Source organism: Jatropha curcas, chromosome 5 (assembly GCF_041381405.1).
Source record: "Jatropha curcas cultivar XTBG-Jc1 chromosome 5, XTBG_Jcur_1.0, whole genome shotgun sequence".
In the NCBI taxonomy this organism is placed as follows: Eukaryota; Viridiplantae; Streptophyta; class Magnoliopsida; order Malpighiales; family Euphorbiaceae; genus Jatropha; species Jatropha curcas.
This window is the reverse complement of record NC_143155.1, coordinates 12,064,008-12,208,186: the sequence shown is the minus strand read 5'-3', so window position 1 is coordinate 12,208,186 and position 144,179 is coordinate 12,064,008. Positions and strand designations below refer to the sequence as shown.

Here is a 144,179-nt window from a genome sequence, read left to right as displayed (position 1 = left end):
CTAGAAACTACCAAACAGAAGAACAATGAACCCTTTTCCTCGTTCCTTACGAGGTGGAGGGCCAAGCCGCCCAAATGATCAATCGACCTTCAGAACAAGAACAGGTAGACATAATCCTTAAAAAATTTATTGCCTGTCTATCAACAACAGTTACAAACTCAATATCTGCCATCATTCAGTCGCTCATTGCCACTGCTACGAAGGTGGAGGATTTACTTCAAATGGGGCAACTAAAAGAAGAATCGGGGACCTCAAAATACAAAAAACCTAGTCAAGTTAGCAAAGTCCATGAAGTGGCAAGTATTACTCCCACAAATCCTCTACGTGTGGGAAATATGAGAACCGGCAGTCAGCCAAGAAGAACCTACACTGATCTCGGAATGCCAATCCTTTTAGTATTCCGAGAGGCTGTAAAGGCAAACTATATCAAACCTTTGGAAGCAAGACCACCACCCAACCCACTACCAAGGAATTACAAAACCGATGAATATTGTGAGTATCATCAGGGATATGGGCACAAGACTGAAGCATGTTGGACCCTCAAAAATCGCATTCAAGACCTAGTGGATAATGGTTCGATTATTCCACGAAGCAAACCCAACATTAGCACTAACCCTTTACCAAATCAAGGGGTAAATGCTGTTGTTTCTGACCGAGAATTGACCGATCCTTTCGAGCTATTCTTGGAAATGAATGAAATCTGTGTCCTAGACCTGAATGACCTATCTGAGGAGGTCGATGCTATAACCAGAAGCGGGAGACAGTATGAACCTCTAGTCTTGGACAAAATTTCAAATAATCCCTACCAAAGAACAGAGGAGAAGGAGGATCCGGTCCTATCACAATTAAAAAAGACACAAGCTAAGGTGTCAATCTGGGAACTTTTAGCATCATCTTTTCCTCATCGCCAAGCTCTTTGCAAGGCTTTGAGCCAACTTCAGACATCGGTAGAGGTTAGCCCTGAAGTGCTAGTGTCCACCTCTCACTCAATCATCTAAAATACAAAGCATCGGGTTCTCTGATGATGACCTACCTAAGGAGGGAAGGCAGTCACAACAACGCTCTTTATGTCACCATTCAGACTAGAGACAAAACTGTACCCATGGTTCTCATTGACAATGGGTCAGCATTGAACGTCTGCCCACTAAGGGTAGCCAGCTGTTTGGGGTTAGAAGAGACAGATTTCATTCCATCTGACCAGATAGTGAAAGCCTATGATAGTACCCGAAGGGAAGTATTGGGGGTTGCTATGCTAAAATTGACAGTCGGGCCAGCTAGTGATGGAAGTCCCATTCCAGGTAATTGATGTACCAACCAGCTTTAATCTACTTTTGGGTCGACCATGGATCCACCATGCCAAGGCAATACCCTCGTCCTTACACCAAAAAGTCAAGTTTCCTTATGAGGACAAGGTTATTACTATCCAGGGAGATGACTACAATCAGTTGAAAAAGCCGAAAGGCGAGCCTCTCTTTGAGGTCAACCCTGAGACTACCAACTTGCCCCTTTCGGGATTTCAATTTGACACTGTGCAGTTCATAGAAGGGAAGACTACAAACTCCCGAATTCTCTTTGATTTCGGGACGGTGCAGATCAATTGTATAGTTCCTTTAATGCTGAAAATGTCCTATCTGCCAGGAATGAATATGGCAAGGTCCGGAAAGACATACCCCACATTGCAAGCCTGGGAATGTCCGGTGAATGAAGGGACTTTCGGGCTAGGTTATCAGCCTACTGATGAAGACCGTGCTGAGAAGACCAGAAAAGGAAAGAAGAAAAACATACAGATGCCATCACGCTTCTTGACTTTAAATAGTCACTTCTGCAAATCGGGAGAGACGATTCCTTATCGTAACTTCCAAGAACCATTTTACTGCCCGACTGCCAAAAAGATGCTGCCTGGGTTAGAAATATTCTCTGATGTATGGGGTAACAAGCCTGAAACAAAGACCGATCCGAAAGTAGAAGACTTCATGCAGCCTAGTCTCTTTGATGAGGTTGCAGTCATTACAGGAAATGGCGAAGACCAAGATCTGCTGAGCCTAATCAAGCCGAATGAAGGGCCTCTCACCAACTGGTACACTGAGGAGGAGCGTGCTGCTTATGAACCCCCTCCCGAGTCGAACCTAGAGTCAAAAGTCGAAATCAAGTCCTGTATTGAGTTTGAGTCTGACCCCGAGTATGAAACTGAGCCGGAGTCCAGTCCCAATCCTGAGTCGTCTGTGTCGGATTTTGAAAATCCAGGTTTTAAATTTGATGTAATCTTTGAAGACGATTCCGTCATAATCAATAAAGGTTTGCAGATTCTTGATTACCCCGCGTGTCTATCTTTCCAAGCATTTCCAAGCAAAAATAAAGAAAAGAAATAAACGAAAGTAAAAAATGAAAAAGAAAAAATAATAATTGGCAAAGAAGAAAATGAACTATACATACATTGCATTTGACTGTGTGAACAGGAAACAAGTCAGTGAATGCTTGAAGAAGTTCGCCGATTGCTTCATGTGGAAGGCAAGCGACATCACGGGAATTGACCCAGCAATAGCGGTACACAAAATCCCAGTATACCCCGAGGCTAAGCCTAGTAAAACAGAAGCTAAGAAGGCTGAAGACAGAATGGTCTTTGAAGATCAAGGAAGAAGTGGCCAAGCAACTGGAAAACAAGTTCATAGAACCCATCGCCTACCCAACATGGTTAGCAAATATTGTGCCAGTGCCGAAGAAAGATGGCAAGGTCAGAATGTGTGTTGATTATAGGGATTTAAACAAGGCGTGTCCGAAGGATGACTTCCCCCTACCGCATATTGACTTGTTAGTAGACCGAATGGCGGGACACGAGATGGTCTCCTTGACCGATCTTGCTGTCGGATACAACCAAATAATGATGCATGTGCCAGACAAAGAGAAAACGGCATTCATCACGGAATGGGGAACTTATTGCTACAAAGTTATGCCTTTTGGGCTCAAAAATGCCGGGGCAACCTATCAAAGAATGGCGACAGCCATCTTCCATGACATGATTCACGAAGAAGTAGAAGTGTACGTGGACGACATGGTTGTTAAATCGAAAACAGCTGAAGAGCATACAACAGCACTCGAGAAGTTCTTCCTTAGGCTTCAAAAGTATAATCTGAAGCTCAACCCAGCAAAGTGTCTGTTCGGAGCTACATCCGGAGTATTTCTGGGGCATATGGTCAGTCGAAAAGGCATAGAGATTGACCCTTCAAAAGCCAAAGCCATCCTGGAAATGCCGGCTCCAAGAACGGAAAAAGAAGTCCGGGGTTTCCTGGGAAGACTACAGTATATCAGCCGGTTCATCAATCAACTGGCGGACACTTGTGGCCCTATGTTCAAGTTACTTAGGAAAGGAGTAGCAGTCAAGTGGAATGAGGACTGTCAGGAAGCTTTCAACCAAGTCAAACGATATTTGCTATCCCCGCCGGTTTTACAGCCACCAAGGCTAGGAAAGCCTTTGCTGTTGTACCTATCAGTGACAGAAGAAGCAATGGGTGCGATGCTAGCTCAACAAGCAGAGGATACAAGGGTAGAAAATGCCGTGTATTACCTTAGTAAGAGGATGCTAGAATATGAGCTAAAATACAATAAGATAGAGAAGTTGTGTCTGGCTCTAGTCTGGGCCTGTACCAAGCTACAGCACTACCTCTCGTCTTACACTACGTGCGTTATTTCTGAGTCGAACCCCTTGAAATTCCTTATGGAGAGGCCAGTTCTTGACTGTAAAATGGCTAAGTGGGTGTCGGTGCTCGCAGCTTATGATTTAAAATTTGTACAACGAAAGGCGGTGAAAGGCGGAGCCTTGGCTGATCAATTAGCTGAATTACCAGTCAGAGACCGAATGCTGGAAGTGGAATTTCCTGACGAAGACTTGTTAAACTTAGAAAGTGAAGTCTGGGAGATGTACTTCGATGGAGCTTCGAATTATCATGGAAATGGGGTTGGAGTTGTATTCAAAACTCCTTGTGGAGAATACATCCCAATCGCAGTCAAATTGGATTTCAACTGCACTAACAATGAAGCCGAGTATGAAGCTTGCATAAGAGGGTTAGAAGCAGCCTTGGAAAAGGAGATAAAGATCCTCAAGGTTTCCGGAGATTCCAACTTAATAGTCTCCCAGGCTTTAAGGAAATGGAAAATTAAAGAAGAGCGTTTGGTTCCTTACCTACAACGCTTGGATGAATTGGCTCAACAATTTGATTGTTTGTCCTTCCATTACTTGCCACGAGCCAAAAACCAGTTTGCAGATGCTCTAGCCACTCTAGCCTCCATGGTCAATATAGAAGAGGATCGAATCATTCGACCCTTGACAGTGCGGCTACAGAAACAGCCAGCACATATCATGAATTTGGTCGACGATAAGCCCTGGTATTGGGATATACAGAATTATCTTCAGAGTGAAGTTTACCCGGAGGGATCCACCAAAACTGATCAACGGACATTGAGACAACTAACATCCGGATATTTCCTTACTGGAGGAATTCTGTACAAAAGAAGTTGGAATGGCCTGCACCTAAGGTGCGTCGATGAGGAAGAAGCTCAAACCATCATGGATTCCTTACATAACGGGGAATCAGGCCCACACATGCACGGGATAGCCTTGGCTCGAAAAATCATGAACCTAGGTTATTACTGGTCAACCATGAAGGCAGATTGTGTGAGGCATGCACAGAAGTGCCACGAATGTCAAATTTTTGCTAAATTGCAAAAACAGCCTCCGGTCAATCTGAATCCTATCACTTCACCATGGCCTTTTGCGACCTGGGGCATAGACGTGATCGGAAAAATCCACCCGAAGGCTTCCAACGGTCACCAGTTCATTTTGGTTGCTATAGATTATTTCACTAAGTGGATCGAGGCAGCCTCTTATTCGATTCTGAATGCCAAGAAGGCAGCACAGTTCGTTCGTACCAACATCCTTTGCAGGTACGGAACACCATTCGAGATCACCACGGATAATGGAGCTCACTTCCAGGGTGAATTTGCTAATTTATTGAAAGAGACGAGAATTCAACATCATAAGTCCTCACCCTATCGTCCACAAACGAACGGGGCTGTAGAAGCTGCAAATAAGGCCATAAAAGTTATTTTGCAAAAGACAATTAAGAAGCACAAAGCTTGGCATGAACAGTTGCCGAACGCCTTATGGGGATATAGGACTTCAATTAGAACACCTACTGGGGCAACCCTGTATTCCTTAGTATATGGCATGGAAGCAGTATTGCCTATTGAGCTGGAAGTTCAGTCGGCGAGGGTTATCCGGGAAAGCCAGATCAGTGAAGCAAATTGGGCTGAGAATTATCATTTGCAGCTCTTGGCTATGGATGAAAAGCGATTGCGAGCAATCCACCAAACTCAAGTTTATCAAAGAAGAATGGCGCGACATTTTAACAAGAGGGTCAAAGACCGGAAACTGGAAGAAGGTTGTTTGGTTCTGAAGGAAATTAGACAACCGGTCATAGATCCACGGGGGAAGTTCCGTCCTCATTGGGCTGGACCGTATGTGTTGAAGAAGATCTTGTCAGGCGGAGCCGTTATTTTGACTGATTTGGATGGCTTGGAATTCACTAATCCATGTAATTTAGATCAGTTAAAAAGATATTTTGTGTAAATTGTAATCATTTGCATAATGTAAAACGAACTACATTAGACCTGATTCTCTTCGGAAAAAAAGAAATTATATATCGGAGATATGTAGGCAGCCCTCATTGGGTACGGCCTAAACATTAATAAAAATCATCATTTCATCGTTCTTTCTTCTTTGCTAATAATAAAAAAAAAAAAATAAATAAAAAATAATAAAAAAATAAAAAAAAAACCTGCTAAGTCGAAAACCCGAAAGGGCGGCTTAGGCAAAAATCGGGGCCCGCTAAGTTGAAAACCAGAAAAGGGCGGCTTAGGCAAAAGTGGGTAGCTCGCTAAGTTGAAAACCCGAAAGGGCGGCTTAGGCAAAAATCAGTGCTTGAATAAATGAAGTTGGAAAATGCTTGGAAAGCTTAATGACATGCCCAATTGAAAGCAATAAAGTCAAACAGTCCAAAGTCAAACAGAAAACCAAAGAGACCAAGAAAAATAAATAATAAAGTCCAAATCCAAAGGAACATACATCCAAAATTCCAAATAACACCCAAAATCCAAAGCCAAAGTCCCCAACAAAAAGTCAAAAGAGTTAAAACAAAGCCAAAACACCAAAAGTCCAAAAGCCTATTAGAGTCTAGGTACCCCGTCGCCTCCGTGGGGCAACGTCCTCTGAGTCATCCCCAGTTCCCGAACTCTCTCCAACATTTCCTGTCTGGGGAGCCAACAGAATCTTCTTATCAGTCCCAGCCTCATTACCAGCGTCAGCCTGAGTCCAACCTTCAAGTACACTCAGCAGTGCGTTCCTCCTCAGCTTCTCAACTGGCCAGACAATGGTCATAAACCAAGACCGGTACTCAGGGGAAGTCTGAATACCAGCAGGATTAGGTGAAGGTCTAACCATATGATGGTCCCTAACCCAGGCCCTAAGGACGGCTCGAGTAACTCCCGGAGTGATGGCTGAATCAGCTAGGGAATCATCCATGGTCGGAACAGTCTGATCTATCCCCATCTGTCTCAGAACGCGCGAAGCACAATACCAAGTACAGTGTGTAAGGCCTAAAAGGTAAACCCGAGCATGACGAGAGCTAACCTGGATAAAGCAGGTAGTGTCATACCAGGGAACAAACCACAATACCTCGTTTGGACCCAATTCAATCAGCCATGAGGTCCATGCATCAGCAGACGGGTGTGTGATCAAGATCCTCCGCATACGATACTGAGAAGGGTTGTAAGGCAAATGGGTAGGAGCAGCGACCACTTGAAGGTGATCCTTCAACCAAACCTGAGTAATGGATCCTTTCTATTACAAGGGAATGAACCAAAACAATAAGTAAGGAAGAGATGAGAAGAAAAGAAGTACCTGGAGAATAATCGGGGAAACCGTCCAGTCCTCGAAGCCTAAAGCAGCTCTGTCAAGGCTCCTGATAGTTTCTGCTAGCACAATGCCACCAATGCAACTCATGTCCTCCATCTGTCGAATCATAGGGCAAAATCGCAGATCCCCGAAGCCTGGGTCCTTATTAAACAAGAAACCAGATAATAAGCAAAATACAAAAGCCCGCATCCTAAGCCTCATCCGGTCTGGGTCATCTGAAAGAACCTCTGAAAATTCATCAATCAGGGGCAGCAGAATCGCCTTCTGATCGTCAACAATCATCGCCCTAGCTTGTGGCCGGCTGAATTGAAATAAACTTTCAAATGACCGAACATATCCAACTTTAACCTCATGCCTGACTAAAGGGGCATTAGGGTCACACCCTATGATAGCACAAAACTCCTCGAAAAGAGGACACATCTCCTCCATCATGGCCCCGAACCGAAAAACATGGGCCTCAGGGTCCCAGAATCTGATACAGGCCCATAAAAAGTTCCAGTCGATCACTACCCCCCTGAGAGTAATGATAGGAGAGAGGCCATACCTCTTCAAGTTGATCTTTTCAACTTTGGAGAGACTCCTAACCCAGCTGTGCATGCTATGATTGAAAGAAGGATTCATTCTTTGGAAAAGATAAATACAGAGAGAAAAGAAGAAGATAGAAAATGAGGAATGAGTGAAGAGCCAAGACAAAGAGCAAGCTTTTATAGGAGAAGATGCACCGAATGAAGGCGGCAGCAGCCGCCGAATGATGGCGGCAGCAGCCGCCGAATTGCCACCGAATGAGGGCGGCAGCAGCCGCCGAATGATGGCGGCAGCAGCCGCCGAATTGCCACCGAATGACGGCGGCAGCGGCCGCCAAATTGCCACTAAATGATGGCGGTAGCGACCGCCACGCAAAAAAAAAAAAAAAAAAAAAAAAAAATATATATATATATATATATATATATATAATAAAAATGAGAAAAAATAATGATCATAAAAGTAAAAAAAAAAAATAATAATAATAAAATAACCATAATAATAAACTCATTTTGTTTCATGCATACATATATTTCAATACTAACCAAGTGCAGGTACAAAACAAAACTCAACACAAAGATACAGTACAGAAGCATGGTCAAAGTTTAGTACAGTAGTCAGATAAGAAAGAAAGAAAGAGGAACAGAAAAATTCGGCAACCATGACTTCAGCGACGGGGCCTCTGCCTTCTCTGATCACTGTAAGCCTCACGAGTCCAGGACGAAGACAGTTCTTGCTGCATCCCGAGCATCAATTCCATCATTTGATTGATCAATCCGACAGGAACCTACAAAAAAAAAAAAAATGATGAATGATGAAAATGAATGCAAATCAACGTCAAATCTCTTATGAATCATTTTTGTGAGAGATTTAGCAGTTTTTACGTACCTCGGTAATGTCCTCAGAAGGCAGAGCCAAGCGATCCACATGGTTCAACGAGACTTCTCGAAAGGCTAAAGGAGCGTCAGGAGTATGGTAGGAAATGCTGTACGGAAGACGTAAATTGGCCAAGTCTGAATGAAGTGACCCGGTAGCCTCTGTCACAGCCCGGGGAGCCCTGGAATGGCCGGCCGAGTGGCTAGGGCCGGCTTGAGATGAACCTTCAGCCCGAGTAGAAGAAGACGGATCAGTCGTAGGCCTCCTCTTTGGAGTCCTACTCGAAGAACCAGCGGCCCGAGAAGAGCGGGTAGCGGGCGGATGGAAAGGAGCTGATCTCTGAAAACTATCAAGCCGCGATCCAATAGGCTGCATCAGAAAGAGTCTGCAGAACTCAGCATAATCTCCCTCCAAGATGAACTCTCCATACGGAATACCCTCAGTATGCGCATCAGTGAGAGTCATCTGCCTGCCCGTTCGCATGTCCCCGGGAGGAGGATAAGGGATGGAACGACAGCTCCTTATCTGAAAGCCTACTCTCTCGCCCAGGTAATATCGTCTCAGGACGGGATGCGACGGGATCACCCTCCATCGAGACAAGTCGTCCGACCTCTGAAAATGAGGATCAACCTGGATCCAGCTCTGTAGGCGAATGGCCATAGCCCCCACTTCAACCTATAAAAGACACCAATATGTTGATAAATCTTTTTTATTCAACGTATTCGAGAATTACTGAATACATACCTGCACCGGGCTACACGTATCAAAAAAGGTTCTCAGGTCTTTTAGCGAGTGTTTGTGCCGACTGGTATGAAGGTTAGTTCGATACCATCTCCAAGCCAAAGGTACCAGCCCTAATCCGAGATCCGCATGAATCTGCTCCGGGCGAGTGTAAGGAAAATACTCAAATGCCCAAAGCTGCAACAAAGAAGAAACAAAAGTCAAAAGAGGGCTAATAAAACAGAAAAATATACAGAATGTTCTTCGCATTACCTCCCAGAAGTAGTAGGTCCCGCTAAGTTTACAGTGGCTCCGACTCAGATCGCACATGTCATCATACATACGGCTCAGAATAGCGCCGGCCCAGTCGTACTCCGTGAGATGGGCTAGGTTTTCTAAACTCTTCAAGATAGAAGGATTAAACCTTTCCTTCCTGTTGGACCAAAAGGTCGAAGCAAACATCAGCAACAAGGTGAACCTGGCAACCTGAGTAGCAGTCAGCTTTCCCCGCCTATGTCTAGCATAAATGTCGGGGGCTTGGAGATATAGCCAGCGCCTAGAAACACTCAAAGCTGGAGTAGCGGAGCCTGGCCCGACAATCCGAGGCAGGTCTGTACCAATTAATTCCACCATCCGATCAGAGGAAACCTCTGTCCTCCAGTCATCATATAATTCGATCGCCCGAATACCGAAAGGGATTCCGGTAATCACAGAAAAATCCACCGGGGTCATTGTCATCTCGCCCCAAGAAAAATGAAAAGTGTTAGTAGTATCCCACCATCTCTCGGCCAAAGCACCCAGCAGCTCCTTGTGGCTATTTCGGCCGGCATCAAATTGCCTCAGGTAACCCAAACGGGACGGATAGATGATTGCCCCGACCGGGTGGCTCGGATCCAATATCTCGATCGGGATTTCGGACATAGAGGTCTCAGCCACATCCAATCTAATGTGAGGATCCTAAAGGTAAAGCAATATAAGAATTGTTCCTTGGTTCTTTACTAAGGATAATATCTTAGCACGCATACTAATAAGACAAACTGAAAAAAAAAAAAAAAATCACTTTCAGGCCACAGAGGCCCGAAAAATCACTTTCAGGCCACAGAGGCCCGAAAAAATCACTTTCAGGCCACAGAGGCCCGAAAAATCACTTTCAAGCCACAGAGGCCCGAAAAATCACTTTCAGGCCACAGAGGCCCGAAAAAATCACTTTCAGGCCACAGAGGCCCGAAAAAATCACTTTCAGGCCACAGAGGCCCGAAAAATCACTTTCAAGCCACAGAGGCCCGAAAAAATCACTTTCAGGCCACAGAGGCCCGAAAAATCACTTTCAAGCCACAGAGGCCCGAAAAATCACTTTCAGGCCACAGAGGCCCGAAAAATCACTTTCAGGCCACAGAGGCCCGAAAAATCACTTTCAGGCCACAGAGGCCCGAAAATCACGTTCTGGTCACAGAGGCAAATAATAATAATAATAATAATAATAATAATAAGAGGCGTACCTGAGCGAAGATGCCTGTTATAGAGGCGTGAGTGCTAGCGTCCGCCGTAAGATTGACGTCGTCTAGCGAGATCCCCAGAGACCCCAGGTATTCCTCACCGCTCAGATCAGAGGAAGCCATGAAAGAAGCCTTAAAACCTAGAAAGTTGAGAGAATTTGAGAGAGTTCCTTAACTTAGAAAGTTTAGAATGAATGAAATTGAGTTTTTCAAGCTATTTATAAGCAAATAGCCAAAAGGCGGGTCTTCCGGACGCGTCCAATTTTCGCCTACAAAATTTACGTTTCGGACAACCACCGACTCCCATAAATCATTTTTTATGGTCGACGGTGGGGGGCAACTGTGAACACCAAAATTTTGAGGCTCAGAAAGCCTGTTTTTCCGGACTGCAAACAATCCGGCCGGACCGGAGGCTATTTCGGAAGTTCACCGAAAATATGTCAATATGGTACTTAAAATGTCCGGAATGTCGCGAGGATCGCGGAACAGGTCCCGGAATATTTTTTGGAGGTCCGGAACTCCCAAAAAAAGGCTCCCGGAGCGAGGCACGGTGGCCAAACCGACCACGGCGGCGCAGGCCGCCGGGCACGGCGGGGCCGGTCGCCGGGCACGGCGGGGCCGGCCGCCGGGCCTGGCGGCAGCTGCCGCCCAAACTGGGCGGTAGCTGCCGCCCCCCCGCGCGGGCAAGGCCGCTCGCCCCGCGAGAGCGTTGCCTCTCGCCCCGCGCGGGCGAGGCCTCGGGCGAGGCCGCTCGCCCCGCGCGGGCGGGGCCTGTCGCCCCGCGCGGGCGAGGCCTACCGCCAGCACGCGCGGGGCCTGTCGCCCCGCGCGGGCAGGGCTTGGCCCCCCACCCCCTGGGCGAGCCCTGTCGCCCCACCGACAGGGCGGTAGCTACCGCCCTCCCGGGCGGTGCCTACCGCCGAGCCGGGCGACAGCTGCCGCCCAGCTCCTCCGGCGGCAGCTACCGCCGAGACAGGCGGTAGCTACCGCCGGGGATCCGAAAATGGCCTATAAATAGGCCATTTTCAGACCATTTTTGGCACGCCTTGTCTGTTTTGACGGACGAATCCTTCTCCCTCTCACGCTCCTTGCGTTTTCTTTACCGCTTTTTGCATTTTAATTTAATTTTTATTGCATTTTTATTGTGATATTTGACCACTAAAATTAAATAAAATTAAAAATTAATTAATATACCTAAACGAGGAGCTTAACCTGGAGTTAAGAAGTGGTCGACGATTGAATCAGGTACGTAAACGAAACTCTGCCTATTTAATTTTAGCACTTCATGCATGCTTCTTTTCTACTCTTAATAATTCTATAATTGCATAAACGCATTCACATCATCATTTAGACAAATAAACCGTCTTAAATTAATTTGATTAAGCTCAAATGCCCGGTTAATCAATAATCGCCGTATTAAAGTTTAAATCCGACAATATTGGCTAAAAGAGCCAAGTTAATTGATAACTACGGTTCAACTGCCTTATTTCGAACAAATCCGGCTTAAGTCCAATTAATCAATAATTGTGACTAAAAGCCTAAATCAACATTTTTTGGCAAAATGCCTACAAATCAACCTTTTCGGCTAAAAGTCGTAAAACCGAACCATTTTGGCGAAACGCCTTAAAATCAATCTTTTTCAACTAAAAGTCGTAGAATTGAACCATTTTGGTCAAAGGCCTCAAAATCAACCATTTAGGCGACAATCGCCTAAATCGCGCATTTTGGTAAACCAATTGCCTAAAACAACACCTTTTGGCCAAAGGCCTAAAATCAATCATTTTAGCGACAAATCGCTTAAAATCGACATTTTTGGCAAAATGCCTTTAAAATCAACCATTTTCGGCTCAAAGCCGTAAAATCGACATTTTTGGCAAAATGCCTTAAAATGAACCAATTTTCGGCCAAAGGCCTAAAATCAACCATTTTAGCGACAAATCGCGTAAAATCGACATTTTTGGCAAAATGCCTTTAAAATCAACCATTTTCGGCTCAAAGCCGTAAAATCGGACAATTTTGGCCAAAGGCCTAAAATCAACCATTTTAGCGACAAATCGCTTAAATCAACATTTTTGGCAAAACGCCATAAAATAAATCAATCATTTTGGCGACAATCGCCTAAAATCAATCATTTTGGCAATCTAATTGCCTAAATCAATCTTTTGGCAAAATGCCTTAAAATCAATCAAAATCAACATTTTTGGCATCAAATGCCTAAAATCAAATCAATCAACTCTTTGGCAAAATGCCTAAACAAAAATCAGGCACGAAGCATACACACAATCATGCACGAAGCATACACAAAATCATGCATAAAGCATACACACAAAATGCACAAAGCATACACAAAATCATGCACAAAGCATACACACACTCATGCATTAAGCATACACCTTCAAAGCCCTTCAAAGAAGGCCTATCGAACTACGTTGACTTTGATCTTCCATTCAAACGGAAGTACGTAGGCACGTTCGGGATTTCACCCCGGGCGGCAAGTCAAAATCACATAAACATTTCATTTGGTCCAATTACATCATTCACCTTGCAAAGCATTCATTCATCGGTTAGTTCATCAGCATGACATAGTCTCGGGATCCATCTCGGGTTCGTAGATTGTGCCTTAATCATTGGGATAATTAATCTAGCATTTAGGTTAATTAAAATTGGAGTCATTTAGGGTTTTTTCCTAGTTTACCCGAAAATAATTAAACAAGGTGGCGACTCATACATTCACGTGCATTTCTGTCCTTAGTCACATGCATTCACCATGCCTATGATATTTGGGGGAGGGGTTCACACCAACCACTCAGTTTTTCTTTTCATCCAAGAGGAGATTTTGCTGCGCAAGTCATTGCACTCTATAGTAATAATAGACTGCTTCTTTTTATTCTTCTTTCCTTTACTTGGTTTTGAAATCCCAAGTCTTTGGTGGATGGGGGTTCTGCTTTTTCTTGGTATTGCACTTTCTAGGGTTCAAATTCGATTAAAGACCGAAATGCGATTTGAAGGAGCTCCTAATCAACTGAAAACAGAAGCTCTCGAAACTTTGTGTTTTGTCTTCTTTATTTCTTCAGCAGAAATATAATTAAAGGTTTTTTTCTGATTTTCAAGCATAAAGGAGCAAATGCTTGATACCCTAGACCAACTTTAGACTTTTGATCAGCAGTATTCTTCTCCTTTCATACTTTGTGAATCCCAATTGACGACTGTTCACCATCTTCGAAGTCCTTTGTCAATTTGGCTACATCATTAGAACCATACCCAGCTTTAGCCAATAATTTGTAAGCACTGGGGTCAAAACCACTTGTTCTTGTGGCTGGCAATGCTCCAAGCTCAACTATCAAGCTCTTGGAAGGCTTTGTAAAACCTTTCAACAGTGATTTAAAAACTTTAGGGGAAACAAGACTGGTGATTGGTAGTGTCAAATCTTTCAAGCTTTGTATGATATCTTCTTGATTTGAGGAAGAAGATTGATCATCTTTGCCTTTGGAGACATGTACAAAATGAAGCTTTATTTTTTTAACAACTATTTGACTTGTCTTTGCTAAGGCATTATAGTCGCTTTCTTTTGTTGAGGAAGATTCCCCTTCTTCAATCTTCTTTGCAAGAGCCCTTACTTTAACTTCCTCAAGAGCTGGTTGAATTTCCTCAATCGAAAATTCTTCAATGTAGAACTTTGCATCGACGAAATATGATTCAACTTCAGTGGATGACTTTGAATCAGCTACGACCATTCTTACTTTTCCATCTTTTGAGTATTTGAAACATTGATGGTCAGTTAAAGGCAATACCTTATTTCCATGAATCCAAGGACGCCCTAAAAATATGTTGTAAGTTGTTCTTGCATCAATCATATGAAGAAGAACACTTGACTCCATCTCATCAGTACGCAACTGAAGTTGAATTCTACCAATAGCCATTTATCCATTCTGGTTGAAGCCATGTATGACCAATTGACTTTACTTTAGTTCATCCATAGGTATGCCAATTTCCTTGAAGGTCTTGAGAGGCATAATGTTGACGGCTGAACCTGGATCAAGCAAGATTCAATTCGCCTTCCTTTTGTAGATATAACCTGCAACAAACAAAAAGCACGCGATCTACATCAGTAAAGGTGATCTTTTCAACAGTCATATAGTAGGCCTTTGCTTCTTGAGTGTCCACATTGTTATCTTGTTTGAGCTCTCCCTCAACATGACAGCATGAAATACACAATTTAGCATCCATTAACTCCTTTGGCATGTATTCCACCAAAGTAATTGGTTGCTTAGGCTTCTGTTCTATGCAATCTTCTACCTGCGATTTGAAGATCTTTCTCGGCCCTCGAGACTTTGATTGAATCTTTGAGGAAGCAAGTTGTGTTGACTTGACAAGCTTCTTCAACACCTTATTCCTCTTTGGAGTCACCTTGGATAGAAGTGGGTCCCTCCTTTTACTTCTTTTGCGAGTAACCAAAGTCCATCCTTCATCTTCAAATTGATTCTCAGTAGGCTCATTGCCCCCATCAGTGCTCTCATCTCCTTGTAGCAAGCTGAACTCATTCAGTATAGAAGCTTTGTTTGGAATAGACACCTCAACATGAACCGAGTCCAAAGAGCCAAACCTTATTATTTCTTTTCTTGTGGATATCGGTGATTCATCAACCACTATTATTATCAAATTGGCAGTCGATTCCTCCTCATCGAAAGTGATGACACCATTCTTTTACAACTCTATGATTTTGTCTTTCAACATGAAGAACTTTCCAATTGGATGGCTAATTAGCCTATGATATTTACAATAGTTTAGATCATCCACCCGAGTTGCTTACTCCAGGCACTTCATCTCTAGCGATTGGATGAGTTTAGATTTAAGCATCCAACATACTTGAAATGTCAGAATCAGAAAAAGATAGCTCTTTTCCTGCTGCCTCTTCTTCAAAGTAGCCTTTTTTCTTTCTATTGGCTGAAAAGGAGCAGACTTTACAAGCTGCTTTTTCTCATTTCTAGGTTGTAACTTGATTGGCATTGTTGTTCCAGCCATAGACTACTTACTTTCTGACTTGACAAGTGTTTTAGCGAGTTTTCGCACTTTCGGCTTTTCTTTCCCCTTTTTTTGTTCCTGAACTGGGACATTTTGATTCCCATGATAAGAAATATTGAGCTCCATGTCATGAGCCCTAGTAGCCAACTTTTCAAAAGTATGAGGCTTGGTCACTTACAAGATATAGCACAAGCCCCAATGCATGCCCTTGATGCATATATCAATTGCTGAGGATTCTAATAGTCGATCTTTGCAATTCAAACTGAGACTTCTCCATCTTTCAATGAAGTCAATAACAGATTCTTCATTCCATTGACGAGTAGTAGTGAGCTTAATCATACTAACTACACATTTGGTGCTGTAAAAGCGATTGAGGAATTCCCGCTCGAGTTGTTTCTAGATATCAATAGAACCAGGCTTGAGATCCGTGTTCCAATCAAAGGCATTTCCTTTCAAGGTCTAAACGAATTGTTTGACGAGCAAATCGCTGTCTGTTCCAGCATTGTTACAAGTTTCCATAAAGTGGGCTACATGCTATCTTGGATTTCTCTTTCCATCAAATTGTTGAAATTTGGGAGGTTGGTAATTTGATGGCACCCTCATCATGTCGATCCTCAAAGTGTACAGCTTTGAATAAATGTAGGAAGGTTGCATCGTAGTCTCCAACTAATCTTTCAGGGCTTCTTTAATCAGCTCCTTTAGTTGAATAGTTGAGATAAAGCCATCAGTAGTAAGTTTGACACATTTTTCTGGGGTCTCCTTTGATGGCATCTCGTCGGTGGTATAAACCCTTTGAATGTAGACTCATCCTTGTCAAACATCTGACTTTTCCCTATCACGCCTTCTAACTTGTTCATGAGATATGCAATTTGGTTATCTTTCTCCTGAAGAGCATGATTGAGAGCTTCTAGTTGCAGCCTCAGAGCATCCAATTGTTCTCCTGTTGATACAGTTCCAGTCATCATAATAGACATGACATCAAAATAGTTTGTTGAAACAATTGACCGCTTTTGGAAATGCTTTTCTCAGCAGACTCCACAAGAATTGGCGAAGCAACAGCTTGTTGAGGCAATGGAGTCGTCTTTTCATAGATTTCAGCGACGGACTTTGTCTTGATAATTGCATCAGCACTCGAGTCAATAGTATATCTGACATTGAGAGAATTTGAAGCGCCAGTTTGTGCGGCCTTTGAAGTGACAGTGATCTTCTTTGGTGCCATTGAATCTTTCGGCTGATTTGCCAAAACTCCGAGATTTGCCAAGTGAAGAGATGAGAGGTAGAGATCGTCCCACTAGGAGTGCCAAAAATTTGTATACATAAAATTTGTTCTTAAAAATTAAGAAAAAGAAATACAAATTGTATTTATAAAGAAGTGAATACAATCTCTAGTGTGAAATCTCCTATTACAATGGAGATTATCCTCTGATTCTTCTCTTTATTGTCGTGGATATGATTCAGGGGTCGAAACGACTTAATTTTGAATATGATTCAACAGTCAAAAAGACTAGATATTGAATTGATATAGAACGAACTTCGCGCACAATTCAAGGGTCGAAAGGACTTGATCTTGAATTGAAGTTGAAAGAACTTTTATTCTTTGGACTTGAGAGAAAGCTTTTATAGTCTTAAGTTTGACAGAGCATTGTTTTTCTATTTTTCTCTCTATATGTTTGTGTCCCCGTATATGAAGAGAGGCCCTCTATTTATAGAGATTTGAGGAAGCCCCCTTGCCAAGTGCGTAATTTGATTGTTCTACTTGGCAAACTCTCATTGGCTGCTGCAATATCACTTATCTTATATAGACGTCTAATTTACTCACCATAATTTAATTTAATTGGTCAACTTGGTAAATTTTTATTAGACTTTACTATATTATTAATTTATGCAGTAAATAATATTTATCCAATAATTTTATTTTAATAACCATTTAAATGTTTTGATTGGTTATTAAAATGAATTATTTAATTTAACCATTCAATAATTTAATTGGCTAATTAAATAATTAAGTTAATAATTAAATTAACTTAATAAAATTTTGGAATCTACAGTCACTAATAAAAATAATTAAAAGGAATTTTATTACCATAAGAATTGGAGAAAAAAACTGGAGAGATTCACTATTTTAAATAAGAATATTTTTACTGTGACTAAGTACCGAACCGAATTAGACGATCTCTGATAATAAGGTTTGAATTTACACAAAAAAAAAGGTTCACTAATAATATTATTTATTTTAATTTAATTTTATAATTTCTAAAATAATTAATGATTAATGATTAATTCTACATTAATGATTATCTTCTTTAAAAATTAGAACATACTCCATTAATTAAGAGTATAAAAAAACTCTAATGCATAACTAAATACAAAACCGTTCTTCAACTTCTTCAAAAAAGAAAAAGGAAATACGTCTCTATAGCAGTGTTATCCAAAATATTGGTCTTTGTATGCTCTCTTAGCATGAATCTTTCTCTCGAAAACCCTAAACCTCCAAAACCCTAATCCTAAAACTCTAAACTCTACTCTAATCACTTTTTCTATCCATGGAATGTGATCTGGTAGGCCTTTCTTTGGCTGACGCTGAGGAGGATGAACTTATAGTATTCCGACGAATCATAATCTTCTTGTGACGCCGACACAGACATATGAACATTGCTTTGTTGGGATGTATCTAACCTTGAACTCCATCAACTTTAATTCCATGCAGAATGTGTTTGCAGACCTGTGGCATCCCTTGGGGGTGTGGGCATCTCAGATATAGGTGCCAAACGATACCTTTTTCGTTTTTTTAACAGTGTAGATATTGAACGGGTCTTGAACGGATCACCATGGCACTTTAATAAGCATCTCTTGCTCTGGCATAAACTTGAGGACGGAAAGATCTGTTGACGGTCCCGTTACTCTCGGCCAATTATTGGGAACAAGTTCATGATCTACCTCCAGGGTTTCTGATGGAACAGATAGCCCAGGTATTGGTAATTTTGTGGGCTCTTCCCTGGAATATGATGCGAAGTTTTTGATGGTGAATGCCCCAAAATTCATGCGAATAAAAGTAAACTAGATATAAGAAAGCCCTTGCGACGTAAGAAGAAACTCATAACCCAGAATGGTGAAGTGTTTTTCGTTCAGTTTCGTTACGATCGATTAACTACTTTTTGTGGCTTGTGTGGGAGACTGGGACATCATGATAGCTTCTGTGACTTACGTTTGAACCACAAGAAAGAAGATTTAAAGATTTGTTGGGATGACTCTATAAGGATTCCTCCAGGAAAGGCGACTGAGCGAATGAGCGGATGGCTCCGCAATGAAGTAGGCAATCCTTTTGTACAACCTATGTTGGATAATTCGATGAATGCTAGGGAGGATTTTGCTGAACCAAAGTTGCACCTGTTTCGTGAATCATATGCAGCGAGGAACCTCCACGCAATGGTGTATGGGACTGAGGCTCACAACATGGACTTGGATACGGGTTTGACACATGGCTATATAAGTCAGCTGGAAAAGGAGGAAATAGGAAAATCTGCAGAGATGAAAAAGAGGCCAAGGGGAGATGATAACACAACATTATTAGTTTCTGTGATTCCGGATTCTAATGATGTTCTTGACAGTTCTAAATCGGCTAATCCTGGGAGCCAGGATAGCCGGCAATCATGAAGTGCTTTAGTTGGAACTGCCAAGGTTTAGGCCGACCTCGGGGCGGTTCGAGCTCTGAAGGAGCTCATCTCACTTTATGGGCCTGATTTGGTTTTTCTTATTGAAATGCTGGCTCATGAGAGTAGGGTGGTGGAAGTTGCTAGACAGTGTGATTTTAACAGTTGTTTTGTGGTTGACAGACTGGGACGAAGCGGTGGCTTGGCTATGCTATGGAAAGACACTCTCAATGTACAAATGACAGGGTATTCAAATAATTTTATAGACAGCAATTTGAGTTGTGAGGGACAGTTGGTGCGAGTTACGGGTTTCTACGGCTTTCCGGAGAGAAAAAAGAGAAGAGCTTCATGGAATCTTTTGAGGGCTCTAGTGCTGCGGCATATGAAACCATGGCTTTGTTTAGGAGACTATAATGATATCTTGAGACAAGAGGAAAAAGAGGGGGTCTTCTCCAACCGAATTTTTTGCTGCAGGGGTTCCAACAAGCTATCACCGACTGGGAACTCTTCGAGGTTCCTGTATCCGGACCATCCTTTTCTTGGGAACAAAGACATGAAGGGGAGGTAAGCATAAGAGAATGATTGGATAGATGCTTAGTGAATGAACAATGGCTTAGTATCTTTGAAGTCGGCAGCTACAAGGTGCTAGTTGCGCCTGTATCGGACCATAAACCTTTATTGTTCCAGACCTTTATTGATGTTTTCACTAATCGAAGGAGCTGTTTTAAATTTGATAATCCTGGCTTTTGGAGGACGATTTAGAAGTTGTGATTGCTAATGGTTTCGGGACAATGGAGGGGGTGAAGTGATGAGCTGCAAACGGAACTGCATTGAGGAGTTAAAACGGTGGGGTCGGCTCCGAAATCAAGATGTCAGACTTAGAAGTGCGTGATCAGGGGCCTGCTGGAACAAAATCAGGACGATATGAATGATGGGGAAGTAGCGGCTTTGCAACTGGAATGGAACCAGATTTTAGAAAAGGAAGAGGTTTGAATTCGACAGCAAGGTAAAGCTTCTTGGCTCCAACATTGCGATCGCAATTCGAAATATTTTCATGCTTTTATTAAAGGTAGGAGAGCTACCAATCGAATTCACAGGATAAAAAATGAAGCAGGGGAATGGGTTGTTGAGAAAGCGAAAATGCAGGCTGTATTTCGAAATTATTTTGAGACTCTTTTTGCAAGGAGTGCAGCGGGTACCAATAGAGTCGCTGGGCTAGTAAAACGAAAGGTAACACAGGCGAATAATGCACAGATTTCTTGGCTCCTTTCAGTGATGAGGAATTTAAGAATGCTACTATGCAAATGCATCCCGATAAATCATCAGGCCCAGACGGACTAAATGCAGCCTTTTTACAAAAATTCAGGCATATTGTCGAAAAGAATGTGGCCGATGGTTGCAGAGACCGGCTCCATAGAGGTAATTTTTCTGTCTCTTTAAATGATACTTTTATTGTTCTTATTCCCAAAACTAACAATCGGGAGTCAGTTAAAGAGTTTAGACCAATAGCTCTTTGCAATGTGTTATATAAAATATTGTCTAAGGAGCTAGCTAAGTAGCTTAAGAAAATATTGGGCAAGCTTATTTCTCAAAGCCAATCAGCCTTTGTTCCGAGTAGGATTATTCAAGACAATATTTTTGTTGCTTTTCAACTTTTACATAGTATGAAGCGTGTGAACTATGGGGAGGCTGGAGTTGCAGCTTTAAAGATAGATATATCTAAAGCTTATGACCGAGTCAATTGGGATTTTCTGGAAAATATGATGCATGCTATGGGTTTTTCTAATGTCTGCATTGGGTGGGTCAGGAATTGTGTTACTTCTGTTAGTTACTCTATTTTGTTGAATGGAGAACAAATTGGACCTATGGGTTTGATAGAGATATACTATTAACCATGCATATGTAATAGTATAGCTATGAATGATTTTCTATTGACAATTATTTCTTTGTATTTAATTGGAAATTTGCATTAAATAAATGTTATTAGCATATGAACAATAATTGTGATTAGTACATTTTGTATGTATTTAATTGGACCAAGTAGAGAATGGATGTTTAGTACTGACTGTTAAACATATTCTCTAGGACATTAGAAATAATGTTTATTGTTCTTAATCTTGATTTATTTTAATATGAGCAAACATTGATTGTCTTGTGCTTTGATTCATTAAAGGGTGAGTTTCATTATTGGAATAATATTCTCGGTGAATTTGGCAAAGATATTTTGTGTTTGTGAAATATTAATTAATGATAGAATCCATGTCTCGGTTTAGAGATTGATGATGCACTTTAAGTAAGCTTATAAGGTTTCATAGTGTAAACCTTGCAGGTGGATATTGAATCCGACACATGAAATAAGTTGAGCGACAATCTTAAAGTTATATTGTGATTTAAATAAATTGTCAGTAAGTTATTTAAATGACAGCATCTGTAATCTTAACGTGGGGAATATTATTTTATTATGTTGTGGAATTGTAAAATAAATAAGGAGTTCAGTCATGAGTTTTTAGTGGAATAATTCATGATTAATTATAATAAGAATATGTTGGTCTACATAGGTTCTTATTATAATTAGTAGTCTGATTTATTTTATTCCTGCGATTCCTGTAGTGCCCTAATTATTTGGAAAGTTAAGGGTGTATTAAATAATAGATAAATTATTTAGTTTTAAAATAATTGATAATTATTTTAATTAAATAATTTTTTATTTAATTTATTTTATATTAAAAAATATCTTCCTATCGAAGAGAGTTTCTTTTTAATATAAAATTACAAAACCCTAAGAATAAAGAAATGCACGTTATTCTATTCTCTGCCACTCAGAGAGTTCCAAAAGAAAAATAGTTAGGGATTACTGCAGAAGATCATGGGTAACTCCAAGATCTCTGGAAAGAAGACCGGTGAGCGATTCTGCGCTTCAAGAGGTCAGTTTATTGATTTGTTCGATAATGTTTTTAGTTTGCCTCATATGGTTTCGATAAGGGTTGTTTCCGCTTTATACCCGCTCCCATCAATTGGTATCAGAGCCATACGAAACTGTATGATGGTGGCTATTTTGTCATGTTTCAATCATGTATCTATAATCTGTTTTGATTGTTTGATTGGTACATGGTTACAAGAGCTTCAAGAGTTTTTGAAGGACAGCAGCACAAAAGTGCAGTACCTGATACAACCTTTGTTTTTAAAACTGTGGTTTTTAATGGGCATTAATATATAAATATATATATATATATTGGGTTTTGTTTCGATGAACAGGAGAGGGGCAAGAAAAGACAAAAACAAAAAAATAATAAAAAAAAAAGATCAGTAAATGGAGGTTGAAGGGAAAAGGGGCAGCGGCGGCTAGGGCTTCTTCGTGAAGAAGAAGCTGCTGCTTGCCAAAATTCTAGTCTGGTCCCTCAATTTTTTTAAATTTTATATTTTTGACCCCTGATCTTTAAGTTTTTATTTTTTTTGACCCTGAATCTTTCTATTTATTATATTTTAACCCCTGGACTTTAATTTTTTACATTTTGACCCAGAAAGTATCAGTTATTCCGTTTTGGCCCCCTGGAGTTATTTAAATTATAAAGTGACCCTGATTGTTTCTAGTTTTATTAAAATTGCCTAGACTATTTCCGGTTTTTGCAATTTTGGCCCAATAGTTTCTGTTTTATGCAAAATAGTCCAAACAGGTTCTGAAATTTGCGAAATGGCCCAGAATTTTTCTGCTTTTGCAAGATAAACCCAGAATGTTTTAATTTTTTTGCATAAATAGACCAGAACACTAAATTTTTAACATTTTCAACCAAAAATGTTAATTTTATTTGCAAAATTGTCTTAAAAATATATTATTTTGCAATTTTGATTATAATTAATTTATTTTAATTATATGAATTAATTTGTGAGTGGTTTTTTTATTACTTTCTAGTTGTAATTATTTGCATTTCTTCCCCATCGGAAGATGTCATGTTTTAATATAATTACTAAACTAGTCTAATTTGTCTGTATTGATTTAACTCTCCATCTGAGTAAATTAATTAGTGACATGAATCAGATGTAATATTTTCTCACACATTAATGTTAATTTAAGAGGCATGTTATCTCCCATCGAGTAGTATGTGCCGGTCTTATCTAATTATAATATGCAAAACATGTGATTGGTTGAATTCTGCCATCGAGGTTGTTATTCATGAATGTTGTGAATGTGTATTTTTTTTTTGAATTGTGATATCAATGTTGTATATTTGCAATTTTGATTTATTCAATGTTTATTATTGATATGCTATTTTTGTTTAATGCATGATATAGAAATGGCATCATTCAGTCCCCTTGCAAACATCTTAACCCAAAACAAACTTAAGGGTCCAAACTATGTTGACTGGAAGAGGAATTTGGACATTTTGCTTACTGCTGAGGAGTATAAGTTTGTGCTTACTGAAGTTTGTCCTGAAAAACCCGGTGAGGGTGCCTCTGAGGAGGTCACCAGAGCTTACCAGAAATGGGTTAAAGCTGATGAGATGGCGTGATGTTACATTTTGGCTTCTGTGTCAAATGTTTTGCAACATCAGCATCAGAAGATGGACACAGCTTTTGACATGCTCGAAAATCTCAAGGAGATGTTTGGAGATCAAACTAGTGCAGCAAGGCAAAACGCACTGAGGGAGATTCTTACTTCCAAAATGGAGGAGGGAACTCCAGTTAAAACTCATGTCTTGAAGATGATGAGTCTTCTGAATGACATGGAGGTTCTTGGTGCTGAGGTTGACAATGCTACACAGATAGAAATGATCTTGAACACTTTGCCAGCCAGTTTTCAGCAGTTTCGTTTGAACTATAACATGAATAAGATGGATTTCACTCTGTCTAAGTTGCTGAATGAGCTGGTGGCTGCTAAGACTATCATTAAGCAAGGAGCTGCACCTGTTGTGCTTAATGTTGAGCGAGGTTCTTCTTCTGCCCAGAACAAGGGTAAGAAGAAGAAAAATGCTCACAAGGCTAAGCCTAAAACAAGTGCTGCATCTACTAGTGCAAGTGTTGCTGTGAAAAAGCCTAAGGGTAAGTGTTTTCACTGCAAGCAACCTGGGCACTGGAAGTCACAATGTCCAACATGGTTAGCCAAGAAGAAGCAAGGTATGTCTCTGTTTTATATGCTGATAGTTGAAACTTGTTTAGCGGTGTTGACTACACTCCAATGGTGTGTAGATTTTGGAGCCACTAATCATGTCTGCAATTCATTGTAGCAGTTTCAGGTAACTCGTCAGCTAAATAAAGGAGATGTAAGCATTTTTCTGGGAGATGGCACAGAAGTTGCAGTTCTAGCTATAGGAAATGTTTCTTTGAATTTTGAGAATAATAGAACATTGTTTTTGAAGGATGTTTTATATGTACCTTCAATTAGAAGGAATTTAATTTCAGTTTCTAGTTTGAGCAAGAATGGATATTCGGTTTGTTTTAATGAATTTTATGATGATTCTGTCGTTATTAAATTTAGAAAACAAATGATATGTTCTGGCTCAATGATTGATGATCTTTTTATTCTCAAAGTTTCACTTGAACTGCAAATTCCTAATTCTGAAGTTAATAACTTTGATGTCATTGTTCCATTGAAAAGAAAATGTCCTATTGAATTTAGTCATACCTATTTGTGGCATTTAAGGCTTGGTCATATTAATTTAGATAGGATTTCTAGGTTGGTCAAGGATGGACCATTGAGTTCATTGAAAGTGGAGGCACTACCAACCTGTGAATCTTGTTTAGAAGGTAAAATGACTAAGAGGCCTTTTCCTATAAAGGGTAATAGAACTAATGATGTACTTGAATTAATTCATTCTGATTTGTGTGGTCCAGTGAGTGTCCAAGCTAGGGGTGGTTTTGAGCATTTTGAGACTTTCACAGATGATTATTCAAGATATGGATACATTTACCTGTTGCGTCGTAAGTCTGAATGCTTTGAGAAATTCAAAGAGTTCAAGGCAGAAACGGAGAAACGACATGGAAAATATATCAAGTCGTTACGGTCTGACCATGGTGGCGAATACCTCTCTAGGGAATTCATTACTTATTTATCAGAACAAGGAATTACTTCACAGTTGTCTGCACCTGGTATGCCACAACAGAATGGTGTAGCAGAAAGAAGAAATAGGACGCTTATGGAAATGGTTCGATCAATGATGAGTTATTCAGATTTGCCCATTTCGTTTTGGGGGTATGCCATAGAAACAGCAGCATATATTCTGAATTTGGTTCCATCTAAGTCAGTACCTAAAACTCCTACAGAACTGTGGACTGGGCGAAAGCCAAGTCTGAGACATGTTCGGATGTGGGGTTGTCCAGCCCATGTGCTGAAAGGGAAAGCAGATAAGTTGGAATCAAAAACAGACTTATGCTTCTTTATTGGATATCCTAGAGGAACGAAAGGTGGTTTATTTTATAGTTCTCAAGATAAAACGGTCATTGTTAGCACCAATGCACATTATCTTGAGGAAGACTATATTAAAAACCATATTCCCAAAAGTCAATTAGCCTTGTATGAATTGAGAGGAGAAAATATACCAACTAGAACCTTTCCATTAGAACAACAACCTAAACCATCAATGGTTGGAGCTGACATTCCATTGCCTAGTCGTAGTGGAAGAAATGTTAGTCGACCAGTAAATCAAAATCAGCCTGAATATTCAGTACCTAACATTTCACTACCACCTGAAAGTAGTGAGAGTTATGTAGAAACTGAAGTGGCAGCTGTTGATCCAAATATACAGGAGCACAATGTTGGGGCTTCTAACATTTCATTGCCTCCTGGTGATGACAGACATGTTGAAGTTCCAGAACATGATCAAGATGTAGTCCCACCAATCATGGACTTGCCGGCTTTACAGCCACAGCAAGATGAAGGTGTGATTGCAGAACCTGTAGTACTTCGTCGTAGTGGGAGAATTAGACGACCACCGGTTCGATATACACTTTTGGGAGAAGCTTTTGATAGAATTCCTGAAGAAGTGAATATTGAACCTGTCTGTTACGATGAAGCACTACAAGATAAAGATGCTGATAAGTGGCTTGTAGCTATGAAATCTGAGATGGAGTCCATGTACTCTAATCAAGTCTAGGAACTTGTAGAACCACCTGAAGGGGTTAAACCCATCGGATGCAAGTGGATCTATAAGAAAAAGAGGGGTATAGACGGTAAAGTGCAAACTTATAAGGCAAGGCTTATTGCAAAAGGGTTTACTCAGAAAGAAGGGATCGATTATGAGGAAACTTTTTCGCCGGTAGCCATGCTAAAGTCTATTAGAACTCTTCTATCCATTGCAGCTCATTATGATTATAAGATTTGGCAAATGGATGTCAAGACAGCTTTCCTAAATGGAAGTCTTAATGAATGCATCTATATGAAGCAACCAGAAGGTTTCATAAACAATGGACAAGAAAATTTGCTTTGCAAATTGAATAGGTCCATTTATGGGCTTAAGCAAGCATCTAGGTCATGGAATACTTGTTTTGACCAGGCGATTAAAAGTTTTGGCTTTGATCAGTGTCATGATGAGTCTTGTGTGTATAAGAAATGGAATGGTAGTAAGGTTGTTTTTCTGGTACTATATGTGGATGATATTCTGCTTATAGGGAATTGTGTAGGTATGTTGAATTTTGTCAAAGATTGGCTATCCCAACGTTTTGATATGAAGGATTTGGGAGAGGCTGCTCATATTCTTGGGATTAAGCTTATGCGAGATCGCAAAAAAAGGATGATTGGCTTATCTCAAGCACTTTATATTGATACCATTCTTGCTCGTTTCAGCATGCAGGATTCCAAGAAGGGTTTTCTTCCCTTCAGACATGGAATCACTCTATCTAAGGACCAATGTCCTAAGACACCTGAGGAGATAGAGAACATGAAGGCAGTTCCATATGCTTCTGCAGTTGGAAGCCTTACGTATGCAATGTTGTGTACCAGACCTGATATTTGTTTTGCTGTTGGCATGGTTAGCTGATTTCAATCTAATCCTGGACGAGAACACTGGATTGCAGTCAAGCATATAATCAAGTACTTGAAAAGGACTAGGGATTATATGTTAGTTTATCAATCTGACGATCTTGTACCCATTGGGTATACAGATTCGGATTTTCAGACTGATAAGGACTCTCAAAAGTCAACCTCTGGTAATGTTTTTGTCTTGGGAGGTGGAGCCATAAGTTGGAGGAGTATTAAGCAAACTTGTGTTGCTGACTCCACCATGGAAGCTGAATATGTGGCAGCTTCTGAAGCTGCAAAGGAAGCTGTATGGCTTAGGAACTTCCTTATGGATCTAGGCATAGTTTCTTCAGTGCAATTGCCTATTACACTTTATTGTGATAATAGTGGGGCAGTTGCAAACTCGAAGGAGCCACGGAGCCATAAAAGGGCAAAACACATTGAGAGGAAGTATCATTTGATACGAGACATAGTTCAAAGGGGAGATGTGGTAGTGACAAAGATTGCATCGGAAAACAACCTGGCAGATCCTTTTACAAAAAGCTTACCAGCAAAGACTTTTGACAGTCATGTAGAAGGAATGGGAGTTAAAGTTATAGATGCATGGTTATGAGTCTAAGTGGGAGATTGATAGAGATATACTATTAACCATGCATATGTAATAGTATAGCTATGAATGATTTTCTATTGACAATTATTTCTTTGTATTTAATTGGAAATTTGCATTAAATAAATGTTATTAGCATATGAACAATAATTGTGATTAGTACATTTTGTATGTATTTAATTGGACCAAGTAGAGAATGGATGTTTAGTACTGACTGTTAAACATATTCTCTAGGACATTAGAAATAATGTTTATTGTTCTTAATCTTGATTTATTTTAATATTAGCAAACATTGATTGTCTTGTGCTTTGATTCATTAAAGGGTGAGTTTCATTATTGGAATAATATTCTCGGTGAATTGGGCAAAGATATTTTGTGTTTGTGAAATATTAATTAATGATAGAATCCATGTCTCGGTTTAGAGATTGATTATGCACTTTAAGTAAGCTTATAAGGTTTTATAGTGTAAACCCTGCAGGTGGATATTGAATCCGACACATGAAATAAGTTGAGCGACAATCTTAAAGTTATATTGTGATTTAAATAAATTGTCAGTAAGTTATTTAAATGACAGCATCTGTAATCTTAACGTGGGGAACATTATTTTATTATGTTGTGGAATTGTAAAATAAATAAGGAGTTCAGTCATGAGTTTTTAGTGGAATAATTCATGATTAATTATAATAAGAATATGTTGGTCTACATGGGTTCTTATTATAATTAGTAGCCTGATTTATTTTATTCCTGCGGTTCCTGTAGTGCCTTAATTATTTGGAAAGTTAAGGGTGTATTAAATAATAGATAAATTATTTAGTTTTAAAATAATTGATAATTATTTTAATTAAATAATTTTTTATTTAATTTATTTTATATTAAAAAATATCTTCCTATCGAAGAGAGTTTTTTTTTAATATAAAATTGCAAAACCCTAAGAATAAAGAGACGCACGTTATTCTATTCTCTGCCACTCAAAGAGTTCCAAAAGAAAAATAGTTAGGGATTACTGCAGAAGATCTTGGGTGACTCCAAGATCTCTGGAAAGAAGACCGGTGAGCGATTCTGCGCTTCAAGAGGTCAGTTTATTGATTTGTTCGATAATGTTTTTAGTTTGCCTCATATGGTTTCGATAAGGGTTGTTTCCGCTTTATACCCGCTCCCATCAGGGTTTGCGGCAGGGAGATCCTTTATCTCCATATTTATTTATTATATATGCCGAAGGCCTATCGTTGCTTTTTGAGGAAGCTGAGATGAAGGGGTGGATTCATGGCGCTAGAGCAAGGATGAAGGACCCAAGAGTTTCTCATCTTTTATTTGCGGATGACTCTCTGTTTTTCTTTAAAGCAAATTTGAGGGACGGCAAGAGAATTAAGAATACTTTGAATGAATATGAGGAAGTGTCGGGACAAGCGGTTAATTTCCAAAAGTCGGGCATTATGTTTAGTTCTAATGTGCCGTTAGATAGCAGGAAGCCCGGCCCTAGATGTCCATAGCTCGCTGGCAGGGCGAGTTATTTAGGGTTACCATCTCTTGTAGGAAGTAGCAAGAAACAAATTTTTCGATTTATTCAGCATGTCTATGGAATAGAATAGAATCAATAACTGGAATAGTAGGTTACTTTCTCGAGCAGGGAAAGAAATTCTTTTGAAGTAGTTCAAACTCTTCCATCATACTGTATGAGTGTGTTTCATTTTCCTGTAGCTAGGTGTGATGAATTGTAGAAAGTCATGAATGCTTTCTAGTGGAAATCCAAATCAGGCAGGGAAGGGAAAGGAATTCACTGGTATCTTGGGATAGGATGTGCCAAAGTAAGCGTGATGGAGCTATGGGGTTTCGGGATTTGCATTGCTTTGACATTGCTATACTAAACAAGCAGGGATGGAGATTGATATCTGCATCCAATACTCCGTCATATAAGATTTTCAAAGCCACATATTTCACTAAGGGGACTTTCTTAATGCTTCTTTAATAAGTAATGTTAGTTTTACTTGGAGGGAGTTTTGCGTGCTTGGGATATATTAAAGCAAGGGTATGGGTGGAGAGTGGGCAATGGGGAAAAGCTTTTGCTACGGTCTCATCCTTGGGTACCTGACTTGCGAGTTGTTGATCTTCTTGATGAGGGAAGAAGGTGTTGGAATGGAAATAAGGTTATTGAGCTTTTTAGTACACGAGATATTCGAGCCATATTGAATATTCCTTTGGGACTGGATCAACGGGAAGATTGTCTAATCTGGCATTTTGACAAAAAAAGGCATTTATATGGTGCGATCGAGATATTTTTTTCAGTTTGAGATGTTTAGGAAGAGGGGGCGAGCGATTTGATGGTGATATATGGAGAAGAGTTTGGCATTTGCAGGTCCCTCCCAAGATGCGGGAATTTATGCGGCGAGTTCTCGGGGGAATTCTACCTACTAAAATTAAATTGATGGAGAGGGGTATGAGAATAGCTAAACAGTGTTGTTTTTGTATGGAGGATGAGGACATCAATCATATTTTTATGAGATGTGAGAAGGTGAAGGAAGTTTGGCAACTCAGTGGACTAGCTATGGTCCCTATTCTGTTTTCGATTAACCAGTTTTTTATGCAGGTCCTGGAGGAGGTCGATGCAGTACAAGTTGCATTTGCTGTCTCAATAATTTGGAAGATATGGCAAACGCGAAATGTTCTGTGGAGACAGGAAAGCTGGAATCCACGTCAACTTCTCCGTCATGCTCGAAGTCTAGTACGTGAATGGCAGGCAAGCAACAACAGACCTCACAGACAGATCCAATCCCGAATTCATAGCGGCAATAGCAACTCTGTTCTGATGTAAGACAGAGCTGGTTTATGTATTGCGCAGAGGACCATTTCCCCGACTACTCTCCTTTAGCATGCAGAATCGCGATGGCAAGCATTTACAGATGGTGCAATTTTCCAGGAACTTCACACTGGAGGCTATGGAATTATCTCTGATGATGACGAAGGTGAATTTTTATTTTGAACAATATTTAGACCCACTTTTGTTTGAAGCTTTAGCAATGAGGAAGTGTCTTCTTTGGCTACAAAATAATTTTTTAAGTCCAGGATGTGTTTTCGTGGACTCTCAGTGTTTAATTTCGCTTCTTCAGCCTTCAGATTTACATCTTTCAGAATTAGGAATTGTTATTAGTGATTGTAAGTTGCTGTTACAGCAGCGGCCTAATGTTTCTATTAGATGAATTAGATGACAAGCAAATATAGCAGCTTACTCATTAGCTCGAGCTTCCTATAATTATACTAGGAATCATGTCTGGAATAATGGTCCTACAGGCTTGTCTTCAGTTTATTACTCTGGATAATAAAATTATGAGTTCGCCTTTCAAAAAAAAAAAAAAAAACTTCTTCAAAAAAGAAAAAAGAAAGAAAAAAAAAAGAAAGGCGATCGAAACCAAAATCAGCATTTAATTGTTGCTAGTATGGTTTATAGGAAAAGGATTGAGGTTTAGCTTTTATTTATATGTATGTACAATAGATAGATATTTCGATTCTGTCGTCTTTCATCTTCCCCATCAAGTCCATTGAACTTCCAATGGAGCAGCAACGATGAACGGCGGCGGCAGCATAGGTGCCTTTCCCCCCCCCCCTCTTTATTGTACTTTTAGAAAGCAAAAGCTGAGCAGCAGTCAGTTAAACCAAATAAAGTGGAAATAATCAGTTTGGCACGAGATCATAAGAATGTTATTTGATATAAGCCAGTTAAACAAAAGCTAGGATTTGCCTAATTTGTAAGGATTATAGCTTAATGAACAATTACCTCGTTTGGCAATTCAAATCTTGTATATTGTTTATTTTTTACATTAATTTGTTGTTATTATCTTAATTTATGTTTTACTAATTGATTTTATTATGTAACTATTAGCATATACAATTTGATCAAGTTGAAACAATTAAGGATTGCTCTACTTAATTACATTCTGCATTTGTACATTGCACCTTCAACTTTGAACAACTGGGAAACCTTCTTATAGCCCAACATCCTAAAACCACTAGACTATTATCCATAGTTTTAATGGATTTTGTGCCAATGATGTCTTCAGATATTGTGACATTGGTTTCTTTGCTGTGATTTGGAGTATATGGATGAAGAGAAATGTCAGTATCTTCAAAATTCAGAGTTTTTCTTATAATCCTCTGTTTGATGAAGTTAATTATCTTCTTTGCATTGTTTGCTTCTAGAAGAATAGGAGACTTCAAAATTGGGGTATGTGGGAAACTATTTGAAAACTGCAAATATGCACTTCACATGCAAAATGCATAGAACAAAAGTGGTTGAGCCTTCATTTCATATCAATGATAATTTATCCTCCTTGGTCATTGATAGGTGGTGTTGTCCATGAGAAGGCTCTACTACCTCAAGATTGTAAGTGGCAATATGCTTTATCTAAGTTTTAACTCTGTTGGTGATGTTTTTATTGCTTCATGAAAACTTTAGCTGTCTACTTTGCTGAGATGCGTCCATTTCTGTTTTACTGCTATCACTTTGTTCAGTTCCAATTTGATTTGCCTTTAGAGTATGATTAACTTCTGTGTTCAAACTTGCATCCTAAGTTTAGTTGCTCCATTGTATAAAGTTGAAATTCATTACAACCCTTGGCTTGTTTAGTTTGGGAATGCAGGTATATTGTTCAACTGGAAAGAGCAGTTTGACTCTTTAGCCATGTCTTGAGAAGTAACTCATAATTAGGTGATTCTGCAAGGTGTTTTATTTGAAATTTCAATTTTTGTGTTGCGATTCTATGAATAGTAATTTGCTTTGTGCCTCTGCAACTTCTAAAGTGGGTGCATGGAAGTGGGGTTGTATTTTCTACATGGTAGGAAATATTTTGGATGGAATGATTTGAAGTTAGTACTGAATTTTCGTAATGTTGGTAAAATTTTGAAATTAAATGTTTCAATTATCACTGGTGTCAAAAATATTTGAAATGATCATGTGACTATATTTTAATTAGTGTCCATTGACGAGTTTGAGATCATATATCATTCATTTCACTGATTCATTTTCAGTTATATTACACTTGTCTTAATAGCAATTAAACTCATTGTATTTCAATCCCATTAATCAATCACCGAATTATGGGCGGTTGGTAGTATTTTTCATATGTGACGTAGGATCAAAGATGTACTGTTAAAGAAGTTAGAACTTGGCATTTTCATATGCTAATAATTTAATCTCATCAAGTTCATTTAATTGAAGTTTCCTTTTACAGCCTGCCTTGCTCAAATCAAAATTCAGAGCTTTTATTGCCCAATAAGCTTTATATTCTAGTTCTAAGGGCATATGACATGCCTTACCATAAATCAAATGGTATGGGGACATCCCAATTGGTGTCTTAAATGTCATTCGATATGCCCAAAGTGTATCACTAATAAGTGACCAATCTTTATGAGATGAATTGACAGTCTTTTCCAAAGTCCACTTAAGTTCACGATTTGAAATCTCCACTTGACCACTAGTTTGTGGATGGTATGGAGTAGATACTCTATGGTGTACTCCATATCTTTTCAAAAGACTCTCAAAAGATCTATTTAAAAAGTGCATACCTTCGTCACTTATTATTGCCCTTAGAACTCCAAATCTTGTAAATAGCGCTTTTAAGAACTTTACCACCGTGTTGGCGTTGTTTGTTACACAAGCTTGTGCCTCCACCCATTTGGAAACATAATCTACAGCCAGTAAGATATAACTTTTACCTTGTGAAATAGAGAAGGATCCCATAAAGTCCATATCCCATACATCGAATATTTCTACCTCAAATATGTTGGATAAAGGCATTTCATCTTTTCGACTTATGTTGCCGACCCTTTGACACATGTCACAATGAGAGACAAATATACAGGCATCTTGAAATAATGTAGGCCAATAAAAGCCACTTTCTAAAACCTTTGAAGCAGTTCTACTTGTTCCATGGTGCCCTCCGTATGGACTTAAATGACAATGCATAAGTATATCCTGTACTTCTGTTTCCCTTACACATCTTCTAATCATACCATCCCCACATATCTTAAACAAAAAAGGTTCATCCCATAAGAAATTTTTAGCATCTGAATAAAATTTCTTCCGTTGTGCATAAGTCATATCAGGAGGTATTATCTTAGAAGCTAGAAAATTTGCAATGTCAGCATACCAAGGTGTATGAACATGTTGTACTAACATTAAATTTTCATCAGGAAAATTTTCATTAATAACTGCAGATTCTCCTATGGGACCTTCATTTTCCAGACGTGATAAATGATCAACAACTAAATTCTCAGAATCCTTTTTGTCTCTAATCTCAATGTCAAATTCTTGCGATAAAAATACCCATCTAATAAGGCGTGGTTTTGCATCTTTCTTAGCAAATAAGTATTTTAATGCAGAATGATCAGTATAGATTATGACTTTAGCTCCTAACAAATATGATCTAAATTTATCACATGTATATAATACAGCCAACATTTCTTTTTCAGTAGTTGTATAATTCATTTGAGTACTAGTTATAACATGGCTAGCATAGTATATCACATGCAATTTCTTATCTTGTCTTTGCCCTAAAACACAACCAACAGCAACATCACTAGCATCACACATTATTTCAAAGGGTAATCCCCAATCAGGTTTTGCCATAATAGGTGCAGTTACTAATGTATTTTTCAAAGTGTTAAAGGCATTTAAACAATCTTGAGAAAAATTAAAGGGTACATCTTTAACAAGCAAGTTAGTTAATGGTTTAGCAATGATACAAAAATTCTTTATAAATCTTCTATAAAATCCTGCATGGCCTAGAAAAGACCTAATTCCCTTAACTGTAGTAGGAGGTGGTAACTTTTCTATGACTTCTATCTTTGCCCTATCCGTTTGGATTCCCTCTTTACTTATTTTGTGCCTCAAAACAATGCACTCATCAACCATAAAGTGGCATTTTTCCTAATTTAAAACCAAATTAGCACTTTCACATCTTGATAACACTAGGTCCAAATTTTTCAAACAACTCTCAAACGAAGCACCATATACAGAAAATCATCCATGAATACATCCATAATTTCTTTTATGTAATCATTAAAAATTGCTATCATGCAACGTTGAAATGTTGCGAGTGCATTACATAATCCAAAAGGTATACGTCCATATGCAAATGTACCGAATGGACAAGTAAATGTAGTTTTCTCCTGGTCATTTGGGAATATATAAATCTGAAAATATCCCAAATATCCATCGAGAAAGCAATAGAAAGCATGACCAGCAATCCTTTCTAACATTTAGTCTATGAATGGCAATGGAAAATGATCTTTTCTTGTGGCTGAATTTAGTTTCCTATAGTCAATGCATACCCTCCAACCCATAGTGGTCCTAGTAGGAATTAATTCACCATTTTCATTTTTTACTACAGCCATTCCTCCCTTTTTAGGAACACATTGAATCGGACTAACCCATTGGCTATCCGAAATTGTGTATATTATTCATGCATCTAACAACTTTATAATTTCCTTCTTCACTACTTTTTTCATATTAGGATTAAGTCTCCTTTGTCTTTCTGCCCTAGGTATATGTCCATCTTCAAGATTGATGTAATGCATGACTCGATTTGCACTTATACCCTTAAGGTCAGAAATTTGCCATCCTATACTCTTAATCCTATTTCTAACAATTTTTAACAGTTCATTTTCTTGATCTATAGTTAATTTGTTAGAAATGATTATGGGAAGTGTGTGATCTTTACCTAGGAAAGCATATCGTAGATGACTAGGTAATTCTTTAAGGTCTACTATTGGTGGACTTACATTCGATGGAGGTAACACTACAAAAAAATCGCCATTTTGCAATCGATTATTGCGACCGACTCAATTCGGTCGCAAAATTGCGACCGATTTGCAACATATTGACAAACAGTCGCAAATTATAGCGCTAAAAATTCCCGCGAAATTGTTTTCCAGTTTGCGACAAGTGTACGACGGATTTGCAATTGATTTTGCAACCGATTTGCGACCATAAATTATTCTGTTGCAAAATTGCGCTCCAAATAAGGAACAAATTGTACGATCGATTTGCAATCGAACATATATGTCGCAAATCGATCGCAATTTTGGTGCCATGTAAAACGACGTCGCAGAGTTAAAAATTGCGACCGATTTTAATGAAATTTGCGACCAACCAGTCGGTTGCAAATTTTAGGGCTTTAAACGCCAGACGCCCACCTTCTGCTTTCTTCTTCTTTCTTCTTCTTTCTTTCTTCTCCCCCTCCTCTCTTCTCCTCCGTTCGCAGCGCCGTCGCAGGGTATCGCCACACCGCTCCAGGCCACCTGAAGCCGCCATCTCCGCTCCATTGCATCCCCGGTCACTTCTCATCGGCGTTCGCGCACTTTGGTCTCAGGTACGTTTTGCGTTTTTTTTTTCGTTTTATTTTTTTTTTTGCGATTTATTATTATTATTGTTATTGTTATTATTATTACTGTTATTGTTATTATTATTATATACAACAAAAAATTTAAGGAAAAATTAGGTTTATTAGGTTTACTAGGAAAAATTCCTCTTCAAAATTAAAAAGTCATATGGTTCATTAAAAAGCCATAGTTTGATAAATATAATCATAATTTTTGTTAAGGATAGTCCATTAAAAAATAAGAGTGATGAGAATAGATTTGAACCTACCTTTAAGTTTTAGGACATCCACCTTAGCCAATTATGTAATTAGTTTAAGATGCAGCTTGTAACAAAATTATTGATCTAACTATATTAATTCTCATTGCTATTACTATATTTATTTGTCGGTAAATTAATTTTATAAAATCGTCCAAAGAAGAGACTTGATTAATGTCCATTTCATTTGACTTTAAATGATATCGTTCAATTCTTGAACCGATGAAATTATAAGGTGCCAAATAAACAATAAAGGATAAGATTTATCTATTTTCAATATATAGGTCAATTCATACATTAAACCGATAACCAATTAATATTATTAGTTAATATTTTTTATGTCTTTTTCTCTGTGAAAATCAAAAATCTATATTTAGTTAGTAATATATTGATCAGCCCATAAATTTGGCCAAAAATAAAATACTATAACATTCTAACAATTTCCATACTTTCTTTAAAAAAAACAATGTTCCAACTCCTAATTTTTAATTTTAAAAACATAGCAATAAATATTTATTGAACCATATGATTTTTAGCTTTTGAAACAATTAATGATTAGGTATATGTGAAAGTCCCCCTATTTGACAAATAATACAAATAAAACAAAAACCCTGCTACTAAATCACACGTTGCCCTTTCAAAATATTTTCTTTTTCTTTGATGAAACTCCTCTCAAGTTCTTATAATGATTTTCTTTTTTCAAATTTCTTGAAACCAGTCGCATTCTAATCATCTAATTGGATAGTTAACGAAGAAAAATCATAAAATGATCTATATATGAAATGGTTTTTACTGCATCTTTATATTTTGTTTTCATGAAAATATATTTTTATCAATACAAAATTAATCCAAGGAACTCATTTGAGGGGAACTTATAATTGGCAGTAAAAACAATTTCACATCGGAAATGGCAAAAGTACTTAAAAAATTGAATAACATTGTTTCCCATATTAAATGGAAACGGAATTGATTTGTTTCGATTGATTAAGATTGATTTTAACTATTTCAAGTTTTTATTTGTTTATTTGTTTATTTTTGCTATCAAAATTAAAAGTCAAACCAAGATTTGGACTCTTTTATATATTTATTTCTTTAATGATTATTTAACATACTAATTAGGTGATTAATTTAACATACTAATTAAGTGATTTTTTTTTAAGAACTAATTAAGTGATTAAATATATAAAATTTGAACAATACGACTTTTGTGTTTAATCTAGTGATAAAAAATGAAGTTTTAGAATTTAATAATCTTTTGTCTATTTTGACTTTATTTTTTCAACAAATTTGTGTCTCGATTAACAAAAGAGATTATATCTTTAGACGAATTTTATCTATAAAGTTAGAAATTTAATATTTAATAAATATATATATATATATATATATATATATATTAAAAACAATTGAAAAAGAAGAAAAAATGACATTGTCACATGGTACATGATACAGAATAGCAATAATAGAAGACAATTGTTATGATAAATGTAACTAAAATTACTCGTTTTTTGTAATTATGAAATAATGCATTTTATTTGTTATTATTGTTGTTATTATTCTTAAATATATTTTTTTTAAATGAATGATGCATTTTGGTTGGAGGCCTAGTAGTGGCCATTTTGCCTTTGGAGAATGTTGGTATGATATAGAAGTGTTTATTGAAGTGTCTTTGTATTTGAAATTTGATTGTGTTGTACCGAAGTGCTACCGAATTTTTTTCCAAAAAAATCAATATAACCTTAGTATTGAATAAATGAACTTAGTGAGTTTACATTTTTATATAGTTACCCTTATTATAGAAATAACCTTAGTAAGTTAAAAGTGTAAATTGAACATTACAGTTGGCATGTTTTAAGGATGGTTTAGACTAATGCAATTACATATAATTTGTCCTTTATAAACACAGTGTTAATTAGGTAAAAAAAATGCCGGCTAATTGAGATTGGATGTACTGGAGGTACGAGGTCAATGGGATATTAAGACAAGAGTTCTTGCAAGGATTAGAGGCGTTTATACAGTTTGCAATTGGTAATCCCAGTTGTATGGATGGTAATAAGTTGAGGTGTCCATGTAATCACAAGAAGTGTCGAAATAGAGCCTTCTTAGACATCGATGCAGTTAAACTTCATTTATGCAAAAATGGGTTCGTGGAAAATTATTACGAATGGATATATCATGGTGAACCTCGAGTTTCCAATGGGTTAGGCCCCTCTATTCCGGTAAGTTTAGAAGGTCAGCCTCATCAATTTCAGTATGGTAATCAATGCAATGATATGGTAATCGATGCGAGTAGAGTAGAATGTCATTGGGATAATATGGAGGAATCGCCAAACGTAGCAGCACAACAATTGTTTGACATGCTAAGTGCAGCTAACAGTGAACTGTGGCCTGGATGTAAGAATCATTTAGTTCTATCTGTTATGGCACGATTACTGCACATGAAAGCAGAGCACCATTTTTCAGAAAGGTGTTACGATGATTTTGTGCAGTTAGTAAAAGAAATGTTGCCTAAAGGCCATTCAATGGTTGATAATTTTTACCGGACAAAAAAATTAGTTCGGGGATTGGGACTACCCATTGAAAAGATTGATTGTTGTCATAATAATTGTATGATATATTAGGGCCTTGACTCAGAATTCACAAACTGCAAGTTTTGTAATCTTCCAAGATATCAACGGGGGGGTCAAGGGACTGGTAGAGTACAAAGAGAGAAGGCTTTCAAGAAGATGTATTATTTCCCTCTTGTTCCTCGCCTTCAAAGGTTATATGCATCTAAGGCGACAGCTGAACAAATGACAGCTCGATTATTAATGAGTTAACTAGTCACAGTATATGAAACTGATGTTTAATGAAATGACACTATATTAATATATCATGCATAAAAATTCATTACAGGCTGGAAAATTAGGTCGTGAGCCCACATCGATTGAGGTGTTTAAATACATTCATACGAAGGACCACAATCTTAAAACGTTTATTGACAGACGTGCGGTGAGCGTCAATGTAAGTAACAATGAAGAATGTTTACATTTACCCTCTAGTCGTTGCGAAGATGTACAAAGTTCAATATAATAAAGCTTGCAACTACATTGATTAATTCATTTTTTATTTTCAGGAGAACTATACTACAGCTCGGGAGCGTCTTGTTTCTGCTCAGGCTGATGAATCTAAAGCTAAGTCAAGAATTGATGAGGTAGCACTTTATCTCGAGGCTGTAGCGGGCGAGAAGAAGAGGAAGATATATGGCATCGGGTCTCAGGCATCACAATTTTATTGCGGCTCAGCATCTCACACTTCTGGAGCCAGCGTAGGACCACAGCCCGAGCACAGTGCAGAGGAGTTCACTGCATTATGGGCTCATGTTGATGATCAGCAGAGACAGATTGCAGAACTTAGAGCGCACGTCATGCGGCTGTCCGGTCAGCCCGGTGCTGGTACTTCTTCCTCTAATCCTACGCCTGCTACAGATCGAAATATTTCGACATCTCAGTAGCAGCCACTATCGTCTCTTGATCCCGATGCTGCAGACGATACCTTGGTCACCCCTCCCGGCACTACAGCACATCCAGCAGGTACTCCTTCCGGCGATTTGACATTGGATCGTGCAGCTGACCAACCGCGTCGATTTGATTTTGGACCTTTTTAGTTTTCCAGTTGTTTTATGAAATTTTGTTCAGTACATTAACAATTACATTTTGATATTGTTTTTGAATTGCGTTTGTGATCTATATATATGTCAATTTTCACAAGTGCAAAAAAATTCTAGTTTTATAATAATATTTATTTTTTTTCTTTTTTTTTTAATTTTGCAATGGTTTGTGACTGATTTGCAACCAAAAATAAAAACTTTGAACTTAAAATTTGCGACCGAATTTTATAATTGCGATAGAATGTTTCTGCGACCAATTTGCTACAGCGTTTCGAAAGGAAAACACGACCAACTTTCGCGACCAATTTTTTAAGTTTTGCTACCGATTTATCGGTCGCTAATTTGCGACCGCTTAATAAATCGGTCGCAGATCAGTCACTAAGCAAATTTAGCAACCGATTTCTAGCCATTGGTCGCAAAATGCCGTTTTTTTTTTTTTGTAGTGTAAAGGTTCATTTTCTCTAAGTAACATCTCAGGTCTTAAACTTATAAAGTCCTCTCCTTCAATACTTGCACTATCATTTTCATATTTATCATTATTCTCCAATGCAAATATTTCATGCACACATGTATCAACTATATCAATCCTCATGCAATTACCTTCATCCATAGGATATTTCATGGTTTTATCTATATGAAATTCAATGATATCATCACATATCCTAAGGATTAATTTTCCTTTTGAAACATAAATTAATGCCCTCCCTGTGTTCATGAATGGTCTTCCTAAAATAAGAGGACAATTCTCATCATAAGCAAAATCAAGTATGACAAAATCAGTTGGAAAAATAAATTTGTCAACTTTAACAAGTACATCTTCAATAATGCTATAAGGTCTTTTAATAGATTGGTCAGCAAGTTGTAAAACCATATTAGTACGTTTTACTTCATCTTCTAAACCTAATTTCTTAAAAAGAGATAATGGCATCAAGTTAATACTTGCTTCTAAGTCACAAAGGTATCTAGGGAATTCTACTTTACCTAACTTACATGGTATGGTAAAGCTTCCTAGATCCTTAAGTTTAGTAGGTAATTTACTTGAGATTATGGAACTACAATCTTCGGTCAAGGTAACTGTTGACACATGCATCTTCCCAACTATATTTCTTTGAGATCAAATCTTTAAGAAACTTCCTGTAGTTTGGAATTTGTGTAATAGCTTCCATGAATGACATGTTAATATGCAAATGTTTCAATTTATCAATAAAGTTTAAGAATTGCTTATCTGTGTCTTGCTTCTTTATCCTTTGCGGAAAAGGTGGACTAGGTTGATAAGCTTTAACGTTATCTTTTTCCTTTTCCTTTTCTTTTGATCCTGCAACATTTACTTCATTGCTCGGTTCACAAACCAGCTCAATAGTTTCATTATTCAAGATATTAGCATCAATACCCGAGGGAACTATTTTATCAACTACCTTTCCACATCTTAGAATAATAGCACTTACATTTTCCCTAGGATTCTTTTTTGTATTACTTGGAAGGTTTCCTACTCCACGTGAGGAAATAGCATTGGCAAGCTGCCCTACTTGTACTTTCAAGTTATGTATAGATGAAGAATGGTTTTTGAATAGTTTGTCAAACTTAGACTCTAACCATTTAAAACTATCATCTTGACTGCTCATTTTCTGATTGATTCCATCTAAGAATTTATCAATTTTACTGGTCAATTGTCCTATTTTATCTTGAGATTGATTAACTTGATTTCCCCTATCTTGATTATCATGGTTTCTCCAAAAAGTATTAGGAAAATTACGATGTTCAGCATTATAATTATTCGAGTATGGTCTGCAAACTTGTCCTTGAACATAGTTCACTTGTTCCTCCATAATCGGATGATTATAATTACACTCTTTCGATATATGCCCATTTTGACCATAATTTTCACAAACAAGAGATGTTGACTTACTCACATTCAAGTTATCAATTTTATATGCTAAAGCAGAAATTTGTGCTTGCATCATAGTTAAGGGATCTAACTCATGTACTTTCTTAACTGAATCTTTTGAAGAAGAAGGAGATGAATCATGATTAACATTGGAACGACTTACCTGAGTCCTTTTGGTTGGCCATATGCTGTTGTTGTCAGCCATTTCCTCCAATAACTCAATTGCATCATCAGTAGTCTTCTTCAGTAATGATCCTCCTGCCATAGCATCTATAGTTCCTCTTGTAGAAGGAGTAACCCCATTGTAGAAGGTTTGAATCAATATATTTTGGGGAAGGCCATTTTGTGGGCAAACTCGTTGAAGTTCTTTATAGCAATCCCATGCCTCATATAGGGATTCATTTTCATGTTGGGTGAATGAGGTTATTTCTTTGATAAGCCTAGCAGCCTTTGCTAATGGGAAGTCTTTAGATAAGAAAGCTTGGGCTAGTTGTTCCCAAGTAGTGATAGAATTTGGTGGCAACAAATTCAACCAAGCCTTCGCTTTATCCTTCAAAGTAAAAGGAAAAAGGAGTAGCTTGATTGCATCTGCTGGCATTGAATTCATTTTAAATGTATCACATATCTCAAGAAAACTGGCTATGTGAGAGTTTGGATCCTCATTTGGTAATCTGTAAAATTGAACACTATTTTGGATCATTTGTAATAAAGTGGGTTTAATCTCAAATTGGTTAGCATTTACCGGTGGACGTACTACTCCTTTTTGTGAACCATTTAGGCTTGGAGTAACGTAATCCATCAACCTCTGTGGTGGATTTCCCTTAGCCATGATTCTTAAATTTCTTCTTTTCTTTTTCTTTTTCTATCTTGAAAGAAACTGTTCAATCTCAAGCTGATAATCCTCTAATTCACTGTTTGAAGATCTAGTACTTGGCATATAAGTTATTTAATTATGTGCTCCTGCAAAATTTTGAATCAGAAGTAAGTTGGTATCTAAATAAAATAAAATAAAATAAAATAAAATAGGCTGTAAATCACACATAAGAATGTTTCGTTAAATGACAAAACACCGTTCCCTGGCAACGGCGCCAAAAACTTGTTGCGTCTCTTTGATTACCCGCAAGTATATGGATCACAACGTAGTAATAAAAAGATCGATCCCACGAGGAACAGGTTATGTCCACTTTACTACTTATCCTTAACACTTATGTTTACAGCAATAGTAATTTGAAATGATTAAACTACAATCGTAGTTAATTTATAATTAAATGTTACTTAATTCTTTAGATAAATATGTAGTAGAATACTTAGAAAAATTGATTATGCACTGGATTTTCTTTTTCTATAGCAAAACATGTAACATACAATAAAGGATTCTTTAATCGCCTACGATAAGCTATAATTCAACCTCTCGGTGTAGAATTACTCTATTTATTATATGTATCTCTACTTATGATAAATATCTTACTTTGTCAAATATTAAACTTATTTCTTATTCTTTGATTATTTTAATAAGACAGATTTAACTTTGACAAAACAAGTTAAAGGTGCATATGCAAATCCAACTAAATGAACTTTATCCCTTTGATCTTTACTAAATTATTTCTTTCTGAGAATATAATTAAGTAAACTTGATTAAACAAAAATCAAAAGATAACTTAAAGAACTCTTATTGAATGAAACATATTGATATTGTTGCTTTGCATAGAAAAGTAATGAAGAAAAACATACAACAAGTCTTTAATAAAACAAGAGAAAGATAGAAGTAATCAAACTCAAGCCTCCGGAGGGCGCACACCTCGAGGAACTTCTTGATGTTCTTTGCACAAAAAATAATAAGTGACTCTCGTCAACTTATTTCTAAGTACTACTTTTCTTTTCTATTACAATCTAATACTAGTTTTTCTTCTATCTTATTTTCTCTTTTTCTGAGTTTTTCTAAATGTCTTCTTCCTTCATTTGGATTGCAATTTATAAAAGAGGAGGATGATGTTGGTTGTGATGGTGATTGGTTAGCCAAAAGGTGCTTCAGATGACTCCTCTTGGGAAAAGTCCCGACCTATGCATGGGAGGACATGATTTTCTGGTGAAAGGGTAGTAGTTGACATCTCCTAGAAACACGACTCGCGCTCGCGAGTTTAAGTGTCGCGCTCGCGATCGTTGCTTATAAAGTCTCTGCCTCTTCTGGAGTGCTTTTCGCACTCGCGCATTTGAATGTCACACTCACGAATTCTGTTTGATGCCTTCTGAGCTTTCTATTACATAGATTGCGCTCGCGCATTTCAGGTTCGCACTCACGAATTCTTCTTTCCTTCTATACAGCGCGGCTTCACTCGCGTCGCGAATTTTGCTAGGTAGGATTTCTCTTTGCCATACTTAGTCAACTTTTGTTCCTTTTTCTTTATAAAAGCTAGCCTTTGCAGTCCTTTGCTCAAATGCATTCATAAAACAACTTTAAAACAAAAACAACACAATAAAATGTAAACTGTATAAAAATAAACACGCAATCATGCAATTCATGCAATTATAACATAACAAATTTGCCCGCTTTGCGAGGCTATCACTAGTCTAGTTAGGATTTATCACTATAAATAGACAGCACTAGTAGTATTGTAAATCATCTTATTTTTTTCTCATAATTTTAATTCAAAGGTTATAAACCTAATTACTGATTACCGTTCCACCTACAATCAACCCTATTCTAGCTTACTTGTTGAAAACTGACAGCCCTACATCTTTCCCCTGCGTCAATTGTTATCAGAGCCCAAAAACAGATCCTAGGATTCTTTGTTTGTCTAAATTAAACCATGATCGGAAGAGGCAGAGGCAATCAGCCCCAACAAGAAGAAATAGCTGAGATACGGCGAATGATTGAGGATTTGACCCGCACTATACAAGCCTCGCAGCGTCCGGAACCCATGGAAGCCCGAATGGAGACTTCGGAAGGCAACCACCAAAACCTTGATTTTCAAGAAGCTTTTGAGAGTGAAGAGGAAGTCGAGGATGTAAACCCCTTTCATGAAGCTGGACCTGCAAACCCAACAGCACGAGGCAGTTTGGAAGAGCATTTACTTCATGCTATTGGTTTAAATAGTGGAGTTAAAATTGAAGTTGCTGATTTTCATGGGAAGTCGCATGCCGAAGACTATTTAGATTGGGAAACTAGTTTAGAAAATTATTTTGAATGTAAACCAATGGTTGAAACTCGAAAGTGCTTTTTGTAAAGCTTAAATTGAAGAGTACTGCACTTCAATGGTGGAAGAGAGTTGAGGAGCAGGGCGCACGAGAAGGAAAGCTTAAAAAATCAGCACTTGGGAGCACATGAAATCTAAGCTAAGGAAGTAATTTTTACCAGTTGATTACACAATGGAACTATATGAAAGGTTCCACTGCTAGAAACAAAATGGTATGTCTGTTGAAGAGTACACTACAGAATTTAATAATTTGTCCATTCGAGTTGGAATATCTGAAAGTAATGAACAAATTACCTCTTGCTACCTTACTGGTTTGAATCAGTCCCTTAGAGATGAAAAGGGCATAGTCCGATTACACAATCTTGAAGATGCTCGCCAATATGCCTTAGCAGCTGAAAAGTGAGTTTCTCGTTACGGTGCTAGAAGGCCCATAAACAGAAGCAATTGGCAAAACAATATCAGAGCTACAAGAGAGATTCGAACAACTCAACGAAGCGGAAAAGAGGCTGCCGCTACTAATAAATACAACGAAGAGACAACCCATGTTGATGGGAATGATAAAGGGAAAGCTATAGTACCTTATAGTGGACAAAACAATTCTGGTTCGTCTACAAGGAGAGGCAACAATTCTCCAGTTCATTGTTTTACTTGTGGAGAAAAGGGACATACTTCATTCATCTGTCCACAAAGGAAGGTAAATTTAGCCGAGTATGATGAAGACCAAGGCCCTATTTTTGATGAATATGATGAGGAAGTAGAAGAAATTGATGTTCACCCAGCTCAAGATGAGTCTTTAGTTGTTCGAACAATCATGACAGCCATGAACAAAGAAGGAGAAGAAGATTGGAGGAGGCGTAGCATTTTTTGTACACGTGTTATTTGTGAAGGCAAAGTGTGTAATTTAGTCATTGATGGAGGAAGTATGGAAAATATAATATCAAAGGAGGCCGTAGATAAATTAAAGCTTCCTACAACAAAACATCTTCATCCATACAAAGTAGGTTTGTTGAAGAAAGGGTATGAGATACCAGTAACATCTCAATGCTTAGTGCAATTCACAATAGAAGATGATTTGGTAGATGAAGCACTATGTGATGTAGTACCAATGGATGTTGGGCATATTCTAGAGGGACGACCTTGGTTGTATGATCATGACATGGACCATAAGACAAGGCCTGATACTTATTCATTCTACAAGGATAATAAGAAGTACACTTTGCATCCTCTCAAGGATGAAACAAGGCAAATAGCAAATAAAGGAACTGCAACTAGTACATTAAATGGGCTTGTAAGTGTTAAAGAATTTGCAGCAACGCATAGCGAGGTGGGAGTCATGTATGCCTTAGTAAGCAAACTGATAGAAGCTGACCAAGTTGAAAAATCAATTGAATATTCCTTTGAAATTCAACGATTATTGCAAGAATTCAAGGAGTTGATTAGTGAAGATGTACCGAAAAGCTTGCCACAGTTAAGAAGCATCCAACATGCTATTGATTACCAGGAGCAGCTTTACCAAATCTGCCTGCATACCAAATGCCTCCTTTACAGCGGGCTGAAATAGAAAGACATGTTAAGGAATTATTAGAAAAAGGTCTGGTGCGTGAAAGTAAAAGTCCATGTGCCTGCCCAGCCTTATTAACTCTAAAGAAAGACGGTTCTTGGAGAATGTGTGTGGATAGTCGTGCTATAAACAAAATTACAATCAAATATCGCTTCCCAATACCAAGATTGGAGGATATGCTTGATCAACTAGCGGGATCTAAAGTGTTTTCCAAAATTGACTTGAAAAGTGGATATCACCAAATTAGAATGAGACATGGTGATGAATGGAAAACAGCTTTTAAGACAATGATGGGTTATTTGAATGGTTAGTAATGCCATTTGGCATTTCTAATGCACCAAGCACATTCATGAGAGTCATGACAGATGTACTCAAACCTTTCTTGAATTCTTTCGTTGTGGTATATTTCGATGACACTTTGATTTATAGTCGCACTAGGGAAGATCATTTAAAACAGTTGCGACAAGTGATAGAAGTACTTCGTCAAGAGCAACTTCACATAAACCTGAAAAAATGCAGTTTCATGTAACCAGAAGTGGTATTCCTGGGATACATTATGTCTGTTGAAGGATTAAAACCAAATCTAGAAAAGGTTCGTGCAATTACCGAATGGCCAGCACTGCAATCCATCAAAGAAGTTAGAAGCTTTCATGGTTTGGCCTCTTTCTATAGGAAATTTATCCAAAATTTTAGTTCAATTATAAGTACTATAATTGAATCTGTGAAAGAAGAAAAGTTTGAGTGGACAAATTCTACACAAAAGGCATTTGAAAGAATCAAGTTTTTGATGACTAGAACACCTGTTCTTGCACTTTCAGATTTTGAGAATTATTTATTGTCAAATGTGATGCTTCACATGAAGGGATTGGAGCTGTTCTTAGCCAAGAGGGCAGACCTCTTGAGTTTTTTAGTGAGAAGTTGTCTGAAGCTAAGAAGTGTTACTCAACTTACGATCTAAAGTTCTATGCCTTAGTACGAGCTATTCGACATTGGCAACATTACTTAGCTTATCGTGAGTTTGTGGTTTTTTCTGATCATTAGGCCTTGAGAAGATCCCTAATTTTGTCAATTTTGAGCACTCAAATTACTGGTGAAGAACTAAAAAACCAATATGATTCAGATTCATGCTTTGGCAAGATAAAGCGTGATTCGCTGCATTCTTCAGAAGCTGAAAGTCTGCCATACCGATTGCAAGATAGTTATTATTCAAAGGGAATAAGTTATGCATTCCTGAAGGATCTTTAAGGTTTACTGGTTGGAGCCAAGTCTTTTTCAAACCCGGGGAGAATGATGCAGGAGCAATCCTAGTCCTAATTGGATTCTGACAGTGGTTTTTCGCAAGTATACAAAATCGTAGCAAGTAATATAAAGTAAGTAGAGTATCGTCTCCTCAGGAATTGTATATCAAGTACCACAATTGTGTTAACCTATTATTATTTAAACGGCAATAACAGAGATTTATTGTAAGAAAAGTAAATTCTAAAAATAAAACAGAAATAAATCAAGCAACAATATTCAGATGAAAAGAAATCAAGGATTTTGATTTCACTTAACTCTATCCAATTTATTTTATTAGTTTGTTAATCAATTTTAATTGTTAAAGTAGGGGAAACAACCCTAAAATCACTAACAAGCTCTCCCGATGTATTGTTAGCTATTCTAACCCGGTCTAATTACCTATCTTCCAATAACGCAATCAAACATGAATTAAATCAATAAGTTTTGTGGTTTGTTTTGTGAATTCATAACTTAAGGTCATTAACTTATGAAAACCCTCCATGAGTCAACCATATAGCTTCCGCATCAAGTTATTATTCTCATGTAATTTATTACCTTATTCATATCAAAAACCCTTCTCCCGATAATGATTAATAAAATAAATCAATCCAAGAGAAAAACTCTGCCTGGAAGCATTAAGTGCAATAATAAATTATACTTTGAACAAAGAAAAACAAATCTAATATTATAAATTGGAAAAGAATTTAAGCTACATCAAATCCCTAGTATGAGGATTTAGTTCGACCTAGTAATTAAATAAAACTCAATAATACTTGAATAAAATTTCATAATTAATATGAATTATGAAAAGTAAAACAAGATTAAGAGTTTAGAAATAAAAACTAGGCAGCAGATATGTGGACGGCTTCCTTGAATCTTTGCACGAATCTTGAATGCTTGAAGTCTTTGAGAGAGAGAGAGAACTATGTAGAAAATAATAGAACAAGAGATAGATCTACAATGAATGGTTCTTCTCTTTATATAGACCTCCTAGAAGAAAATCCGACTCCATTTAGGAAATAGAATCCTTATTAAGTACGAAATCTTTTTTTTGGAGATCACAAATTGTTTAGGCTTGGATTTCTTCTCAATTAGGACTCTTCCATTTTCCTAGATAGGTTTAGATCTTGATTTGCATGTCAGGAAAATATCTGAGGTGGGCCCATGTAAGTTATAGAGACTGGCTGGCATTTTTAATTCAAGACAGCATTAACTTTGTAGCACGGCGTGCTTCATAGCACAGCTTGGACGTGCTAAAGTCTGAGTTCTATGAATGATTTAGCACGAGCCATGCTTTGCAACACGTCCAGAGAAGTATTTGTGGCACGGGCGTGCTAGAGTCTAAGTCTCCACTTGATTTTCCTTAAGTTTAGCACGGGCGTGCTAATGTGCACGAGCTGGGCATGCCAGAGCCAGAGTGTTTTGCTTGATAATGCTTTTTTCTATGCCAAAACCCTGCAAATTTATTTAACATCAAGTGGATTATGATTCAAGGAAGCTTTTGAACAAAAATATAAATAAAACGAAGTAAAAATTAGTTAAAGTAATTAAAATTACTAAAATTCCAAATAAAAACTATATTAAAAATACTATAAAAATGACACCTATCAGATTCGTAGCACAACTAGGATTTTATTTAATTTACTATTTTATTTCAGATTTGCATTAGTTTTCCGTTTCCTCATTTAATTAGGATTTACTATTTTATCATTGAATAGAAAGTAGAATTTTAATTCTTTCTTTAATTAGAATTCCTAATCTAGTTACGATTTATCATTATAAATAGACAGCACTAGTAGTATTGTAAATCATCTTATTTTTTCTCATAATTTTAATTCAAAGGTTATAAACCTAATTAATGATTACTGTTCCACGATTAACTCTATTCTAGCTTACTTGTTGAAAACTGAAACCCCTGCATCTGTCCCATGCGTCACCTCTCCTTTGGATCACCTGTTGTCATGGACTTTGTTCCACATTCAAAATTAAGAACATGCACAGATACACTAAAGAATGATGTTGACAATAAAGGATCTGGTAAGGAGGCCTTAGAGATTGAGACAGATAAACGGAGGGATAATCACCATTCTTTCTATGTTCTCTTGATGCCTCACAGTCTACTGATATTCAAAGATAATGCCTATTCAGGTGGGTGCCTACCTAGGTCGCATAAAAGAAATCCCACCCAGTTGCCTTTTAGTTACGCACGCACACATATATTTAAATGCACTCGAATTGATTTTGTTACTCTGAGGTTTCTAGAATACCTGCACGGTATAAAAGATAGCGAAGTGCATTAATATGATGAGGTAATGTGATTGCATTTGACAAGATAAAGAGGCATGTTCCTGAATGGGTTCATGCAGGTTCTGTTCTCACATTTCTTTTTCCTTTTTTCCCTTTTCTCAGGCCATCAATGATGCAGACTCTTTGCTACGTAATAAATTTGTGCCAGAATCTGAGAAAGGTGATGGAGGTCCATCTAGCCTAGCCTTACAAGCTGTCCTAGACATGGGCCTTGATCTTGACTCCATTAGTGAAGTTGATGAAGACACTCCAAGTGAAGATGGGTTTAGTGAGAGTGACATGTTCAACCTGAAGCTACAGCTCCTTTTGGGGCCATTTGGGGTCCTTCAGACCATCATCTTTGAAGACAACAATCAAAGACCACTTGATTGATCATTGACTATGAATTTCAGCCCATTTGTGTCCAGCTATGCTCAAACCCCACCATTTGTGCCCATACTTAGCACAAGCTGTCTTCAACCCCACCATTTGTGCCCATAATTAGCACTAGCTGTCTTCAAACCCCACCATTTATGCCCATACTTAGCACAAACTGTCTTCAACCCCACCATTTGTGCCCATACTTAGCAAAAGCTGTCTTCAACCCCACCATTTGTGCCCATAACTAGCATTAGCTGTCTTCAACCCTACCACTTGTGCCCATAATTTGGTGCCCTTTGAAATTATGTTTCTTTAATTAGTTTATGGCTGTTGGTGTGATGGCCATTATGTTAGTTTATGGTTGTTGGTGTTATGGCCATTATTGTTTCTTTAATTAGTTTAATGGCTATTAGTGTGATGGCCATTGTGTCTCTTGTTTCCCTATTTAAAGGGGCTCTTGTGTACTTTGAAAGAACAGAATTTTTGAAGAACAAGAAGGTGTTAATCACATTTGGGTTTTATTAGTTTCCAAAAACTATTGGGTTTTGTTTGTTTCCAAAAACAATCATCTTGGGTTTTATTAGTTTCCAAAAACTATTGGGTTTTGTTGTTTCCAACAACAATCATCTATCTTTGTCATCTTAGCCTTCTCCATCAAAACCTTAACTTTTCCACCACGCCATCAGTTGGTATCAGAGCCAACAATCTTAACCTTCTTTCCATTTCATTTGTTTTCATAGTTATGCTTAATAACCAACAAGCATCTCTTAACAAAGACAAACAAGTCATGTCAGAAGATCAAGATCTTCCCTCAGCGATTGAGAAAATGAGGTTGGAAATGGAAATTCTTAAGGCCAAGAATGAAGCCTTAGAAACACTCATCCAAAATACTCCCCCAAATACTCGAAATCCTCATGAAGAGGAACTGATTAATGAAGATTTTAATGGAGAGGACCGGCACCTTGTGTTGGGACGTGGAGGTTTTAGCGAAAGAGGGAGAGGACGGTTTCATGGAGGACTTGGCCAAGGAGGTAGGCGATTGCCACCACCCATCTGTGTTGAAAGACAAGAAGAATCTTTCAACTATAAAATCAAATTACTTGAATTTCACGGTAAGATCGATGCTGATGCCTATCTTGAATGGATATACTCAATGGAGAGATCCTTTGAACTGAGGGAGGTGTCCGAAGACAAAAGAATGAAACTTGCCGCTATGAGGTTGAAGGGATATGCTGCCCTTTGGTGGGATAATTTGCAAAGGCGAAGAACGAGGGAAGGGAGGCCTCAAATTACTCAATGGGATAGGATGAAAGAAGAGATGGATGCGGTGTTCTTACCACCCCATTATAGACAAAAAATGATTGAGAAAATGTTGAGCCTCAAACAAGATACTAAAATCGTGGAACAATACACCATGGAATTTGAGGAATTCTTATTGAAGTGTGAGGTCGAGGAGACCGAGGAGCTGATCATGGGGCGTTTTCTCCAAGGCTTGCGTTTTGACATCCAAGACATGGTAAGCTTCTACCCTTATGAATCTCTTATTGAATTGAAGAGATTAGCATTGAGAAGTGAGACAAGTTTGAAGCATTCACACCAAAACAAAACCAATACCAAACCTTTTAACTACAAACCGAGCTCTAATAGCCCTCATTCTACCCCTATCAAGACCACGTACACACCCTCACCAAAATCCCCTCTTCACAACACTTCCAGCACACCAAGAAATACCCAATCTGTCCCACCGTCCAAAAGTACTCAAAGAATGCTTTGAAATGTTTCAAATGCCAAGGGTATGGACACTTCCAATCTGAATGTCCTTCAAGGAAAGTAATGACCCTTAGAGAGATAGAGGAGATTGAGGAAGAAATATGCCATGCTAATTCTCTTATGGTAAATAATGAATTGGATGTTGATGAGGGTGAAACCCTTGTTTGTGATGCAATGGAAGATGGGGAGTGTTTTAGTAATGATGCGTATTCTGAGTATTGAAAATAATGAGGATTAGAGGAGAAAATCCCTTTTTCACACTAGATGTTTAGCAAAGAACAAATTATGTGAAGTTATTATTGATAGTGGTGCATGTGAGAATGTTGTATCCAATGAGATGGTTGCAAAGTTGGGACTGAAAACCGAGCCAATCGACACTCCTTACACATTGGCATGGTTGAATTCTGAGCATGGAATTAAGGTCACTAAAAAGTGTCTAGTCCCTTTTACAATTGGGCAACACGTGGATGAAGTGAGCTGCCATGTTATCCTAATGACAACTTGTCACTTGCTTCTTGGAAGGCCTTGGTTGTATGATAAAGATGTGCAACACCAAGGAAAAGCCAATACTTATACCTTTTTCCATTAGGGTAACACCATCTTGCTCACACCGTTATTACCCAAGAAGCGAAAGAAGAAAAGAGAAGTTGGAATGGTCGGATTATTATCCAATGATGAGAAAAGTGAGATCATGGAAGGCCTGCCTAACTATGTTCCAATGGATGTGGAGGATGAGCCCAAACAGAATCATGTGATTCCGAAAGAGGTACAGTTTCTTATTAGAGAGTTTGAGAGAGTTTTCCCGAACACTTTACCTGTTAGTTTGCCCCCTCTAAGATCCATACAACATGAGATCAGTTTTGTTCCGGGAGCTCAAATTCCTCATAAACACTCCTATAGAATGAGTCCTAAAGAGAGTGATGAATTACAAAAGCAAGTTGATGAATTGTTAAAGAGAGGCTTTATAAGGGAGAGTGTTTCTCCTTGTGTTGTGCCAGCCTTTGTTATTCCTAAGAAAAATGGCAAGTGGAGAATGGTGATAGATTCAAGGGCTATTAACAAGATAACAATCAAGTATAGGTTCCCCATTCCAAGGCTTGATGACATGCTTGATCGATTGCATGGAGCTTCAGTTTTCTCAAGGATTGATCTTGCAAATGGATTCTACCAAATTCGTGTTAGAGAAGGTGATGAATGGAAGACAGCCTTCAAGACCAATGAGGGGCTGTATGAATGGTTGGTAATGCCTATGGGACTCTCCAATTCACCTTCCACCTTTATGCGACTCATGAATGAGGTACTCAAACCTTTTCTTAACAAATTTGTGGTGATATACTTTGATGATATTCTGATCTTTAGTACTAGTTTACATGAGCACTATATGCATTTGAGACTTGTTTTTTAGGTTTTGGACCGTGAATCATTGTATGCTAATATAGAGAAGTGTCATTTTTGTGATAGCACCATTAGTTTTTTAGGGTATGTTGTATCTAAAGATGGTATAAGTATGGATTCTGAAAAGGTCAAGGCTATTGTTGATTGGCCTATTCCAAACAATCTGTTTCAAGTAAGGAGTTTTCATGGGTTTTGTTCTTTTTATAGGAGATTCATTAAAGGTTTTAGTACTATAACAAGTCCTATAACAGACTGCATGAAAAGGAGGGTGTTTAAATGGACACCTCAAGCCACCCTTGCTTTTAACACTTTAAAGAATGCAATGACAAAAGCTCCTGTTTTGGCCTTGCCTAATTTCAATTTACCTTTTGAATTGGAGTGTGATGCTAATGGAGTTGGGATAGGGGCTGTTTTGAGTCAAGAAGGCAAACCTATTGCATTTTTTAGTGAAAAATTGAATGAGTGTAGGAGAAAGTATTATGCCTATGATCTTGAGTTTTATGCCTTGATTCGTGCTCTAAGACATTGGAGTGCATATTTGTTGGCTAACTCTTTCATCTTATTTACTGACCATCAAGCCCTCAAATACATACAAAGTCAAGCTAAGCTAAGTAAGAGACATGCATCTTGGGTTGAATACATGCAATCATTTGATTTTATAGTGAAGTATAAGGATAGTCCAAGCAATAGAGTGGTTGATGCATTGTCTAGGAGATATGAAGTTCTTAGTACCATGCATGCTCATGTAATAGGATTTGAGGATATCAAGACCTTGTATGAGAGTGATAGAGATTTCGGTCAAAATTGGGAGAGAGTTAGGAAAGATGGTGCATTTAGGGACTTCACTATTCATGATAGTTATCTTTTCAAGCTTGATGTTGTTTGTGTTCCTTAAAGCTCTTTAAGGGAAGCAATTCTAAAAGAAGTCCACGGTAGAGGTCTAGCCGGTCACTTTGGAAGAGACAAAACCTATGAATTGGCAAGCAGGAATTTCTATTGGCCAACGATGTGGAAAGAGGTTTCAAGACTTGTTGAGGGTTGTAATACTTGTAAGCAATCCAAGATGACCATACAAGCCAACGGACCATACATGCCTTTGCCGATTCCAAGCTCACCATGGGAAGCTGTAAGTATTGATTTCATTGTTGGCTTACCAAGAACAAGACAAAATCATGACTCCATTATGGTCGTGGTAGATAGGTTCTCAAAAATGGCTCATTTTATTGCTTGTAACAAAACTAATGATGCATCTCATATTCTGAATTTGTACTTTGAAAATGTTGTAAAACTCCATGGAATTCCTAGGAGTATAGTGAGTGATAGGGATGAAAAGTTTTTGAGTCATTTTTGGAGACATTTGTGGGCAAGGTTAGGAACTACCTTGAAGTTTAGTACGGCCTTTCATCCTCAAACAGATGGACAAATAGAAGTAGTCAATCGAAGCTTGGGCAACATTTTGAGAAGTTTGTTAAAGGGAAAAGTGAAGAATTGGGACTCTTTGTTGGCTCATGCTGAATTTGCTTACAACAGTTCGAAGAGTAAGACCACAAATTTTACTCCTTTTGAATTGGTTTATGGAGCTAATTGTAACGCCCCAAAAATTTTCGAATCTTATATGGTATTATTTTCTCGGGTCATGAATGGTGCTACAGAGAGGGGCATAATATTTTATTTAGACCCGAGGTAGATATTGAGTACAATTAACTATGAATGGATAGTGATTTATCGGTCTATGAATAGTACCACCGGTCTGTGAATAGTAATACCAGTCCGGAAATTGATATTATTTTGGTCCGGAAAAATTACTATTTATGTTTTATATTTTATTTAACATTTTTGGAGTATGTATGCATGGTTTTTATGGGTAGAAGTAAGTAAGAAATATTTTTGGAGAAGAGTAGTATCAAAGCAGAAGTAACTAATTTGGTAGTAGTAGATTGAGATTTATGTAATTAAAAATTATGGCATGTATAATTATTACATTTTCGGAGATTTTATCATTTAATTATAACTGAAGCATGTATTTATCAATTATGTTAGTGACGAACTAAAGTATTTATGGTGATTAAATGTCTAAGTAAAGGATTTATGGTATAAAGAATTAAATTATTTATGTTATTAATTAATAGTGTATTTGATATTTCTTTTGCTATAAATGGAAATGTATGTTGAAATTTAATGATTTTATGATTGGAAATGATTTTATGAAAGTTGTTTTTAAGTAAGTTGCCATCGCAACTTTGGTAAGTATGTGAATTATGAGCACCACTGAGTTTTATACTCAGCGCATTGATTTTTGTCACGCGTAGGTTGAAGATCATGGTTGCTACTTGAAGATTAGAAGAGTAGTATCAAAGCAGAAGTGACTAATTTGGTAGTAGTAGATTGAGATTTATGTAATTAAGAATTATGGCATGTATAATTATTACATTTTCAGAGATTTTGTCATTTGAATTATAACTGAAGCATGTATTTATCAATTATGTTGGTGTATATATTTGGAGATAAGCATAAGATTTATTAAATGATTAAATATAAATTATTTTAAGATAGTTGGTATGATTAGTTCATTAAGACTTGATATATATAATGAATGCATTTAATTGATAATCATTAAACTGCTATGGAGGGTTTCTATAGGTATGAAGGTATAGAAGTGTTGTTCTGTTATGATGATTATTTGGAGATGTTGGGAGAGTTTGGAGTTTAATTGGGAGTGTTTTGTATTCACATGTTTGGCGAGTTCAGTTTTTCAAGGGAAACTCTTGCAGTTTTTCTGTCGGACTCTTCCAAATCATTTGCAAAAAAAAAATTATTACTCGCTAAACTTGTGAATACTAAGTCACTTCTAATTCATAATCTGAATTTATGATTTATATGTTAAGTTTAAGACAGTGCCTCCGGCACCGAATGTGGCATCCGCTGTTGGGTCTCTCGGGACTGGGCAGCAGGTGTTACACTAATCCACTTATTCCTCTTGATTTGAACAAAGCACACTCTAGTATTCCCTCTAACCTAAAGGCCGAGGACAGAGTTACTGAAATTGTCAAACTCCATATTAAGGCAAAAGCACATATTGAGAAGAAGAACGAAGTCTACAAGATGCAAGCCAAGCTGAAACCTGTTGTAGAATTCCAAGAAGGTTACTTAGTGTGGATTCACTTGAGGAAGGAACGATTCCCTTCTAAAAGAAAGAATAAACTTATGCCCAAGGCTGAGGGTCCTTACAAAATCATAAAGAAGGTAAATCAGAATGCTTACAAAGTAGAGCTACCCCCGACTTACAAGATTTCTAACACCTTCAATGTAAGTGACTTAGCCAAATACAAGGAAGACACCATGACAACTTCTGACCAAGTTGAAACTTTTCAAGAAGGGGAGAATGATGGAGGTCCATCTAGCCTAGCCTTACAAGCTATCCTAGACATGGGCCTTGGTCTTGACTCCATTAGTGAAGTTGATGAAGACACTCCAAGTGAAGATGGGTTTAGTGAGAGTGACATGTTCAACCTGAAGCTACAGCTCCTTTTGGGGCCATTTGGGGTCCTTCAAACCATCATCTTTGAAGACAACAATCAAAAACCACTTGGTTGATCATTGACTATGAATTTCAGCCCATTTGTGTCTAGCTATGCTCAAACCCCACCATTTGTGCCCATACTTGGCACAAGCTGTCTTCAACCCCACCAGTTGTGCCCATAATTAGCACTAGCTGTCTTCAAACCCCACCATTTGTGCCCATACTTAGCACTAGCTGTCTTCAACCCCACCATTTGTGCCCATACTTAGCAAAAGCTGTCTTCAACCCCACCATTTGTGCCCATAACTAGCATTAGCTGTCTTCAACCCTACCACTTGTGCCCATAATTTGGTGCCCTTTGAAATTATGTTTCTTTAATTAGTTTATGGCTGTTGGTGTGATGGCCATTATGTTAGTTTATGGTTGTTGGTGTTATGGCCATTATTGTTTCTTTAATTAGTTTAATATCTATTAGTGTGATGGCCATTGTGTCTCTTGTTTCCTTATTTAAAGGGGCTCTTGTGTACTTTGAAAGAACAGAATTTTTGAAGAACAAGAAGGTGTTAATCACATTTTGGTTTTATTAGTTTCCAAAAACTATTGGGTTTTGTTTGTTTCCAAAAACAATCATCTTGGGTTTTATGAGTTTTCAAAAACTATTGGATTTTGTTTGTTTCCAAAAACAATCATCTATCTTTGTCATCTTAGCCTTCTCCATCAAAACCTTAGCTTTTCCGCCACGCCATCAAAAGGTGTCGAAATAGTGGGAAGCATATATCACAAGGTCATTCATCGGACAAAGAACAAAGTTTCATTGACATTTCGGCTGGTGTTAAAGGTTCACAAGAATTTATTCAAGTTTTAGCATTTATATGCTATGCGCTTAGTTCTTTTGCTTTTATATCTGGAATTCTCACTTTTCAGTTAAAAAATAGAGAGAAGAAAAAAAAAGGAAATTCCAACTCACAGAGTGTTAGAATTGTGCTTCAGGGAGATAGGGTATGACTTATACAAAGAAAATGCTTGGTAAAGTTGGTGTTTATGCCAATAATGCATAGACCAGGGAGAAATGTGTAAAAGGTGGGAAAGCATATTGAAAATTGGAAAAATGTTATATGCATGAAAGTGAAATTTTGAAAAGAGAGAACACTCGAACACTGGATTTTAGTATTGATATATTTGATTTACTTTTTATAGTAGCATATTCGAATGATATTCTGACATATATGCTAGTAAAAAATATATATAATAATTGAATAAAACATTTGATTAACATCTCAAAAAGTCAGTACTACCATCTATATGATTAGGAATGTCTTTTCACTGGAAAAAGAAAAATGATAAAAAGATCACTTTCAGTACGTGTTTTTGAACCATGATTGTGGAGCAGTTGAGCGGATAGCTAAAGTGCGGACAAAAACAAATGAAAACGATCAATTTTAATTAAGGCTCGATATTTAATTTTTCACTTTGAAAATGGATTGTATGTTTTTTATTTTCATTTTTTTTTTTGGAATAAAGAAAATATTATTGGATATTGTTGATCATTGCTAGATTCGGCTCGAGGAGTTCTCGACTAAAATTATCTTCATAAGATATCCTTGATTAAAATTTCTTTCCGAGAACAATGTTGATCACCAAGCATAGGCTAGATTCTTTCTGGGATTCCATACTTTGGAACTTTAAGTTCATAACGATGTTATGTTTGCTTTTGGTACTCTGGAGAGACAAATCTTGATCTGAGAGACATAAATCCCTTCTTACTAGGTTGTAGCGATTTTTGGTTATCCTTGGCATTTGGTTGTAATCTTAAATTGACTAGAATTCATTCATCTTTAATCATTTCACTAAAATAATATGCATTGATTCTTGACAGCAGGTGAAACGCTGATACAAAATCAAGGCACGATTAACTGACAAAAAATTGCAGATAACACAAATCTACTACCTTGTGATAGTAAAAAGTTTGGTACAACAAGAATCTCAACCAATCAGGAGCAATTCATCAATGATGCTATTAACTCATTTAACAAGGATTATGGACAAGCCAGTTTCTCCAGACAAAGTCTGAATAGCTTTGCTGATAATTTAAAATTCTACAACCAAAAGGTCAAGGATACGTGAACCTCTGAACAAACCTAAAATGGTAATAAACATGAAACAAGAAGTAGTTGTAATAAACATGAAACAAGAAATATACTACCGATTGAAGATCGTGCAAAAACTGAGCAGTGATTTGTAGAAACTAAAACTTGTTCACTAATCATCAGTCTTACCAAGTTAAATTGATAAATTCTCCTTTCAGCACTCGCAGATGTGGAAAAATGGAGTTCGTGGTCCATATTACCGTAAAAATATTGCGCGTAACCAAGTTATTGAGTCCGATGCAAAATGTTCACACAAGGTTATCTGAAAGCTTGACCAGTTTATATCCAAAGACAATGTCATCAGGGCAAATAAAGCATTTCAAGCATCTGTTGAGATTGAGACCATTTCATATCCAAAGACAATTTGTAATACCCGCCGCCCGATCCCTAAAGACCCGACGGTGGATGCCACATTCGGTGCCGGAGGCACCGTCCTAACCTACATATAAATCAAACAAGCATATTATGAATTAGAAGTGACTTAATATAACACCATAATTCACTATTCACTAAATATCTAAATTCTCCAAAAATATTTCTTACTACTTTCTACCCATAAAAATCATGTATACATGCTCCAAAAATGATAAATAAAATATAAAACATAAATAGTAATTTTTCCGGACAAAAAATAATACCGACTTCCGAACCGGTGGTACTATTCACAGAGCGGTAAACTACTATTGAAACACAAGAAAAACGAGGAGTTACACAATTACTAGGGGCCCCACAACTTTTTGAAATTGTTTTTTAAATCTTATACAATTACATCCTTTTAAGTTGAACAAAAAAAAAAAAAAAAAACAAGTGAGATGAGCCCCACTGAATAGTCCAAACTACTTTATTCAACTCTCCAGAAACAGTATTAAGAAATTTATCAGCAAGCAGCAAAACAGACATCACCAAACTAGCTCTAATTCCATTGAAATATCACATTGCTTCAAAATGGCAACGCCAGAATCGCTCAACTTCAGTTAAGAGCAACACAGCGGCAGCTCGACAATCACTCAACTTCAGTTACGAGCAACACAGCGGCAGCTCAACAATCGAGAAAGATTGAACACTTATTCTTGCTCCATTTCTTTATTTAGCAGCTTCAAAAGCTTCAGTTGTTTTAACTTCCGTTGCACACTGAGACACATAGGGCTTGAGCTGAAAGCAAAAGAAGCAAATCATAAACCAAAGAACAGGCAAACAACTTATCATAAACATTTGATACACTACTAAAATGAGAGAGATTGTTTCAAGGGGTGAAATGTGCCCATTTTAGATGTGCATAAAATCAGTGATTTGTATAATGCCCTCCGTCCAGGTGTTCTGAAGTAGGTAAGCAAATGCCAGATGCAAGTCTTCTATGTTTATTGGCACGTTAAATAAATGAATTTCATCAACACTATATTGACACCATCTAAGAAATTTCAGTTAGAACCTTATGCAAATCCTAAACATCCATCCTCTAGAAAAAAGAAAAGAGATGGGGTGGAATAAGAATACCTTGAAGTCGGTCAAATCAGGGATTACATAGTTGGGCAATTTCTCCAGAACAATAACATAACCACCTGCAACAAATAGCAATAGCATTTGAGAATGAATAACACAACAGCCAGCAAGTTATGCTTCATTTCATTTGATATGAATCCCAAGTTCTTTAAAATACCAAATAGATTCAAGTAAGGTGGGTATTTGAATTTGATTAAAATCCATTATTTGGATTGTCAAAATATTTATGGATTTGGAATTGAATGAATACCTGCCGAGTTTAAAGGCTTAAATATAATGGATTTCAAATCACTTAAAAATATGTGTCATTTATCATCTTCTCTACACTTCAAAGTCCTAGATTTCAAATCAAATACATGAATCCAAACACAACATTAGTGCTTTGTTTGGATGCAATAAGTTATGATTGATTTTGGATTTGATCCCAAACTAAATAGTTTGATTTTCATTGGGTATTCAAATTCACATTCAAATAAGGCTTTTCCACATAATTCCGACATTACGGCTTATGACTCAGCCGATTTCGATTTGGGGTGTAGAATAACTAACCTAATACTCATCTAGGATAAAGTAAATGTTGAGTTACAGAATGCTCCAAACAGGCATGTAGGTAGACACACTAGTAATGACATCTTTAAAACCAACCAAAATGACAACCACCTTTGTAATTAACAGAATTCATGATTAGATTCATCTATACTAAATTTTAATGTAATTCAAATACTTACCCAAATAGCTAATTCTAAGAAAAGTATAGAAAAGGCAAATTAAAGTAAAGACAAACTCTTTACAATCGAAAAGCGAGTATTAAAGGTATCTATCATATGGAATTAAAAAAACAAAAAATATTGAAACCTTTCCGAGTGTGAAAACCGGTGGGCTTGCAATTCTTCCCTTTGTAATAATTGCGAGGAGCACGTTTTGATGAGAGAATATCCAAAGATGAAGTTCGCTTTCTCCGCATTGCCCTGGCTAGTCCTTGTATTAGTCCCAAAGGCATTTTCAAGCAAATGAACTAATCTGTGATGTTCAAATGAATTAAGAGATCAAAATTTGCTTAGTATCAAATCATTCAAAGAGATTTAATGCAGTTTGTTATTGTTAAAAAGAGACGCTTACTGGAAATAGAGTTGACATAAGCAATAGAAAATATCAGAGAGGGTTTAGGGTTTTCCGATTTGCAAACTACGAAAGGCATACAAATTAGATTAGTTTGCTCCAAACTCAGTACTCAATAGAACTAGGGTTGGTAGTGGGTCAGGTGTCCATTAAAACTGCCTACCTTGAATCTAAACCCATTTATGAAATAAGGTACCTGAACCCATTTATAACTATATATAGTTGCTTTACCTGAACCCCTCCAGGATCAGATTACCAATACAACACCCATATACTACCAAACCCATATTACCCGTTTAACACAAAACAAACAAAATCCATACAAAACACAAAAACTGGGACCTGAACCCATATAAAAAAGTTTATATAAAATTCAAACTAAATCCATACAACATAGAAACAAACAAATATCTCAATAAAAAAAATTACAACCAAAATCCATTGAAAAAGCACAAAAATAATGATATAGAACACAAGGAATTAAGGGAGGAAAATTGATTCTTCACATAAACATAATGTTTGGAGTTTAGACTCTAATTTCCCAAGATCCAAGTTTGCAAGGCACATCAACAATCAACATCATCTTGAACTGCACACTCAAGGAATTCCTGAGTATGCATTGAAAATCTTATAAAGAAAAAAAAAACAACTGTTTTTTTATGCCCGAGTAAGACTGCAAACTGCCAACCCTTATTAGGCACGGTCCAAAAGTGACTGTTTAGAATTGTGACCCCAATAAAAAAGAACGAAATAAGTGGGTAAGCAACAAAGATATATTTTCACTTTAGGATTTAGAACCCAGAAACACAATTTAACAAATTAAATACATTTTTTTTCCCAAAAAAAAAAAAAAAAAAAGAAGGAAGCATCTCAAGAAATAGACATTACAACCAAAGTAAAGAACATAGAATAATCTGAAAACATAAAGGCTAAAGCAGTAAATAAGGAAAAAAGAAAGTGAGAAACCTCCAGTTTAGTTTAAGATGATTATTGAATCGGTCAATAAATTTCCCTTTGCACCTAATTTATCTATAATTATTACCTCTTTCAATAATAAGCCGTAATAGCAGTGTCATGCCTTATCAAGAACATTCTTTGAGTTATATCGTTTTTATATGTCTATAATTCTCTCTTCCCTTTGCTTCTAATCCTAGTATTCACTGCATCCTTGGAGAAATTTAAATATATATATGAGCTGGTAAGCACCATTAGAAATTTTCCAATGGGGGTACTAAGTCTACCAATTTAATTAATTAAGTAAACAACATATATTTCCTACTGCTAGGAAAGAAACCAAAAATAATTTTAGTTTTGATATGCACTCATTTGTCACTTACACAAAGGGAAAAACAAGGTTAACTACAATTGACAATAATGATTTCATTGTTAACTACAATTGACAATAATGATTTCATTATTTTAATCCCTAGCTTCTGGAATTCTTGCAACAATGTCAAAACAAATCTCTGTTCGAACTTGTGATTCAGTTTCAGGTTTATTATTACAAAATTAGTTAAATTCCCTAAGAAATTCTACAAATCAAACCAAACAATCATATCAAGAACTATTTACACCCACAAAATCAAACCACATATTCGTTCACAGTGAAAAGAAAAGGGGAAAAAAAAATATTCACAGAGCTTCAACAAGTAGCAAAACTACCTGCCCTTGCAACTGCCAGAAAGAGAGCTCGTCGTCTTCAACGAGCTTTTTGTGGAGATGGCTGCTTGTGGAGTTAGATTCGGTCTTTCAATACAAGGAAAGAAGAAGAAAGCGGCGAAACCGTGTGACCTCTTGGCTAGAGTTGGCAGCGGGGCGGATATCCGCAAAAAATAAACTACCCTAATCTGGATCCGTTGTTAATTTAAGTCCCCAAATCCGTAACGAATCTGTCGAGGAATAAATCAATAATACTCAAACCCGTCCAAAGTCCATTTAGAAATACCCACATATTACCCGAATCCGTTAAAATATCCGTTTAATAACAAATTTATTCGATCCATGAAACCTGAAACTGCATGAAACCCATATCCGAACCCAAAATGCAAAAAAAAATAAAATAAAATAAAACTACATTAAAATTCAACTTCAAAATAGAAAAACAACTTACTCTGTAATATTCAAAATAGTATAACAAATTAACCAGTAATATTCTCAATCAATCAACAGTACATAGCAATATTAAAATAGATCAAAAGAATTGAAATTCAAACAAATATCTCAATTCTCAATTAAACAATTTGACAATCAAACATCTATTAAAATTCAATATCCATAATATCAACCACAAACTAAAAACTAATTAAAATATAATAATACTAAACTATAACAAATTATCATAAAAGGAGAACCAAATCAATATAAAACATAATAAAAAGTATGTCAAAAAAAAAATTACTGAATTAAAAAGTACATCAAAACAAAAAAACACTACAACAAACAAATATTTGCGGAAGGCATAGACATATTTGTCTCATTTTTGCTACTATCTTCACAATCTATACTCTCAAATGTGGACATTATATCCTACAAAATAAAATCTATATTTAGATACAATATATTTAAAATATATAACATATTTAAATAGAAAAAGAAAACCAACAACAATGTAATTTAAAACTAAAAGAAAAGGCAATTTAGAATATCAAATCAACTAGTTAGTTAGGCTTAGCTAATTTAAAATTACCTACAGCAAATCTGCAATCAAGTTTAGGGATCATAAACAAGTTTGCAAATTAAGCTAGCAAATTCAAAGTCTAGCAATATGATTAAAACCCTTACATGTTTAAACTATCCAAGTCAGCCCTATATCCTTCTCAAAAAGAAAAATTCAGCCCTATATAACATCACAAAATACTAAAAAAAATCAGCCCTATACAAAATACAAAATATTAAACCTTGTGTATAATCCCCTATGTAATTTTTGTTATTGCTTTTAAAAGCTTATTTCTAGATAGATTTGTATGAATATCTCCTGGTAAAAGAAAAAAACAAGAACAAATTAAACCTGTTAACGTGTTTTGCTTTCACAGTTAGTAAAAAAAGCAGATTCCTTATAACGTGTTTTGCTTATCAAGTTTGATATTTGTAGCTAACCTCATTTACAATAACAAATTTTAAATTTGGAATTCTATTATTGAAAACCAGACTTTGAATAACTTTAGCTGGAGAAAAATTAACAAACCATTCTCAGTATATGACAATTATATGCAAATAATCTCATTATCAGTATTTCTAGACAATCTTAATCATTATTAACAAACCAAACTTTGAATTAACAAACCAAACATATCAGATTGCACTTAACAAACCATGAATTGGCTTATATTCACCATCCTTTTGCCTTTTAATATATATATTTTCAACAAATAAAGCATGCACAAAACCCATAAACGAAAAAATAAAACAATATGCAAATAATCTTGGCTGAACCCATAAATTAATTCAACAATTCCTCCTCTTTGTCTGTTTATATGTGTTTATAAAAAATAAAAAATAAAAAAGAAAGAAAAAGGAAAAGGGATGAAGCAAAACGAAAAAAAAAAAAATGAGAATGAGATAAAAAAAAAAAAAAAACCAAGAACGAACCTGGCACTTTTACGCTTGAAGAACACGACTGCTGCGGAGGCGATGGCCAAGAACGAAAGCAAAGGGAAGGTATAAACAAATACTTAGTAGGTTATAATTTCATTGGTGATATTTTATACGAGTAATTTATTAAAAGTATATCTAGATTTTACATTGCACATGAGTCATATTTTGAATTAAGATCTAATTATAATTATCATTAGAAGTTTACTAATGACGTTGATAAATAGTTTTAAAAATTTTTAATTATAACATTATTAGCATTCTATTTAATTAATAACTTTTTTATTTTTAATAAATTTCATAATTACCAAACAATAAGAAATTCAATTAAATTACTAAGACAAGACATGAATAATATTATATATAATTTTATTTAATAAATTTTATGAAAAAAAAATAAATTCAATTTATTTAGATATTATAATTTAATGTACATAATTTTATTAAAATTTACTTGTAAATAAAATATATTATCCAATAATATTGCATTCATTAATAAATGTGTAAAGTATAAATCACTATAGTTACCAATATATGTATTTTTGGTATTTTTTACATATGACTGTTAAATAGTTTGGTGGTAAGGTAACTTAATTGATATATAGAGGTCATGGGTTTGATATTGCTGATTATCATAAAAATTTTCCTTTAAATCATATGGGCAATGAGGTGAATATCAGGTAGTCGTGTCCCAAACCTGCATAAAGAATTACGTCTTATGAGCTCTTTTTTTTTTGTTTTTTTTTTTTTAACAGCATTCTAACCTACATAAAAATGACACAAGTTTAGGTATGTCAAAACTATATGAGTTTGTTTTTTTAGCTACACACAACCACACTTGATTGGTAAGATTAGCTATTTCTTAATTTTTTCTTCTTCTTCCTATTTTTATTATTTTTATACATTGGGCTGCCCTGTCCTTTGAATGATATTCACCAAATTGGTGATAACTTTTTATCATGAAGAGGACTCGAACTTGAAACTTCTCATTCCCTACATCTCCTACAAGAGGTAGGAAAACCAATCAGACCACACATGATTCACATTATTATCTTTATTTAAGAAAACATAGGCATGAGATTAATAATCAAGCTATGCTTATAATACTATAAAGATTACAATTGCATATGATTATAACATTATAAAATATTTTTATAATTTTAAAAAATATATATATATAATCCTGAAACAAAATGATATGAGTTGACATTCTATTATTTGAGTATTCTATTTTTTTTAGAAATTTTTGAATTTTTTCTTTATTTTCTATGTTTTGATTGTATGGTTATATTTTTTACTTTAAAATTAATAATATTTAGATAATAGCAATATATTTTGAAATCTAATATAATTTAACAACTATTATATTTTATTCGGTATTTGATTTTCATTTTTTTAAATCTTGAAAAATTTTAATTGCAATTTTTAGATTTTTTTCTTTATTTTTCTATATTTCGATTGGATGGTTATATATTTTTTTAATTTTAAAACTAATATTTAGATAATAGCAATATATTTTGAAATCTAATCTAATTTAACAACTATCCTATTTTATTCGATATTGATTTTCATTTTTTCAAAATTTAAAATTTTTGAAGATAATTTAGCTTTTGAAAATTTTTAATTTTATAACTATACATGTATCTATATATGATCATAGCCAGTGGCTTAAATGAACAAGATGATTCTTTTTGCATAAAATATATGGTTACTATTTTACTTTCTTTTGTTAGTTAGTTTGTCATATGTTGAATTTTTTTTTCTTTTCTTTCTTTAGTATAGCGCATCAGTTAGTATATCATAGTCCAATTATCTTCTCGCAAGTAAGCATCAATCATTACACTCCTCAGACTCGATAGCATTTCCAAGAAGAGCTTTTTGCTTCTGTCATCGATCCTACCCGCCAATAATATTTAATAAAAAATGTGCATGATTTAGATGCATATGTTTAAAATTGTTCCACTTGAATTTGAAGCTGCGATTCTTCTCTTTTTTAAATCTTGATTTGTACCATTGTTTGAGCATCAATTTGTTTAGAATCACATGCACCCATCAATTTATTTTTTTTAGTTTTCTTTGTTGCCTTTATCAATCATAATACTCAAAAATTTATGTTACTATGAACTCTTTCTATTTTTCAGTATAAGTTCAAGTAGAAAAGAAAGATTTTATATGTGCTAGATTGATACTAATATAAACTTATGCATTTACAATATTATTTCTTATGATTGTGGTGACGTTAAACGATTTAATTTTATTGATTTTATTGATGTATAAACTTAACTTTGCGGGATTGGCAGAATTTCTCAAAGTGATGAATGAAGTGATCATGAATGCAAAATATAGTGATTGTTCCATGTTATATATATTCTAGATTTTATATTTTTAGAAGAAACTATTAAACAAGACTTTTAAATTAGTTTTTCATTTTTAAAACTTTATATGGATGACTATATTTATTGGTTCACACCTATAAAGATAAATTTATTGGCACACTAATTAAGAATTTTTTTTTATTTTTGTTAACTTATTAATAAATGCAAGATATACTAATAAAATAATCCTTTAAAAAATAATAATAAAGTAACTCGCGCAATGTGCAGGCCTTCACCTAGTTATAATATAATATTCTAAATACTAGTAATAATTAGAACATTTATAATTATTAAATTAGTATAATTATGATAATATATAAATAGAAAAATCATTATAATTATAATTAATAGCTACAATACTATGTAGATAGAATTGATAACGTGGATAAAAAAAAATTTCTTGATTTAAAATGATAACTCTAAGGATCAAGATTTAAACTTTCATTTTGAAAATAGAATTAAATTTTGCTATTAAATATGTAGTTATTTAGGGCATCATTCAGTTTGACTGAATCAAATTGTTTTAAATGGCAACTGAACTCATAAACGAAAGAATGCAGAATTGAATTAGATAAAATTAGTTCAATTCAATTATTTCAAACTAATTTAACTATTTTATGCATAAAAATAATTTAGCTAGACTCATATAAAATCAAAATAAAATTGAAAACTGATTGATTGATAATACCAAACCATGAACGAATTGATTCAGTTCAATTTTATCTTGAGGTCATCGATCAGGAATTGCATACTGGACTAAAATCATCTCCATAGGGCACCGCCTAAGCACACTTACCTAAAATGATAAAAAGATTGCTTTAGCTTATCAATTAGATACTTTTTGTTATTTTTAATTGTGTGAACCCCTCCCCCAAATATCAAATGCATGCGAATGCATGTGACTAAGGAAGAAATGCACGTGATGTGTGAGTCGCCACCTTGTTTAATTATTTTCGGGTAAACTAGGAAAAAACCCTAAGTGACTCCAATTTTAATTAACCTAAGTGCTAGATTAATTAACCCAATGTTAAGGCATGGTCTACGAACCCGAGGTGGATCCCGAGACTATGACATGCTGATGAACTAACCAAAACAATGAATGCTTTGCAGGGTGTAGGATGATGTGATTTTGACCAATGAAAGTGTTTATGTGATTTTGACTTGCCGCTCGGGGTTAAATCCCAAACGTGCCTACGTACTTCCGTTTGAATGGAAGATCAAAGTTGACGTAGTTCGATAGGCCTCTTTTAGAGGGCATTGAATGGGGATGCTTTATGCATGAGTGTGTGTATGCTTTGTGCATTTTGTTTAGGCATTTTGCCAAAGAATTGATTGATTTTTAGGCATTTGATGCCAAAAATGTTGATTTTAATGGCTTTTAGCCAAAAAGATTGTTTTAGGCAATCGTTGCCAAAAATGATTAATTTTAGGCGATTGTCGTCAAAATGATTGATTTTAAGGCTTTTAGCCAAAAAGAGTGATTTAGGCAATTTGATTGCCAAAATGATGTTGATTGGGCGATTGTCGCCAAAATGATTGATTTAAGGCTTTTAGCCAAAATAAGTTGATTAATTTTAAGGCATTTTGCCAAAAGATTGATTTAATTGTAGGCAATTTGTTGCCAAAACGTGATCGATTAAGGCTTTTAGCCAAAATTATTAATAAATTGGATTTAAGCCAGATTTGTTTGAAATAAAGGCGATTACACCATAGCTATTAATTAACTAGGTATTTTAAGCCAATATTGTCGGATTTAGGCTTTAATACCACGATTATTAATTAACCGGGCATTTAGCCTAAATTTATTTAATTGAGGCAATTTGTTTGCCTAATGATGACATGGATGCATTTATGCAGTTGTAGAATTATTAGGAGTAGAAAAGAAGCATGCATGAAGTGCTAAAATTAAATAGGCAGAGTTCAGTTCATGTACCTGATTTAATCGTCGACCGCTTCTTAACTCCAGGTTAAGCTCCTCGTTAAGGGAATTAATTTTAATTTAATTTTAAGTGACCAAGTATTACAACAATAAAATAAAACTAAAATTAAAAAATGCAAGAAAGCAGTAAAGAATCGCAAAGAGCGTAGGGAGAAGGAGCGTCCGTCAACACAGACTGAGTGCCAAAAACGGAGTGCCGAGGCCACTATTTATAGGCAAAATCGGACTGTTTCGGCAGCTGGGCCGCCGGCTCTCGGCGGCCGAGCCGCCGGACTCAACGGCCGGGCCGCTGGAAACGGCGGCCGGGCAGGCGGCTGTGCCGCCGGTGCTCGGCGGTCGAGCCGGCGGCTGGGCCGCCGGTGCTCGGGCGGCCGGGCTGCCGAGCTGAGCCGCGCGGCTCCAACGGCTGGGCCGCCGGGCCGGGCCGCCGGTGGTCGGTGGTCTTGCTATCTTTTCGCTCTGGAGGCCTTTCTGGGCGCTCCGGACCTCCAAAAAAAAATTTTGGGCCCAGATCCGCGATCCTCGCGACGTCCCGGACGTTTCAAGTACCATATTGGCATACTTTCGGTGAACTTCCAAAATGGCCTTTGGTCCGATCGGACTGTTTGCAGTTCGGGAAAATTGGCTCTTTGAGCCTCAAAATTTGGGTGTTCACAAATTGTATTATTAATTATTATTTGTTAAAATTTTAGTCACTGTCCATCTAAAAAAAAAAAAAAGTTATGGCTTTTTGTTTAATAATGGTGTTCAGCATTAAAAATAAACAATAACAGCAGATGAAGCACCATATGCAAAATCAAGGCATGATTGACTGATAAAAAATTACAGATAACACAAATCTACTTTGGTACAATAGGAATCTCAATTGCTGATGCTATTAATTTTACAAGGAGTCAGCAAAGTAAAGGATACAACAAATCTCCTAAGAAGTTTCCTAAAATGGTGAATAAACATGAAAGAACAAAAATATAATATCGATTGAAGAGTGTGAAGAGACCAAGCTTCGAATTGTAATAGCCAAAGCTTGTTTGGCTAATCATTGACGAGGAGAACAACAGGAATAAGCAAATCTTATTTTGTCAAATTGCAAGATTCTCTTTTCAGCATTTGCAGATACAGGAAAATGGAGTATGCATGAGATCCATACTATCGTAAAAATATTGCACCCAACCGATTTATGGTGTCCGATGCAGAAGGTTCACCCAAGGATATCTGAATAGTTGAAAGCTTGACCAGCTCATATCCAATGACAATGCCATCAAGGCCATAAAGCATTTCAAGTATCTGTAGCCATATATAAAACCATGACTTAATCAAATAGTCTCAGTTTGATTAGCTGAATATAGTATAAAAGACGGTGACTGATAACAACAAAATATGCATGTGTTTCATCATTTGTTTTAATTAAACTTAACTTCATTTGAATATTAAAATAAGAATAAAACTCCATTTTACATAGTTTTCTCTCTTTTATATGGATGACACATGAGCAACATCAACAATTGCTATTTTAAACAAAAATGGACCAATTATGACCCAATTGGCGCCTGTGAATACTCAAATTTTGAGGCTCAAAAAGCCAGTTTTCCCGAACTGTGAATAATAAAATTTTCTACAGTGAATTTGAATTTGCTACAGTAAATTTGACTTTACTACAGTGTCCATGCCAATTGTTTTGAATTTGCTACAGTAAATTTGACTTTACTACAGTGTCCATGAATTCTGCAAAAACGTCCAGCCGGGAAGGAATCCCGCAAAGACATCAAGCCGGGAAGGAATCCCGCAAGCCGGGAAGGAATCCTGCGAAGAAATCAAAATAGAAATGAATTCTGCAAAAAAAAAAAAAAATCCAGCCGGGAAGGAATCCCGCAAAGACATCCAGCCGGGAAGGAATCCCGCAAATACATCAAGCCGGGAGGGAATCCCGCGAAGAAATCAAGACAGAAATGAATTCTGCATCAACATCAAGTCGGGAAGGAATCCTGCAAAAAAAAAACGTCCAGCCGGGAAGGAATCCCGTAAAGACATCAAGCCGGGAAGAAATCCCGCGAAGAAATCAAGCCGGAGATGAATTCCGCACCAGCCAAGCACGAAGTTCGCATCCCGGAAGGAACTACGAAAGACCTGATTCTCCCCATCCCCCGAAGAGTTCTTGGAGATACGTAGGCAGCCACAAAGGCACGGTCACAAACATAAGTTTGCATCATAAAAAGCATTTTCTCTTTGCCAACATAATAAAATAAAAAATAAAAAAGAGAAGAAAAGAAAAATAAAAGCTGGAGTTGAAAACCCGAAAGGGCGGCTTCAGGCAAGAATTGAGCCCGCTAGACTGAAAACCCGAAAGGGCGGTCTAGGCAAAAGTTAGGGCAAAGAGCCTGCTAGAGTCGAAAACCCAAAAGGGCGGCTACTAGGCAAAAGTTAAGGCGAAAAGAAAAACAAAAAGTGCTTTCAAAGGTCTCCTTGGGAGTATATAAATCATTTTTTCCAAGAATCACTGAGTTCCTTCGAGTCAAAATTCATTACAAGAAAAATTTGAGTCTCTAAATCGAGTCTCCAATAAGTCTCTAAAATCATGTCTCCATCACCAGTGGTCATTCCACAACGAGTCACAAAAATCAAGTCATTCTCAAAAGTTCGTTTTGAAAACGTTTGTAATGTCCCATTTTTCTATTGAATCGAGTCGTTGCTTAGAGTCAAGTCGGGCTGATCCAAAACCCGGTTCGATCCATTAGATTCTAGAGTGGGCTAGAATGGGATGAAATTGAAATAAGAAAAAGAAGTGGACTTACTTGAAGGAAACAAAAAGATCAAAGTATAAGGATTAGGACTTGATTTCACTAAAGTATAAAGTTGAGGTATTGAGTTGTATCATTTTGACACTTGAGGTACCATTTGGTAATTTTCACAAAAATCAATGACATTCTAGAGACTACCCGTGGATTCCATTTCATTTTCATTTCTTCATCCTTATCTTCATCTTCTTCCTCTACTTTCCTCTTACACTTTCTTTTCTCCATCACGTTTAATGGTGGGGAAGATTTTAATGGGAGCTAAGCATTAATTCAACTTCTATTCTATCCAAGTAAGTAAACCTTCTTGAATTTCATACTTGACTCATTTGGTGATCCTGTTAGATAATTTATAAGAACTTTATTGTATAGGAGAGGTGAGCCAAAGGTAGAAGGAAGCTAATAGAAGAGCTTAAGCTTATTGGTGTAAAGGTGTGCTATCTCTTTTAGTTTAATCAATATCTTTGCATGAGAAATTGTGTGGTGTGTTGTTAATGAGATAATATTGCTTCATGTTGAGTGGGAGGACTGGTAATGGTGAGAAAACAGGGGAGGAAGTGAATAAATGAAGTAAATATTGAGTTTATGTTGAAACAGGGCTTGCTGGAAATTTGACCAGTAACTTCATCTTGATTTTGACCCCATTTAATGATGGAATTAGGAAGTGTCATAGAAGAGTTATTTGTTCCTCTATGTGTTAGCTTTACAGGGGTTTTTGAATCATCCAAATCGGAGTTGTATATTGAGAGATATGACCAAAAGAGTGAAGACTGCGCAGGCTGGAAACATGTCGCGCGATCGCGACTTGCATTGCGCAGGCTGGAAGCACGTCGCGCGCTCGCGACTTTGCACTGCGTGCTCGCGACTTGTGCTTGAAACTCTCTGCCTCTCATTTTGCTCTTCTCGCGCTCGCGACTTTGCAAGATGCGCTCGCGACTTGGCCCTTGGCCTGGAAGCGCTCGCGACTTGCACTGCGCGCTCGCGCAGTTGGCCTGATAACTCACTGTCTCTCTTTTGGCAATCTACGCGCTCGCGACTTGCATTTACGCGCTCGCGACTTGTGCCGACAACACATACGCGCTCGCGACTTGCATTTACGCGCTCGCGACTTTCACCTGGAAACTCACTGACCTTCAGATGTGCATTACGCGCTCGCGACCTTGCAAGGCGCGCTCGCGACTTGTGTTTTCATGCACTTTTGGACTTCTTTTTCTATGCAATTGGATTCCTTTGCTCACTTTGTATGCCTCCAATCATTTTACAACAAAAATACAACATTAAATCATGTATCAAAGCAACATGCAAGCATGTAAATGATGTGAAATGAGGTAAACACAATTTGTAATTATATTCTATGCAATTGTGAAATGATGTGAAATGGTGTATGAAGTTATGAATTCTATATAATTGTATTCCTTTCTCAACTTGTATGTCTTCAACCATTTTAAAACAAAAAGACAACATGTATACATGTATAAACACAAAATGCAAGCATGCAAATGGTGTGAAAATAACATGACACAAGCATACAAGTTAGGACACAGTTACTTTGCTTTTGTTTTATCTATTGTCATTCCATTAATATGCTCCATTGAGGTTAGGTAGAAACCATGTGGATAAGGCTATGTCGCGACATAGAATAGCAGATTTGCGCCCCATACAGTTTGGTACTCCGGCTACAGGCCGTTGAGTGGATATGATTATACAGGCCATAGCAGCCAAGCATACAGTTTCATACAGTTTTTCTTATCACTTCAGTTTCACTATAACCTTATGGAGCTATACAGTTATATCGACTACAAATTGCATAATCATACAGTATACTAAACAGCAAGAAAGATCATTAAGGGAAAATGAAAGTATCATGATATGTGTGCTTACATTCCATATGTGAGTAAATGTTTAGTTCTACATATGTATGTGCTTATATGTTTCTTCATTCATTATGATATTCACTGAGTTTAATCAAAGTTGCAGAGTTCATACAACATAAAGAACATCAGGTAAGATTATGAAAGTATCATGTTATATATGCTTATAAGTTTATTTATTTAATTCTTAAGGAGCCATACAGTTATGAAATGTTGTTAATCATACCTTATATGCTGTGACTAAAGTGCATCAGTCATACAACAGAATGAACAGCAAGTAAGACAATGGAAATATAATGTTATGTATTCATACGTGTTTATTGATTTCATTCACACAGCATAATGAATAGCAGGTAATAGCAGGTAAGATCATGATAGTATCATAAGGTGTGAGTTAAGGTTCATGTAAAGGAGTTATGAGATAATTATAACTAAATTATTGATGTTTATGAATTAGAAGTTTATTCGTTGCTATAAAGAGACATTTACGTTGAAATTTACTGATTCTATGATGATCAATGTTTTATGAAATTTGTATCTTAAGTTAGTTGCCACCACACTTTGTTAAGTATGTGAGTTATGAGCACCATTGAGTTTTATACTCAGCGCGTCGATTTTTATCACGCGCAGGTTGAAGATCGTGATTGCTACTAGAAGACTTGAAGAGTACTATCAAAGCAGAAGTGATTAATTTGGGAGTAGTAGATTGAGAGTTATATAAGTAAGAATTATGGCATGTATTAAGATTTATGGCATGTATAATTATTATGTTTGTTAGAGCTTATGTGATTGTAAATATAATTGAAACATGTAATTATTTTGGTGTAAGTAGTTGGAGATAAGAATAATACTTATGAAATGATTGAAGATGAAATAGTTTACTAATTGGTATGATTAGGTCATGAAAAACTTGATATAGATTCTGAAGGAAATTAATTGCTAGATATTAAATGCTATTGAGGATTTATACAATTATGAAAAGATATATAAAGTGTTATTGTGTTATAATGATTATTTGGAGATGTTGGAAGTCTGAAGTTTAATTGGGAGTGTTTTGTAATCATATTTAGCATACAGGATGATATCAGCATGATAAGACAAAAGTTCAACCAGATTGTAGCGTCTAGGCTCGGTTCATTCGGGTTAACGGGTGGACCGGGAAGGGATGCTACAACGTCACTCTTTGAGTCATTCCTCGAAAAAAAAAAAAAAATTGTCAAACGTAATCGTTGAGAGGTAATTCTTTAATACCTCGTCTCCACTCGGACCATCGTTTCTTCGATCCTTTCAGACGAGCGATGTCATCCACATTGTCCGTTTCCTCGAGTCATATAAGTGGCCTTGTTCTCTTTAATTCCTGAATCGATTGGACAAAATGTCTTGAAGTATTCCATGGTCAGCACCATTATAGGGGCAAGAAGTGATAAGAACCTTCACCATTCTCCCATCACAGAAGTAATCACGGAATTTTTAGTCTTTCATTAAGAAGAAATTCTATTTCAGCTAATAAGGGCATCAATTCTCTCAAGCAGGGGGCAAAATCCTCCAAGTCGAATTCAGGGGCAAGTGTTAACATACACAACCCAGGGTGGAACCCAACTATCGTCAACCTCTTTTTACATAAAACCTAGGGTGAAACCCTAACCAATGGCCAACCATTTTTCATCCAAAACCAAGCCATTTGATCATTTCGACTTTAGGTGGACCCTTGGTCCTCAAAGAAAAAACAAAAATAAAACAAATCTCTTTTCGAGCCCTCTAAGAGGCAAAACATCTTTTCAAGCCCTCTAAGAGGCAAAATCTCTTTTCAAGCCCTCATTAAGAGGCAAAACATCATCTCAAGTCCTCTAAGAGGCAACATCTCTTTTCAAGCCCTCATTAAGAGGCAAAACATCAAAATCTCTTTTCAAGCCCTCATTAAGAGGCAAAACATCTTTTCAAGTCCTCTAAGAGGCAAAATCTCTTTTCAAGCCCTCATTAAGAGGCAAAATCTCTTTTCAAGCCCTCATTAAGAGGCAAAACATTTTTTCAAGTCCTCTAAGAGGCAACATACTCAAAATTTGCGTTTCAGACAACCACCGACTCCCATAAATCATTTTTATGGTCGGCGGTGGGGGGCAACTGTGAATACTCAAATTTTGAGGCTCAAAAAGCCAGTTTTCCCGAACTGTGAATAATAAAATTTTCTATAGTGAATTTGAATTTGCTACAGTAAATTTGACTTTACTACAGTGTCCATGCCAATTGTTTTGACTTTGCTACAGTAAATTTGACTTTACTACAGTGTCCATGAATTCTGCAAAAACGTCCAGCCGGGAAGGAATCCCGCAAAGACATCAAGCCGGGAAGGAATCCCGCAAACCGGGAAGGAATCCTGCGAAGAAATCAAAACAGCAACTGTGCAAACAGTCTGGCCGGACCGAATGCCATTTCGGAAAGTTCACCGAAAGTATGCCAATATGGTACTTAAAACGTCCGGAATGTCGCGAGGATCGCAAAACTGGTCCCGGAATAATTTTTGGAGGTCTGGAACTCCCGGAAAAGCCCCCGGAGCGAGATAGGGGGGGCAGCCGCCCTAGGCAGCCGCCGAGCCTCCTGGGCGGCAGCTACCGCCCAGCCCGGCGGCACCTGCCGCCCTGGGTCCGATTTTGGCCTATAAATAGGCCATTTTTAGCCTAATTTTGAGACCCTGTCTGTGTTGACGGACTATCTTTCTCCCCCCACGCTCTTTGCGATTCTTTTACCGTTTTTTGCATTTTAATTTAATTTTTATTATATTTTGTTGTGATATTTGGACACTAAATCAAATAAATTAAAATTAATATTCCCCAAGCGAGGAGCTTAAATCTGGAATTAAGAAGTGGCCGCCGATTAAATCAGGTACGTAAACAAAACTCTGCCTATTTAATTTCAGCACTTCATGCATGTTTCTCTTCTACTCCTAACAATTCTATAATTGCATAAATGCATTCATGTTATTATTTTAGCAAATAAACTGCTTTGATAAAAAAAAAAAAAACATGATTAAGCTTAACGCCCGATTAATTAATAATCCGACATTATTGGCCAAAGAGCCTAGCTAATTAATAACTACGGTTCAATTGCCTTATTTCGAATAAATATGGTTTAAAGTCCAATTGATCAATAATTGTGGCTAAAAGCCTAAATCAACACTTTTCGGCCAAAGGCCTTAAAATCAACCATTTTGGCGATAATCACCTAAATCTCACTTTTTGGCAAACAAATTGCCTAAATCGATATATTTTGGCCAAAGGCCTTAAAATCAATCTTTTAAGCGACAAATCGCTTAAATCACACATTTTAGCAAACAAATTGCTTAAATCAACTAGTTTTGGCCAAAGGCCTTAAAATCAGTCATTTTGGCGACAATCGTCCAAAACAAACCTTTCGGCGAACTAATTGCCTAAATCAATCAATTTTGGCATAAATGCCTCAAAATCAACAATTTTGGCGACAAATCGCTTAAATGAACCATTTTGGCACAAATGCCTCAAAATCAACAATTTTGGCGACAAATCGCTTAAAAGAACCATTTTGGCACAAATGCCTTAAAATCAACAATTTTGAGCGACAAATCGCCTAAAAGAACCATTTTGGCACAAATGCCTTAAAATCAACCATTTTTGCGACAAATCGCTTAAATCACATCATTTTGGCAAACTAATTGCCTAAATCAATACATTTTGGCGAAAAGCCTTAAAACCATTCGTTTTGGCGACAAATCGCCCGACAACCGTTTTTGGCACAAATGCCTTAAAACCAACACATTTGGCGACGAACGCCTAATCAAATCAATCAATCTTTTTGGCAAAATGCCTAAACAAACATGCACAAAGCATACACACACATGCACAAAGCATACACACACATGCACAAAGCATACACACACTCATGCATTAAGCATACACCTTCAAAGCCCTTCAAAGAAGGCCTATCGAACTACGTTGACTTTGATCTTCCATTCAAACGGAAGTACGTAGGCACGTTCGGGATTTCACCCCGGGCGGCAAGTCGAAATTACTTAAAACATTTCATTTGGTCAAATTACATCATTCACCCTGCAAAACATTCATTCATCGGTTAGTTCATCAGCATGACATAGTCTCGGGATTCATCTCGGGTTCGCAGACCATGCCTTAAACATTGGGATAATTAATCTAGCAACTAGGTTAATTAAAATTGGAGTCACATAGGGTTTTTTTCCTAGTTTACCCTTAAATAATTAAACAAGGTGGCGACTCACACACTCACGTGCATTTCTGTCCTTAATCATATGCATTCATATGCCTATGACATTTGGGGGAGGGGTTCACAGCGCCTCATCAATGCAAAAGAGCCCTTGAAGACTTATTGCTTATGAATCCAAATGATGCTCTTAAAAGCCAAACAAATCCAAGGTCCAACGCACATTCAGCCCAAGAAGAAAGAAAGAAGGAGAGTTAATCAACATGGAAGAATATGGACCAAGTGCAAAGCGAGCTGTGAGATGATCTTCTGATAGATTGTTTGGAACAAAAAAGCTGCAGTTAAGAAACATTGTGTTAGTTATATAACCTATAGCCAATTTGATTGGTTATATTTTAGATATAATATTTCATGTAATAAATATTTTATTATTAATAAGAGGCATTTATTTATCTTTTATGTTCTATTTTTTGAATCTTGGTAAAAGAGAAAGTCCATGAGACAATATTGCTTTGCAAAATAAATTATATTATGGTTATAATTATGAGTTTTATGTTTGCATTAGAACAATGTCTCTAAATATTCCTGGTTAATGTTCTCCTTATTATTGGATAATAATTAGAGTTGTTAAAACTGGTACATATTATGCTCTTTTCTTAAGGAAGCAATTGTTCTCATAGGCTGAGACATATGTGATATCTAGAACTAATATGTAGGTGTTTGTTATTTAAACAAGTCCATTCGACATGCATGAGAATTTCATATGGAGAGTTACCTGTGTCTACGGAATACTCAAGTGATGGTTGTGTAAGTGATCCTTTGACTTGAAATTACTAAGCTATCTTATATGGGATGATTATAATTTGATTGTTCGTACACATTATTCATTACATGAATAATAAGCAATGATTAATTGGATATAGTAGAAACTTTATGGAGATACTTGTGTAATTAAAAGAGGATTTACCACCCTAGGCGATTTTTTATAGTATTTTTAATATAGTTCATATTAGGATTTTTATTACGTATTTAGTTTTTATTTCTAGTTGTATTTATGCTTTTGGGTAAAGCTTCTTTGAACCATAATCCACTTGATCTAAAGGAAATTTGTAGGGTTTTGGCATAGAAAAGAGCAAAATAAAGCAAAACACTCAGGCTCTAGCATGCCTTGCCCGTGCACATCAGCACGCCCGTGCTGGACTCAAGGAAAATCAAGTGGAGACTCAGACTCTAGAATGCCCTGACCATGCTATCTGGCACGCCCGTGCCTAAAGAGGACATCAACACAAAGGTGTGCTTAGGCGATGCATTTCATCCTGGAGACTCAGAGCCTAGCACGCCCTAGCCGTGCTATTGGGCACGCCCGTGCCACAGATTCTTCTCTAGATGTGCTGTTGAGCACTGTTGCGTCTCTTTTGAGTTCCCGCAAGTATACGGATCGCAACGTAGTAATAAAAAGATCGATCCCACGAGGAACGGGTTATGTCCACTTTACTACTTATCCTTAACACTTATGTTTACAGCAATAAAGCATGAAATGATTAAACTATAATCTTATTTAAACTATAACTAAATATACTACTTAATTTTATAGATAAAGATATAGTAGAATACTTAGAAGAATTGATCATGCATTTGATTTTCTTTTTCTATAGCAAAACGTGTAACATGCAATAAATGATTCTTTAATCACATATGGCAAAGTATAATTCAACCTCTCGGTACAGAATTACTCTATTTATTATATGCATCTCCACATACAACAAATGCCTTACTTTGTCAATTATTAAACCTAGATCTTATTCTTTGATTATTTCAATAAGTTAGACTTAACTTTGACAAACTAAGTTAAAGATTCACATGCAAACCCAACTAAATGAATTCTATCTCTTTGATCCTTACTGAATTATTTCTTTCTGAGAATATAATTAAGTAAGCTTGATTAAACAAAGACCAAAAGATAACTTAAAGAAACTTTTATTGAATAAAACCAAATAATATTGTTGCTTTGCATAGAAAATTATGAAGCACAACATGCAAAAAGTCTTTAATAAAACAAGAGAAAGATAGAAGTAATCAAACTCAAGCCTCCGGAGGGCGTCACACCTCGAGGAACTCCTGGATGTTCTTTGCACGAACAATAATAAGCGACTCTCGTCATCTTATTTCTAAGTACTACTTTATTATTTTCTAATGTATTATAATACTACATTTTTCCTATTACATGATGCATATTGCATAATGCATATTGCATTACACATATTACATTTTTTTTGCATCTTTTCCTCTTGATTTGGACTTCAATTTATAGAAGAGGAAGATGATGGCAGTTATGAAGGTGGTTGGCTGGCCAAAAGGTGCTTTAGATGACTCCTCTTGGGAAAAGTCCCGACCCATGCATGGAAAGACATGATTTTCTGGTGAAAGGTGGCAGTTATGTCTCCTAGAAACACGATTCGCGCTCGCGAGGTTCAAGGTCGCGCTCGCGACTTATGCTTTAAAAGTCTCTGTCTCTCAGGAGCGCTTCTCGCGCTCGCGTAGATGAATGTCGCGCTCGCGACTTTGCTTGTGAACTTTCTGACTCTCTGGAGTGCTTCTCGCGCTCGCGCAGATTACTGTCACGCTCGCGACTGGTGTTTTGAAGCCTTCTGAATCTTCTGGTTCATAGGCTACGCTCGCGATTTCCAGGTAGCGCTCGCGACTTAGGCATTTCCTTTGGTGCGACGTGCTTCGCGGCGCAAGGGTTGGATCAAGGATTTCTTCCATTTTTTTTTTCAACTTGCTTTGGTCTTCTTTTGTATAAAACAAATCTTTACTCCAACTGTGTTCCTGAAAATTACTTTGAAACAAAAACAACACCAACAAACATAAAATATATAAAAACATCATGCATTCATGCAATTTATATGAAAATAACATAACAAGATTTGCCTGCTTTGAGAGGCTATCAAGCACGACCCGTGCTGAACCATCCTTAGAACTCAGGCTCTGGCATGCCCCGACCGTGCCGTACAGTACGCCCGTGCTGCGAATTAAGTGTTGTCTTAAGTTGAGAACCCCAGCCAGTCTTTATCACTTGCATGGGCTCAGTTCAGATACTTTCCTGACGTACAAATCAAAATCTAATCCTATTTAGGCAGATGGAAGAGTCCTAATTGAGAAGAAATCCAAAGCCTAAACAATTTCCTATCTCCAAAAAGATTTCTTACTTAATGAGGATTCTATTTCCTAAACGAAGTCGGATTTTCTCCCCGGAAGCCTATACAAAGAGAGGAGCCATTCATTGTATAATCCATCTTTTATTCTATTGTTTTCTCTCTCTTTCCAAGACTTCAAGTATTCAAGATTGTGTCAAGATTCAAGGAAGCCGCCCAAGCCAATGATTAACTATTTTTTATTTCTAAACTCTTTTCTTATTTTATTTTCAATATTCATGTTGATTATGAGAATATTTACAAGTTTAATTGAGTTTTATTTAATTACTATGTTGAACTAAAACTCTCATACTAGGGATTTGATATCGCTTAATTTTGATTCCAATTTATAACATTCGATTTGCTTTTCCTTGTTCATGATATAATTTATTATTGAACTTAATGCTTCCAGGCAGAGTTTCTCCCTTGGATTGATTTATTTCATTAATCACTATCGGGACAAGGGTTTTTTATATGAATAGGGTAATAAATTACATGAGAATAATAACTTGATGCGGAAGCCATATGGTTTAACTCATGGGAGGTTTTCATAAGTTAATGACCTTAGATTATGAATTCATAAACAAACCATAAAACTTAATGATTTGATTCATGTTTGATTGCGCTATTGGAAGATAGGTAATTAGACCGGGTTAAAATAGCTAACAATACATCAGGAGAGCTTGTTAGTGAATTTAGGGTTGTTTCCCCTACTTGAACAATTAAAATTGATTAACAAACTAATAAAATAAATTGGATAGAATTAAATGAAGTCAAAATTCCTAATAACTTTTAATCCTTGATTCTTTTAATCAAAAAATTGCATTGCTTGATTTCTTCTTATCCTCTTTCATTTCCTGAAGTTAGTTCTTAAATATAATTCCCCTTATTGCCGTTTAAATAATAATAGGTTAATATAATTTTGGTACTTGGTATACAATCCCTGTGGAAACGATACTCTACTCATTCTATATAACTTGTTGCGATTTCGTACACTTGCGAAAATCACTGTCAAGCTATCAATATCAATACTAATTACCCTATTATTAATTTAGACTTTTATTTTTATTTTATTTTCTAGAAGATTATTTCAGGTGTTTATGCAAAGAAGATCAGGTAGGATTGAACCCTTGATCTTTGATCTAGAAATAAAAAAAACTTGTCGTAGGAACAACGTTGCTAGAAGAGCACGTGAGAACAAACAAGAACAGCGAGCAACCATGGACGATGAAGTTAACCCTCAGGATGGACCTCAACCTCATGTCCACTCCTTGCGGGATTACACAACACCTTCTCTCACAGGAACAACCTCGAGTGTCACTAGACCTAGGGTGGAAGCTAACAATTTTTAAATTAAACCTACGGTTATCCAAATGCTTTCCACCTCAATTTAATATGGAGGTTTACCTAGTGAAGATCCTAATGCCCATATCACAAATTTCTTAGAGATTTGCGATATTTTCAAACAAAATGGAGTTTCTGAGGATGCCATAAAATTAAGACTCTTTCCTTTCACTCTTAGGGACAAAGCACGATCATGGTTACAATCATGCCCTGTTGGAAGTTTTACAACATAGGAGGAATTAGCTCAGAAATTTTTGGCGAAATTCTTTCCATCTTCAAAAACCACAAAACTGCGCAATGAGATAATGACCTTTGTCCATCATGATCAAGAAAGTTTATATGAAGCTTGGGAGAGATTTAAGGACTTATTGAGAAAGTGCCCACATTACAGCTTGCATAAGTGGTTACAGGTGCAAACTTTTTATAATGCATTATCTCCTAACATTAAGATTACCCTAGATGCAGCTGCAGGTGGATCTTTTGAAAGAAAAGAAATTGATGAGGCATATGACTTGATAGAAGAGATGGCAAGCAATAGCCATTATTAAAGTAACTCCGAAAGGAAGAAGATTATAGGAGTTTATGAGATTGATGCCATTACAACACTCAATGCCAAAGTGGACAATATGTTAAGGAAGTTGGACTTATTGACTACTAACTCAGTAAATTCTATTATGCAAGCTTGTGAAAGGTGTAATGGATAGCATGGGATTGGAGAATGCATGTTATATTCTTTAAATCCATAAAATTTGGAACAGGTCAATTATGTGATGAACCAAGGAAGGAAGAATTACCTGTACTCTAACTCTTATGATAACAGGGTGAGGAATCACCCTAATCTTTCTTATGGGAATCCAAACAATGCCTTGAACGCACCACCGGGTTTTTTACCTCAAGAGAATAAGTCTCATGATGATCTCCTCACTGCCCTCTTTAATTCGCAAATGGACTTCATGAACGAAACGCGAGAAAAAACAACATAATCCAACAAGCTGCGATAAAGAACTTGGAGATTCAACTAGGATAGTTTGCAAACATGATGGCCTCCCGACACCAAGGTACGTTACTTAGTAATACTGAAAAAAATCCTAAAGAACAGATACAAGCCATCACCTTGAGGAGTGGCATAGTTGGAGGAACCAACTAGGGCAGAGAAGGAGAAGGAAGAGCAGAAAAAGATACATATCATTGACCTAGAAGAGAAAGAGAAAGTAAAACCTCATGTTCAACCTGTCCCTTTCCCACAAAGGTTAAAGAAAACACAAGATGACAAGAGTTTCCTCAAGTTTCTTGATGTCTTTAAAAAGCTTCAAATCAACATACCTTTTGCTAAAGCCCTTGCTCAAATGCCCAGCTATGCAAAATTCTTAAAAGAGATCCTGTGCAAGAAAAGGAAGATTGATGGTCAAGGAATGGTAATGTTGACATAGGAGTGTAGTGCAATTATTCAAAATAAATTACCTCCAAAATTAAAAGATCCACGACGTTTTTCTATCCTTTGTAATATTGGAAATCTTGATTTTGAAAAAGCATTAGCAGATTTAGGTGCTAGCATTAATCTAATATCTTATGAAGTTTTTAAGATGCTAGGGATGGGAGAGCTAAAACCAAAAAGGATTTCTCTACAGTTGGCAGATCGATCAATCAAATATCCAAGAAGAATTGTAGAAGATGTGCTCGTCAAGGTAAGTAAATTCATCTTTCCTGTTGATTTTGCTATTCTTGACTTTGATGAAGATAGAGAAGGATCCTTAATCCGTGGAAGGCCCTTTCTTGCAACTGCAAGAGCATTGATTGATGTGTATGAAGGTAAATTAACCTTGAGGGTAGGTCAAGAAGAGGTAGTTTTTTATGTTCTTAAATCTTGTAAACTTCCCATGGATTATAATGATTGTTTTAGGATTGATGTTGTTAATAAATGTGTTGAGAACACTTCGCATATTAAAGCTAAAAATGACATTAATAATCCAAGCATCATTGATGAAAAAGAAAGTGAATCACCAAAGCAAGAACTGAAACAACTTACCATCTCATTTAAAACATGCATTCTTAGGTGAGAATAATTCTTTTCCTGTTGTTATTTCTTCTCACTTAACACTTGATCTAGAGGAAAGGTTGTTGCAGGTTCTTTGAAAACATAAGAAAGCCCTAGGTTGGTCAATTTCGGATTTGCAGGGAATAAGTCCAAGTGTATGCATGCACAAGATCTTAATAGAAGAAGACTACAAACCTTCAATTGAACATCAAAGAAGATTAAACCCGAATATGAAAGAGGTAGTCAAAGTAGAGATCATAAAACTTTTGGATGCTGGCATTATCTATCCAATTTTCGATAGCAGTTGGGTATGTCCTGTTCAAGTTATCCCAAAGAAAGGAGGTATGACAGTTATCTCTAACAAGAATAATGAATTAATTCCTACTAGAACTGTCACAGGTTGGCGTATGTGTATTGATTATAGGAAATTGAACAAGGCAACACGCAAAGATCTGTTTCCTCTACCTTTTATTGATCAAATGCTTGAAAGACTTGCAGGCTATCCCTATTATTGCTTTTTAGATGGTTATTTAGGGTATTTACAAATACCCATTACTCCCGAGGATCAAGAGAAAACCACTTTCACTTGCCCTTATGGTACTTTCGCTTATAGGAGAATGCCTTTTGGGTTGTGCAATGCTCCTACAACTTTTCAAAGATGCATGATGTCTGTATTTACTAACATGGTTAAGAAGTTCATTGAAATATTTATGGATGACTTTTCTGTGTTTGGTTCTTCTTTTGATTCTTGTCTTTATAACATTTCTTTAGTAATGCAGCGATGTGAGGACACTAACCTTATTTTGAATTGGGAAAAATGTCATTTTATGGTTAGTGAAGGTATCGTTTTAGGGCATAAAATCGCACAAAAAGGGATTGAAGTAGATAAAGCGAAGATAGAGGTAATTGAAAAACTACCTCCTCCAACTTCAGTAAAAGGAATAAGAAGCTTTCTTGGCCATGCAGGATTTTATAAGAGATTTATCAAGGATTTCTCCAAAATCACAAAACCTCTTTGTAATTTATTGGTTAAAGATTTTCCTTTTGATTTTGACAAACAGTGTTTGAATGCTTTTAACAGGTTGAAGAAAGAGTTGACTTCAGCACCTATCATTGCTACACTAGATTGGAGTCTTCCATTCGAACTTATGTGTGATGCTAGTGATTATGCTATTGAAGCTGTCCTTGGGCAAAGGAAGGAAAAGAAATTGAACGTCATTTATTATGCTAGTCGCACATTGAATGATGCACAATTGAATTATGCCACCACCGAAAAAGAACTTCTAGCTATTGTTTTTACTTTTGATAAATTTAGGGCTTATTTGATTGGAGCTAAAACAATAGTGCACACTGATCACTCTGCTATTAAGTATTTATTGGAAAAGAAAGATGCAAAACCTAGATTAATTCGTTGGGTTCTTCTCTTACAGGAATTCAATTTAAAGATTTGTGATAAAAAAGGAACTGAAAACCTTGTAGCAGATCATTTATCCAGGCTTGAGTTGCGGGAAGAAGAGCAAGCAGAATTGCAAATCAATGAAGAATTTCCCTATGAACATCTTCTTCTTCTAGCTAAAGCACAACCTCCATGGTATGCTGATATAGTTAATTACCTTGCTTGCAAGATTACTCCTCCCAATCTTTCTTATCAACAAAAGAAAAAAAATTTTCATGATCTTAAATATTACTATTGGGAGGAGCCATTTTTGTTCAAGTATTGTAATGACCAGCTTTTTCGACGATGTATACCGAAAGAGGAAATGGAAAGTGTCCTTCGATTCTATCATTCAGTGGAATGCAGAGGACACTTTGGAGCAAGAAAGACGGCAGCATAAATCCTAGAAAGCGGTTTGTATTGGCCTAACTTATTTAAGGATGCTTTTAACTTCATACGTCTTTGTGATCATTGTCAAAGGTTAGGTAATATCTCTAAGCGCCATGAGATGCCATTAAACAATATCCTTCAAGTGGAGATCTTTGATGTTTGGGGCTTAGATTTCATGGGGCCTGTGAATACTCAAATTTTGAGGCTTCTCATGTTGTTGGTGGCATGTGAAACTCTTTAAATGGAGGAAAACACGCTGCTACAGTGCCATGCCAATTAGTTTGACTTTGACTTTGCTGCAGCAACTGTGCAAACTGTTCGGCCGGACCGAAGGCCATTTTGGACATTTACTAGAAATATGTCAATATGGTACTTGAAACGTCCGGAATTTCACGAGGATCGTAGAACCGATCCCGAAATATTTTTTGGAGGTCCGAAACTCCCAAAAAAGCTCCCGAAGCGAGACAAGGTGGCCACCACCGGACACGACGGCGCCGGCCGCCGGTCACGGCGGCAGCAGCCGCCCAGCCTCGGCGGCACCTGCCGCCCCACCGCCTGGGCGGCAGCAGCTCGGCGGCACCTGCCGCCCCACCGCCTGGGCGGCAGCAGCCGCCCTGTCAGGCGGCACCTGCCGCCCAGCCTGGGCGGCACCTGCCGCCCCACCGCCTGGGCGGCAGCTGCCGCCCTGTCAGGCGGCACCTGCCGCCAGCCACCTGCCGCCCGCCGCGGCGGCACCTGCCGCCCTAGGCCCGTTTTTGGCCTATAAATAGCCACTTACCTCTTCATTTTTGGCCACCTCTGTCTGTGTTGACGGACGAATCCTTCTCCCTCTCACGCTCCTTGCGTTTTCTTTACCGCTTTTTGCATTTAATTTAATTTTTATTGTGATATTTGGACATTAAAATTAAACAAATTAAAATTAATTAATATTTCCTAAGCGAGGAGCTTAATCTGGAATTAAGAAGCGGTCGTCGATTAAATCAGGTATGTAAACAAAACTCTGCCTATTTAATTTTAGCATTTCATGCATATTTCTCTTCTACTCTTAATAATTCTACAATTGCATAAATGCATCCACGTCATTTTTTTGGTAAATAAACTGCTTTAATAAAAACAAACCTGATTAAGCTTAACGCCCGATTAATTAATAATCGTGGTAGTTAAGCTTAAATCCGACAATATTGGCTAAAGAGCCTAGTTAATTAATAACTACGGTTCAATCGCTTTATTTCGAACAAATCTGGCTAAAAGTCCAATTAATTAATAATTGCGGCTAAAAGCCTTAATCAATCGCGTTTTGGCAACAAATTGCCTACAGTTTAATCAATCACCATTTTGGCGACAATCGCCTAAATCGACATATTTTGGCCAATGCCTTAAAATCAACACTTTCGAGCCACAAATCGCTTAATTGAACCATTTTGACAAAACGCCTTAAAATCAATCTTTTTCGGCTAAATGCCTTAAAATCGAACAATTTCGGCGAAACGCCTCAAAATCAACCATTTTCGGCTCAAAGCCGTAAAACCGGACAATTTTGGCCAAAGGCCTCAAAATCAGCCATTTTGGCGACAATCGCCTAAATCACACATTTTGGCAAACTAATTGCTTAAACCACATCAACACATTTTTGGCAAACTAATTGCCTAAAACAACACATTTCGGCTAAAAGCCTTAAAATCAATCATTTTGGCGACAATCGCCCAATCACATCATTTTAGCAAACGAATCGCTTAAATTAATCAATCTTTTGGCCAAAGGCCTTAAAATCAACCATTTTGGCGAAAATCGCCTAAAATCAACATTTTTGGCAACAATTGCCTAAATCAAATCATTTTGGCTAAAAGCCATTAAAATCAACATTTTTGCCAACATGCCTAAAAATCAATCAATCTTTGGCAAAATGCCTAAACAAAATGCACGAAGCATACACACTCATGCACAAAGCATACACAAAACCATGCACGAAGCATACATACAATCATGCACGAAGCATACAAACAATCATGCATTAAGCATACCCATTCAAAGCCCTTCAAAGAAGGCCTATCGAACTACGTTGACTTTGATCTTCCATTCAAACGGAAGTACGTAGGCACGTTCGGGATTTCACCCCGGGCGGCAAGTCGAAATCACTTAAAACATTTCATTTTGTCGAATTACATCATTCACCCTGGCAAAACACTCATTCATCGGTTAGTTTATCAGCATGACATAGTCTCGGGATCCACCTCGGTTTCGTAGACTGTGCCTTAATCATTGGGATAATTAATCTAGTAACAAGGTTAATTAAAAATGGAGTCACTTAGGGTTTTTTCCTAGTTTACCCTAAAATAATTAAACAAGGTGGCGACTCACACACATCACGTGTATTTCTTCTCATTCATCATATGCATCACATGCCTATGATGATATTCGGGGAAGGGGTTCACAGTTTGGCGACTTCACTGGGAATTATTGTAATCATTTTGCATAAAAGTGGACTACAATTGTTGTGAAAACTAACCGGCCTTTCTTTAAGGCATCATTTTATTATGCTTTGTTTTGCAGGGTACCCTAATACGAATCAAGTGTTCTTTCCTTAAGAATACTTGATAAATCCAGACTTAATGGAAAAATGTGATTAAGACATTAAAACTTGTTGATTTATTTGCACGATCGAGAATCCTTTTCTCCATTGCATAAAAAAATGAACTTCAAATGAATTTCTTCTCTTTCTGTTCAAACTTCTGAGTCTGGATAGCAAGTAGCGCTGATCGGCAGGTCTCTTTGATTATGTCGACGGACAGCCAAAGCGTCCTCCCTGTTACCGCAAACCATCCCTAATCCTTTTGGGGGTGGCACATGAGTATGCGTACCGTTGGACCCACGCGAAACTCTTTGTTTCACATGTGGTTAGGTATATCCATGCTCAAGGTTCAAGGGTCCCTTAATAAGCCGATTCTCTATTTGTGTCATAGCCTATAGAACCTATCCTTTAGGACTGTATGCACCCGATGATGCTGAATCATTCCATTAAAAATGAATTATGTTGTGATGCTGTGCGCATTCACGCATTCATCCCATACTTCACGCAAAAAAAAAAATTTTTTTTCATTTCAAAGTTGGAAAATTACATTTTGGTCCTTGAGACCTGAAAATTCACATTTTTGGTCCCTAAGACCTGAAAACTTACATTTTGGTCCCTAAGACCTGGAAAATCACATTTTGGTCCTAAAATTTCCGATTTGGTCACAAAGGCCCAAAAATTCCCAATTTGGCCCATAAGGCCCAAAAATTCACAATTTGGCCACTAAGGCCCAAAAACTCACATGTTGGCCCATAAGGCCCAAAAATTCACAATTTGGCCACTAAGGCCCAAAAAACTCACATGTTGGCCTCTAAGGCCCAAAAATTCACATTTTGGCCCCTAAGGCCCAAAAAAAAAAAAATTCTTTGAGAACCTGGGGGCCTTTCGAAAAGTCGAGGTGTCCAACCCTAAGCACTCTACCTTACATATCACACCCCATTGGGTCCTATCCTAGGTGTCCTAGCCTACCAACACTACCCTACCTTGTTTGGTCATACCAACCCACATCACAAGGGTCAAGCCCAAATACCTTACCCTTACACTACCCTATCTTGCATCCCCTATGAAAACACCTTATATAGGATAGTCTAATCATTTTGACTATGTCCTTTCACAGGTACCCCTCCAAAGACCACCTGCACCCGAAACGCCAACTGAGCTCTCACCCACAAGACCAATTTCACCAACTGCACCAATGGCATCACTCACCGACATCCAAAACCTCATTGAACAACTGGAAGCCAGAATGGAGGCTAGAATGAATGAGGCATTGGCTGCCCAAAGAATTGCCCTATTAGCTGAACTAGGCGGTAGTAATGGAAATGGGGCTCCAGTTGGGGGAAATGGTAATGCTGCCTCCAATCAAGGACCTGGTGCTACATCTGCATCCTCAAACCCTATCCCTAACTTGGAAGACATGCCCTCCAAAACTGCTTCTGAGTTGGAAGCTCAGAAAATGAGAGAAAAACTGGAATTGTTAGAAAGATCTGTTACTGCCCTTAAAACACACAAAGAAGTGGTGGACATGGACTCCTTGTCCTTGTTCCCCAAAGCAAGATTACCTACAAAATTCAAGATGCCCAACATGGATAAGTTTGACGCAACCACTTGTCCCAAAACGCACCTGAAAATGTATGTGGGTGCCCTCAACCCGTTTGGCCTGAACAGCGAGCTCCTTGCTCAATTGTTTCAGCAATCTTTGACTGGTGCTGCATTAAGATGGTTTGTAAGCTTGGATCATTCCAAAATGAAGAATTGGGAGGACATATGCAATGCTTTCAACATGCAGTACCATTATAATATCGAAGTGGATGTTACCCGGAGGGAGCTGGAAACCACTAAACAAAAGAACAATGAGCCCTTCTCCTCGTTCCTTTCGAGATGGAGAGCCAAAGCTGCTCAAATGATCAACCGACCCTCTGAACAGGAACAAGTTGACATAATAATCAAGAATTTACTGCCTGTCTACCAGTCACAGCTTCAAACACGGTACTTGCCTACGTTCCAATCGCTCATTGCGACTGCAACTAAGTTGGAAGACTTAATCCAGTTGGGTCGGCTCAAAGAAGACTCATGCAAGAAGCAGAATCATGCTGGGTCTAGTGAGACAAATGAAATAGCCAGTATAATCCCCACGAATCCTTTACGTGTTGGGAATTTGGGAAACAATCAGCCAAGGAGGCAATATACTGATCTCGGCATGCCAATCCTTTTAGTATTCCAAGAAGCAATGAAAGCAAATTTACTGAAGCCCTTAGAAGCAAGGCCATTACCAAACCCCCTGCCCCGGAATTTCAAAGCCAATGAATACTGTGAGTACCATCAAGGACATGGGCATAAGACCGAATCATGCTGGACTTTGAAAAACCGCCTACAAGACCTGGTTGACAATGGGTCTATCATCCCCAAGAGCAAGCTGAATAACAACCAATCCCTTGCCTAACCATGGGATTAATGCAAAAAAAAAATTGCTGAACAAGAATCGTTCGATCCTTTCGAACTTTTCTTAGAAATGAATGAAGTTTGTGTCTAAGAAGGTTGAGATCAAACCTCCAAAAGAACAAAAGAATTGTTCAAGACCAACAACAACATGTCTGATTGATTGAAGCATCAAGAAGAACAAAGTCACTACAGTCAATCCGATCCTAGTCCATCATAGTCCACCTAAAGTCTATCTTTTAGGGCCTAGTTTCTTTTTTCTTTTCATTTTCATTTCCATTCAAGTTTTCATTCAATTCAAATTTGTAAATCTAAGTGTCTTTTGTACACAAATTTTGTCTTATCAATAAAAAGGGATCAGTTTACGTTCCAATCATGTTTATACTCTCTCTCTATCTTTTCCTGTGAAAGCACAAAAAAAAAAATCAAAAAAAATAATAAAAAAAATGATGATAAAAAAAAAAGATAATAAAAATTGGCAAAGAAAAATGCATTCATCCATTCATTTGCTCTGCATCAATCAAAGCTGGGGGCATCTTAAGAAGCACCATCAAAGGGGAAGTTTTGAAGGGTAATCATGGAAAGGATCCAGCAAAGGGTATGCAAGACTTCAAACAGTACCGAGACAAAGCCGATTGAAGGGGTTAGGGCCAGAATGGTTTCTCCGAAAACCCAAGGATGGAAGATGCTCCGATAGAGAGGTGTCTGAATTTTGAGCTTAAAAGCAACAGAATAAAGAAGTTATGCTTGGAATTGGGTTGGGTCTGCACGAAGTCGCAATGCTATCCATACATTACTCAAGTCATCTCAGAATCAAGTTGCCTCGAAATTCTTTATGGAGAGGCTGCTTCTAAGTAAGCAAAAGGAAAAACGGGACAAAAGGAACCCCTGGTCAAAAGGAAGCAAACAAAGCAAAAAGAAAAAAAATGGGTCAAAAGGAACTTCTGCACAAAAGAAAGAAATCAAAGCTACAGGAAATCAAGTTGTCCAAAACGGGTCAACTACAAACTCTCCGACAAATTCAAGCCCATCAAGGGTAGAGGACAAATCATTTCAGCCATAAGGACAAAGACCAAGCGGCTGCTCACATTTTGAAAAAGCAAGTTAAAAGTAGTCATTTCCACAAATTGGATGACAACAAACACCTTGAAAATCAAGCACCAAAAATGGCACAAATACAAATGTCCTTATAAACAAGGATCATTTCTCAAAACAAGAAAAAGGAAGAGTCTCCTCAAAATTCCTTATGGAGAGGAGAACCATTGAGGAAATAAGTTTCAAATTCAGAGGAAGATGAAGTTCAAGAAAATGAATCGAATTAACCTCAAGAATTCAAACATGGCGAAGCCATAAACTCAAAGCATAAAAGCTTCTTCAACACTCAAGCCACTCAAGTTACCACCACAATGTGGGTATTCAAAACTCTTTGTGATGAATACAAGTCATATTTCAGTCAACCAGTGGTAAAACCGCTACAACAACAAAGCCAGATTCGCCTAGGGTCATCACTATCATGCGAGCTCGAGTCAATAAGTTGAGTCAACATCATCAAAGTCAGGAATGAATCCCGTAAAGACATCAAGTCGGGAAGGAATCCCGCAAAGACATCAAGCCGGGAAGGTAACCCGCGAAGAAATCAAGTCAGAAATGAATTCTGCATCAACAATCAGATCGGAAATGAATTCCACAATCAGCATCAAGTCGAAATTAAATTTTGCCCCAATAGCAAGTCATTCCGCACCAAGTCGGGAAGGAATCCCGCAAAGACATCCGGTCGGGAAGGAATCCCGCAAAGACATCAAGCCAGAAATGAATTCTGCATCAACATCAAGTCGGGAAGGAATCCCGCAAAGACATCAAGCCGGGAAGGAATCCCGCAAAGAAATCAAGTCAGAAATGAATTCTGCATCCACATCCAGCCGGGAAGGAATCCCGCAAAGACATCAAGCCGGGAAGGAATCCCGCGAAGAAATCAAGTCAGAAATGAATTCTGCATCAACAATCAGATCGGAAATGAATTCCACAATCAGCATGAAGTCGGAATTAAATTTTGCCCCAATAGCAAGTCATTCCGCACCAAGTCGGAAATAAATTCTGCACCAAGCCGGGAAAGAATCCTGCGAAGAAATCAAGACAGAAATGAATTCTGCATCAACATCAAGTCTGGAAGGAAATCCTGCAAAGACGTCCAGCTGGGAAGGAATCTCGCAAAGACATCAAGCCGGGAAGAAATCCCGCAAAGAAATCAAGCCGGAGATGAATTCCGCACCAAGCCGAGCACGAAGTTCGCATCCCGGAAGGAACTACGAAAGACCTGATTCTCCCCATCCCCCGAAGAGTTCTTGGAGATACGTAGGCAGCCACAAAGGCGCGGTCACAAACATAAGTTTGCATCATAAAAAGCATTTTCTCTTTGCCAATATAAAAAATATATAAAAAAAAATATAAAAAAAAAGAGAAGAAAAGAAAAATAAAAGCTGGAGTTGAAAACCCGAAAGGGCGGCTTCAGGCAAGAATTGAGCCCGCTAGGCTGAAAACCCGAAAGAGCGGTCTAGGCAAAAGTTAGGGCAAAGAGCCTGCTAGAGTCGAAGACCCGAAAGGGCGGCTACTAGGTAAAAAAAAAAAAAAAAAAAAAAAAAAAAAAAAAAGTGCTTTCATGAATTCTTTTAGAGAGACCGTTTTTGTAGGATGAACACTAAGTTCCTTCGAGTCAAAATTCACTACAAGAAAAATTTGAGTCTCTAAATCGAGTCTCTAAAATCAAGTCTCCATCACCAGTGGTCATTCCACAAGGAGTCACAAAAAATTAAGTCATTCTCAAAAGTTCATCTTGAAAGCGTCACTCTTTGAGTCATTCCTCGAAAAAAAAAAAAAAAAAAAAAAAAGGGAAAATGTCAATCCCCGGGGTTTCCAAAACAACCCTAAAAATGTCAAGCATAATCGTTGAGAGGTAATTCTTTAATACCTCGTCTCCACTCGGACCATCGTTTCTTCGATCCTTTCAAGACGAACGATGTCATCCACATTGTCCGTTTCCTCGAGTCATGTAAGTGGCTTTGTTCTCTTTGATTCCTCAATCGATTGGACAAGTACAATACCAATGTCTTGAAGTATTCCATGGTCAGCACCATTCTGGGGGCAAGAAGTGATAAGAACCTTCACCATTCTCCCATCACAGAAGTAATCACGGAATTTTTAGTCTTTCATTAAGAAGAAATTCTACTTCAGCTAATAAGGGCATCAATTCTCTCAAGCAGGGGGCAAAATCCTCCAAGACCGATTCAGGGGCAAGTGTTATAGAAAAAAAAAAAAAAAAAAAAAAAAAAAAAAAAAAAAAAAAAAAAAAAAAAAAAAAAACACATACACAACCCAGGGTGAAACCCTAACCAAGGACCAACCATTTTTTCATCCAAAACCAAGCCATTTGGTCATTTCGACTTTAGGTGGACCCTTGGTTCTCAAAAATAAAACAAAACTCTTTTCAAGCCCTCATTAAGAGGCAAAACATCTTTTCAAGTCCTCTAAGAGGCAAAATCACTTTTTAAGCCCTCATTAAGAGGCAAAACATATTTTCAAGTCCTCTAAGAGGTAAAATCACTTTTTAAGCCCTCATTAAGGGGCAAAACATCTTTTCAAATCCTCTAAGAGGCAAAATCTCTTTTCAAGTCCTCTAAGAGGCAAAACTTCTTTTTTAAGTCCTCAAAGGGGCAAAAACATCTTTAAATTGCAAACATAAATCCATGCATTTGATCATTTCATTTGAGACGGCAAGGTTTCCTTCTCTGCCCATCCTCAAAATTTGCTCCATCAGACAACCACTGGCTCTCATAAATCATTTTTATGATAGCCAGTGGGGGGCAACTGTGAATACTCAAATTTTGAGGCTTCTCATGTTGTTGGTGGCATGTGAAACTCTTTAAATGGAGGAAAACACGCTGCTACAGTGCCATGCCAATTAGTTTGACTTTGCTGCAGCAACTGTGCAAACTGTTTGGCCGGACCGAAGGCCATTTTGGACATTTACTAGAAATATGTCAATATGATACTTGAAACGTCCGAAATTTCACGAGGATCGCAGAACCGGTCCCGGAATATTTTTCGAAGGTCCGGAACTCCCAAAAAAGCTCCCGAAGCGAGACAAGGTGGCCACCACCGGACACGACGGCGCCGGCCGCCGGTCACGGCGGCAGCAGCCGCCCAGCCTGGGCGGCAGCTGCCGCCCCACCGCCTGGGCGGCAGCAGCCGCCCTGTCAGGTGGCACCTGCCGCCCAGCCTCGGCGGCACCTACCGCCCCACCGCCTGGGCGGCAGCTGCCGCCCTGTCAGGCGGCACCTGCCGCCAGCCACCTGCCGCCGGCGCCGGCGGCACCTGCTGCCCTAGGCCCGTTTTTGGCCTATAAATAGCCACTTACCTCTTCATTTTTGGCCACCTCTGTCTGTGTTGACGGACGAATCCTTCTCCCTCTCACGCTCCTTGCGTTTTCTTTACCGCTTTTTGCATTTAATTTAATTTTTATTGTGATATTTGGACATTAAAATTAAACAAATTAAAATTAATTAATATTTCCTAAGCGAGGAGCTTAATCTGGAATTAAGAAGCGGTCGTCGATTAAATCAGGTATGTAAACAAAACTCTGCCTATTTAATTTTAGCATTTCATGCATATTTCTCTTCTACTCTTAATAATTCTACAATTGCATAAATGCATCCACGTCATTTTTTTGGTAAATAAACTGCTTTAATAAAAACAAACCTGATTAAGCTTAACGCCCGATTAATTAATAATCGTGGTAGTTAAGCTTAAATCCGACAATATTGGCTAAAGAGCCTAGTTAATTAATAACTACGGTTCAATCGCTTTATTTCGAACAAATCTGGCTAAAAGTCCAATTAATTAATAATTGCGGCTAAAAGCCTTAATCAATCGCGTTTTGGCAACAAATTGCCTACAGTTTAATCAATCACCATTTTGGCGACAATCGCCTAAATCGACATATTTTGGCCAATGCCTTAAAATCAACACTTTCGAGCCACAAATCGCTTAATTGAACCATTTTGACAAAACGCCTTAAAATCAATCTTTTTCGGCTAAATGCCTTAAAATCGAACAATTTCGGCGAAACGCCTCAAAATCAACCATTTTCGGCTCAAAGCCGTAAAACCGGACAATTTTGGCCAAAGGCCTCAAAATCAGCCATTTTGGCGACAATCGCCTAAATCACACATTTTGGCAAACTAATTGCTTAAACCACATCAACACATTTTTGGCAAACTAATTGCCTAAAACAACACATTTCGGCTAAAAGCCTTAAAATCAATCATTTTGGCGACAATCGCCCAATCACATCATTTTAGCAAACGAATCGCTTAAATTAATCAATCTTTTGGCCAAAGGCCTTAAAATCAACCATTTTGGCGAAAATCGCCTAAAATCAACATTTTTGGCAACAATTGCCTAAATCAAATCATTTTGGCTAAAAGCCATTAAAATCAACATTTTTGCCAACATGCCTAAAAATCAATCAATCTTTGGCAAAATGCCTAAACAAAATGCACGAAGCATACACACTCATGCACAAAGCATACACAAAACCATGCACGAAGCATACATACAATCATGCACGAAGCATACAAACAATCATGCATTAAGCATACCCATTCAAAGCCCTTCAAAGAAGGCCTATCGAACTACGTTGACTTTGATCTTCCATTCAAACGGAAGTACGTAGGCACGTTCGGGATTTCACCCCAGGCGGCAAGTCGAAATCACTTAAAACATTTCATTTTGTCGAATTACATCATTCACCCTGGCAAAACACTCATTCATCGGTTAGTTTATCAGCATGACATAGTCTCGGGATCCACCTCGGTTTCGTAGACTGTGCCTTAATCATTGGGATAATTAATCTAGTAACTAGGTTAATTAAAAATGGAGTCACTTAGGGTTTTTTCCTAGTTTACCCTAAAATAATTAAACAAGGTGGCGACTCACACACATCACGTGTATTTCTTCTCATTCATCATATGCATCACATGCCTATGATGATATTCGGGGAAGGGGTTCACAGGGCCATTCCCATCCTCTTATTCCAACCAATACATTTTAGTAGCGGTGGATTATGTCTCGAAATGGGTGGAAGCTGTAGGCCTCCCCAATAATGATGCCAAGAGTGTGATGAACATCATCAAGAAATATATTTTCACATGTCATGGTACTCCAAGAGCAATAATCGCAGACGGAGGTAAGCACTTTTGCAACAAGTACTTAGATTCCCTTCTTTCAAAATATGGTGTTACTCATCGTGTAGGTACCCCATATCACCCTCAGACAAGTGGGCAAGTGGAAGTCACTAATAGAGAAATCAAGAAGATACTGGAAACCACTGTTGGCCAATCAAGGAAGGACTGGCCCAAGAAGCTCGATGACGCTCTTTGAGCTTATAGAACTGCATTTAAAACACCAATTGGTATGTCTCCATATCGAATGGTCTACAATAAGACTTGTCACCTCCCTGTTGAATTAGAGCACAAGGCATATTGGACAATCCAATTTCTTAACTTTAATGCTACGGAAGTTGGTCAAAAGAGGTTGCTTCAATTGAATATGATGGATGAAATGCGACTCCTGTGAATACCCAAATTTTGAGGCTCAAAGAGCCAGTCTTCCCGGACTGCAAACAGTCCGGCCGGGCCGGAGGCCATTCAGAAAGTTCACCGGAAGTATGCCAATATGGTACTTGAAACGTCCGGAAAATTACGAGGATCACGGAACTGGTCCCGGAATATTTTTTGGAGGTCCGGAACTCCCGAAAAAACCTCCGGAACGAAAAAAATCAGCAAAACCGCCGGCCTCGGACCCTCAACCGGAGTGGAAGAAGTGGGGTCAGTCATAGGCCTCCTCCTTAGAGTCCTAGTCGAGGGGCCCGAAGCCCGAGAAGAACGGGTGCCAAGCGGCTGGGAAGGAGCCGACCTCTAAAAATCATCTAACTGAGATCCAATGGGCTGCATCAAAGAGATCCTGCAGAACTCATCATAATCTCCTCCCATGATGAACTCCACATGTGGAATACCCTCAGTATGAGCAGCGGTGAGTGTCATCTGGTTACCCGCTCGCATATCCTCGGGAGGGGAATAAGGGACAAAACGGCAGCCTCTTATCTGAATATCCACTCTCTCGCCCAAATAATATCACCGCAGGACGGGGTGCGACAGGACCACCCTCCGCCGAGACAAGGCATCTGACCGCTGGAAATCGGGATCAGCCTGAATCCAGCTCTGTAGACGGGCAGTCAGCGGCCCTATTTCGGCCTATAAAAGATGCAAATATGTTAATAAATCCTTTTTATTTAACATATCTAAAAATCACTAAGCACATACCTGCTCTAGAGTGCAAGTGTCAAAAAAGGCTCTTAGCTCCTTCAGCGATTTCTTACGCCGAACGGTATGAAGGTTTGTTCGGTACCATCTCCAAGCCAAAGGTACCAGCCCTAATTCAAGATCAGCACGAATCAGCTTCTGGCGAGTGTAAGGAAAGTACTCAAATGCCCAAGTCTGCAAAACAGAAACAGGAATCAGTGAAAAAAATTAGGACAAACAGAAAAACACAGAAAGGAAGAATGTTCTTTACATTACCTCCCAGAAGTAGTGGGTCCCGCTGAGTTTACAGTGGCCTCGACTCAGATCACACATGTCATCGTACATGCGGCTCAGAATAGCACTGGCCCAGTCGTACTCCTCCAAATGGGACAGATTTTCCAAACTCTTTAAAATAGAAGGATTAAACTTCTCTTTCCTGTTGGACCAGAAGGTCGAAGCAAACAACAGTAACAAAGTGAATCTGGCCACCTGAGTAGCCGTCAGTTCTCCTCGCTTGTATCTAGCATAGATGTCAGAGGCCTAGAGGGATAACCAGCGTCTGGAAACGCTCAAAGCGGGAGTAATGGAGCCTGGCTCGACAATCCAAGGCAGGTCTATCCCGATCAGCTCCACCATCCGGTCAGGGGAGATCTCTGTCCTCCAGTCATCATATAGCTCGATCGGTCGAATGCCAAAAGGGATCCCGGAGATCACAGAAAAGTCTGCAGGGGTCATTGTCAACTAGCCCCAAGAAAAGTGGAAAGTATTGGTGGTGTCCCACCACCTCTCGGCCAAGGCGCACAGTAACTCCTTGTGGCTGCTCCGACCCATGTCAAGATGCCTAAGATAGCCAAGATAAGATGGACTGATAATCGCTCCAACGGGGTTATGCTAATCGAATATCTCGACCGGAATCTCGGCTGCAGAACTCTCACCTACATCCAATTTAATACGGGAGTCCTAAAAGGTAAAGCAATCTAAGAGTTACTCCTCGGTTCCTTACTAAGGATAATATCTTAGTTCTACCCTAGCATGCATACTAATAAAACAGTAAGCACAGAGAAAATTCACATCTTGGCCACAGAGGCCCAAAAATTCACATCTTGGCCACAGAGGCCCAAAAATTCACAATTTGGCCACAGAAGGCCCAAAATTCATAATTCGGCCTAAGGCCCAAAAATTCACAATTTGGCCTAAGGCCTAAAATTCCACAATTTGGCCTAAGGCCTAAAATTCCACAATTTGGCCTAAGGCCCAAAAGATAAATAAACATATAAAAAAGGTGAAAGGGAGCTTACCCAGGCCGCCCAACAGTCCGTTTTTTGCCTATAAATTGGCCCCGACGCCTCCGTTTCAACTCACTCAGTCTGTGTTGACGGACGCTCCTTCTCCCCTACACTCCTTGCGATTCTTTACTGCTTTTCTGCATTTTAGTTTAGCTTTATTGCTTTCTTGCTTTGTTAAGTGGTCATTAAATTTAAATTAATTAATATTCCCTTAACGAGGAGCTTAACCTGGAGTTAAGAAGTGGCCGTCGATTAAATCAGGTACATAAACTAAACTCTGCCTATTTAATTTTAGCACTTCATGCATGCTTCTCTTCTACTCCTAATTCTACAACTGCATAAATGCATTCATGTCATCATTTGGCAAATAAATTGCCTCAATTAATTGAGTTCAGGCTAACATGCCCGGTTAATCAATAATCGTGGTATTAAAGCCTAGAATCTGACAATATTGGCCAAAAAAAAAAAGCCTAGTTAATCAATAACTATGGCATAATCGCCTTTATTTCGTACAAGTCCGGCTTAAGTCCAATTAATCAATAATTGTGGCTAAATAGCCTTAATTAAACAGGTTTTCTTGGCAATAAATTGCCTACATTGCAAATCGATTAATCACTTTTGGCAAACAGATTGCCTACAAGTAGATTAATCCTTTTTAGCGACAAATCGCTTAAAATCAAAATTTTGGCTAAAAGCCTTCAAATAATTACTTTTGGCAAATAAATTGCCTCAAATCAATCAATTTTTCGCGACAATCGCCCAATCAACATTTTTTGGCAATAAATTGCCTAAATCAACTCATTTTGGCTAAAAGCCTTCAAATAATCGAATTTCGGCGACAATCGCCTAAATCACATCAATTTTTGGCAGCAATTGCCTAAATCAATCTTTTGGCTAAAAGCCTTAAAATCAACACTTTTGGCAACAAATGCCTAATAAAATCAATCTTCAGGCAAAATGCCTAAACAAAATGCTCGAAGCATACACACACTCATGCATAAAGCATACCCATTCAAAGCCCTTTTAAAAAGGCCTATCGAACTACGTTGACTTTGATCTTCCATTCAAACGGAAGTACGTAGACACGTTTGGGATTTAACTCCGAGCGGCAAGTCGAAATCACATAAACATTTTCAATTACATCATCTTCCTTGCAGAACATTCATTCATAGGTTAGTTCATCAGCATGACATAGTCTCGGGATCCAACTCGGGTTCGTAGACCATGCCTTAAACATTGGGTTAATTAATCTATTAATTAGGTTAATTAAAATTGGAGTCACTTAGGGTTTTTCCTAGTTTACCCGAAAATAATTAAACAAGGTGGTGGCTCATACATTTACGTGCATTTCTGCCTTTAGTCACATGCATTCATATGCTATGATATATGGGGCAGGGGTTCACAGTTTGGCGACTCTGCTGGGGACTATATTTATGTAATCTTTTTGCATAAAAGTGGACTACAATTGTTGTGTAAACTAACCTGCCTTTCTTTAGGGCATTATTTTACTATGCGTTATTTTGCAGGGTACCCTAACATTGAATCAAGTATTCTTTCTTTAAGAATACGAGATAAGGAGAATTTGGACTTAATTGTACAATTTAATTAAATCATTTTAATTTGTTGATTTATTTGCACGATTGAGAATCCTTTTCTCCATTGCATAAAAAAATGAATTTCAAATGAATTTCTTCTCTCTCTGTTCAAACTTCTGAGTCTGGATAGCCAAAGCGTCCTCCCTGTTACCGCAAACCATCCCTAATCCTTTTGGGGATGGCCCATGGGCATGCATACTGTTGGACCCACGCGAAACTCTTTGTTTCTGTGAACCCCTCCCCCCCGAATACATAGGCATGTGATGCATATGATGAATGAGAAGAAATGCACGTGAGTGTGTGAGTCGCCACCTTGTTTAATTATTTTAGGGTAAACTAGGAAAAAACCCTAAGTGACTCCATTTTTAATTAACCTAGTTACTAGATTAATTATCCCAATGATTAAGGCACAATCTACGAACCCGAGATGGATCCCGAGACTATGTCATGCTGATGAACTAACCGATGAATGAATGCTTTGCAAGGTGAATGATGTAATTGGACCAAATGAAAGGTTTATGTGATTTTGACTTGCCACCCGGGGTGAAATCCCGAACGTGCCTACGTACTTCCGTTTGAATGGAAGATCAAAGTCAACGTAGTTCGATAGGCCTTTTTAAAAGGGCTTTGAGTGTGTATGCTTTGTGCATAGAGTGTGTATGCTTTGTGCATGAGTGTGTGTATGCTTTGTTCATGTGTGTGTATGCTTTGTGCATGTGTGTGTATGCTTTGTGCATGAGTGTGTATGCTTTGTGCATGAGTGTGTATGCTTTGTGCATGAGTGTGTGTATGCTTTGTGCATTTTGTTTAGGCATTTCACCAAAGATTGATTGATTTTTAGGCATGTTGCCAAAAATGTTGATTTTAATGGCTTTTAGCCAAAATGATTTGATTTAGGCAATTGTTGCCAAAATGGTTGATTTTAAGGCCTTTGGCCAAAAGATTGATTAATTTAAGCGATTTGTCGCTAAAATGGTTGATTTTAAGGCCTTTGGCCAAAAAATTGATTAATTTAAGCGATTTATCGCTAAAATGGTTGATTTTAAGGCCTTTGGCCAAAATGTGTTGTTTTAGGCAATTAATTTGCCAAAATGTGCGATTTAGGCTTTAATGCCACGATTATCAATTAATCGGGCGTTCGAGCTTAATCACAATTTATTGTTGAAACGTGATTGATTAAGGCTTTTAGCCACAATTATTGATTAATTGGACTTAAGCCAGATTTATTCGAAATAAGGCAATTGAACTGTAGTTATTAATTAACTAGGCTCTTTTAACCAATATTATCGGATTTAAGGCTTTAATACCACGATTATTGATTAACCGGGCATTTAAGCTTAATCAAATTAATTAAGGCAGTTTATTTACCAAAAAATAATGACGTGGATGCATTTATGCAATTGTAGAATTATTAAGAGTAGAAGAGAAATATGCATGAAGTGCTAAAATTAAATAGGCAGAGTTTTGTTTACATACCTGATTTAATCGACGACCGCTTCTTAACTCCAGATTAAGCTCCTCGCTTAGGAAATATTAATTAATTTTAATTTGTTTAATTTTAATGGCCAAATATCACAATAAAAATGCAATAAAAATTAAATTAAATGCAAAAAGAGGTAAAGAAAACGCAAGGAGCGTGAGAGGGTGTCAAAAATAGGCTGAAAATGGTCTATTTATAGGCCATTTTCGGGTCCAAGGCGGCAGGTGCCGCCTGGCTTGGCGGCAGCTGCTGCCCAAGAGGCTGGGCGGCTGCTGCCGCCCAGGCGGTGGGGCGGCAGGTGCCGCCGTGTCCGGCGGCCGGCGCCGCCGTAGCTGGTGGTGGCCACCATGTCTCGCTCCGGGAGCTTTTTTGGGAGTTTTCGACCTCCAAAAATCATTCCGGGACCGGTTCTGCGATCCTCGTGAAATTCCGGACGTTTCAAGTACCATATTGACATATTTACTGTAGCAAGGTCAAAATTTGAGTATTCACAGTTGCCCCCCACTGGCTATCATAAAAATGATTTATGAGAGCCAATGGCCGTCTGAAGGAGCAAATTTTGAAGGCGAAACTCGGACCTTGGGCCAAATTGGGATTGTGGGGCCTTGGGCTGAGTTGTGAATTTTCGGACCCTAGGCCGAGTTTTGAATTTCGGGCCTTAGGCCGAATTGTGAATTTTCAGGCCTCTGCGGCCGAATGTGATTTTTCGGGCCTCTGTGGCCTGAATGTGATTTTTCGGGCCTCTGTGGCCTGGATTGTGATTTTTCGGGCCTCTGGGGCCTGATTGTGATTTTTCGGGCCTCTGGGGCCTGAATGTGATTTTTCGGGCCTCTGGGGTCTGATTGTGATTTTTCGGGCCTCTGGGGCCTGATTGTGATTTTTCGGGCCACTTTGGCCTGAATGTGATTCTTCGGGCCACTTTGGCCTGAATGTGATTCTTCGGGCCAGTTTGGCCTGAATGTGATTCTTCGGGCCTCTGGGGCCTGAATGTGAATTTTCGGGCCTCTGTGGCCTGATTGTGATTCTTCGGGCCTCTGGGGCCTGATTGTGATTCTTCGGGCCACTTTGGCCTGAATGTGATTTTTCGGGCCTCTGGGGCCTGAATTGTGATTTTTCGGGCCTCTGGGGCCTGATTGTGATTCTTCGGGCCTCTGGGGCCTGAATGTGATTTTTCGGGCCTCTGGGGCCTGATTGTGATTTTTCGGGCCTCTTTGGCCCGAATGTGGTTCTTCGGGCCTCTGTGGCCTGAATGTGATTGTTGGGCCTCTGCGGCCGAATGTGATTGTTGGGCCTCTTTGAGGAGTTAAAAAAGAAATTTTGCCTCTTAGAGGACTTGAAAAGATGTTTTGCCTCTTAGAGGGCTCGAAAAGAGATTTGTTTTATTTTTGTGTTTTTTTTTTTTTTTTTTTTTTTTTTTTTTTTTTTTTGAGAACCAAGGGTCCACCTAAAGTCGAAATGATCAAATGGCTTGGTTTTGGATGAAGAATGGTTGGCTATTGGTTAGGGTTTCACCCTAGGTTTTATGTAAAAAGAGGTCGACGATAGTTGGGTTTCACCCTGGGTTGTGTATGTTAACACTTGCCCCTGAATCCGACCTGGAGGATTTCGCCCCCTGTTTGATGCCTTTATTAGCTGAAATAGAATTTCTTCTTAATGAAAGACTAGAAATTCCGTGATTACTTCTGTGATGGGAGAATGGTGAAGGTTCTTATCACTTCTTGCCCCCAGAATGGTGCTGACCATGGAATACTTCAAAACATTGGTGTTGTATTTGTCCAATCGATTGAGGAATCAAAGAGAACAAAGCCACTTATATGACTCGAGGAAACAGACAATGTTGATGACATCGCTCGTCTGAAAGGATCGAAGAAACGATGGTCCGAGTGGAGACGAGGTATTAAAGAATTACCTCTCAACGATTATGTTTGACATGTTTAGGGTTGTTTTGGAAACCCCGGGGATTGACATTTTTTTTTTTTCGAGGAATGACTCAAAGAGTGACGCTTTCAAAATGAACTTTTGAGAATGACTCAATTTTTTGTGACTCCTTGTGGAATGACCACTGGTGATGGAGACTTGATTTTAGAGACTCGATTTAGAGACTCAAATTTTTCTTGTAGTGAATTTTGACTCGAAGGAACTTAGTGTTCATCCTACAAAGATGGACTCTCTAAAAGAATTCATGAAAGCACTTTTTGTTTTTTTTTTTTTTTTTTTTTTTGTTTTTTTTTGTTTTTTTTTTTACCTAGTAGCCGCCCTTTCGGGTTTTCGACTCTAGCAGGCTCTTTGCCCTAACTTTTGCCTAGACCGCCCTTTCGGGTTTTCAGCCTAGCGGGCTCAATTCTTGCCTGAAGCCGCCCTTTCGGGTTTTCAACTCCAGCTTTTATTTTTCTTTTCTTCTCTTTTTTTTTTATATTTTTTTTATATATTTTTTATATTGGCAAAGAGAAAATGCTTTTTATGATGCAAACTTATGTTTGTGACCGCGCCTTTGTGGCTGCCTACGTATCTCCAAGAACTCTTCGGGGGATGGGGAGAATCAGGTCTTTCGTAGTTCCTTCCGGGATGTGAACTTCGTGCTCGGCTGGTGCGGAATTCATCTCCGACTTGATGTTAGTGCGGAATTCCTTTCCGTCTTGGTGCGGACTTTATTTCCGACTTGCTGTTGGGGCAAAATTCAATTCCGCCTTAATGCTGATTGTGGAATTCATTTCCGATTTGATTTCTTCGGGGTTCCTTCCCGTCTTGATACAGAATTCATTTCTAACTTCATTTCTTCACGGGATTTCTTCCCGGCCTGACGTCTTTACGGGATCCCTTCCCAATTGGATGTCTTTGCGAGATTCCTTCCCGACTTGATGATGTTGAATCAACTTATTGACTTGAGCTCGTATGATAGTGATGATCCTAGGCGAATCTGACTTTGTTGTTGTAGTGGTTTTACCACTGGTTGACTGAAATATGACTTGTATTCATCACAAAGAGTTTTGAATACCCACATTGTGGTGGTAACTTGAGTGGCTTGAGTGTTGAAGAAGCTTTTATGCTTTGAGTTTGTGGCTTCGCCATGTTTGAATTCTTTGAGGTTAATTTGATTCCTTTTCTTGAACTTTATCTTCCTCTGAATTTGAAACTTATTTCCTCAATGGTTCTCCTCTCCATAAGGAATTTTGAGGAGACTCTTCCTTTTCCTTGTTTTGAGAAATGATCCTTGCTTATAAGGACAGTTGTACTTGTGCCATGCTTGGTGCTTGATTTTGAAGGTGTTTGTTGTCATCCAATTTGTGGAAATGACTGATTCTTTTAACTTGCTTTTTCAAAATGTGAGCAACCGCTTGGTCTTTATCATTATGGCTGAAATGATTTGTCATCTACCCTTGATGGGCTTCAATTTAACGGAGAGCTTGCAGTTGACCTGTTTTTGACAACTTGATTTCCTATAGCTTTGTCCTTGATTTCTTTCTTTTATGCAGAAGTTTCTTTTGACCCTTTTTTTTTTCTTTTTTTTTTCTCTCTCTTTTTTTTTTTTTTTTTTTTTTTGCTTGTTTGGAAGCAGCCTCTCCATAAAGAATTTTGAGGCAACTTGATTCTGAGATGACTGGAGTAGTGTATGGACAGCATTGCGACTTCATGCAGACCCAACCCAATTCCAAACATAACTTCTTTATTCTGTCGCTTTTAAGTTCAAAATTCAGACACCTCTCTGTCGGAACATCTTCCATTCCTAGGTTCGCGGAGAAACCATTCTGGCCCTAACTCCTTCAATCGGCTTTGCCTCGGTACTGTTTGAAGTCTTGTGTACCCTTTGCTGGATCCTTTCCATGATTACCCTTCAAAACTTGCCCTTTGATGGTGCTTCTTAGGATGCCCCCAGCTTTAATTGATGCAGAGCAAATGAAAGGATGAATGCATTTTTCTTTGCCAATTTTTATTATCTTTTTTTTTGTCATCATTTTTTTTAATTTTTTTTTTTTTTTTGCTTTCATAGGAAAGGATAGCGAAAGAGTATAAACATGATTGGAACGTAAACTGATCCCTTTTTATTGATAAGACAAAATTTGTGTACAAAAGACACTTAGATTTACAAATGAAAACTTGAATGGAAATGAAAAAGAAACTAGACCCTAAAAGATAGACTCCAGGTGGACTATAAATGGACTAGGATTGGATTGACTGTAGTGACTTTGTTCTTCTCGATGCTTCAATCGATCAGACATGTTGTTGTTGGTTTTGAACAATTCCTTTGTTCTTTTGGAGGTTTGATCTAAACCTTCTCAGACACAAACTTCATTCATTTCTAAGAAAAGTTCGAAAGGATCGAACGATTCTTGTTCAGCAAAAAATTTTTTTTTTTTGCATTAATCCCATGGTTAGGCAAGGGATTGGTTGATATTCAGCTTGCTCTTGGGGATGATGGACTCATTGTCAACCAGGTCTTGTAGACTGTTTTTCAAAGTCCAGCATGATTCGGTCTTATGCCCATGTCTTTGATGGTACTCACAGTATTCATTGGCTTTGAAATTCCGAGGCAGAGGGTTTGGTAATGGCCTTGCTTCTAAGGGCTTCAGTAAATTTGCTTTCACTGCTTCTCGGAACACCAAAAGGATTGGCATGCCGAGATCAGTATATTGCCTTCTTGGCTGATTGTTTCCCAAATTCCCAACACGTAAAGGATTCGTGGGGATTATACTGGCTATTTCATTTGTCTCACTGGACCCAGCATGATTCTGCTTCTTGTATGAGTCTTCTTTGAGCTGACCCAACTGGATTAGATCTTCCACCTTAGTTGCAGTCGCAATGAGCGATTGGAACGTAGGCAAATAGGCAGTAAATTCTTGATTATTATGTCAACTTGTTCCTGTTCAGAGGGTTGGTTGATCATTTGAGCAGCTTTGGCTCTCCACCTCGAAAGGAACGAGGAGAAAGGCTCATTGTTCTTTTGTTTAGTGGTTTCTAGCTCCCTCCGGGTAACATCCACTTCGATATTATAATGGTACTGCGTGTTGAAAGCATTGCATATGTCCTCCCAATTCTTCATTTTGGAACGATCCAAGCTTACAAACCATCTTAATGCAGCACCAGTCAAAGATTGCTGAAATAACTGAGCAAGGAGCTCGCTGTTCAGGCCAAAGGGGTTGAGGGCACCCACATACATTCTCAGGTGCGTTTTGGGACAAGTGGTTCCGTCAAACTTATCCATGTTGGGCATCTTGAATTTTGTAGATAATCTTGCTTTGGGGAACAAGGACAAGGAGTCCACATCCACCACTTCCTTGTGTGTCTTAAGGGCAGTGATTGACCTTTCCAGGAGTTCTAGTTTTTCTCTCATTTTCTGAGCTTCCAGCTCAGAAGCAGTTTTGGAAGGCATGTCATCCAGGTTAAGGGTAGGGTTTGTCGGTTCAGCAGCAGAACCCTGATTGGAGGTAGTAGTTCCACTTCCCCCAGCGAAAGCCCCATTTCCATTACCCATACCTAGTTCAGCTATTAGTGCAGTCCTCTGTGCAGCCAATGCTTCATTCATTCTAGCCTCCATTCTGGCTTCCATTTGTTCAATGAGGTTTTGGATGTCAGACAGTGATGCCATTGGTGCAGTCGGGGTTGTTGGACTTGTGGGTGAGAGCTCAGTTGGTGTTTCAGGTACAGGTGGTCTTTGGAGGGGTACCTGTGAAAGGACATAGTCAAAATGATTAGACTATCCTATATAAGGTGTTTTCATAGGGTATGTGAGATAGTGTGAGGTAGGGTAATATTGGTATGCTAGGACACCTAGGATGGGACCCAATGGGATGTGATATGTAAGGTAGAGTGCTTAGGGCTGAACACCTCGACTTTTCGAAAGGCCCTAAGTTCTCAAAGAAGATATATTTTTTTTGGGCCTTAGGGCCAAAATGTGAACTTTTGGGCCTTTGAGGCCAAATTGGGAATTTTAGGGCCTTAGGGGCCAAATGGCGAAATTTTGGGCCTTAGGGGCCAAAATGTGAATTTTTAGGCCTTAGGGGCCAAAATGTGAACTTTTAGGCCTAAAGGGGCCAAAATGTAATTTTTCAGGTCTCGGGGACCAAAATGTAATTTTTTCAGCTTTGAAATTGAAAATTTTGTTTTTTTTTAAGATTCTCTTTTTTATCATTTTCCAGACCCTATTTTTTTTTTTTGAAGTATGGGGTGAATGCGTGAATACGAACAACATCACAACATAATTCATTTTTAAAGGAATGGTTCAGCATCACTGGGTGCATACAGTCCTAAAGGATAGGTTCTATAGGCTATGACACAAATAGAGAATCGGCTTATTAAGGGACCCTTGAACCTTGAGCATGGATATACCTAACCACATGTGAAACAAAGAGTTTCGCGTGGGTCCAACGGTACACATACTCATGTGCCACCCCCAAAAGGATTAGGGATGGTTTGCGGTAACAGGGAGGACGCTTTGGCTGTCCGTCGACATAATCAAAGAGACCTGCCGATCAGCGCTACTTGCTATCCAGACTCAGAAGTTTGAACAGAAAGAGAAGAAATTCATTTGAAGTTCATTTTTTTATGCAATGGAGAAAAAGATTCTCAATCGTGCAAATAAATCAACAAGTTTTAATGTCTTAATCACATTTTTCAATTAAGTCCGGATTTATCAAGTATTCTTAAGGAAAGAACACTTGATTCGTATTAGGGTACCCTGCAAAACAAAGCATAATAAAATAATACCTTAAAGAAAGGCCGGTTAGGCATGTGATTACATAAGTATAATCCCCAGTGAAGTCGCCAAACTGTGAACCCCTCCCCCCGAATACATAGGCATGTGATGCATATGATGAATGAGAAGAAATGCACGTGAGTGTGTGAGTCGCCACCTTGTTTAATTATTTTAGGGTAAACTAGGAAAAAACCCTAAGTGACTCCATTTTTAATTAACCTAGTTACTAGATTAATTATCCCAATGATTAAGGCACAATCTACGAACTCGAGATGGATCCCGAGACTATGTCATGCTGATGAACTAACCGATGAATGAATGCTTTGCAAGGTGAATGATGTAATTGGACCAAATGAAAGGTTTATGTGATTTTGACTTGCCACCCGGGGTGAAATCCCGAACGTGCCTACGTACTTCCGTTTGAATGGAAGATCAAAGTCAACGTAGTTCGATAGGCCTTTTTAAAAGGGCTTTGAAGGTGTATGCTTAATGCATGAGTGTGTATGCTTTGTGCATGAGTGTGTATGCTTTGTGCATGAGTGTGTGTATGCTTTGCGCATGAGTGTGTATGCTTTGTGCATGAGTGTGTATGCTTTGTGCATGAGTGTGTATGCTTTGTGCATGAGTGTGTGTATGCTTTGTACATTTTGTTTAGGCATTTCGCCAAAGATTGATTGATTTTTAGGCATGTTGCCAAAAATGTTGATTTTAATGGCTTTTAGCCAAAATGATTTGATTTAGGCAATTGTTGCCAAAATGGTTGATTTTAAGGCCTTTGGCCAAAAGATTGATTAATTTAAGCGATTTGTCGCTAAAATGGTTGATTTTAAGGCCTTTGGCCAAAAAATTGATTAATTTAAGCGATTTGTCGCTAAAATGGTTGATTTTAAGGCCTTTGGCCAAAATGTGTTGTTTTAAGCAATTAGTTTGCCAAAATGTGCGATTTAGGCTTTAATGCCACGATTATCAATTAATCGGGCGTTCGAGCTTAATCACAATTTATTGTCGAAACGTGATTGATTAAGGCTTTTAGCCACAATTATTGATTAATTGGACTTAAGCCAGATTTATTCGAAATAAGGCAATTGAACCGTAGTTATTAATTAACTAGGCTCTTTTAACCAATATTATCGGATTTAAGGCTTTAATACCACGATTATTGATTAACCGGGCATTTAAGCTTAATCAAATTAATTAAGGCAGTTTATTTACCAAAAAATAATGACGTGGATGCATTTATGCAAATGTAGAATTATTAAGAGTAGAGGAGAAATATGCATGAAGTGCTAAAATTAAATAGGCAGAGTTTTGTTTACATACCTGATTTAATCGACGACCGCTTCTTAACTCCAGATTAAGCTCCTCGCTTAGGAAATATTAATTAATTTTAATTTGTTTAATTTTAATGTCCAAATATCATAATAAAAATGCAATAAAAATTAAATTAAATGCAAAAAGCGGTAAAGAAAACGCAAGGAGCGTGAGAGGGAGAAGGATTCGTCCGTCAACACAGACAGGGGTGTCAAAAATAGGCTGAAAATGGTCTATTTATAGGCCATTTTCGGGTCCAGGACGGCAGCTGCCGCCCAGTTGGTGGTTAGGTATATCCATGCTCAAGGTTCAAGGGTCCCTTTATAAGCCTATTCTCTATTTGCGTCATAGCCTATAGAACCTATCCCTTAGGACTGTATGCACCCAATGATGTGAATCATATCATGAACAGATTATGACGTGATGTTGTGCGCATTCATGACATATCATAAGATTAAGAGGAACACAAAACACCCCTTTTTTAGTCATGCACAGTTGGACAAAGGGTCGATCTACCTCAGCTACCCACTATACCCTAATCCATCTACCTTTATCCTATCAGGTACCCCCTGTTCAAGTGCCAGCATCAGTGCCAGCCACGCCCACAGTGCTATCACCGACCTCACCAGCTACACCAGTTTCACCTACAACTCCTATAACCTTACCTGCATCAATGGCATCACTCACCGACATCCAAACCCTCATTGAACAACTGGAGGCCAGAATGGAGGCCAGAATGAATGAGGCATTGGCTGCCCAAAGGACTGCCCTGATAGCTGAACTGGGTAATGGAAATGGAAATGGGGCTTCCGCCGGGGGAAGTGGACCTGCTACCTCCAATCAGGGTCCTGCTGCTGAACCAACGAACCCTACCCTTAACCTGGATGACATGCCCTCCAGAACTGCTTCTGAGCTGGAAGCTCAGAAAATGAGAGAGAAACTAGAACTCCTAGAAAGATCTATCACTGCTCTCAAGACACACAAGGAGGTGGTGGACATGGACTCCTTGTCCTTGTTCCCCGAAGCAAGACTGCCCACAAAATTCAAAATGCCCAACATGGACAAATTTGATGGAACCACTTGTCCTAAGACTCATTTGAAAATGTATGTGGGTGCCCTTAACCAATTTGGATTGAGCAGCGAGCTCCTTGCTCAGTTGTTCCAACAATCCCTGACCGGTGCTGCTTTAAGATGCTTTGTTAGCCTGGATCGGTCTAAGGTGAAGACCTGGGAGGACATCTGCAATGCATTTAATTCCCAATATCACTATAACATGGAGGTGGATGTTATTCGAAGGGAACTAGAAACCACCAAGCAAAAGAACAATGAACCCTTTTCCTCGTTCCTTACGAGGTGGAGGGCCAAGGCCGCCCAAATGATTAATCGGCCTTCTAAGCAAGAACAGGTGGACATAATAATAAAAAACCTGCAGCCCGTCTACCAACAACAACTACGAACCCAGTATCTACCAACGTTTCAGTCGCTCATTGCCACTGCTACGAAAGTAGAAGGTCTGATTCAAATGGGGCAATTGAAAGAAGACTCAGGAACCTCCAAATATAAGAAACCTAGCCAACCTGGCAAAGTCCACGAAGTGGCAAGCATCACCCCCACCAACCCTTTACGTGTGGGGAATATGAGAAATGGCAATCAGTCCAGGAGAACCTATACTGATCTCGAGATGCCAATCTTTGTGGTATTCCGAGAGGCTGTCAAAGCTAATTACATTAAGCCTTTGGAAGCAAGGCCTCCCCCCAACCCACTACCAAGGAACTACAGGGCTGATGAATACTGTGAGTACCATCAGGGATATGGGCATAAGACTGAAGCATGCTGGACGCTCAAGAACCGCATCCAGGATCTGGTGGATAACGGTTCAATTATTCCCAGAAGTAAACCAAACATTAGCACTAACCCCTTACCAAATCATGGGGTAAATGCTATTGTTTCTGACCAGGAATTGATCGATCCTTTCGAGCTATTCCTGGAAATGAATAACATCTGTGTCCTGGATCTGAATGACCTAACTGAAGAGGTCGATGCTATAACCCGGAGCGAGAGACAGTATGAACCATTGGTCTTGGACAAAGTCCAAAATAAACCTTACTAGAGGACAGATGAGCCAAAGGAGGATCCAGTACTCTCACAGCTGAAAAAGACCCAGGCTAAAGTATCAATCTGGGAACTTCTAGCATCATCCTTTCCTCATCGCCAACCTCTTTGCAAGGCTTTGAGTCAACTTCAAACCTCGGTGGAAGTTAGCCCCGAAGTACTGGTATCCACCCTCACCCAATCATCAAAAATGCAAAGCATCGAGTTTTCTGATGATGACTTGCCCAAGGAAGGAGGCAGTCACAATAATGCCCTTTATGTCACTGTCCAGACCAGAGACAAAACTGTGCCCATGGTTCTCATTGATAATGGGTCAACACTGAACGTCTGCCCACTAAGGGTAGCCAGCTGTCTAGGGCTAGAAGAAGCAGACTTCACCCCATCAGACCAGATAGTCAAAGCCTACGACAGCACTAGGAGGGAAGTATTGGGGGTTGCAACATTAAAATTGGCAATTGGGCCAGCCATAATGGAGGTACCATTCCGGGTAATTGATGTGCCTACTAGCTTCAACCTACTTCTAGGTCGACCCTGGATACATCATGCTAAGGCAGTACCCTCTTCCTTACACCAAAAGGTCAAGTTTCCTCATGAGGACAAGGTTATCACTATCCAAGGGGATGACTACAGTCAGCTCAAGAAGCCAAAGGGCCAGCCTCTCTTTAAGGTCAACCCTGAAACTGCCAATTTACCCCTCTCGGGATTTCAATATGACACTGTGCAGTTTATAGAAGGAAAAACTACAAACTCTTGAATTCTCTTTGATTTCGGGACAGTGCAAATAAACTGCATAGTGCCTTTAATGCTGAAGATGTCCTATCTGCCTGGAATGATTATGGCAAGGTCCGGAAAGACCTACCCCACACTGCAAGCCTAGGAGTGTCCGGTGAATGAAGGGACCTATGGACTGGGTTACGAGCCCACTGATGAAGACCATGCTGAGAGAACCAAAAGGGGAAGGAAAGAGGGTATACAGATGCGGCCTTACCTTTTGACTCTGAATGGTTACTTCTACAAACCGGGAGAAACGATTCCTTATCGTGGCTTCCAAGAACCATTTCGCTGCTCGACTGCTAAGAAGATGCTGCCTGGTTTAGAAATATTTTCTGATGTCTGGGGCAATAAGCCCGAAATAATGACTGAACTGGAAGTGGAAGACTTCATGTAGTCTAGTCTCTTTGACGAGGTTGCAGTCATTACAGGAAATGATGGGAATCAAGACCTGCTCAACCTGATCAAGCCGAACGAAGGGCCTCTCACCAACTGGTACGCCGAGGAGGATCACGCTGCTGATAAACCCCCTCCCGAGTCAAACCTAGTACCAAAGTCTGTAATCGAGTCATGTACTGAGTCTGAGTCTGACCCTGAGTCCGAAACCGAGTCAGAGTCCAGTTCCAGTTCTGAGTCGTCTGTGTCGGATCTAGAAGATCCAGATTTCAAATTTGATGTAATTTTTGAAGACGATTTCGTCATAATCAATAAAGGCTTGCAAATTCTTGACTACCCTGCGTGTCTATCTTTCCAAGCATTTCCAAGCAAAAATAATCAAATAAATGAAATAAAAAATGAAAAAGAAAAAATAATAATTGGCAAAGAAGAAAATGAACATATATACATTGCATCTGACTGTGTGAACAGGGAACAGGTCATTGAATGTTTGAAGAAGTTTGTCGATTGTTTCATGTGGAAGGCAAGTGACATCACGGGAATTGACCCAGCAATAGTGGTGCACAAGATTCCAGTATACCCCAAGGCTAAGCCAGTGAAATAGAAGCTAAGAAGGCTAAAAACAGAATGGTCCTTGAAAATCAAGGAGGAAGTGGCTAAGCAACTGGAAAATAAGTTCATAGAGCCCATTGCCTACCCGACGTGGCTAGCAAACATAGTGCCGGTTCCTAAGAAGGATGGAAAAGTCAGAATGTGGGTGGATTACCGGGATTTGAATAAAGCATGTCCGAAGGACGACTTCCCCCTGCCACATATTGACTTGCTGGTAGACCGAATGGCTGGACACGAGTTGGTCTCCTTGACTGATCTTGCTGTCGGGTACAATCAAATAATGATGCATTTGCCAGACAAAGAGAAAACGACATTCATCATGGAGTGGGGAACCTACTGCTATAGGGTCATGCCTTTTGGGCTCAAAAATGCCGGGGCAACCTATCAAAGAATGGCAACGACCATCTTCCATGACATGATTCACAAAGAAGTAGAAGTGTATGTGGACGATATGGTTGTCAAATCGAAAACAGCTGAAGAACATACAACAGCACTTGAGAAGTTCTTCCTTAGACTTTGAAAGTACAATTTAAAGCTCAACCCGGCAAAATGTCTGTTTGGAGCTACATCCGGAGTATTTCTGGGGCATATGGTCAGTCGGAAGGGCATAGAGATTGACCCTTCAAAAGCTAAAGCCATTCTGGAAATGCCAGCACCGAAGACGGAAAAAGAAGTTCGGGGTTTCCTGGGAAGGCTACAGTACATCAGCCAGTTCATTAATCAATTGGCCGATACTTGTGGTCCGATTTTCAAATTACTCAGAAAAGGAGTAGCCGTCAAATGAAATGAGGATTGTCAGAAAGCTTTCGATCAAGTCAAGCAATATCTGTTATCCCCGTCAGTTTTACAACCACTAAGGCTAGGAAAGCCTTTGCTATTGTACCTATCAGTGACAGAAGAAGCGATGGGTGCAATGCTAGCTCAACAAGCAGAAGATACAAGGATAGAAAATGCCGTGTATTACCTCAGCAAAAGGATGCTAGAGTATGAGCTAAAATACAATAAGGTAGAGAAGTTGTGCCTGGCCCTAGTCTGGGCCTATACAAAGCTGCAGCACTACCTCTCGTCTTATACCACATATGTTATTTCTGAATCGAACCCCTTGAAATTCCTTATGGAGAGGCCGGTTCTTAACTGTAAGATGGCTAAGTGGGTGTCAGTGCTCGCAGCCTATGATTTAAAATTTATACAACGGAAGGCAGTGAAAGGCGGAGCCTTGGCTGATCAATTAGCAGAATTACCGATCGAAGACCAAATGCCAGAGGTAGAATTTCCTGATGAAGACTTGTTGAGCTTGGAAAGTGAAGTCTGGGAAATGTACTTCGATGGAGCTTCAAACTACCATGGAAATGGGGTTGGAGTCGTATTCAAAACTCCTTGTGGAGAATACATCCCAATCGCAGTCAAGTTAGATTTCGACTGCACCAACAATGAAGCCGAGTATGAAGCTTGCATAAAGGGGTTAGAAGCGGCCCTGGAAAAGGAGATAAAAGCCCTTAGGGTTTTCAGAGATTCCAATCTGATAGTCTCTCAAGCTCTAAGGAAATGGAAAATTAAGGAAGAGCGTTTGGTTCCTTACCTACAACGCTTGGACGAATTGGCTCAGCAATTTGAGGATTTATCCTTCCACTATTTGCCGCGAGCCAAAAACCAGTTTGCTGATGCTCTAGCTGCTTTGGCCTCCATGGTTAATGTAGGGGAAGACCAAGTCATTCGACCTCTGACAGTTCGGCTACAGAAATAGCCATCACATTGTGAACCCCTCCCGAATATCATAGCATAGTGAATGCATGTGACTAAGACAGAAATGCACGTGAATGTATGAGTCGCCACCTTGTTTAATTGTTTTAGGGTAAACTAGGAAAAAACCCTAAGTGACTCCAATTTTAATTAACCTAGTTACTAGATTAATTATCCCAAATGTTTAAGGCATGGTCTACGAACCCGAGGTGGATCCCGAGACTATGTCATGCTGATGAACTAACCAAAGATGAATGCTTTGCAGGGTGAAAGATGATGTAATTGGGACCAATGAAAAATGTTTATGTGATTTTGACTTGCCGCCCGGGGTTAAATCCCAAACGTGCCTACGTACTTCCGTTTGAATGGAAGATCAAAGTCAACGTAGTTCGATAGGCCTTTTTAAAAGGGGTTTGAATGGGTATGCTTAATGCATGAGTGTGTGTATGCTTTGTGCATTTTGTTTAGGCATTTTGCCAAAGAATTGATTGATTTGATTTAGGCATTTGATGCCAAAATGTTGATTTTAATGGCTTTTAACCAAAAAGATTGATTTAGGCAATCGTTGCCAAAAATGATTAATTTTAGACGATTGTCGCCAAAATGATTGATTTTAAGGCTTTTAGCCCAAAAGAGTGATTTAGGCAATTTGATTGCCAAAATGATGTTGATTGGGCGATTGTCGCCAAAATGATTGATTTAAGGCTTTTTGCCAAAATAAGTTGATTAATTTTAAGGCATTTTGCCAAAAGATCGATTTAATTGTAGGCAACTTGTTGCCAAAACGTGATCAATTAAGGCTTTTAGCCACAATTATTAATTAATTGGACTTAAGCAGGATTTGTTTGAAATAAAGGCGATTACACCATAGCTATTAATTAACTAGGTGTTTTGAGCCAATATTGTCGGATTTAGGCCTTAATACCGCGATTATTAATTAATCGGGCATTTAGCCTAAATTTATTTAATTGAGGCAATTTGTTTGTCTAATGATGACATGGATGCATTTATGCAGTTGTAGAATTATTAGGAGTAGAAAAGAAGCATGCATGAAGTGCTAAAATTAAATAGGCAGAGTTCAGTTCATGTACCTGATTTAATCGTCGACCGCTTCTTAACTCCAGGTTAAGCTCCTTGTTAAGGGAATTAATTTTAATTTAATTTTAAGTGACCAAGTATCACAACAATAAAATAAAACTAAAATTAAAAAATGCAAGAAAGCAGTAAAGAATCGCAAAGAGCGTAGGGAGAAGGAGCGTCCGTCAAAACAGACTGAGTGTCTCAAAACGGAGCCCCAGAGCCGTTTTTTATAGGAAAAAACGTGATCTCGGGCGCCCCTGCCCGCCTTCGAGGGCGGGCACGCCCGCCATGCTGGGCGGGCATGCCCGCTTGGCTTGGGCGGGTGTGCTCGCCCATGCTGGGCGGGCGTGCCCGCCCTAGCCGGGGGGGCATGCCTGCCTGGCTTGGGCGAGCGTGCCCGCCTGGTTTGGGCGGGCACGTGTGCCTTTTCCCCTTTTTCTTTTTTCGTTCCGGAGGCTTTTCCGGGAGTTCCGGACCTCCAAAAAATATTCCGAGACCAGTTCCGTGATCCTCGTAATTTTTCGGACATTTCAAGTACCATATTGGCACACTTCCGGTGAACTTTTTAAATGACCTCCGGTCCGACCGGACTTTTTGCAATCCGAAAAAATGGCTCTTTGAGCTTCAAAATTTGAGTATTCACAGCTGCCCCCCACCGGCGACCATAAAAATGATTTATGGGAGTCGGTGGTTGTCTGAAACACAAATTTTGAAGGCGAAAAACAGACGCGTCCAGAAGACCCGCCTTTTGGCTCCTTTTTTCTTCTATAAATAGCTTAAACTTTCATTTTTTCATTCATTTCCATCCTCTTACTCTAAGGCTCTCTCTCAAATTCTCCCAAATCTCTCATCATGGCTTTCTCCGATTATGGCAGCGACGAGGATCTGCTGGAGTCTCTGGAGATCTCTTTCAGTGATGTCGATCTCATGGCGGATGCTGATACTCACGCTTCTATGACCGGCGTCTTTGCCCAGGTACGCTTGCTTTGTTGGCATATTGTCCATTATTTTAGGGCCAAATTGTGATTTTGGGCCTTAGGCCGAAATGTAATTTTTTTGGGCCTTAGGCCAAACTGTGATTTCTTTGGGCCTTAGGCCAAATTGTGATTTTTTGGGCCTTAGGCCAAATTGTGATTTTTTGGGCCTTAGGCCAAATTGTAATTTCTTTGGGCCTTAGGCCAAATTGTAATTTCTTTGGGCCTTAGGCCAAATTGTGATTTTTTTTTTTGGGCCTTAGGCCAAATTGTAATTTTTTGGGCCTTAGGCCAAATTGTAATTTTTTGGGCCTTAGGCCAAATTGTAATTTCTTAGGCCAAACTGTAATTTCTTTGAGCCTTAGGCCAAATTGTAATTGACTTCTTTTTGTGCTTACCATTTTTATTAGTATGCATGCTAGGAGGGGATTAAGATATCTTTTAGTTAGGAACCAAAGGATAACCTTAAACTGTTTTACCTTTTAGGGTGCATACATTAGGCTGGACGTAGGCGAGTCCTTCATTGCTGAGATCCCGTTTGACATACTTGATCATAATAACCCGGTCGGAGCCATCATTGGCCCTTCTCACCTGGACTTCTTAAAAAACCTCGAGCTGGGTAGGCAGAATTATAAGAGCCTACTGGGTGCATTGGCTGAGAGATGGTGGGACACCACCAACACTTTCCACTTCTCTTGGGGTGAGATGACGATGACCCCGACCGACTTTTCATTGATTTCTGGGATTCCTTTTGGTACTCGGCCGATCGAGCTATATGACGATTGGAGGACTGCGGTCACCCCCGACCGAATGACGGAGCTGATAGGGATTGACCTTCCCCGGATTGTTAGACCTAGCTATTCTACTCCCGATCTGAGTGTTTCGAGGCACTGGTTATCTCTCCAGGCCCCTGACATTTATGCCAGACATAGACAGGGAGAGCTAACGGCTACTCAGGTAGCTAGATTCACTCTGTTGCTGTTGTTTCGTCTTTCTAGTCTAACAGAAAAGAGAAGTTTAATCCCTCTATTCTGAAGAGTTTGGAGGACTTGGCCCATCTTACTGAGTACGACTGGGCCGGTGCTATTCTGAGCCGCATGTATGATGATATGTGCGATCTGAGTCGAGGCCACTGTAAGCTCAGCGGGACTTACTATTTCTGGGAGGTAATGTAAAGAGCATATCCTCATTCTGTGTTGTCTTTTCCTTTTCTTTTCCCCCCTTTTTATTATTGATCCATTCCTTCGTTTTTGCAGACTTGGGCTTTTGAGTATTTTCCCTACCTTCGCCCAGAGTTGACTCATACTGATCTTGGGCTAGGGTTGGTACCTTTGGCTTGGAGATGGTACCGAGCTAATCACCAGTCTGTTCTACGCCAGAAGTCTTTAGGGGATTTGCGGAACTTCTTCGATACTTGTACCATAGAGCAGGCGAGTGCCCTCTTAATTCCCCTTGGTCGTGTGAAAAATAATAGATTTATTAACACATTTGCTTCCCTTACACAGGCTGAGGTAGGGGCGATGAATACCCGACTCCAACGTTGGATTGAAGCTGATCCCCATTTCAGGCGATCAGAGGCTCTGTCTCGACGGCGGTTTGTCTTATCACATCCCGTTCTGAGACGTTATTACCTGGGTGAGCGAGTGCACTTCCAGGTTAGGGGCTGCCGCTCCGTTCCTCTTCCTCCTCCTGAGGACATGCGAGCGGGCAAACAGATGGTTCTTACAGATGCCCATACTAAAGGTATCCCACATATGGAATTGATCCGGGGTGGAGATTATGACGAATTTTGCCAGGTGTTTCTGATGCGGCCCATCGGCTTTAGGCTTGACAGTCTCCCGAGGTCGACCCCTTTCCAGCCGCTCGGCACCCGTACCTCTCGGGCTTCAGGCTCCTCGGCCAGGACTCCAAGGAGGAGGCCTACGTCCCGTCCTTCTTCTTCTACTCCGGTGGAGGGTCCGTCTCGAGCTGGCCCCAGCCATGCGGCTGGTGCCTTCAGGATTCCCCAGGCTATTTCAGAGGCTACCAGGCCAGTCCATCCGGGTTTGACCAATTTGCACCTTCCATACAGCATTTCCTATTACACTCCTGAGGGTACTTCATCTCTTCGGGAGGTGTCCCTGGAGCGTGTGAATCGCCTGGCTCTTCCTCCTGATGACATTAATGAGGTAATGACTGATAAATCTCTCATAAAAAGGATTTATAAGAGATTTGTATGTATATTGACTTATATATATATTTTTTGTGTGACTTCCAGGTTCCTGACGGCTTGATCAGTCAGATGATGGAGCTAATCCTTGGAATGCAGGAGGAACTAACTTCAGCTTGGACACTGCAGGCTTTTGACGACCGGAGGAGGAGGAGGTCTCGCCACTGATAGCTGCTAGACTTCCTTGCTTTCCTTTATTTTCTTTCCTCTTTATTTTCCTGTACCGAATCTTGGCCTGTGTTTCTGTACTTAACTTATTTGTACCTGCATTTGATTAATACTGAAAGTATGCACGTTTATTAGATTTGAACAGAAGAGAAATCCAATAAAAAAAAACACAACTTGATCCCCCCCCCCTTTTTTTTTTCTTAAGAACATATTCTTTTGTAAAAAAAAAGAACAAAATTTTTTTTTTTTTTTTTTGGGACGCCCGCCTGGGATGGCCGGGTGTGCCCTGCCCTGTCTGGGCGGGCATGCCCGCCTGGACTGGGCGGGCGTGCCCGCCCTGCCTGGGCGGGCATGTCCGCCTGGGCTGGGCGGGCGTGCCCGCCCATTCCGGGCGGGCATGCCGCCTAGGCTGGGCGGGCATGCCCACCCTAACCGGGCGGGCGTGCCCGCCCTCCAGGTGGGCATACCCAGCCTAGAGGGCGCGGGCAGCCGCCCTTGGGCGCGACTTTCTAAATAAAAAAGGCTGTTTTCAGCCTTTTTCTCCATTCTAACTCTCGAATTCTGTGCCTAAACAGCTATTTTGGTCAGTTTTCTCTCTCCCCTCTTTTTTTTTTTACTTATTATTATTTATTTATTTTATTTATTATTATATTTATTTATATTTTTTTAAATTAATAAAAACATGATAAATAAATAAATAAAAAACATGAATCCCTTTTACAACCATAGCATGCATAGCTGGACCAGGAGTCTCTCCAAAGTTGAAAAGATCAATTTGGGGAGGTATGGAATTTCTCCTGTTATCACTCTTAGGGGCGTAGTAGTTGACTGGGACTTTTTGCGAGCCTGTATTAGATTTTGGGATCCTGAGGCTCACGTTTTTCGGTTTGGGGCTATGATGGAGGAAATGTGCCCTCTTTTTGAGGAATTTTGTGCGATTATAGGGTGTGATCCCAATGCTCCCTTGGTTAGGCACGAGGTGAAAGTTGGGTATGTTAAGTCATTTGAGAACTTGTTTCGGTTTAGCCGGCCACAGGCTAAGGCTATGATTGTGGATGATCAGAAGGAGATTCTGCTGCCCCTGATTGATGAATTTTCAAAGACTTGCTTGGACGACCCTGACCGGATGAGGCTGAGGATGCGGGCCCTGGTTTTCTGCTTATTGGCTGGTTTCTTATTCAACCGGGACCCAGGTTTTGGAGACTTGCGGCTTTGTCCCATGGTTTGGCAAATGGAGGATATGGGTTGCATTGGCGGTGTTGTGCTGGCAGAGACCATTAGAAGCCTTGACAGAGCCGCTTTAGGATTCGATGATTGGACTGTTTCCCCCATCATTCTCCAGGTATTTTTTTCTATTATCCTACCTCATTCTTCTTCTTCTTTTTAATTTGTTTCTTCGTAATAGAAAAGATCTATTACTCAGGTTTGGTTGAGGGATCATCTTCAAGTGGTGGCTGCTCCTACCTCCCTTCCTTACAATCCTTCCCAGTATCGCATGCGAAAAATCTTGATCTCGCACCCTTCTATTGAAACATGGACTTCGTGGCTGGTTGAATTAGGTCCAAATGAGATACTGTGGTTCATCCCTTGGTACAATATCAGCCGCTTTATTCAGGTCAGCTTCCGCCATTCTCGGGTTTACCTCCTAGGCCTTACCCACTGCACTTGGTACTGCGCTTCGCGCGTTTTGAGGCAGATGGGGATAGATCAAACTGTCCCCATTATGGATGATATTTCGACTGATGCCGCCATTACTGCTGGTGTTACCCGAGCTGTCCTTAAAGCTTGGGTTAGAGATCACCGCATGGTGAGACCTTTACCCAATCCTACCAGTGTTCAGACTTCTCCCGAGTACCGGGCCTGGTTCATTGCCGCTGTCTGGCCGATTGAAAGACCAAGGAGGACTGCACTGCTGAGTGTTCTTGAAGGTTGGGTTCAGGCTGATGTTGAAGAGGAGTTTGGGACAGGTGAGGAGATTGTGCTGGCCCCTCGGACAGGCAAGGCTGGGTAGAGTTCAGTAGAAGACTCAGAGGATGCCGCTCCGCGGAGGCGACGGGATACCTAGACTCTTATGAACTTTTGTGATCTTTTTCTTGTTTTGCCTTTCGTTTGGGACTTTGGATTTATCTTTGGATGTATGCTTTACACTTTGTTTAGTTATTTTGGACTCTCTTGCTTGATTCTGGATTATTTGACTTTGTCATTAGGCGTTTGAACTTTCCAAGCATTTGCCAACTTTTATTTATTCAGGCTCTAATTTTTGCCTAAGCCGCCCTTTTGGGTTTTCAACTTAGCGAGCTACCCCCTTTTGCCTAAGCCGCCCTTTCGGGTTTTCAACTTAGCGGTTCTTTCTTTTCTTTTTTTTTTTATTTGGCAAAGAAGAATGAAATATGAAATGTGTTTTTTTTTTATTAATGCTTAGACCGCGCCCAAAGAGGGCTGCCTACATATCTCCGATACATAATTTCCAAGGAGAATCAGGTCTAATGTAGCTCTTTCTACATTATGCAAATGATTACAACTACACAAAATATCTTCTTAACTGATCTAAATTACACGGATTTGTGAATTCCAAACCATCCAAATCAGTCAAGATGACGGCTCCGCCGGATAATATTTTCTTCAATACGTAGGGTCCAGCCCAATGAGGACGAAACTTCCCACGTGGGTCCAGGATTGGCTGTCTAATTTCTTTCAGGACCAAACAACCTTCTTCGAGTTTCCGGTCTTTAACCTTCTTGTTAAAATGCCGCGCCATTCTTCTTTGGTAAACTTGAGCTTGGTGGATCGCTTGCAATCGCTTCTCATCCATTCCCAAGAGTTGTAAATGATAATTCTCAGCCCAATCTGCTTCGCTGATCTGGCTTTCCCGGATAATTCTTGCCGACTGAACTTCCAGCTCAATAGGCAGTACTGCTTCCATACCATATACCAAAGAATACGGAGTTGCCCCAGTAGGCATTCTGATAGAAGTCCTGTATCCCCACAAAGCATTTGGCAATTGTTCGTGCCACGTTCTATGCTTTTGAACTGTCTTCTGCAAAATGACCTTTATAGCCTTATTCGCAGCTTCGACGGCCCCATTTGTTTGTGGGCGATAGGGTGAGGACTTATGATGTTGAATCTTCTTTTGCTTTAAGAGGTCAGCGAATTCGCCTTGAAAATGAGACCCGTTATCAGTAATGATCTCGAATGGTGTTCCGTACCGACAAAGGATGTTGGCACGTACAAACTGCACTGCCTTCTTGGCGTTCAAAACTGAAAAGGAAGCTGCCTCAATCCATTTGGTGAAATAATCTACAGCGACCAGGATAAACTGATGGCCATTAGAGGCTTTCGGGTGGATTTTTCCAATTACATCTATGCCCCAAGTTGCAAAAGGCCACGGTGAAGCAATTGGATTTAAATTGACCAGAGGCCGTTTTTGCAGCTTAGCGAAAATTTGGCACTCATGGCACTTCCGCGCGTGCCTCACACAATCTGCATTCATAGTTGACCAGTAATAACCTTGGTTCATGATTTTCCGAGCCAAGGCTATCCCATGCATGTGTGACCCAGATTCCCCATTATGCACGGAATCCATAATGGTTTGAGCCTCCTCTTCACCAACGCACCTTCGGTGCAAGCCGTTCCAACTTCTTTTATACAGAATTCCCCCAGTAAGGAAGTATCCAGACGCTAACTATCTTAATGTTCGTTGATCAGTTTTGGTGGATCCCTCCGGGTAGGCTTCGTTCTGAAGGTAATTTTGTATATCCCAAAACCAAGGCTTGTCATCTACCAAATGCATGATGTGTGCTGGCTGTTTCTGAAGCCTAACTGTCAGGGGCCGAATAACTTGGTCTCTCCCCACATTAACCATGGAGGCCAAAGTGGCCAGGGCATCAGCGAATTGATTTTTGGCTCGCGGCAGGTAGTGGAAAGATAATTCTTCAAACTGTTGAGCCAATTCGTCTAAGCGTTGTAGGTAAGGAACCAAACGCTCTTCCTTGATTTTCCACTTCCTTAGAGCCTGGGAGACTATCAGGTTGGAATCTTCGAAAACCCTAAGGACTTTTATTTCTTTTTCCAAGGCTGCTTCTAACCCCTTGATGCAGGCTTCGTATTTGGCCTCATTATTGGTACAGTCGAAGTCTAGTTTAACTGCAATTGGGATGTATTCTCCACAAGGAGTTTTGAATACAACTCCAATCCCATTTCCATGGTAGTTCGAAGCTCCATCGAAGTACATCTCCCAGACCTGGCTTTCCAGGTTTAACAGTTCTTCGTCGGGGAACTCTACCTCCGGCATTTGGTCTTCGACCGGTAATTCTGCTAATTGGTCAGCCAAGGCCCCGCCTTTTACTGCCTTACGTTGTACAAACTTTAAATCATAAGCCGCAAGCACTGACACCCACTTTGCCATCTTACAGTCAAGAACCGGCCTTTCCATAAGGAATTTCAAGGGGTTCGATTCAGAGATTACGTGTGTAGTGTAAGACGAGAGGTAGTGTTGCAGCTTGGTACAGGCCCAGACTAGAGCCAGACACAACTTCTCTATCTTGTTGTATTTCAACTCATATTCCAGCATCCTCTTGCTAAGGTAATACACGGCATTTTCTATCCTTGTATCTTCTGCTTGTTGAGCTAATATGGCACCCATTGCTTCTTCTGTCACAGACAGGTACAGTAGCAAAGGCTTTCCTAGCCTTGGTGGTTGTAAAACAGGCGGGGATAGCAGGTATTGCTTGACTTGGTCGAAAGCCGCCTGACAATCCTCATTCCATTTGACTGCTACTCCTTTCCTAAGTAGTTTGAAAATCGGACCACAAGTATCGGCCAACTGATAGATGAACCGGCTGATGTACTGTAGCCTTCCTAGGAGACCTCGGACTTCTTTTTCGGTCCTTGGTGCTGGCATTTCCTGAATAGCTCTAGCTTTCGAAGGATCAATCTCTATGCCCTTCCGACTGACCATGTGCCCCAGAAATACTCCGGATGTGGCTCCAAACAGACATTTTGCCGGATTGAGCTTCAAATTATACTTTCGAAGTCTAAGGAAGAACTTCTCAAGTGCGGTCGTATGTTCTTCGGTTGTTTTCGACTTAACCACCATATCATCCACATACACTTCCACCTCTCCGTGAATCATGTCGTGAAAGATGGTTGTTGCCATCCTTTGATAGGTTGCCCCTGCATTTTTGAGCCCGAAGGGCATGACCCTATAGCAGTAGGTTCCCCATTCTGTGATGAATGCCGTCTTCTCTTTGTCTGGCAAATGCATCATTATTTGATTGTACCCGACAGCGAGATCAGTCAAGGAGACCATCTCGTGTCCAGCCATTTGGTCCACCAACAAGTCAATGTGCGGCAGGGGGAAGTCGTCCTTCGGACATGCTTTATTCAAATCCCGATAATCCACACACATTCTGACTTTTCCATCCTTCTTAGGAACTGGCACAATGTTTACTAACCATGTCGGGTAAGCAATGGGCTCTATAAACTTGTTCTCCAGTTGCTTGGCAACTTCCTCCTTGATTTTCAAGGACCATTCTGTCTTTAGCCTTCTAAGCTTCTGTTTCACTGGCTTAGCCTTAGGGTATACTGGAATCTTATGCACCACTATTGCTGGGTCGATTCCCGTGATGTCACTTGCCTTCCACATGAAACAATCGGCAAATTTCTTCAAACATTCACTGACCTGTTCCCTGTTCATACAATCAAATGCAATGTATGTATGTTCATTTTCTTCTTTGCCAATCATTATTTTTTCTTTTTCATCTTTTATTTCATTTATTTGATTATTACTTTTGCTTGGAAATGCTTGGAAAGATAGACACGCAGGGTAATCAAGAATTTGCAAACCTTTATTGATTATGACGGAATCGTCTTCAAAGATTACATCAAATCTGAAATCTGGATCCTCTAGATCCGACAGGGACGACTCAGAACTAGACTCTGACTCGATTTCAGACTCGGGGTCAGACTCAGACTCAATACAGAATTTGTTTACAGAGGGAGGTACTAGGTTTGACTTGGGAGGGGGTTTGTCAGCAGTGTGCTCCTTCTCGGCGTACCAATTGTCAAGAGGTCCTTCGCTCGGCTTGATTAGGTTGCACAAGTCTTGATTCCCGTCACTTCCGGTGATAACTGCAACCTCATCAAAGAGATTAGGCTGCATGAAGTCTTCTGCCTCCAGCTCGGTTACTACCTCGGGCTTGTTGCCCCAAACATCCGAGAATATTTCTATCCCAAGCAGCATCTTCTTAACGGTTGGGCAGCAAAAGGGCTCCCGGAAGCCACAGTAAGGAACTGCTTCTCCAGGTTTGCAGAAGTAGCTGTTCAGAGTCAATAGGTAAGGCCGCATCTGTATACTTTTCTTCCTTCCTCTTCGGGTTTTCTCAGCACGCTCTTCGTTAGTGGGTTTTCTCAGCAAGCTTATAGTGCAGGATATGTTTTCCCAGATCTGGCCATAACCATTCCTGGCAGATAGGACATTTTCTGCATCAGAGGAACTATACAGTTTATCTGTACCGTCCCGAAATCAAAGAGAATTCGAGAGTTTGCAGTTTTCCCTTCCATGAACTGTACAGTATCATACTGAAATCCCGAAAGGGGTAGGTTGGCGGCCTCAGGGTTGACCTCAAAGAGAGGTTGGCCCTTTGGTTTTTTAAGCTGATTGTAGTCATCTCCTTGAATAGTGATAACTTTGTCTTCATAGGGGAATTTGACCTTTTGATGTAGGGATGAGGGCACCGCCTTAGTATGATGTATCCATGGCCGACCCAGGAGCAGGTTGAAGCTAGTTGGTACATTAATTACCTGGAATGGGACTTCCATCACTGCTGGCCCGACACTTAACTTCAGCGTGGCAACTCCCAACACTTCCCTTCAGGTACTGTCATAGGCCTTTACTATCTGATCAGAGGGGGTGAAATCTGTTTCTTCTAACCCCAGGCAACTGGCTACCCTTAGTGGGCAGACATTCAGAGCTGACCCATTGTCAACGAGAACCATGGGCACAGTTTTGTCTCTGGTCTGGTCCGTGACATACAGGGCATTATTATGACTGCCTCCCTCCTTGGGCAAATCGTCATCAGAGAAACCGATGCTTCGTGTTTTAGATGATTGGGTGAGGGTGGATACTAGCACTTCAGGGCTAACTTCCACAGGCGTCTGAAGTTGACTCAAAGCCTTGCAAACAGCTTGGCGATGAGGAAAGGATGATGCCAAAAGTTCCCAGATTGACACCCTAGCTTGTGTCTTTTTTAATTGTGACAACACCGGGTCCTCCTTTGGTTCCTCTGCCCTCTGGTAGGGTTTATTTTGAATTTTGTCCAAAACTAACGGTTCATATTGTCTCCCGCTCCTAGTTATAGCATCAAGTTCTCCGGTTAGGTCATTCAAATCCAAGACACAGATGTTATTCATTTCCAGGAACAGTTCGAAAGGATCGATCAGTTCCTGATCAACCATAATAGCATTTACCCCGTGATTTGGTAAGGGGTTAGTACTAATGTTTGGCTTACTTCTGGGAATAATTGAACCATTGTCCACTAGGTCCTGGATGCGGTTCTTGAGCATCCAGCACGCTTCAGTTTTGTGCCCATGCCCCTGATGATATTCACAGTATTCATCAGCCCTGTAATTCCTTGGTAATGGATTTGGTGGTGGCCTCGCTTCCAAAGGCTTTATGTAATTAGCTTTGACAGCCTCTCGGAATACCACAAGGATTGGCATCCCAAGATCAATATAGGTTCTTCTAGATGATTGATTATTATTCCTCATGTTTCCCACACGTAAAGGATTCGTGGGGGTGATGCTAGCCACTTCGTGGACCTTGCTTGCTTGGCTAGGTTTCTTGTACTTTGAGGTTCCTGAGTCTTCTTTCAGTTGCCCCATTTGAATCAGATCTTCTACCTTCGTAGCAGTGGCGATGAGCGACTGGAACATTGGTAGATACTGGGTTTGCAACCGTTGTTGGTAAACAGGCTGCAGGTTTTTTATTATTATATCTACCTGCTCCTGCTCAGAAGGCCGATTAATCATCTGGGCAGCCTTGGCCCTCCACCTCGTAAGGAACGAGGAGAAAGGCTCATTATTCTTCTGCTTGGTGGTCTCTAACTCTCTTCGAGTAACATCCACCTCCATATTGTAGTGGTACTGTGAATTGAATGCATTACAGATATCCTCCCAGGTCTTCATCTTAGACCGATCAGCCCTGTAATTCCTTGGTAATGGATTTGGTGGTGGCCTCGCTTCCAAAGGCTTTATGTAATTAGCTTTGACAGCCTCTCGGAATACCACAAGGATTGGCATCCCAAGATCAGTATAGGTTCTTCTAGATGATTGATTATTATTCCTCATGTTTCCCACACGTAAAGGATTCGTGGGGGTGATGCTAGCCACTTCGTGGACCTTGCTTGCTTGGCTAGGTTTCTTGTACTTTGAGGTTCCTGAGTCTTCTTTCAGTTGCCCCATTTGAATCAGATCTTCTACCTTCGTAGCAGTGGCGATGAGCGACTGGAACATTGGTAGATACTGGGTTTGCAACCGTTGTTGGTAAACAGGCTGTAGGTTTTTTATTATTATATCTACCTGCTCCTGCTCAGAAGGCCGATTAATCATCTGGGCAGCCTTGGCCCTCCACCTCGTAAGGAACGAGGAGAAAGGCTCATTATTCTTCTGCTTGGTGGTCTCTAACTCTCTTCGAGTAACATCCACCTCCATATTGTAGTGGTACTGTGAATTGAATGCATTACAGATATCCTCCCAGGTCTTCATCTTAGACCGATCAAGGCTAACAAACCATCTTAATGCAGCACCGGTAAGAGATTATTGGAACAACTGAGCAAGGAGCTCACTGCTCAATCCGAATGGGTTTAGGGCACCCACATACATTTTCAAATGTGATTTAGGACAAGTGGTTCCATCAAACTTGTCCATGTTGAGCATTTTGAATTTAGTTGGTAACCTGGCTTCGGGGAACAAAGACAAAGAGTCCATGTCCACCACTTCCTTGTGGGTCTTCAGGGCAGTGATAGACCTTTCCAGCAGTTCCAACTTTTCCCTCATCCTTTGAGCTTCTAGCTCGGAAGCAGTTTTGGAGGGCATGTCGCCCAGGTTCAGGGTAGGGTTTGTTGGCTCAGCAGCAGGACCCTGATCGGAGGTAGCATGTCCACTTCCCCCGGCCGAAGCCCCATTTCCATTACCATTACCATTACCCAATTCAGCTATCAGGGCAATCCTTTGGGCGACCAATGCCTCATTCATTCTGGCCTCCATTCTGGCCTCGAGTTGTTCAATGAGGGTTTGGATATCAGCAATCGATGCCATTGGTGCAGGTAAAGTTGTTGAAGTTGTGGGTGAAGCTGGTGTAGCTGGTGAAGCTGGTGAAGCTGGTGATAGTACTGTAGGTGTGGCTGGCACTGGTGTGGGCACTTGGATCGTGGGCACCTGTAAGGATAAGGGTAGCTGGATTAGGTACAGTGGTTGGTGTATCAGGTAACTGATATGAGGTAGATTGACTCTTTGTCCAACTGTGCATGACTGAAAGTAAAAGGGTGTTTTTCTGCTCTCTTTGTGTTTATCCCATGCCTATGATATGTCGTGAATGCGCATAACAACACGCCATAAACCATTTAATGAATATGATTCACATCATTGGGTGCATACAGTCCTAAAGGGTAGGTTCTATAGGCTATGACTTAAATAGAGAATCGGTTTATAAGGGACCCTTGAACCTTGAGTATGGATATACCTAACCACATGTGAAACAAAGAGTTTCACGTGGGTCCAGCGGTACGCATACCCATGGGCCACCCCCAAAAGGATTAGGGGCGGTTTGCGATAACAGGGAGGACGCTTTGGCTGTCCGTCGACATAATCAAAGAGACCTGCCGATCAGCGCTACTTGCTATCCAGACTCAGAAGTTTGAACAGAGAGAGAAGAAATTCATTTGAAATTCATTTTTTTTATGCAATGGAGAAAAAGATTCTCAATCGTGCAAATAGATCAACAAATTTAAATGTCTTAATCAAATTTGTCACTTAAGTTCAAATTTCCTCTCAGCGAGTATTCTTAAAGAAAGAACACTCGATTTATGTCAAGGTACCCTGCAAAACAAAGCATAGTAAAGTAATACCCTAAAGAAGGGCAGGTTAGTTTATTCAACAATTGTAGTCCACTTTATGCAAAATGATTACATAATTGTTCCCCAGTGAAGTCGCCAAACTGTGAACCCCTCCCGAATATCATAGCATAGTGAATGCATGTGACTAAGGCAGAAATGCACGTGAATGTATGAGTCGCCACTTTGTTTAATTGTTTTAGGATAAACTAGGAAAAAACCCTAAGTGACTCCAATTTTAATTAACCTAGTTACTAGATTAATTATCCCAAATGTTTAAGGCATGGTCTACGAACCTGAGGTGGATCCCGAGACTATGTCATGCTGATGAACTAACCAAAGATGAATGCTTTGCAGGGTGAAAGATGATGTAATTGGGACCAATGAAAAATGTTTATGTGATTTTGACTTGCCGCCCGGGGTTAAATCCCAAACGTGCCTACGTACTTCCGTTTGAATGGAAGATCAAAGTCAACGTAGTTCGATAGGCCTTTTTAAAAGGGGTTTGAATGGGTATGCTTAATGCATGAGTGTGTGTATGCTTTGTGCATTTTGTTTAGGCATTTTGCCAAAGAATTGATTGATTTGATTTAGGCATTTGATGCCAAAATGTTGATTTTAATGGCTTTTAACCAAAAAGATTGATTTAGGCAATCGTTGCCAAAAATGATTAATTTTAGACGATTGTCGCCAAAATGATTGATTTTAAGGCTTTTAGCCCAAAAGAGTGATTTAGGCAATTTGATTGCCAAAATGATGTTGATTGGGCGATTGTCGCCAAAATGATTGATTTAAGGCTTTTTGCCAAAATAAGTTGATTAATTTTAAGGCATTTTGCCAAAAGATCGATTTAATTGTAGGCAACTTGTTGCCAAAACGTGATCAATTAAGGCTTTTAGCCACAATTATTAATTAATTGGACTTAAGCAGGATTTGTTTGAAATAAAGGCGATTACACCATAGCTATTAATTAACTAGGTGTTTTGAGCCAATATTGTCGGATTTAGGCCTTAATACCGCGATTATTAATTAATCGGGCATTTAGCCTAAATTTATTTAATTGAGGCAATTTGTTTGTCTAATGATGACATGGATGCATTTATGCAGTTGTAGAATTATTAGGAGTAGAAAAGAAGCATGCATGAAGTGCTAAAATTAAATAGGCAGAGTTCAGTTCATGTACCTGATTTAATCGTCGACCGCTTCTTAACTCCAGGTTAAGCTCCTTGTTAAGGGAATTAATTTTAATTTAATTTTAAGTGACCAAGTATCACAACAATAAAATAAAACTAAAATTAAAAAATGCAAGAAAGCAGTAAAGAATCGCAAAGAGCGTAGGGAGAAGGAGCGTCCGTCAAAACAGACTGAGTGTCTCAAAACGGAGCCCCAGAGCCGTTTTTTATAGGAAAAAACGTGATCTCGGGCGCCCCTGCCCGCCTTCGAGGGTGGGCACGCCCGCCATGCTGGGCGGGCACGCCCGCCCTAGTTGGGCGGGCATGCCCGCTTGGCTTGGGCGGGTGTGCTCGCCCATGCTGGGCGGGCGTGCCCGCCCTAGCCAGGGGGCATGCCTGCCTGGCTTGGGCGAGCGTGCCCGCCTGGTTTGGGCGGGCGTGCCCACCCCCGCGGGCGGGCACGTGTGCCTTTTCCCCTTTTTCTTTTTTCGTTCCGGAGGCTTTTCCGGGAGTTCCGGACCTCCAAAAAATATTCCGAGACCAGTTCCGTGATCCTCGTAATTTTTCGGACATTTCAAGTACCATATTGGCACACTTCCGGTGAACTTTTTAAATGACCTCCGGTCCGACCGGACTTTTTGCAGTCCGAAAAAATGGCTCTTTGAGCTTCAAAATTTGAGTATTCACAGCTGCCCCCCACCGGCGACCATAAAAATGATTTATGGGAGTCGGTGGTTGTCTGAAACACAAATTTTGAAGGCGAATAACAGACGCGTCCAGAAGACCCGCCTTTTGGCTCCTTTTTTCTTCTATAAATAGCTTAAACTTTCATTTTTTCATTCATTTCCATCCTCTTACTCTAAGGCTCTCTCTCAAATTCTCCCAAATCTCTCATCATGGCTTTCTCCGATTATGGCAGCGACGAGGATCTGCTGGAGTCTCTGGAGATCTCTTTCAGTGATGTCGATCTCATGGCGGATGCTGATACTCACGCTTCTATGACCGGCGTCTTTGCCCAGGTACGCTTGCTTTGTTGGCATATTGTCCATTATTTTAGGGCCAAATTGTGATTTTGGGCCTTAGGCCGAAATGTAATTTTTTTGGGCCTTAGGCCAAACTGTGATTTCTTTGGGCCTTAGGCCAAATTGTGATTTTTTGGGCCTTAGGCCAAATTGTGATTTTTTGGGCCTTAGGCCAAATTGTAATTTCTTTGGGCCTTAGGCCAAATTGTGATTTTTTTTTTGGGCCTTAGGCCAAATTGTAATTTTTTGGGCCTTAGGCCAAATTGTAATTTCTTAGGCCAAACTGTAATTTCTTTGAGCCTTAGGCCAAATTGTAATTGACTTCTTTTTGTGCTTACCATTTTTATTAGTATGCATGCTAGGAGGGGATTAAGATATCTTTTAGTTAGGAACCAAAGGATAACCTTAAACTGTTTTACCTTTTAGGGTGCATACATTAGCCTGGCTTGGGCGGGCACGTGTGTCTTTTCCCCTTTTTCTTTTTTCATTCCGGAGGCTTTTCCGGGAGTTCCGCACCTCCAAAAAATATTTCGAGACCAGTTCCGTGATCCTCGTAATTTTTTGGACATTTCAAGTACCATATTGGCACACTTCCGGTGAACTTTTTAAATGACCTCCGGTCCGACCAGACTGTTTGCAGTCCGGAAAAATGGCTCTTTGAGCCTCAAAATTTGAGTATTCACACACATGTCATGAATCTAGTCGATGACAAGCCCTAGTTTTGGGATATACAGAATTATCTTCAGAATGAAGCCTATCCGGAGGGATCCACCAAGACTGATCAACAGACATTGAGACAGTTAGCATCTGGATATTTCCTTACTGGGGGAGTTCTGTATAAGAGAAGTTGGAATGGCCTGCACCTAAGGTGCGTTGATGAGGGGGAAGCTCAAACCATCATGGATTCCTTACATAATGGGGAGTCCGGTCCACACAGTCACGGGATAGCTCTAGCTCGAAAAATTATGAACCTGGGTTATTACTGGTCGACTATAAATGCAGATTGAGTGAGGCACGCGCGGAAGTGCCATGAGTGTCAAATTTTTGCTAAGTTGCAAAAACGGCCTTCGGTCAATTTGAATCTTATTGCTTCACCGTGGCCTTTCGCAACTTGGGGCATAGATGTGATTGGAAAGATCCACCCGAAGGCTTCCAATGGCCATCAATTCATCTTGGTTGCTGTTGATTATTTCACTAAGTGGATTGAGGCAGCCTCCTATTCAGTCTTGAATGCCAAGAAGGCAGCACAGTTCGTTCGTATTAACATCCTTTATCGGTACAGAACGCCATTCGAGATCATAACTGATAATGGGTCTCATTTTCAAAGTCAATTCTCTGATTTGTTGAAAGAGAAGAAGATTCGGCATCATAAGTCCTCTCCCTATCGTCCACAAACAAATGGGGCTGTAGAGGTTGCAAACAAGGCTATAAAAGTCATTTTGCAGAAGACGGTGAGAAAGCGTAAAGCTTGGCATGAACAGTTGCCAAATGCTCTATGGGCATATAGGACTTCAATTAGGACGCCTACTGGGGCAACCCCATATTCCCTAGTGTATGGTATGGAAGCAGTGTTGCCTATCGAGCTGGAGGTTCAGTCAGCAAGAATCATCCGGGAAAGCCAGATCAGCGAAGCAGATTGGGCTGAGAATTATCATTTGCAACTCTTGGGAATGGATGAGAAGCGATTGCGAGCAATCCACCAAACTCAAGTTTACCAGAGAAGGATGGCACGACACTTTAATAAGAAGGTCAAAGACCGAAAACTAGAAGAAGGTTGTTTGGTTTTGAAAGAGATTAGACAACCATTCACAGACCCACGTGGGAAGTTCCGTCCTCATTGGGCTAGACCCTATGTGTTGAAGAAAATACTGCCCGACGGAGCCGTCATTTTGACTGATTTAGATGGTTTGGAATTCACAAATCCCTATAATTTAGATCAGTTGAAAAGATATTTTGTATGATTAGCATTGCATAATGTAAAAGAGCTACATTGGACCTGATTCTCCTTGGAAAAAAGAAATTATATATCGGAGATATGTAGGCAGCCCTCATTGGGCGCGGTCTAAACATTAATAAAAAAATAGTCATTTCATAATTCATTTCTTCTTTACCAAATTAAAAAAAAGGGAAAGAAAAGAAGAAAAAAAGTGAAAAAAAAGAGAAAAACCCGCTAAGTCGAAAACCCGAAAGGGCGGCTTAGGCAAAAATCGGGGCCCCGCTAAGTTGAAAACCCAAAAAAAAAGGGCGGCTTAGGCAAAAATGGGTAGCTCGCTAAGTTGAAAACCCGAAAGGGCAGCTTAGGCAAAAATTAGAGCCTAAATAAATAAAGTTGGAAAATGCTTGGAAAGCCTAAAATACAAATGACATTCTCAATTTAAGCAGTAAAGTCAAACAATCTGGAGTCAAGCAGAAAGCAAAAGAGTCCAAATCCAAAGCAAAAAAAAACATACATCCCAAAAATTCAAAGTCCAAGTCCCAAATAAAAAGTAAGGGAAAAACAATAAAAGTCCAAAAAGACTATAAGAGTCTAGGTGTCCCGTCGCCTCCGTGGGGCAACATCCTTCGAGTCATCCCTAGCTGTCAAGCTCTGTCCAACCTCGCGTGTCCGAGGAGCCAACACAATCTCCTCACCAGTCCCAACCTCATCATCAGCGTCAGTCTGAACCCAACCTTTGAGTGCACTCAGCAGTGCGGTCCTCCTTGGTCTCTCAATCGGCCAGACAGTGGCAATGAACCAGGCTCGATACTCAGGAGAAGTCTGAACATTGGCAGGATTAGGTAAAAGCCTAACCATATGATGATCTCTAACCCAAGCCCTAAGGACAGCTCGGGTAACACCCGGGGTAATGGCTGAATCAGCTGAAATGTCATCCATAACCGGAACAGTCTGATCTATCCCCATCTGCCTCAAAACGCGCGAAGCGCAGTACCAAGTACAGTGTGTAAGGCCTAGAAGGTAAACCCGAGTATGGCGGAAGCTAACCTGGATAAAGCGGGTGATGTCATACCAGGCAATGAACCACAGTACCTCATTGGGACCCAACTCAATCAACCAGGAAGTCCATGCATCAGTAGATAGATGGGTGATCAGGATCCTCCGCATACGATACTGAGTGGGATTGTAGGGCAAGAAAGTAGGAGCAGCAACCACTTGGAGGTGGTCCTTCAACCAAACCTGAGTAATGGATCCTTTCTATTACAAAGGAATGAACTAAAGGAAGAAAAGAATAAGGAAAGGGGAAGTACCTGGAGAATAATGGGAGAGACTGTCCAGTCATCGAACCCTAAAGCGGCTCTGTCAAGGCTCCTAATGGTCTCTGCCAGCACAATGCCGCCAATACAACCCATATCCTCCATTTGCCGAACCATGGGGCAAAGGCGCAAATCCCCAAAGCCTGGGTCCTGGTTAAATAAGAAGCCAGCCAATAAACAAAAAACCAGGGCCCGCATTCTCAGCCTCATCCGGTCTGGGTCATTTGAGCGAGCCTCTAAAAATTCGTCAATCAGGGACAGCAAAAGTGCTTTCTGGTCATCAACAATCATAGCCCTAGCCTGTGGTCGACTGAACTGAAAAAGGCTTTCAAACGACCGAACATACCCAATTTTGACCTCATGCTTGACCAAAGGGGCATTGGGGTCGCACCCTATAATAGCACAAAACTCCTCAAAAAGAGGGCACATCTCCTCCATCATGGCCCCAAACCGGAAAACGTGGGTCTCTGGGTCCCAAAGTCTAATACAGGCCCGTAAAAACTCCCAATCAATTACTACACCCCTAAGAGTAATGACAGGAGAAAGACCGTACCTCCCCAAATTGATCTTTTCAACTTTGGAGAGACTCCTAGTCCAGCTGTGCATGCTATGGTTGTAGAAGGGATTCATGTTTTTTTATTTTATTTTTTATTTATTTTGTTTATTTATTTAAAAGGAAAAAAGGAAGAAAAAGAGAGAAGAGAGAAGAAACTGACCGAGAAACTGCTGTTTGGCTCGATTTTCGAAAAAAAAAAGAGTGAATGAAAAAAAAAAGCCAAAGAACAGCTTTTATAGAGAAAAAGCGCGCCCGGAGGTGGCTGCGGCCGCCGAAGACGACGGCCACCGCCAAAAAAAAAAAAAAAAAAAAAAAGAGAGTTTTTATTTTCAACATTAAAAAAAAAGTATATTTTTCCATGAAATGGGCTGAAAGGAAATCCTACTTTTCTTTCAAATTTGGTAGTCATGCATACATATAAAATTTTCAGTACTAACCAAGTGCAGGTATAAGCAAAGTTCAGTACAGAAATGAAAATAAGAGAAAAGCAGGAAAATCCGGCAACTATCAGCGGCGGGGCCTCCTCCCCCTCTGATCATCAAAAGCTAACTGAGTCCAGGCTGCAGTTAGTTCTTGTTGCATCCCGAGAACCAGCTCCATCATCTGATTTACCAACCCGACAGGAACCTGGAAATCATGCAAAGGAAAATACAAGTCAATACCAAATCTCTTATGAATCTTTTTTGTGAGAGATTTTTTCAGTCTTTACCTCAGTAATGTCCTCGGAAGGAAGAGCCGGGCGATCCACACTCTCCAGGGAGACCTCTCGAAAAGCTGGAGGGCTGTGGGGAATATAGTAGGGAATGCTGTATGGAAGGCGTAAATTGGCCAGGTCTGGGTGAAGCGTCCCAGTAGCCTCCGAAATAGCCCGGGGAGCCCTGGAAGGACCAGCCAAGCGGCTAGGCCCGGCCCGAGACAGACCCTCAACCGGAGTGGAAGAAGTGGGGTCAGTCATAGGCCTCCTCCTTAGAGTCCTAGTCGAGGGGCCCGAAGCCCGAGAAGAACGGGTGCCAAGCGGCTGGGAAGGAGCCCGACCTCTGAAAATCATCTAAGTGAGATCCAATGGGCTGCATCAAAGAGATCCTGCAGGAACTCATCATAATCTCCTCCCATGATGAACTCCACATGTGGAATACCCTCAGTATGAGCAGCGGTGAGTGTCATCTGCTTACCCGCTCGCATATCCTCGGGAGGGGAATAAGAGACAAAACGGCAGCTTCTTATCTGAATATCCACTCTCTCGCCCAAATAATATCGCCGCAGGACGGGGTGCGACAGGACCACCCTCCGCCGAGACAAGGCATATGACCGCTGGAAATCGGGATCAGCCTGAATCCAGCTCTGTAGACGGGCAGTCAACGACCCTATTTCGGCCCTATAAAAGATGCAAATATGTTAATAAATCCTTTTTATTTAACATATCTAAGAATCACTAAGCACATACCTGCTCCAGAGTGCAAGTGTCAAAAAAGGCTCTCAGCTCCTTCAGCGATTTCTTACACCGAACGGTATGAAGGTTTGTTCGGTACCATCTCCAAGCCAAAGGTACCAGCCCTAATTCAAGATCAGCACGAATCAGCTCCGGGCGAGTGTAAGGAAAGTACTCAAATGCCCAAGTCTGCAAAACAGAAACAGGAATTAGTGAAAAAAATTAAGACAAACAGAAAAACACAGAAAGGAAGAATGTTCTTTACATTACCTCCCAGAAGTAGTGGGTCCCGCTGAGTTTACAGTGGCCTCGACTCAGATCACACATGTCATCGTACATGCGGCTCAGAATAGCACCGGCCCAGTCGTACTCCTCCAAATGGGACAGATTTTCCAAACTCTTTAAAATAGAAGGATTAAACTTCTCTTTCCTGTTGGACCAGAAGGTCGAAGCAAACAACAGCAACAAAGTGAATCTGGCCACCTGAGTAGCCGCCAGTTCTCCTCGCCTGTATCTAGCATAGATGTCAGGGGCCTAGAGGGATAACCAGCGTCTGGAAACGCTCAAAGCGGGAGTAATGGAGCCTGGCTCGACAATCCAAGGCAGGTCTATCCCGATCAGCTCCACCCATCCGGTCAGGGGAGATCTCTGTCCTCCAGTCATCATATAGCTCGATCGGTCGAATGCCAAAAGGGATCCCGAAGATCACAGAAAAGTCTGCAGGGGTCATTGTCAACTCGCCCCAAGAAAAGTGGAAAGTATTGGTGGTGTCCCACCACCTCTTGGCCAAGGCGCACAGTAACTCCTTGTGGCTGCTCCGACCCATGTCAAGATGCCTAAGATAGCCCAGATAAGACGGACTGATAATCGCTCCAACGGGATTATGCTAATCGAATATCTCGACCGGAATCTCGGCTGCAGAACTCTCACCTACATCCAATTTAATACGGGAGTCCTAAAAGGTAAAGCAATCTAAGAGTTACTCCTCGGTTCCTTACTAAGGATAATATCTTAGTTCTACCCTAGCATGCATACTAATAAAATAGTAAGCACAGAAAAAAATTCACATTTTGGCCACAGAGGCCCAAAAATTCACATCTTGGCCACAGAGGCCCAAAATTCACAATTTGGCCACAGAAGGCCCAAAATTCACAATTCGGCCTAAGGCCCAAAAATTCACAATTTGGCCTAAGGCCTAAAATTCCACAATTTGGCCTAAGGCCCAAAAGATAAATAAAATATAAAAAGGTGAAAGGGAGCTTACCCAAGCCGCCAACAGTCCATTTTTTGCCTATAAATTGGCCCCAAGGCCTCCGTTTCAACTCACTCAGTCTGTGTTGACGGATGCTCCTTCTCCCCTACGCTCCTTGCGATTCTTTACTGCTTTCATGGGAAGTCGCATGCCGAAGACTATTTAGATTGGGAAACTAGTTTAGGAAAAATTATTTTGAATGTAAACCAATGGTTGAAACTCGAAAAGTGCTTTTTGTAAAGCTTAAATTGAAGAGTACTGCACTTCAATGGTGGAAGAGAGTTGAGGAGCAGGGCGCACGAGAAGGAAAGCTTTAAAAAATCAGCACATGGGAGCATATGAAAACTAAGCTAAGGAAGTAACTTTTACCAGTTGATTACACAATGGAACTATATGAAAGGTTCCACTACTAGAAACAAAATGGTATGTCTGTTGAAGAGTACACTGCAGAATTTAATAGTTTGTCCATTCGAGTTGGAATATCTGAAAGTAATGAACAAATTACCTTTTGCTACCTTATGGTTTGAATCAGTCCCTTAGAGATGAAAAGGGCATGGTCCGATTACACAATCTTGAAGATGCTCGCCAAATGCCTTAGCAGCTGAAAAGTGAGTTTCTTGTTACGGTGCTAGAAGGCCCCTCAACAGAAGCAATTGGCCAAAACAATATCAGAGCTGCAAGAGAGATTCAAACAACTCAACGAAGGGGAAAGAGGCTGCCGCTACTAATAAATACAATGAAGAGACAACCCATGTTGATGGGAATGATAAAGGGAAAGCTATAGTACCTTATAGTGGACAAAATAATTCTGGTTCGTCTACAAGGAGAGGCAACAATCTCAAGTTCATTGTTTTACTTGTGGAGAAAAGGGGCATACTTCATTCATCTGTCCACAAAGGAGGGTAAATTTAGCCGAGTATGATGAAGACCAAGGCCCTATTTTTGATGAATATGAGGAAGTAGAAGAAATTGATGTTCACCCAGCTCAAGATGAGTCTTTAGTTGTTCGAACAATCATGACAGCCATGAACAAAGAAGGAGAAGAAGATTGGAGGAGGGTGTAGCATTTTTGTACACGTGTATTTGTGAAGGCAAAGTGTGTAATTAGTCATTGATGGAGGAAGTATGGAAAATATAATATCAAAGGAGGCTGTAGATAAATTAAAGCTTCCTACACAAAACATCTTCATCCATACAAAGTACGTTTGTTGAAGAAAGGGTATGAGATACCAGTAACATCTCAATGCTTAGTGCAATTCACAATGGGAGATGATTTGGCAGATGAAGCACTATGTGATGTAGTACCAATGGATGTTGGGCATATTCTAGTGGGACGACCTTGGTTGTATGATCATGACATGGACCACAAGACAAGACCTAATACTTATTCATTCTACAAGGACAATAAGAAGAACACTTTGCATCCTCTAAGGATGAAACAAGGCAAATAGCAAATAAAGGAACTGCAACTGGTACATTAAATGGGCTTGTAAGTGTTAAAGAATTTGCAGCAAACGCATAGTGAGGTGGGAGTACGATGCCTTAGTAGGCAAACTGATAGAAGCTGACCAGGTTGAAAAATCAATTGAATATTCCTTTGAAATTCAACGATTATTGCAAGAATTCAAGGAGTTGATTAGTGAAGATGTACCGAAAAGCTTGCCACAATAAGAAGCATCCAACATGCTATTGATTACCAGGAGCAGCTTTACCAAATTGTGTAACGCCCTAATTTTCTGTGTCTAAAATAATAGTTTTACCAGTCTGTAAATAGTACCACCGGTCTGGGAGTCAGTATTATTTTGGTCCAGAAAAAAATTACTATCTATGTTTCATATTTTATTTAATATTTTTGGAGTATGCATACATGATTTTATACGGGTAGAAAATAAGTAATGAATATTTTGGAGAATTTAGATAATTAGTGAATAGTGAATTATGGTGTTATATTAAGTAAGGAAACTTGAGGAATTATTTTTAAGGATTAAATTTGAGAATTTTATGGAGATAAATAATATTTTGAAGGAATTTACTTGGAGATTATTTTAGCCATTAGATGAGATTACTTGACTTAATCCTAGCCATCCAATTAGGGGAAAAAGACTAAAATACCCTTGTTGCTTTATATAAGTCAACCATCAATTATTGTGCAACCATTTTTCTTTCTTCTTCTTTTCCCTTACACGTCTCCTCCTCCTCCTCCTCCTCCTCCTTCTTCTTCTTCTTCTTCTTCTTCTTCTTTTCTTCAATTCTTCCTTACTAAACACATCAAATTCACCCCAACCAACTTGATTTAAGTTATTAATCCTAGAGATTAAAGCTTGGGAAGCGATTTTTGGTGAATTATTTGAAGAAATTTGGAGATTCTCTACTTGAGCCAAAGGTTGGAGAAACCTCTACCATGGAGTAAAGGCAAAGTGAGAGCTTAGAAAGTTTTAATTTAAGCTTGCTAAAGCTTATTTTTAAGGTTAGAGTTCATAAACACACTTACCTTACTCAAATTTTTGATTTTGTGCCTTTATGCTCTTATGTGGATATTTTGGGATTTTGTATGAAATGATTGATTTGTTGAATTTTGGTTGCAATTACATGCTCTTAGGTGATATGTGATGAGTATTTATGTTGTGGTAGACATTTCTACCTTGTATCTTTGTTGTTCATGTTCCTTTCATGGTTAAAGTAAGCTGAATTTGGGAAAAACAGGTTATTGAGTGAGATTAAGGACCATTTTTTTATCCTTTCTAGTTTCCATTATGTCTGAGTCCTTCATAAAAGTTGTAGGTCTCTCTCTTAGCTTTCCAACCCATCCTCTTGTGTCCAATTTGGAGATATATAGTTCAACTTATGGCTGAAACACCCAAACTGACTGTGTTATGATGGGCCACATGCATCACTGAATTGACTGTCCATTTTGACCACTATAATGGCAAGATTATGTTCTGAGTTCTTCATGAGAGTTGTTGCCCTATGTCTTCATACTTCTCTGGTTTTGGATTGAATTAATTTGAGTGTTTTGTTAAGGAGTAATTCAATAAATTGGACTTGGTTCTGCTGAATCAGGTCTGGACTGTTGGTCTGTGTTCCTAGCTTTTGTTTGCTACCTTGCACATTGATCTGGGCTGTGATCCCTTCATAACATTTGTAGCATTTTTTCTTAGCTTTCTAATTAATCTGATTTCGTTCCATTTGGAGACCTATAACTCAAGTTATGTCTTAAAAACCCTGCAAAGGTCAAGGTTATATTAATGCTGGAAATTTCCTATGCCTTGAATCATGGGTTTATTTGGATCAATGTATGTATGAATCAT

General features: G+C 39.1%; 4 protein-coding genes and 2 non-coding genes across 6 annotated transcripts in view; 2 read left to right on the top strand and 4 right to left on the bottom strand.

Annotated features, from left to right (window-relative positions):
* Nucleotides 1-14,501, bottom strand: part of LOC149496228 (uncharacterized) — an 18,526-nt gene extending 4,025 nt beyond the window's left edge. Inside the window, exon 1 of the mRNA XM_089721304.1 lies at nt 13,767-14,501. Within this exon, the coding sequence (XP_089577430.1) occupies nt 13,767-14,501 (735 nt within the window). The remainder of the gene's footprint in view (nt 1-13,766) is intronic.
* A 26,637-nt stretch (nt 14,502-41,138) lies between these two features.
* Nucleotides 41,139-42,800, bottom strand: LOC105628914 (uncharacterized). Its single transcript, XM_089721303.1, has one exon. The coding sequence runs from the start codon at nt 42,798-42,800 to the stop codon at nt 41,139-41,141; it is 1,662 nt and encodes a 553-aa protein (XP_089577429.1).
* On the top strand, nt 42,307-42,413 carry LOC149496227 (small nucleolar RNA R71). The gene has a single exon (XR_016321063.1). It is a non-coding gene; the product is annotated as a small nucleolar RNA R71 (small nucleolar RNA).
* Nucleotides 42,801-45,379: 2,579 nt separating the features above from the next.
* Nucleotides 45,380-47,971, top strand: LOC149496226 (uncharacterized). Its single transcript, XM_089721302.1, has 5 exons — nt 45,380-45,564; nt 45,628-46,612; nt 46,714-47,032; nt 47,296-47,636; nt 47,768-47,971. The coding sequence occupies exons 1-5, from the start codon at nt 45,380-45,382 to the stop codon at nt 47,969-47,971; spliced, it is 2,034 nt and encodes a 677-aa protein (XP_089577428.1).
* Nucleotides 47,972-60,159: 12,188 nt separating this feature from the next.
* Nucleotides 60,160-63,978, bottom strand: LOC105628911 (uncharacterized). Its single transcript, XM_012210396.4, has 4 exons — nt 63,785-63,978; nt 61,859-62,023; nt 60,998-61,062; nt 60,160-60,655 (listed from the first exon to the last, which is right to left on the bottom strand). The coding sequence occupies exons 2-4, from the start codon at nt 62,001-62,003 to the stop codon at nt 60,587-60,589; spliced, it is 279 nt and encodes a 92-aa protein (XP_012065786.1). The 5' UTR covers nt 62,004-62,023; nt 63,785-63,978; the 3' UTR covers nt 60,160-60,586.
* A 19,740-nt stretch (nt 63,979-83,718) lies between these two features.
* LOC149496225 (small nucleolar RNA R71) lies at nt 83,719-83,825 on the bottom strand. Its single transcript, XR_016321079.1, has one exon. It is a non-coding gene; the product is annotated as a small nucleolar RNA R71 (small nucleolar RNA).
* Nucleotides 83,826-144,179: the final 60,354 nt, after the last annotated feature.

Excerpts from the sequence above, each read along its gene's own strand:
- LOC149496226 (XM_089721302.1), top strand. The coding sequence starts at position 45,380 with ATGTCTGTTGAAGAGTACACTACAGAATTTAATAATTTGTCCATTCGA. Across the intron at positions 47,033-47,295 it reads AATGATGGGTTATTTGAATG|GATTAAAACCAAATCTAGAA; the intron begins GTTAGTAATGCC and ends TGTCTGTTGAAG. Across the intron at positions 47,637-47,767 it reads CAGACCTCTTGAGTTTTTTA|GCCTTGAGAAGATCCCTAAT; the intron begins GTGAGAAGTTGT and ends TCTGATCATTAG.
- LOC105628911 (XM_012210396.4), bottom strand. The coding sequence starts at position 62,003 with ATGCCTTTGGGACTAATACAAGGACTAGCCAGGGCAATGCGGAGAAAG. Across the intron at positions 61,063-61,858 it reads CGGTTTTCACACTCGGAAAG|GTGGTTATGTTATTGTTCTG; the intron begins GTTTCAATATTT and ends TATTTGTTGCAG. Across the intron at positions 60,656-60,997 it reads CTGATTTGACCGACTTCAAG|CTCAAGCCCTATGTGTCTCA; the intron begins GTATTCTTATTC and ends TTTTGCTTTCAG.
- LOC105628914 (XM_089721303.1), bottom strand. The coding sequence starts at position 42,800 with ATGGCTAAGGGAAATCCACCACAGAGGTTGATGGATTACGTTACTCCA.